Source organism: Mirounga angustirostris, unplaced genomic scaffold (assembly GCF_029215605.1).
Source record: "Mirounga angustirostris isolate CCGP_5_RB_7025 unplaced genomic scaffold, mMirAng1.0.hap1 SCAF_8, whole genome shotgun sequence".
Lineage (NCBI taxonomy): Eukaryota > Metazoa > Chordata > Mammalia > Carnivora > Phocidae > Mirounga > Mirounga angustirostris.
This window is the reverse complement of record NW_026991716.1, coordinates 44,623,406-44,767,584: the sequence shown is the minus strand read 5'-3', so window position 1 is coordinate 44,767,584 and position 144,179 is coordinate 44,623,406. Positions and strand designations below refer to the sequence as shown.

Genomic DNA, 144,179 nt, shown 5'->3' with positions numbered 1-144,179 from the left:
TGAGGGAAACATTGCAAATAGGACATATTTTAAAAATAGAGCCAACAAGATTTTCTGATGTACTTGGTGCATTAGGTGTGAAAAAGAAGAGATTCAGGTATGACTTCAGGATTATATGTAAGGCAAAAAGAACAACTTTGTTATACAACAAAGCTGCAGGTAATCCTGTGCCCTCCTACCACCCTGACTCTAAATCTTTTTTTTCTTTTTTTTTTTTAAGATTTTATTTTTAAGTAGTCTTTACACCCATTATGGGGCTCAAACTCACAACCCTGAGATCAAGAGTTGCACAGTCCACTGACTGAGCCAGCTAGGACCCCCAAAACTGGCTCTAAATCTTTTAACTTGAAAAGCAAATATATTTACCTTTGGTTATAACCATAATACTTTTCAGAGATTTGGGGAAATTTTCTTCAAATGTTCTCTAAAATCAGCTGACTGATTCTCTTTAATTTTTCTAACAAAAATATTAGATTATTCTCAACATAGAAATTTGTTAGGGTAAAGTTCCCTTTCCCTGAACCTGGGACTAAGTAGAAAGTTAAAGAAAATATCATGCTACATTTTCACATTGTAAGTCCATATAAATTCCCACACTCAGGTTTCTTTGTTCTGTGATCTGCTTCCCTTAGCTCTTGCCATTTGAAGTGCTGTTTATTTTATTACTGATTTAAAACATATCAGTGTAATGTTTTATAGTCTATTTTAGAGTGAATCTACCCCCTTGTGCAAAATGTATTTTTTCCCCACTTTTGACCAAGACATTATAAAGGTTTCTAAATACAACTACATTTATTTGAAAAAGTTCTGCTGAGCACTTACTATAAGCATTGAGCTTGATGGGGTTAAAAAAGATAATATCTGAAAGAAAAAAAAAAGACTATCTCTGACTTCAGAATGTGAGGCATGATTTAATATAAAAACATAAATACAAGAAAATGCAAAAACTGACACAGAGAAATTAATGAATTGTGATTAATAATATGGTTAAATTTTATAAAAAGCATTTGCTATGTATTAGTCACTATTCCCATTTGATCCTCGGGACCCTCTGAGTAAATGCATTATTATATTTATTTAACATATAAAGGAACTAAGGCACATGAAGGTTAAGTTCAAGGTTTTATAGCTGAGAGTTTCTAGAGCCAGAATGTACACCTGGGGACTTCTATTCCTGAGTCTGTGTTTTCTACCACATTTCTGCCTCTGAAAGATACAAAAAAATAGGTACTATGATTTTTCAAAAAAGGATGAGTCACAACAGACCCTGGAATATTTAGTCATACCTGTGTGGTGAAGTTGGGGCTTGAGGCATCACTATGAGATGAATAAGTCTAAATTATTGCTTTCCTAAAATTTGATGTCTTAGACACTTTCTGACAAGAAAATGGTTTTAATGATATCTTAAGGTTTCAAATTCTATAATTTTGTGATCTTTCCCTTTGAAGTAGGAAGCAATTTTCCCTTTGTCATTCACATGCCAGAGACATAATGTAATCTTTTTTCTTACTGGAATATCTTATGCATCTGCATAACCACACGATGCTCTGACAATATTAAATATTCCCTTCTGCAGCGTACAAAATGAAGTAAAGTTTGTTCTTCCCATTTCTAGCCAAACAAAAATAAAGGATAGCAAGCATAGAGAGTTATACATTCTAGATAGTGATGGATAATTAATGGATCTCACTGTTTTAATTGTACAATGCACAAGAAAGACATCAATTGTACATTACAAATGTTTTATCTTAATTGTTCTTCAGAGGCTTTAATAAAAATTGGAGTGTATCTTTTAACAGTCAGTTTGCTCTCTTAATAATAAATTAATAGCACCTGGTATGCTGGCTTTTCTGCAAACACAGAAAATTGTAGCCTTTAATTTTTTCCCAATTTAATTTATTTTTGTACTGCAGTAATAAAATGACTTGCTCAGTGATTGTGCTTATAGGTTTATAATATATTTGATTCCATCCAATGTTAAATGAAGAACATTTAATCTTTCATCAAAATTGTTATGATAGCTTTGTTTCTATTTCCTGAAACTTTCCTGCCAAGATCTCAACATGTGTATTCAATATTTCAATCTAAAATTTTATATGCAGTTCGAAGACAAACCATTTGGGTAGGAGTAAAAAATAAGCCTAAACTGTCACCAAACTTACAAACTACCTCCGTCTGTAATCATCTTTTTTTTTTTTTTTAAGATTTTTTTATTTATTTGGCAGAGAGAGACACAGCGAGAGCGGGAACACAAGCAGGGGGGAGTTGGAGAGGGAGAAGCAGGCTTCCCACCGAGCAGGGAGCCCGATGTGGGGCTCGATCCCAGGACCCTGGGACCATGCCCTTAGCCGAAGGCAGACGCTTAACCGACTGAGCCACCCAGGCACCCCCTGTAATCATCTTTTATTCCTGTCTTCTTATTAGGTGGGAGGGAAAATCTCTCTTCTTAACCATGGCTAACTCTTCTTCCTCTGCTCTGAATCCCAAACACTAGCTGATCTTCAATAAATTAAGTCGGATGTATGTATGTTGGATGTATAAATGCATTCTTTATTGCCCTTGAAAAAGGAAACTAATTTGTGACTGTGTAACTTTGGCTAAGACCCCAAATACCAAGAACCACACAACCGATATCAAAATTCCCACTTTCAAAGCAAGGTGCAAGATTACTTAAGCTTATTTACAAAGGAAGTGGCTTAAGACCAGAGTTGGAAGCTTCTCTGGGAGAATACAAAATCGTGTACTTAAAGAGATTGGAGCATTAGAGCACCCCTGGTCCAAGAGGGCTGCCTTAGGAGGCAGTGAGGTCCTGTTACAGTGTCTGTCTGTGCAGAAATGAACCACCAAGAATCAAGGGCAGAAGTAGGCACTATAAATGTTCACTTGGAGAGTAAACCAACCCTTTCAGGTATTTGCAGGTGAAAGAGCACCAGCAATGGGATGGGAGATGATTCTGAAAGGGTCTCACAGAGAGATAGGACAAATTATACAGTGATCTAAACTCAGCCTTTTTAGTTAACACCCCAATAACACATTGTTCTAGCAACCACTCCCCATTATCAAGTAAGTTCTTTATATGTGGGAGATGGTTAACTACTATGGTTGCAGTTGACTTCGTGTTTAAAAGTTGTCTATGTTTTCCTGATACAGTGATTCAATTTTTTGAGCACTTTTTTTTTTTTTTACAGAGATACATTTTTTTTTTTCTATAGGGATACTGTAGGAATTTATACTATCAATGTAAATGAAAGTTTTTAGTTCTATAGATCTGGTCATGAGTTGATCTTTAATATGTATAATATTTAAAATCTTTAATATTTGAGATTAAAAGTATAAGCCTAACTGACCTATTTAAGTCAAAAGTAGGAATTATTATCATTGGACTTTTCACTGAAACACAACATGCACGATGTAGCAGCATGTAATTTGCTCAGTTGCTCCTCACTGGTCTATGATTTAGATCCCTTCCAAGCTCATCTTTAGAATCCCTACCAAAATTTGTTATCCAAGAATCATCTATATGAAGAGTTAACTTAATGATATTATACTTGCTTTCCAATTTAATTTAGCTTTTCTGGAGACAGAGAAAATAAGAATCAAATAGTTATCTATACAGTTGCTAGGTCATCACTTATTTGTGTGTCACTGTGATATCAAAATTGACAAAAATTGAGCATTTTAACTGACTGTATTATACTCATAAAATCAAACACAGTGTTTAAAATTCTGCTTTTTACTAATTACATAAATATGATGATATCAAAGATAAACAGCATCAGGAAGGGAATGGTGAGATGCCTACTTTCCCTTCTTTGACATATTGTCAGTTTATAATCCCTTGTTATTATGCATAGAATGCATTAAAAATACATTCACTCTTGAATATTCAGACTTTTGTTTTTACAGATGACACTGGGTCTCAGAATAGCTCAGCAATTGTTACCGCACATAAGCCAAAGGATATTGTTACTTTTAATCTGGCAGAATTTGCCATATAGCATTAATCTCCTAAGGCTGAAAAACTTGAAGAATTGCAGTGTATGCCAAAAAAAAAAAATAGATAAGGAGAAGAAATCATTGAAATTTTATTTAAAAGGCATGAAGTTTAAAGGACCTATTGCTCTATTTTATTTTACTGTGATGAAGGACTTTCCTATTTCACATTTGAGAATATTTACAGCTTGAGAGTTTGTGACTTTGCTCATGCATTGTCACAATTAAATCTCCCAATAATCCACGAGGTAGAAACTATTACCCATATGTACAAAGGAGGAAGTTGTAGCTCAAAAGAAGTTAGATAACATGTACAATGTTGCACAAATAGATACTAGCTAAAATGGAACAAGCTCAGGTTTGTCTTCTACAGAACCTGTACTTTTCCCTACTATACTGAATAGAAAAATAATATATGAAAAACACCAAATACAGAGTTTGGGCCACCAATTTTCAATAAATAAATAAACATAGTTCTTTCCTTCTTAACTCATGTGCAGGTCTTAAGAACTTTCTAAGTTCATAATCAATATTCACCAGGAAGTTTTTGATATATTTTCAATATGATGGTGGACAGGAAACATATATATGAACTGACACTTAGATTCTCTATGATTTTCACCCTCTTATCCCTTCCGCTCTGGAAACAGCTCTCCCATATTGACCTCATCTTACACATATAAATGGTAATGAAACAATTTATGGCTTAACTCCCAGGAAAGTCATCTATAAGGAAGGCCATTTCTAATTCTGTTACAACAGTGGCTCTCAACCAAGGGTGATTTTGTGCACAGCACCCCCTCAGAGGACATTTGGCAGTATCTGAAGACATTTTTTGGTTGTTAAAACTGGGAGTGTATATGTGCTATTGGTATCTTGAGGGTAGAGGACAAGAAAGGTGCCAAATCTTCCACAAGCACAGGATAGCCCCCAATAACAAAGATTTATCCTGCCCAAAATGCCGACAGTGCTTCAGTTGAGAACCTTGTGTGAGATGAAAGGAGAACAAGTGGAACGTAAGCAGTCTGGACACTAGCCACACAATACATTTTCTGTTCATCAAAAAAACCTTGGCCATAAATATAATAATGTTTTAGAATGGCTCTTACATCAAAGATGTGTGGGGTGTGTGTGTTTGTATTTTTATACAGTATTTTTATTAAAATATAAATAGAAAACCGAAGTCATGAATAATTAGGCCGGGTCTAGGCTCTTCGGAGTCAGGGCAGATAGGGAAACAAATGTTGCCCCTTTCCCATAGCAATCTTAATACAAATCTGTATGTGGGCACATCTTACTTATATTTTCTTTTTTTTTTTCACATTATCACTGTGAAAGTTCAGAGGGAGATGGGAAAATTGAGACACAGGAACACAATTACATTCTGTAAAGCAGTTGTTGCTACACAGGGGCAGAAATATGACTTTCTGACTCCCAGTGTGTTTTCCACCTCCTTACTCTGAGATATAGAGTTTGTATATACATTGTATTTTATAAATCAAAGTTGACAGCTCTATAATTTTGAACATGAAAAAAAGAATGAAAAACAAGCATCCAGAAAGTAAGCACAATTTAGAACTCAGAAAAACCAAAAAAAAAAAGAACTCAGAAAAACCAAAACCAACAAATTATAACTTTGTGTTGATTGTATCATTGTTGGAACACCACCACCACCCCTCCCATCACCCAACACAGAAAACAACCTGGAAACAAAGTGAATACCCATTAAATAGTGAATAGGGTAAAACTAAGAGAAAGAGAGAGTGTGTGTATGTGTTGATTTATCTGGAGAGTTTTAAAGTGAGTGGCACGCTGTATTCTCTGATGTGATCTCAAACCTTCTCCTTCATTCTATTTCCCAGAACAAGCAGCATGGGCAGGGCCATCTGATCTGCATATACTCACATAAAGCTTTATCTGCAACATCAATAAGATATTGACATATCAACAATAGATATAATACTGAATAAGCCTATGATGGGAAAAATGGACTCTCCTCCCCTTAGTGTGATATCTCTTGCAACCTTCATTTATTGAATCTTACTCATGTAATGGTGGCAGTATTGAGAAAGTTTATATTAGAAGAATGGCCTGGAAAAGAGGCCAAATAAGTTAGCCTGATTTTTACCTAAGTTAATGCCTGCCTCTAATTTGGTCAAAAAGTGTCTATGAACCTCTTATGCAGTCTAGTCCAATTAGCCAGATTCCTACAGTGCTATTAAGTTGAATGAAAAAGAAGAATCAAGAATAATCTCTGCATATTTGGCTTCAAATAATGCAGGTAAGGTGAAAGTATTTATTGAGAAGGAAAGACTAGTTGTTGGTGATGGAGGATAGGAGTCCTGTGGCCATGTTAAGTCAGAAATAGGAAGTTTTAGAAAGATTCTGACATGTCATGAAGCATCTGTGCTAGAGAGAATAATTTGGGGTTCATTGATGTGGAGGTAGCATTTAAAATAAGAAAAATAGGCTTTCTTAGATGGGTAATATATGGAGAGAAGAGAAAGAGACCCAGGACAGCTTTGGACACATCCCAAAATTAATATGTCAAGCAGAGGAGAAGGTGGTAGAGGAAGCAAAATAGGTAATATAAAAAACAGCAGAGATGGTTTTAAATCTGCCATGAGAAGAGTATTTTTCAGTTAAATTTATTCACTAGCTGTCTTAAAAAATTGAGATGGTAGCTGGATGTGCTATGAAAAGAATAATTTTTGTGCTTGTTTTTTTTTTCTTTAAGGAGGAAGTTAATAATTATGTATGCAGTGATTGAGAAGGATCCACTAGGGACAGAGAAATTGGTATTGTAGGACAGAAGGAAGAAAATTGAAAGAGGTTCCTGGGCAGAGGAATGGGATTTTAATCAGAGAGGATATGTGAGACTTTGAGGGGAGCACACACTGCACTCATCTGTGTGCGTGGAAGCAGAGCTGTTACAGATGAAGAAAGATACGGATGGGTTGGTAGGTGTGTGGTTACTAGTTGTGGTGCTTCATTTTGTCTAATGAAAAGAGAGACAAAGCCATTTGCTGGGGCAGGGGAGGGGGAAATGCGTGGTGGACTTGTTAACAGAAGAGTTTGAAATGTTCATTCTGGACAGTGGAAAACCAAGCATACTAGGAAAATGTGCAACATTGCTAGGCAACGTGTGATCTTTGGTGATCTGTGGATATTGTTGAATGGAAGAACATTTCATTGGTAGTGATGACATCCAGAAATCAGGAACCCTACTCTATTTTCCTAAGAGAGATGAATAGATAGAAGTAAGTGTCTATGGCTGTACTACTTTCCTCCCTTGCCCTTCTGCCCCCCCATTGTAACTAAATCTGAGTTTCCGTTTCCTGTGTTTGCCATGCTTGGATCTGAATCTGCCATACATTTTCTATGTGTAGGATTTAATGTAAGAAATCTGTTACATTGCTGGATGTGATTAAAGATCAAGGATATATCTGACAGTATGGATGGATAGATGCAAAGACCCTTAGAAGTAATACACTAAGCCCATCAAGAGATACTATTTTTGCTTTATTTAAAGAAAATCTGTGAGATAACAAAACTCAGGTTTCTTCGAAATGACCTAAACATCACAAACAAACAAAGCAAAATAAAAAAACATCACCAACATTAAAGCGAATAAATAAACTCTGCATGTCAGGTTTTGATTTTCATTCTCTTTTTTTTTTAAAAAGCTCTCTATGAAAGCTTTAAAAGAGAATCATAACAGAATTCTAGGAGCTTTTAATTTTATCTCACATTATATATGAATGCTCTTTTTCCTTAAAGAACAAATGTGTCTGTGGGAATCTCTAGAGAAGGTCTTGGGGAAGTTGGGAACTCCCTTATTTGGAGATGTTGGATTTTTCCTATTTTCCATAATAGAAGTAAATGTGCCAATTATTCACTGCAGCTTTGTCTTTAAGATTTATAAAATAAAAAACTCTGTAAAAAGTATCCTATTCCTCCAATTCTAATCAAGCATATCTGAGACATCACTGCTTCAACTTGTGACAAGATAAGCTAGGGGCGCCTGGGTGACAGTCTGGTTAAGCATCTGTCTTCGCCTCAGGTCATGATCTCCAGGTCCTGGGATCAAGCCCCATATCAGACTCCCTGCTCAGTGGGGAGTTTGCTTCTGCCCCTCCCCACCCCGCTCGCTTGTGTGCTCTCTCTCTGTCTCTCTCAAATAAAGAAATAAAATCTTTAAAAAGATAAGCTAATTTTGTTGTTGCTGCTTCTATCTCTGTGAGTTGTTACTACTGCTGTTTAGACTTCCTTCTATGTTGCTTGTAAAAAACCCACTCTGTCAAAATATGAAACTTGTCTGAGGAAGAGAATAACAATTAGGAAAAGAGGCACTACCACTAAACTCTACATTAATATATATATAACATAGCCATATGTAACAATACATTTTAATATATAAATATATATCTACTAATTATATAATATGTAAGTGTAAATCTCCATTAAAATTGTAAATCTCCATTAAAATTTCTCTTCTAGCTCCTAGTGTTTCCATAGATGAGGTGCCTCTCTATCTCCTCTTATAAATTATTTCATTTTATAAGGATGCTCTTAGGAATATAGAGGTAACAAACTTCTGTGTAAAATACTTTTTTGCCCTGCTTTTCGCATGGGCGGCAACTCTGCTGATAATCATTTTTATATCTAAGTCTTCTCTACATATTTCTATGGACTCTGTTTTGCCCTAAAAATAGGGCACAAGTTCTCTTTTAGGAATAACAAAAGAAACAAATTACAACAAATAAGTATGATGAATAGTTGTATTATATTATCTACTTTCCCTGGCTGGTAGCACCTAAATCCATGGCTCAATTTTCACCCACATGCTGATGACCATCTAGCCAAAATGTGCCAGACTTTTGGTTGAACAGTACCCTTAAGAATCTGTTGGAACATTTCATAAGTCAGTTGTTCCTGCTTTCCCAAGATGGGAGTCAGAAACACTTTCCTTGCTTCCTTAGCAGCTGGGGCACAAGTTTGTGTGGCCCAGGCTCTATCCATCAAACACAGGCATGTGAGACTTCGATTCAGAAATGAGTGTGAAGAAGCAGATGCCTTGACATCCATTCTTCTTGGACTGGCCTCAGAATCGTTCAGAGGCAGTCTGGATTATACTGTTAATATCTAATGTCCAACATCAGTGGTGCAAGTTGTGGTGTCTAAGCTAACATCAACAGCATTGGATCAGTTATGGAGTAATTCGGGGGAAAATCTTGGCTGCATAACTTTTTGCCTGGTCATTTCATCTCCCTAGAGCACCTGTATTTCTTTAAAATTTGATGTTATCGTTCCTTGGAGCTACTGATTTAAAATTTAAGTCTGTAGCAAATATCCATGGAGAATCCTGAACTATCAATTGCGAGAACCTTAGCAGTGAATGCACATCTTAGTCTCTACTGGTTGTGTTTGCGTAAGGATCTGATAGCCTCCAAAACAAAAACAAAAAATGAGCAAGTTTTGCAATTAACAATCCATTTGCCAAAGACTAGATATTGACACTAAGGGGGTAAAATATGTCCCTTATAAGCCCCAAGAAATGCCTTTGTAATGCAGATTCATGAAGCAGATGACTCTTAAGTCAATTCATTTGTGTTTAACAGTATTAATTAATTTTCCTCAGGGGAGGCTGCTTTGTAGTTAGATGATTTTTAATATCAGTTCTGAAGGAATTTGTCCAAAAATTTTCAACAAACTAAACGCACTTATCAAGTAAAATGCGACTAATACTAGAGGTCCAACGAAAATAAAGCAGCTTGGGAGAAGAGATATGTAACCTACAAGGGTAGAAACATTAGATTGGCAACAGACCTATCCACAGAGACCTGGCAGGCCAGAAAGGACTGGCAGGATATATTCAGAGCACTAAATGAGAAAAATATGCAGCCAAGAATACTCTATCCAGCTAGGCTGTCATTGAAAATTGAAGGAGAGATAAAAAGCTTCCAGGACAAACAAAAACTAAAGGAATTTGCAAACACAAAACCAGCCCTACAGGAAATCTTGAAAGGGGTCCTCTAAGCAAAGAGAGACCCTAAAAGCAACATAGACCAGAAAGGAACACAGACAATATATGGTAACAGTCACCTTACAGGCAATACAATGGCACTAAATTCCTATCTTTCAATAATTATGCTGAATGTAAATGGGATAAATGCCCCAATCAAAAGACACAGGCTATCAGATTGGATTAAAAAACAAGACCCATTGATATGCTATCTGCAAGAGACTCATTTTAGACTCAAAGACACCCCCAGATTGAAAGTGAGGGGGTGGAAAACCATTTACCATGCTAATGGACACCAAAAGAAAGCTGGGGTGGCAATCCTTATATCAGACAAATTAGATTTTAAACCAAAGACTGTAATAAGAGATGAGGAAGGACATTATATCCTACTTAAAGGGTCTATCCAACAAGAAGATCTAACAATTGTAAATATCTATGCCCCTAACATGGGAGCAGCTCACTATATAAGGCAATTAATAACAAAAGCAGAGAAACACATTGACAACAATACAATAATAGTGGGGGACTTTAACACCCCCCTCACTGAAATGGACAGATCGTCTAAGCAAAAGATCAACAAGGAAATAAAGACTTTAAATGACACACTGGACCAAATGGACTTCACAGACATATTCAGAACATTCCACCCCAAAGCAACGGAATACACATTCTTCTCTAGTCCCCATGGAACATTCTCCAGAATAGATCACATCCTAGGTCATAAATCAGGTCTCAACCAGTACCAAGAGACTGGGATCATTCCCTGCGTATTTTCAGACCATAATGCTTTGAAACTAGAACTCAATCACAAGAGGAAAGTCAGAAAGAACTCAAATACATGGAGGCTAAAGAGCATCCTACTGAAGAATGAATGGGTCAACCAGGAAATTAAAGAAGAATTAAAGAAATACATGGAAACCAATGAAAATGAAAACACAACTATTCAAAATCTTTGGGATGCAGCAAAGGCAGTCCTAAGAGGAAAGTATATAGCAATACAAGCCTTTCTCAAGAAACAAGAAAGGTCTCAAGTACACAACCAAACCCTCCACCTAAAGGAGCTGGAGAAAGAACAGCAAATAAAGCCTAAACCCAGCAGGAGAAGAGAAATAATAAAGATCAGAGCAGAAATCAATGAAATAGAAACTAAAAGAACAGTAGAACAGATCAACGAAACTAGGACCTGGTTCTTTGGAAGAATTAACAAGATTGATAAACCCCTGGCCAGACTTATCAAAAAGAGAAGAGAAATGACCCAAATCAACAAAATCATGAATGAAAGAGGAGAGATCACAACCAACACCAAAGAAATACAAACAATTATAAGAACATATTATGAGCAACTCTATGCCATCAAATTAGATAACCTGGAAGAAATGGATGCATTCCTAGAGATGTATCAACTACCAGAACTGAACCAGGAAGAAATAGAAAACCTGAACAGACCTGTAACCACTAAGGAAATTGAAGCAGTCATCAAAAATCTCCCAACAAACAAAAGCCCAGGGCCAGATGGCTTCCCAGGGGAATTCTACCAAACATTTAAAGGAGAATTAATGGCTATTCTTCTGAAACTGTTCCAAAAAATAGAAATGGAAGGAAAACTTCCAAACTCATTTTATGAGGCCAGCATTACCTTGATCCCAAAACCAGACAAAGACCGCATCATAAAGGAGAATTACAGACCAATATCCGTGATGAACATGGATGCAAAAATTCTCACCAAAATATTAGCCAATAGGATCCAACAGTTATTAAAAGGATTATTCACCACGACCAAGTGGGATTTTCCCTGGGCTGCAAGGTTGGTTCAACATCCACAAATCAATCAATGTGATACAATACATTAACAAAAGAAAGAGCAAGAATCATATGATCCTCTCAATAGATGCAGAAAAAGCATTTGACAAAGTACAGCATCCTTTCTTGATCAAAACTCTTCAGAGTATAGGCATAGAGGTACATACCTCAATATCATAAAAGCCATCTATGAAAAACCTACAGCGAATATCATTCTCAATGGGGAAAAACTGAGAGCTTTCCCCCTAAGGTCAGGAACATGGCAGGGATGTCCACTATCACCACTGCTATTCAACATAGTACAAGAAGTCCTAGCCACAGCAATCAGACAACAAAAAGAAATCAAAGGCATCCAAATTGGTAAAGAAGAAGTCAAACTCTCACTCTTTGCAGATGATATGATACTTTATGTGGAAAACCCAAAAGACTCCACCCCAAAACTGCTAGAACTCATACAGGAATTCAGTAAAGTGGCAGGATATAAAATCAATGTACAGAAGTCAGTGGCATTCCTATACACCAACAACAAGACAGAAGAAAGAGAAATTAAGGAGTCGATCCCATTTACAATTGCACCCAAAACCATAAGATACCTAGGAATAAATCTAACCAAAGAGACAAAGGATCTGTACTCAGAAAACTATAAAATACTCATGAGAGAAATTGAGGAAGACACAAAGAAATGGAAAAACGTGCCATGCTCATGGATTGGAAGAACAAATATTGTGAAGATGTCAATGCTACCTAGAGCAATCTACACATTCAATGCAATCCCCATCAAAATACCATCCACTTTTTTCAAAGAAATGGAACAAATCATCCTAAAATTTGTATGGAACCAGAAAAGACTGCGAATAGCCAGAGGAATGTTGAAAAAGAAAAGCAAAGCTGGTGGCATCACAATTCCAGACTTCCAGCTCTATTACAAAGCTGTCATCATCAAGACAGTATGGTACTGGCACAAAAGCAGACACATAGATCAATGGAACAGAATAGAGAGCCCAGAAATGGACCCTCAACTCTATGGTCAACTGATCTTCAACAAAGCAGGAAAGAATGGCCAATGGAAAAAAGACAGTCTCTTCAACAAATGGTGTTGGGAAAATTGGATAGCCACATGCAGAAGAATGAAACTGGACCATTTCCTTACACCACACACAAAAATAGACTCCACATGGTTGAAAGACCTAAATGTGAGACAGGAGTCCATCAAAATCCTAAAGGAGAACACAGGCAGCAACCTCTTTGACCTCAGCCAAAGCAACTTCTTCCTAGAAACATCGCCAAAGGCAAGGGAAGCAAGGGCAAAAATGAACTATTGGGACTTCATCAAGATAAAAAGCTTTTGCACAGCAAAAGAAACAGTCCACAAAACCAAAAGACAACGGACAGAATGGGAGAAGATATTTGCAAATGACATATCAGATAAAGGGCTAGTATCCAAAATCTATAAAGAACTCAACAAACTCAACACCCAAAGAACAAAGAATCCAATCAAGAAATGGGCAGAAGACATGAACAGACATTTTCCCAAAGAAGACATCCAAATGGCCAACAGACACAAGAAAAAGTGCTCAATATCGCTCAGCATCAGGGAAATCCAAATCAAAACCTCAATGAGATGCAACCTCACACCAGTCAGAATGGCTAAAATTAACAAGTCAGGAAATGACAGATGTTGGCGGGGATGCAGAGAAAGGGGAACCCTCCTCACTGTTGGTGGGAATGCAAGCTGGTGCAGCCACTCTGGAAAACAGTATGGAGGTTCCTCAAAAAGTTGAAAATAGAGCTACCATATGATCCAGCCATTGCACTACTGGGTATTTACCCCAAAGATACAAAGATACGAAGGGGTACGTGCACCCCGATGTTTATAGCAGCAATGTCCACAATAGCCAAACTGTGGAAAGAGCCAAGATGTCCATCGACAGATGAATGGATAAAGAAGATGTGGTATATATACACAATGGAATATTATGCAGCCACCAAAAGGAATGAGATCTTGCCCTTTGCAACGACATGGATGGAACTGGAGGGTATTATGTTGAGTGAAATAAGTCAAAAAGAGAAAGACATGTATCATATGACCTCACTGATATGAGGAATTCTTAATTGCAGCAAACAAACTGAGGGTTGCTGGAGTGGGGGGTGGGGTGGGAGGGATGGGGTGCCTGGGTGATAGACACTGGGGAGGGTATGGGCTCTGGTAAGCGCTGTGAATTGTGCAAGACTGTTGAATCTCAGATCTCTACCTCTGAAACAAATAATGCAATATATGTTAAGAAAAAAAAAGAAGAAGGTAGCAGGAGGGGAAGAATGAAGCAGGGGAAATCGGAGGGGTAGACGAACCATGTGAGAGGATGGACTCTGAAAAACAAACTGAGGGTTCTAGAGGGGAGGGGGGTGGGAGGATGGGTTAGCCTGGTAATGGGTATTGAGGAGGGCACATTCTGCATGGAGCATTGAGTGTTATGCACAAACAATGAATCATGGAACACTACATCTAAAACTAATGATGTAATGTATGGGGATTAACATAAGAATAAAAAAATTTCAAAAAAAAAAATTCAGCTGGAGACAGCAGAAGTGAGAATCCGTGAAATCAAAGATAGATCAATGGAAATGATCCAATCTGAAATATTAGTAAAAAATTGAAAAAAAATGAAGAGAGACAAAAGACCCATAAGCAATCTAAAATACATACTTTTTAAAAGTTTTTTATTTGAATTCCAGGTAGCTAACATACAGCGCGATATTCGTTTCAGGTGTACAATATAGTGATTCAACACATCCATATATCACCCAGTGCTCATTACAAGTGCACTCCTTCATCCCCCTCACCTATTTCACTCATCCCCTCACCCTCTGATAACTGTCTTCTGATAACTATCAGTTTGTTCTCTACAGTTAAGAGTCTGTTTCTTTGTTTTTCTCTCTCTTTTTCTCCCTATGCTCAGTTGTTTTGATTTTTTCCCCTGGGGCTTACCAGAGACCACACGTGGAGTTCATATTTACCACACATATTTCTAGCACAATTAGACATATGAGAACATACAAAATAAACGACAGAGCATCTTGTTCTTCAGCCTGGATCTGATACAAAGCCCTGTCATTTTTAGAACCCCATTAAAAATTGGTACCCTTTTGAGTCACTGGATAAACGGTTGGAGCAGTAATGTTACGTTTGAAATATATTGTCATGGGAGTCATTTTAAAATACTGACACTTGTTTTATGTAGTTAGTTTTTGTAAATGATTCATCTGTGCTTGAGAAGAATGAATAAATATTTACTTATTACACAAATTAACATTTTTTTTTTTTTTTTTTTTATTTTTATTTTTATTTTTATTTTTTTTTTTTTTAAAGATTTTATTTATTTATTTGAGACAGAGAGAATGAGAGAGACAGAGAGCACATGAGAGGGGGGAGGGTCAGAGGGAGAAGCAGGCTCCCTGCCGAGCAGGGAGCCCGATGCGGGACTCGATCCCGGGACTCCAGGATCATGACCTGAGCCGAAGGCAGTCGCTTAACCAACTGAGCCACCCAGGCGCCCACAAATTAACATTTTTTAAAAGATTTTATTTATTTATCTGAGAGAGAATATGAGAGAGAGAGAGCACATGAGAGGGGGGAGGGTCAGAGGGAGAAGCAGACTCCCCGCTGAGCAGGGAGCCCGATGTGGGACTCGATCCCGGGACTCCAGGATCATGACCTGAGCCGAAGGCAGTCGCTTAACCAACTGAGCCACCCAGGTGCCCCACAAACTAACATTTTTAGTTCTATTCTTTATGTTCTCATTTTTTTTTTTACTGTCATGCAGTTATTTATAGGAGTATATCAAAACTTTTACAAAGACGCTGGATCAGTTTACTGAACTGAACTTTTGTAATTTCTTTCTTTCTATATTTTCAGGCTCTTATTAGTTAATCACAAGTTTAGATTTTTTTATGGTTTATATTTCTTATATTATTTTACTGAATCAGATCATTTCTCAATATAGGCTGACATCAAATATTACATAATTTTTTTTAAAGATTTTATTTATTTATTTGACAGAGAGAGACACAGTGAGTAAGGGAACACAAGGGAACACAAGGGCAGAGGGAGAGGGAAAAGCAGGCTTCCCGCTGAGCAGGGAACCCAATGTGGGGCTTGATCCCAGAACCCTGGGATCATGACCTGAGCCGAAGGCAGACGCTTAACGACTGAGCCACCCAGGTGTCTGTTATATAGTATTTTTTTGATATAAAATCTATTTTATGTGATACATAGGATTCTAGTTTTATTTTCCAGTTTTCAGTCTTTAAAATATTTACTCCTTTATTGTCAAACTTTCAATGTATTTATGCTTGAGGTATGTCTCATAAATGTATATGGCTGAATTAATTTTTAAAACCCAATTTGAGAATTTGTGGAGTGACATCAGCAATATGGCCAAATGAGACCTTCGTCACTCATGTCCCACATTCAACAATAACAGTTTGCTCTGTTCATGTACAAAAGTGACTTTGTGGGAGACATGGGATTTAGCACCATATACCAAGGGACCCAGGACAAGTCTCACGAACTAGTGAGTCAAATATTAGGCATACAGACCTCGGTCCCATCTCTGAACTGTACCGTGGCCTGCAAACTAGCTCTAGCCCCTATTGGCCGTAGTCTAGGAGCTCCTGGAGAATACTTTTTTAGACAATCACAGATGAGGGAACCTCTGGGGAAATCCACAGTCTACATGTCTAGTGGAATAACTCTTGCACACTGTTGGAGGAAAAAAAAAAATGTGAGTTTGGATGCATGGGAGAGGGTAAGAGGAACATTTGACTTTACCTGCATCACCTCTTCCACGAGATGTCACAGCTAAGTGCCAGGGGTTCTTGGCCTGTGATTTCTCTTATGGGGGAGAATAAGGGCATGTGAATGGGTGCCTGCTTCCTTATCTGTGCGTGGTGCTGCCAAAGAGCCCATTTCTTCATCCAGAATATTGAGTCATGAGTTGCATCACTGTGGGGTGGAAAGAGGCCGGCAAAGCAGCAGATAGGTCTCTCAGAGGGCCTTAAAGGGATGCAGATCCTACTAGTCATACCACAGACTCTATCAAGAAGCCCACTCATGAGCTTTCTGGGATACATTTGGTAATAGCATTAAATATTAATGGACTGAGCATGCTAATTTAATTTAGAAGTTGTTAGAATGGATAAAAATTGAAACAAAATCCAATTATTTGTTATCTAAAAGAAATGTTCTTTAAGTATAATGATAGAAAGGTCAAAAGTAAATAGATAGAAAAATATATAGAATGCAAAAAGTAAAAATATGAAGCTTTGCTTGCATATAATATCAGATGAAATACATTTCAAAATTAGGTGCATTATCAGAAATAAAGAGGGACTCTTCATAATGATAAAAGAGTCAATTCAATAGGAAAACATTGTAACCATAAAGGTTTGTGCCCAATGACAAAGCTTTAGGATTTATTTACATCTTCCTTTATTTCCATATTATTCAATATGAATTTTTATTTTTTAAAAACCGCTAACTACAATGTCTTTCCTAAAGCCCTTCCTAGAACTCTCCCAGCTTTGTTAGAGGGGGCAATACACTCACTGTCTGTGCCTTGACTGATGGCTTGCCAGACTTACTTCCTTCTTCCCTTTACAAAACTGGTATTTGTGCTCCAATGGGGTGTTTTCACCTTCCCCTTGTCTTCCATTACTATAGTCCTTGTCACCATGCTCTGGCTATCTTTGGGGACAGACCCATATATTAGATTGTATTTCCTAGTTCCAACAACCAGCACAAATCACTACCCTTTTACTTTGTCTTATGCTTAGAAAATAATAATTTTGATGCTGGATTAGTCTTTTTTCTAGTTACTTCATCTTCACTTAAATGTTTATTTGTAGCCCTGCATACAAGCCCCTTTTAGTATGTGCCATGAAGGTAATCCCTTCTACTGCCTGAAATATAAAATAACTGGATCCAGTTTATATTATTTTGAAATATAAAATAACTGACATGGATCACATACTGTTTGACTAGTTTGCAAATAGTATAAATATGTAATACTCACTGTCCTGAATGACTGAGTCAATCAATAAATCAATAATATTTATTTTTTGCTATTATATATATAATATCATGGTATGAACTATAATATATTCATTACAATATTACCAGTATTGAACATTCCATTCATAAGATTTACAATGTACTGAGGGAACGAAAATAATTGATCATGGTAAAATTAGATAACAATTAAAAAATAAAAAATAAAAAATAAAAAATAAAATTAAATAACAATAAAACAGATTAGTATTGTCCAAAACTACACTAAGGATTTTTAAGAAAGGAACAATTAATGTGAATGAAGTTGTTAGATTACTTCATAGAAAAATTATAAATGAAATGTAGGAGTGAGGATTGATCTCTAGCTCATCATGATCCTTACATACATGTATACCTGGAGTATAAAACCTATAACTTGGCTATATTAGCTATAGAATGCTTTTTCTTTAGGAAAATATTTCCCTTAGCCAAATTGTTCTTTGGATGCTTTTTTTCCTTAGCCATGAGGACCTGTAAGAGTTGTCAAATTGCCTTATTATAAAGGTAGCTATGTTATGTTGGGGAAAAGATACTTTATATTTGTATAGCTTTGTATAAAACACTCACTTTTCTGAGACTTAGCTTTCTTATCTATGTAATGACACAATAATACATTCTTTCTAAGCCATAAAGCACTTTTAAAGTGTGAGCTGTGATCTTCATTAGCTAACTGACTCAAATCTTTTCAATTATATGCAGAGCCAAAAATAGTGGCTAGGTCCTAAGTTCTAGGACAGCCTTGAGGTGTGAAGCCAAATATTAAATGAGGAAAAGACATAATGAATTTTTAACTTAATGTTATTTCAAACAAATATTGAATTTTACCATTTCTTTTTGTTTAAAAACACATCTTTTTGAGAGAATATTCCAAATTATTTCATACTGTAAAGAATGATGAGTAAATTTATTTTGAATAATAACAAATGATACCTCAAGCTTATTGTGATGTTTAGAATAATATAATTATTGTAGCTTTTATATAATTAACACAAAATTAATACAAAAGGAAAGGAAGATGACATTTTCCTAATATGCAGCTATGTTGAATTAATAAAATTAATCGAATTAATTGATAATTGTATTTATGTTCTCCAGTACGTAAATAATACTAAATTGATGTTTCACACAGCTAAGCCATTAAAGAACTTGCAAGTTGATTTTTACATAGAAATTACAAAGATTGATGAGGGCAAGAGGGGAAAAACTAATGGCAAAGAGTGGAATAAAACATGATTATTATTTTACAGTTAAACAATGTTATGCCATGAAATGGAAAAGGCCATTATCAGCTGGTTGTTAATATCCTAAAAATGCTTTTGTGCAATAATTGAAATGCAAAAGCCAGTCATTCCCATTTTATTGGGTAGAGGATGCCATAATGTAGATTTTTATAGGAACATTCAGTTACTGCTGTTATCCATAACTCTTCTATCTTTTAAAAATGTAACCAACAAATGTGAATTGTTTTCAGTTATGCTGATTTATGACATAAGCATAGCAATTAGAGCAGGGCAAGTCCTATTGGACAAGTCAGTCAAGCCCTCTTAGCCTGATGCTGTTGAATTACAGCTTTCAAAATGCACCCCTGGGTCCTTAGAGTGTGTATCACCAAACCTTGAATGAAACCAATTTTATAAAGATAGCAGAAATTATGGGTGCTACCACACTTGAAGCGGTCACTTTAGAAGTCTGTGCATCAATTCCAACACATCTCTCATTGCTCGAACATATTTTGTGACTTTAAGAATTATTGCAGTGGACTTGCTTTAAATATCTTCAAGGGCAGAAAATCTCTACTTTGTGGATGATCATAATATTTAAAACCAGATGTAATTGTTTTGGAACAAGGTGGTGGAATGAATATATGAATATAAATGTTTCTATCTATCATCTATTCGTCTACCATCTATTTTTCTATTATCTATCATCTATCTATCTATCTATCCTATCTGGATAATAGTGAAAAAATATCCAACTTTTAAAATAAAGTAATTAATATTCTCATTGGCACCAGATCTACTTTTGTGGCAATTCCAGCAAAAGTATTTGAGAGGCATTTAAAAAAAAGAATTGTTACTGAAATCATCTCCAAAGAAGATATTTCTGTGAAATATAAAACACAATTTAATATGTAATTTATGGTATGCTTATTAAAAGATCTTTCTCACTCTTTTGTAGCTATTATTTTCGCTAAAAAGAGCTTTGATTAATTGTAAAAATGATTTGCTTTTTGTTTATTTTTAAATTTCATTTTGAAATAATTTTGGACATACACAAGAGGGAACTGAAAGAGAACTGAAAAGTTGAAAAAATAGAACTACAAATTTTTGCCCAAAAATTAATAGTTTAATTAACACAAGGATGAAAATCAAAATTAACACTGATGCAACAATACTATTAACTAATCTATAAACCTTATTCAACTGCCAGTTGTCCAAATTGTCCAATTCAGGATCCCATATTGCATTTAGTTGTCATGTCAATCCTTTTTTTTTTGTCTTTCATGACCCTATGGTTGAAGAGAAATGACCAATTATTTTGTAGAACGTCTCTCCCAATTTGGATTTCTTTTGTTTCCTGGATGATTAAATTCAGATTATGCATTCTTTGTAAGAGGACCACAAATGTTAATGCTATGTCTAAGAGGAGGCATGTAATGTTGATACGTGTTATTAAGGGTGATGCTAACTTTGACAACTTGGTTTAGGTGGTGCCTAAAAAGTTTCTCCATTGTAATGCTACTGTTTTCTCTTTGTAATTAATAATTATCTTATGGAAAGGTACTGTCAAATTATGTAAATAACCTGTTTCATATCATACTTTTCCCTACTAATTTTAGTGTTTGTTGATGAATCTTGCCTGCAACAGTTTTTACTGTGGTGTTTGCCAAACAGTAACTTTTATTTCCATCATGCCTTGTACCTATATTAATTGGAATTTTACTATAAGGAAGAACTGCCCATTTCCCTCCTTTATTACATGGAAATGGTGTATCTATATTGGCATGGACTCATGGCTATTTTAGTCTAGGATTTATAGTTCATTATTATTATTTATCTTTTGGCTCAACTTATCCCCGATTTTGTCATTGGAAATTCCTTCAGATTTATTCCTTTCTATATCTCCAATAATTTGTTTTAAGCATTTGCATCCTTCTGGCAACATAAAGTGTTCCACTCTCATCTGGTACTTTTCCTGAAATCAGCCATCTCCTCAGAGCTCTTTCATTTTTATTGCAGAATGGTGTTTAGAAACCAAAATACAGGAACTAGTTATGTCCATTGTTACTGAGGTGTTACTCTGCTAGTTCTTCTCAGTGGATATACACAGACATCTAGAACAGTATCTATATTGAGTCTATGTACTTTTCTATGTATTTGTTAAGAAATGTTAGTACATACTGATTCATCCAATTATAGTTCAACACCCAAGGGTTCAATCTAGCCTTCCTCCATTCATATTTGTAATTCCTTTCTCCTACAGTAAGAGACCTGCATCTCATTATTCGTATTTATTTGTTCCATTCTAAAAATCCTAATTTTATAATTACTGATCATATTCTGTGACAAATATGCTAAGAATTAAAACGTTTCCCAACGGGGGAACACAAAATGAGGTACAAGCAGTAATAAAGTAACCTAACTGTATTACAAATGCATAACAAAACCACACAAAACTGTGTGGGGAGTAAAAGAACTAATCTATTAACTCAGAAAAACATTGTTTGACTGCATGCTGACATGTTAATGACAAAATGAACTGTATGCAAATATTCTACTCTTAGTATACTTGTCACAGAGTGTGATCAGTAATTATAAAATTAGGATTTTTAGATTTTTAGGGTTAATTTTAATGATTTAAAAATTATTTTTGCCAAGTGTATATCAAGTTTTACTGTGGTACTAAATATAATCAGAGGCAACCTCAGAGCCATCCTTCCAACCCCATTTTAATTGCACTGATTTTCTACCATATTACCACCTATATCCTGTAACTTAACTATTAATTTCTGATTGATCTTTATGCCTTTTATTTGTTTTCTTATCTTTTTTCCTTCAGCAATCTTCTTTGTAGTTGCCTATTTCTTCCTGGAGTCTCAGTGTTATCAGTTTGCCTATATCAAGATAAGATACCAGCTAGAGCAATCAATCAACTGTCAAAAACAAAGATTTAAGTTAACATTGCTCCAAGGATGACATCATTTTTAGCAAAAATGAAGAAACTTGCACTTATATGAAAACATCATGAGAATGACTTGTTAAAATGCAAAAGCATATTATCTGCAGCAAGATGAAAAATGAGCAGAAACAAATGATGAAAATTAAGACAATTATGTCTTTATAGCAGTTGCACAGTGCTATGATATTTACCCTTCTCTGCCCCTTTTCTAACTCTCTCTCCTTTAAAGCCTTCACCCAGTGCTTGAAATCGTCACCTAGATACTAATGGAGATCTGAAATCTTGAAAGGCTTTCAAAACAAAATAGTTCAAAGATAAGACTAAAATTGGTTGTTATTATAGTAGCAATGTCCACAATAGCCACACTATGGAAAGAGCCCATAAGAAGATGTGGTATACACACACACACACACACACACACACACACACAATGGAACACCACGCAGCCATTGAAAAAAATGAAATCTTGCCATTTGCAATGATGTAGAAGGAACTAGAGGGTATTATGCTAAGTGAAATAAGTCAATCAGAGAAAGGCAATTATCATATGATCTCACTGATATGTGGAATTTAAGAAACAAAACAGGATCATAGGGGCCCCTGGGTGACTCAGTCAGTTAAGCGTCTGCCTTCAGCTCAGGTCATGATCCCAGGGTCCTAGGATGGAGCCCCTTAACAGGCTCCCTGCTCTGTGGGGAGCCTACTTCTCCTTCTCCCTCTGCCTGCCTCTCCCCCTTCTTGTCCCCTCTCTCTCTCTGTCAAATAAATAAATAAATAAAATCTTAAAAAAAACCCCACAAGACCCAGAGGATCATAGGGGAAGAGAGGGAAAAATAAAACAAGATGAAATCAGAGAGGGAGACAAACCATAAGAGACTCAATCATAGGAAAAAAACTGAGGGTTGCTGGAGGGGAGGGGGTGGGGAAGGATGGGGTAACTGGGTGATGGGCATTGGGGAGGGCATGTGACATAATGAGCACTAGGTATTATATAAGACTGATGAATCACTGACCTCCAACTCTGTTACGAATAATACACTATATGTTAGTTAATTGAATTTAAATTAAAAAATAAATAAAAAATATTTATGGGAAAAAATTTCCTAGAAAATTGGTTGTTATTAATTTTTCACAATTTCATTTTTAATAGACTTATTTTTTAGAGCAATTGGAGAGGAAGATAAAGAGTTTTCCCATATATCCTCTGCCCGTACACATGTATCATCTCCCCTATTATCAAAATCACTAATCAAAATGCTGTTTGTTTGTTTGTTTATTTAAATCAAGGATGAACAGGGGCACCTGGGTGGCTGGTCGTTAAGCGCCTGCCTTCAGCTCAGGTCACGGTCCCAGGGTCCTGGGATCGAGCCCCGCATCGGGCTCCCTGCTCGGCGGGAAGCCTGCTTCTCCCTCTCCCACTCCCCCTGCTTGTGTTCCCTCTCTCGCTGTGTCTCTCTGTCAAATAAATAAATAAAATCTTTAAAAAAAAATCAAGGATGAACATATATTGAAACATAATCACCCAAAGTCCATAGTTTACCTTAACGTTCATTCTTGATGTTGTACATTCAATGCATTTGGATAAAAAGTATAATGACATATATCCATCATTAAAATATTATATAGAGTATTTTCACTGTCCTAAAAATCATCCTTGCTCTGCCTATTCATCTCTGCTCGCATCGCCACCACACCCCTGACATTCACTCATCTTTTTAGTGTCTTCACAATTTTGCCCTTTCCAGAATTTTATATAATTGGGATCATACAAGATGTAGTCTTTTCAGATTGGCTTCTTTCACCTAGTAATACGCATTGAAGTTTCTCCATGTCTTTCTATGGCTTAATAGCCCATTTCTTAGCATTGGATAATATTCCATTATCTGGATACCCCATAGCTTATTTATCTATTTGTTTACTGAAGGACATCTTATTTTTTCCCAAGTTTTGGCAATTACAAATAAAGCTGTTATAAATAACTGTGTGCTGATTTTTGTGTGGATGTATTTTCAATCTCTTCGGGTAAATAACAAGAAACATAGTTGAAGAATCGTATGGTAAGAATATGTTTAGTTTTGTAAGAAACTGCCAAACTGTTTTCCAAAGTGGCTGTAACATTTTATACTCCCACCAGCAATGAAGGAGAGTCCCTATTGCTCTACACTCTCACCAGCATTTGGTGTTGGCAGTGTTCCAGATTTTGGCCATTCTAATGGGAATGTAGTGGTATTTTATTATTGTTTTAATTTACATTTCATTGATGATATATATTGTTGTATATCTTTTCAAATCCTTTTTTTCAGTCTGTGTATCTTCTTAAGTGAGATGTCTATTAAGATCTTTGGCTCATCTTGTAATTGAGTTGTATGTTTTCTTATGTTGAGTTTCATATTTCTTTGTATATTTTGGATAACAAGACTATCAGATGTGTCTTTTAGAAAATTTTCTCCCAGTTTATGGCTTGTCTTCTAATTCTCTTGATACTGTCTTTCACAGAGCAGAAGTTTTTAATTTTAATAAAGTCCAGCATATCAACTGTTTCTTCATGGATAGGTGTTTTATTTATTTATTTATTTAGATTTTTTTTATTCTTATGTTAATCCGCATACATTACATCATTAGTTTTAGATGAAGTGTTCCATGATTCATTGTTTGTGCACAACACCCAGTGCTCCATGCAGAATGTGCCCTCCTCAATACCCACCACCAGGCTAACCCATCTTCCCACCCCTGGATAGGTGTTTTATTTAAAAAGGCCAAGGTCATCTAGGTTTTCTCCTATGTTATCTTCTAGGATTTTTGTAGTTTTGCATTTTACAGTTAGGCCCATAATCCTTTTTGAGTTCATTTTTATGAAGGGTGTACGTCTGTGTCTAGATTCATTTTTGGAATGTGGATGTCCAGTTGTTCCAGCACTATTTTTTGTGAAAGATGATCTTTGTAGCAATGTATTGCCTTTGTTCTTTTGTCAAAGATTAGTTGATTATATTTATGATGATCTAGTTCTGGGCTTTATATTCTTTTTCATTGATCTGTTTATTCTTTCACTAATATCATATTCTCTTGATAACTGTAGCTTTACATTAAGTCTTGAAGTCAGGTCATGTCAGTCCTCTGACTGTTCTCCTTTAATACTGTTTTGGCTATTCTGGGTCTTTTGCCTATCCACCTTTAGAATCAGTTGTCTCTATCCATAAGACACCTTGCTGGGACTTGGGATTGTATCAAATCTATAGATCAAGTTGGGAAGAACTGATATCTTGACAATATTGAATCTTCCTCATCTGTATACATAGGATATCTCTCCATTTATTTTGTCCTTTGATTTCATTCATTGAGTTTTGTAGTTTTCCTCAGATAAAGCTTAAACATATTTTGTTAGATTTATCACTAAGTATTTCATTTTCAGTGTGCTAATGTACATGGAATTGTGTTTTTAATTTCAGATTCCACTTGTTTGTTATTAGTCTTTAGGAAAACAATAGACTTCTGTGCAATAACCTTGTATCCTGCGAACTTGCTGTAATGCTTATTAGTTCCAGGTATTCTTTTGTCAATTCTTTCAGATTTTCTACATAGAAAATTATGTCATCTGTGAACAGAGACAATTTTATGTCTTCTTTCCCAATCTGTCTACATTTTATTTTCTTGAATTATTGCATTAGAAAGGACTCTAGTTTGATGGTGAAAAGGTGAAATAAGAGGGACATCCTTACCTTGTACCTGGTCTTAGCAGGAAAGCTTTGAATTTCTCACCATTAAGTATAACGTTAGCTATAGATTTTCTGTGGATAGTCTATCAAGTTGAGAAAATTACCCTCTAGTCCTAGCTTATTGAGAATTTCTTTGTGAATGAATGTTGTATTTTGTCAAATGCTTTTTCTGCATCTATTGATATGATTATATGTGATTTTTCTTTTTTAGCTTGTTGACATATGGAATTCAGTTCTATTAGTTTTTGCCTTACATAGTTTGATGCTGTGTTGTTAGACACATACATATTAAGAATTGTTATGCCATCTTCCAGAATTTACTCCTGGATTATGTGAAGACCTCTTTTATCCCTGGTAATTTCCTTACTTTAAAGTCTGCTCTGTCTGAAATTAATATATCTACTCTGACTTTATTTTGATTAGTGTTAATATGGTATATTTTCCTCCATCCATTTACTTTTCATCTATATGTATCTTTGTATTTAAGCCGGAGATGTTTTCTGATGCACTCTGACAATTTCTGTCTTTTATTTGTACATTTAGACCATTCACATTCAAAGTGATTTTTGATATTGTTGGATTAATGTCTACCATATTTGTTACTGTTTTCTATTTGTTACCCTTGTTCTTTTGTCTTGTTTTTGTCTTCCACTCTTTTTCTTCCTCTTGTAGTTTTAATTGAGCATATTGTATGATTCCATTTCTTTTTTTTTTAGCATATCAGTTATACTTTTTAAAAACCTTTTTTAGTGGTTGCTCTTCATAATTCAAATTTATTTCTCATTTCCATAGAAGAGACCAGACTACTTATAAGACTCAGTCTGAAAAATTTTATGAAAAGGAAAAAAATTCTGTTATTATGGAAATCTCTTTTAGTACACCACTTCCATGAAGAATCATTTTTGCTGATCTAAGATGATAAGGGTGGAAGAGAGAGGATTGATTTATCTTCAAAGAATAGGAAATTTGGCAGGTGTGAAAGAATTCAGTGAATTTTAAATAGGAGGAAGAGGTCAACTATCACTTGGCCTATGGAGGGTTAGAATTAAAGATATAATGCCTTCCTATGAATAAATAATCCCATCCACGGGGGAAATAAGCACGAAAACTTCCATTTCAGGGGCCATAACTACTCTGAAATGAAAATATTGACTTCACTATATCAATTTTTTCATAATTTTTTACATTAAGTTCCAGAGTTAGTGGATCATTGGTTGCTTCCTGCAGTGAAATAATTGTCATTATTAATGTAGATACATTCAAGATACATAGTAAAGACATAGCTCTATACGTAAACTTAGAAAATTCTGAGAGCTATAACTTCCTATAGAAATCTAAAGAATTTTATTTTTCCAGCTCACAGGACCAGTTCTTGTCAGACACATTGAAGTATATTCCACAAAACTACATATATGTGTGTGTATACATGTATAACATATATATATATCTCATATTTAAAGTGAAAAGATTACATTGTTGTATATATTTATATAGATATTGCATATTATTGTGTCATTTGTTTATTATTCTTAGGTTAAGGAATGGAAAGCATCTGTCCATCATTCACATTTGCATTTTGCAGATTATATAAGTACTTAAGAAGCTGAATCAGTTATCTATATGTTCAGTGCTATTTTAGTCACTGCCTATAATCAGTTCCAATCACTTGAGTTGAAATCATATTTCTAAAGTGTCATTGCCTGTTTTTCAAGGATTTGATGAAAGTATTTAGCTGAGTACCAAGCTATCAAGATGCCAGTATCTGATTTTGTTTCAATATTAAGTACACCTTCTTGCTGTTTGTTAACCATAATTAACCCAAATGTTGTTTGTTTCATCTCTCCTGCCTTTTAAAAAACTAATGAAATATTTATTAGTGCTCCTTTTTAATTTTTATTGATCTTTTAGCTATGCTTCTGTGTTTCTTATAGTGGTTAAACTACAGATTACAATATACATACTTAATTTATGACAGGGTAACTTAATTAGCCTTATGTTATTTCATTAACAATGCAAAAATCTTAAAATCATATAGTTCCATTTATTTCCCCAAATATCTTTATTTTATTGTCATATAATTTACTTATAATATGTATTAATATTTACTGTAGTTCAGGTCTTCTGCTAATAAATTTTCTGAGCTTTTGTTTGTTTGAAAGTGACTATTTTGTAGTTATTTGTGAAAGATACAGCAGATTAGAATTATAGGTTGCACTTTTTTCTTTCTACTCTCCAGAGCTGTCAATCAATTACCTTTTTTATGTCTATTATTTTTTATGAGAAATAGACATCTAATTTTTTTCTCATTAATGTAATATGCCTGGTTGCTGGTTACCTTCAAGGTTTTCCAATTTTATTTTATTTTCAGCAGCTTAGCTGTGATGTGCCTAACTATGATTATCTTTGTACTTATCCTGCTTGATTCTTGAACATGTGGCTGATGTCTTTCATGAATTTTACAAAAACCTTCAGCCATTTTCTCTTGTAACCATTTCTTCTTTCTCCCTGGATTCTATTACACATACTCTAGATATTGATGATTTCAAACAGGTGTCTGACTCAGTGGTCATTTATTCTTCTGTGAGCATTCTATTGTAAGTCCATCCAATAAATTCTTAATTTCAAATATTATGTATTTCTCAATTCTAAATTTCCATTTGGTTCTTTCTTAGAGTTTCTATTTATTTTTATAAACACTCCAACTCCTCCCTCATTTTGTTTTTTCTCTAAATCCTTTAATATATAAAGGATTTTAAAGTCCTTATCTGCTGCTTTGGACACTTGAGTCATTTATTTGTCTGTCTGCTTCCATTGATTGCTTTATTCCATGACTATGGGGAACATATTTTTGCTTCAAGTATCTTGCATTTTTTAAGGTTTTATGTCAAATATTGTGCATAAGATATTATTAGAGATGGAAATGTATACTGCTTTTTCTGTGAGAAAGTACTCACTATTTTAACTGTCAGACATTCCAGGGTAAAGGATGATCTCTTTGATCAAATTAGTATTGAACTGTCTTGGACTTGGGTTGTACCCTTACTTAGTTTGGTTCACCTCTATTAATATTAAATATCTTTAGGATGGGATCAGGACATTTCTCCCAGCATTGCTTTGGATCCTTAGCATTGTAAGACAAAAAAATATTTTGCTGTTTTTCATTCCAGTTCTCAGTTTCCCATCTTGATGTTCTTGACTTCTCAATAACAACAACAACAAAAATGTCCTATGGGAGAAAATTGTTGATTGAGGAGAATAAGCTTTGTGTTTAGGGCTTCTTCAACTTCAATTTATCATGTCAATCCACACACAAAAAATTTTTTAAGTTTTTATTTAAATTCCAGTTAGTTAACACAAAATGTAATATTAGCTTCAGCTGTACAATATAGTGATTCAACACTTCCATACAACACCTGGTGTGCATCACAAGTGCCCTCCTAATCCCCATCATCTATTTAATCTCATTCCCCCACCCCGCCCCAACCTCTGGTAACCATCAGTTTGTTCTCTATAGTTAAGAATCTGTTTCTCAGTTTGCCTCTCTCTCTCTTTTTTCCCTTATGATCATTTTTATTTCTTAAATTCCACATATGAGTGAAATCATATGGTATTTGTCTTTCTCTGACACTTACTTCACTTAGCATAATACTCTCTAGATCCACTATTTTTTTTTAATCAGCTCATTTTTCCTTGTTACAGCAAAATCCTCTAACCTTCTTAAGTGCTAATATCCAGACAAGTATTTAACTCCAGAAACAAAAGTTCCACTCTTCTCTGCACATCATTCTCATCAATGACTTTAATAAAAATTATGTTTGTAAAAAGATTGTTTCTGGTTCTTACAGTAAGAGCAATGCTATTTGCAATTTTCTATATTATAACTGGAAATGAAATACTGATTCTTTTAATCTGAATTTTGAATTGTTGCTTTTGTTGCATTACTTCTATATTTGGGGAAGCAATATTGTCAGTAGTGAGGTCTTACTAACATTGAGCTATGGCAGAGATAGTGTGCTATGAAACATTTAAAAAACTATTGCTGCAAAGGTATTATATTAGGCAAGAAAGTGGTTTTAATTTATTAAATCATCCCGAAGTCTAACCTCATTAAACATGTAGACCTTGTAAATCAAGTAGACCTTGTTTCATGGTTTGCATTATAAACTCTAGCTGTTTGGATTTTTGTTTGTACTTAATAGCACTGTCAGGAATGGCAAAATGTATTACAAGTAAATATCATTGCTGGCATTGATGGGTAATTAGGGCACCCTGAGAATATGAGGACTTGATAAACAAAATTCATTTTAGAGCCTTGGTAGAATGATGGCAGATGAAATTAGGCAATTGTTTAACAAATACTCATTGATTGGTGACTACTTCCAAGACACCATGGCAAGAATTGTAACTAGGAAATACATTAAAATTTATATGCCTGTGTATACTTGGAAGCCAAATATAAACTAGGAACTCCTGGTACTGGAGATATAGATGGGATAGAATCTTAAAGCTGACCTTGTTGTCTTTCTCTTTGTTCTTTGAAGATTACTTCCTCCTCTTTTTCTTCAAGGACTGTATAAGAAAATGTAAATGTCATCAGAAATAAATCAAAACATTTCTGTTCTATTTGTGAAGTACCTATTTTTTAAAAGATCATTTTTATGGCCATATTAAAAGGCAATTGAGAATATATCATTAGAAATTTTTGACTCTTGCATTCGATCCTGTGTTCTCTAAAGGGAAAAATACAAGGAAGATCTAACAAAGATCAATAGAAAAAAAAAGTAAGTGACTTGAGGAAGTGGTTTGAAAAATAGAAAATATTCATGTGCATTTATTTTAGGACACTTTAATGTCAATGCTTTTTGAATGCTATAAGTGAAGACCTCACTATTTTAGAAAATTGTGACCCTACTCATCAGATATGCAGATTGATGTGACTTTTAAGATTGAGCAATTAGTAACCTTAAAAAGGACATTAGAGTAATTCCTTCACAAAAAAGCATAAACTGTCTTGCTTTAATGCTGCAATTATAACATACTACTTATTATTTCAAATGTCATTCTCTATTACAGACCTAATGATTGATAAAATGAGTGTTTCAACAGATATCTATTTTTTTTTTTTACCAATTAAGTATGTCCCAGATACTGCTTGAGTTGCTAGAGATATAATAATACTGAGAAGGGTGACCAAATACTTCATCACCAAAATGAGATCCTTTTGAAAGTGACACTAAATAATTATACCTGAATAATAAATGTTAACTCTGACTATTGTCACTTAAAAGGCACTTTAAAAAAAGGCTTAGTCTCTTTAAAGGTTGTTAACATAAAAGAGGAACTAAAGTAATGGATGTGTACAATACTATGTAATAACTTCTAAATTAAAGACTTGTGGGTGGGGTGTAAGAGCAGAAAGCTGACTGTCATGGTTAGCTTATAGGTTGACCCTCCCTTCCAATAATCCTTGTCTCTGGGTATTTATACCCCTGTGGAGTCCCATTTTCTCATTGAATTAGTGCTGGCCCTGTGTCACAAAGGGTACTTCTTAAAAGAACTTACAGTATTCTGCTTGGTCCGTTGGAATACTTGTTCTTGGGGCCCTGAACAGCCATGGAGGGAGTTAAACCACTCTAAATGGCGGATAGAAAGAACATGTGGAGAGACCTCATGGAGAGGCCTTGAGACCACATGATGAGAGAGATTCCCAGGAAGCCCCAAGTTGTTCTGGCCTGGCCATTTCACATGCAGCTGAGGCAAGTCCTCCTCGCTGACTTCTGCCAGGCTACAGATTTGTGAGATTAAACAAATAAATAAATAAATAAGTAAAAAATTTACTTCTGATTTAACTAAGTTTGGAACAATTTGTTCTATAACAATAGATAACTGGAACAGAATTTGGGATGCTGCCATAAAGTAGAACACTGTTATAACACAAAACTAATATATGTGGCATTGGTTTGGGGACCAGTGGCAGAAAAATCTGGAAGAGCCACAACGTGTTAATTAGAGAAAGCTAGAAGGGCCTTGAAAAGAAGACTGGTGAAAATTTGAAGGACAGTGAGAAAACTGTTATTCTAGCCCAGAGAAAACTTACATACTGGCAAAACAGTGAAACTCTTGTCTGCAGTACCATAGGAAAGAGAAAATATTATCTAATGATGTCTGGTTCTTGCTGAAGATGTTTCTAGATAGAATGCTAAGATTGCCAACTCTCTGTGATAGAATATGAGAAGAGCCAGATGGACTAAAGATGAAATATTTAGTTTTCAAACAGAACTTAGTGTTGGCTGGGTAGCACAGTTGGTTAAGCATCAGACTCTTGATTTCAGCTCAGGTCATGATCTCAGGGCCATGAGATCCAGCCCATTGTCGGGCTCCATGCTGTGTTCAGAGCCTGCATGGGATTCTCTCTTCCTCTCTGTCTGCCCCTCTCCCACCCAACATGCTCTCGTTCTCTCTCAAATAAATAAACAAACAACAGAACTTAGAGGAAATACAGAAGTGCCAGAATAGTTTTTCAAACACAAATGCTCTTAAAGAGAAATAGCTTCAGGGCAAAGATCAAAATATAAGGTATACCTACAAAACCTTTTGGTAGGTCATCAGAAAGATTTAAGTTTGAGCCTCCAGTTAAACAATAGAGCCACTAATTATATTTAAGACATGCCTTACTGTGCTTCTGAAGAATCTTAGGGCATTTCCTCATAGCAGCCACACATACAACCCAGACATAGAGGAACATGTCTCAGAAAGGATGTGGGTGTGGTTTTTGTCTGATGATGTGAATTACAGTTTGATACATAGGAAGCCTACAATGTTTTTAAAAGAATAATGTTATCTTGGACTTTGGGTTTTTTATTTTCCAGTGATTAATAACCAGACTAGCAATCTGAATAGGAATCCTTTCCTTCTATCTTCAATTCCAAACACCTCTCCTCTCATGAGCCCAGGAGTTAGAGACCTTCTAACTTCTATGTTTAGATGAGTTTCCTTTTCTTTGTTGAATGGGTTTAGGGATTGTTCACCTGTGTGCTGAAAACTTGATTGGAGACAGATGCAAAGTCTAAAGGCACAGACCATAAGTTTAACCATAGGAAGTTCTTGTCCTTTGGATCTATGTGTGTGGGAGGGGGCTGGGGGGAGGAAGAGAAGTTGTTTGATAATGGCCTAGATGTGAGTGCCAGTTGCCCCTGAGGCACAAATGGGTAGTGGGAAACTGAACAGTAGTATCAGTCTTCCCTGCCTTATAGGCTTGGGAGGGCATGACACTTAAAAGCAGACAGCTTCAGATAGAATAATAGTGCACAAGATTAGAGAGTGTGTTGTCTTTCTCCACTGCATTATTCTATTTATTAAGGATATCCCAGCTATCAGATATAAATCCAATTGGCACTCAGAGAAAACAATCATCCATCTAAACGGATCCATCTTTCAAAAAAAGGAGATCTACATTGAATAATTGGAATATGAGAACAATCAAATAAAATCTGCCATAAGAAGGAGATGAACGTGAAAATAAAAAAGAAAAATAAGATCACATAAGAAGAGCCAAATATAATGCAAAATAAGTCTGGATTCAAAATCATGATTTTTAAAATATAACATTTAGTAAATCATAGGAGATAACCACTTGTCAGAAGTTCATGGGCAACAAACAGCTCCTAGCAGAGTGTTGAAAGGTAAACAGAAAGAATTCATAAATAAAAAGATGAAGTACTTGGGAGATCACTATAGGAGACGTGATATGAGTAAAATAGGTGATCCAGATTGAAAAGGAAAAAGGATAGGGCGCCTGGGTGGCTCAGTTGGTTAAGCGACTGCCTTCGGCTCAGGTCATGATCCTGGAGTCCCTGGATCAAGTCCCGCATCGGGCTCCCTACTTGGCGGGGAGTCTGCTTCTCCCTCTGACCCTCCTCCCTCTCATGCTCTCTGTCTCTCATTCTCTCTGTCTCAAATAAATAAATAAAATCTTTAAAAAAAAAAAAAAAAAAAAAAAAAGAAAAGGAAAAAGGATAAAGAAGGGACAATAATTTAAACAATTAGAGGGAAAGAAACTTCCCTAAACTGAAAAAAGATCTGAATGTAAAATTTAATAGTTTCACCAATTTCCATTCTGTGTGATAAAAAAAATTATTATAGCCTGACACATGAATTGGACATCTGTGCATGAATTCAAAGGATGAAGAGAAAATTTATACATTTCAAGATAAAAAACTACAAGCTTTTGCATAGAGAAAAATACCTGATTGTGGTGGGCATGTTATTTGCAATGCCAGAATCTAAAATAGTGGAATAAATCAGAAGTCTGCTGAGGTAAAAGGACCCAGAAGTCCTTTACTCAGCCAAAATATTATTTATCCTTTCTATGAGAAAGACATTAAAGATGTGCAAAGAAACTGAGACTATATTATTCACATTTTCATGTACAGAGAACACCTGTGAAATGACTATGTAAATAAATGAATAAATAGAGGTAACAAAGTGGGGGAAGATAAAGAAAAAGTAAATAATCTTGTGAAATAAGCTTGGTGACATAAGTAATTTGCCGATAATAATAAACTCACTTGGAGTGTGTAATATGAATGCCAATTAAGAGCTATTTAAATAGATGAGAAAATTTCTAGTAGTTCTTAAATTGACTCAGAAAGACCTGGGAATGTGGGGACTATGGGTGGGGAGGAAGAGGAAGGAAGTAAAAGTGTTCCAGATGTCTTAGCTGGGAGTGGGGCAAAAGAAAAGAGAAGGTAGAATAAAATATTCTAAAAATCTAATTTTATTGGGAAAAAAATAAGACTGGGGAGAATTCTGCACTATCGTGGAGAAAACAGTGATTCCCAATGCAGGAAACAGTAGGTAACTTGTTTATGAAATATTAAAGCCATTAGTTTCTTATTAAAAAGTAATATAAGTGAACTGGAGAATAATAAAAAAGGGAAGAATAAAATCATGTACCTGTATTTTTATAACCAATGTGAAAAAAAAAAGGGCTGTAACACTGGGTTCAAGAAAAAAGTGCTAATCTCAGCTGTTCAAACAAATGTGCACAAACACACATACACACACACACACTTAATACAAAGTGGCATTTAGTTTTAAATGTTAAAACTAATGGGATGGGTAAAGGGATACCCAGTCCGTATAAACAACAAAAAAGCAGGAATGATGATATAATCAGAAATGATAGAATTTACATTTAAGGATATTAAACAAGATAAAAACATTGTGCAATGATAAGATACAAACTAAAAAAAAAGTTTAATAGTGTTTATGTTAGGTTATTAGCTGTGATTTCATTCAGCATGTACATACTTACTGAAGTTAAACTGTTTTTTCAGTTTTGCCTTTTATCATGTGTCATAAAGCAGAAGATGGGTGTCTCAGCTCAAAGAGAGGGTAAATTCATTCTTCCTCCATCTTTTCATTCTTTTCTCATCCTTAATGGATTGGATGAAGCCCACACAAACTGAAGAGGGCCACCTGCTCTACTTCATTCACTAATGACAATGCTGATTTCTTCTAGAAACACCTTCACAGACACTACAAGAATAATGTTTTACCAGCTATCTAGGCATCCCTTGGCCCAGTCAAGTTGACACATAAAATCAACCATCACAATCATGTTTATTCAGTTCTAGGACTTATTGTAAAATGCACTATTCTTTTAATTACAGCTTCTTGGATGAAGGGGGAAAATCTTTATTAAATGCACACATTTCAAAAACAATGTGTGGAAAATATGCCTTACAATGGAATAATACAGCAATCCCATAAGTCTTCATGTAAAATGAATTAATGCAATGATTTTGTGTATAATGCTGAAGGGTGGAGTTATAAAGATTTGTTTGGAGATAGAATCTCAAATGTTGAGAGTAAAGATGAAAGGCTATAAACAGTTGTTTCTGAAGTTTCTAACAGAAGCAACTGTGCAAATGGTAATATCATTAACCAAGTTGAAAGATACATGAAGAGAGGTGATTTGAAAGGAAGGAAGTTCACTTTGGGGCCCCCCTTTTTTTTGGTAAAGATTTAATTTATTTGAGAGAGAGAGAGCACATGGGGGAGAGGCAGAGGGAGAGTGAGAGAGAGAGAGAGAATCTCAAGCAGGCTCTTTGCTGAGTGCAGAGCCGGATGCAGGGCTGGATCCCAGGACCCTTAGATAAATGACCTGAGCCTAACTCAAGAGTTGGATGCTTAACTGACTGAGCCACCCAGGTGCCGCAGCTTTGGGACCCTTTTAATTTGAGGTGCTTGAATAACTTTTGAGTGGATATATCCAATTGCATATAAAAAGAGTTATCTGGAATGCAGGGTAGAATTTTTGCTTTGGCCAAAATTTGGAAGGGCATATGCAATATTAATACTTACTATGTTACTTGGGGCACCTGGGTAGCCACCCAGTCGTTAAGCGTCTGCCTTCAGCTCAGGTCATGATGCCGGGGTCCTGAGGTCAAGCCCCAGGTCAGGCTCCCTGCTCAGCGGGGAGCCTGCTTCTCCTTCTCCCTCTGCTGCTCCCCCTACTTGTACTCTCTCCACCTCTCTCTGTCAAATAAAAAAATAAAATCTTTAAAAAAAATACTATGTTACAATTAGTGGATACTGAATTCGTGGTTTTTGTTTTATTCAAATTAGTATTGTGCAGGAATATTTTATAAATATAGACCACAATTTGTTGATTTAAGATGCTGATATTTGAGCATTTCTGAAATCAGGATATACCTAACAGTATCAGCTAAGTGCAGTAGTGACAAAGTCATCATAGTCAGAACGTATGCACGTTTAGTCAATTGGTATTCATATTGTCATCACTGAAGTGAAAAAATTGGATTCTGTGTACTATTGATTGAGGTTGACATTTAAAATGTTTTCAAAAAATCACACTATGGTTTCTTATTAAATCACAAAGTTTTGTGCCCTGAAAAATATGGAAATAGAGCAGGAGTGTGTAAAGTTGTCACTATTTGACAATGTTTTACGTATTAATAGTACCCACCTATGAAGTATCTACTTAAGTTGACAATATTTATATTGTTGAAATATAGTATATCATTTTTCCAATTAACCCAGAAAAATCCTGGCATCATTTTCATTAACATGTCAGATAAAACTTGAATGGAATTTCTAAGTTCAATCTTATCAAAAGAGCTAGTCATTCTATATATTGGGGAAAAAAATTCTTGACTGCACTGGTGCTGTAAAGACTCTAATAAGAAACGTTTTTTTAAAGAACTTTCAATATAAGACAGTAAGGTACGTTTGCTTGGGAATTATATTATTTGCTGCAATGCAGAGAGTAACAAGTGCAATGTCTGAGCATTATATTCAAATCATGTGCTTCATGTAGATAGTCTAGGGCATCAAAGCGGTAACAGAACATAATCAAGTCAAATTCCACATTATAAATTCTGCATGTGTATAAAAGAATAGAAAACAATCATCATGTATAAAGTGTCAAAAATGTTCTGTTTTTCTCTAATTTTCATGAGAATTCTAGTTATTTTGGTGAGGCTCTCTGCTGTGTCCTCTTCAGTCAATTATAAAATAAGTCCCTCTGTTTTACCATTGACTCTTAGTCAAGAAGAAAGTGAACACACAACATTTCTTTTGATTGCTAATGAGGGAAAAACATTTGACTCAGAATCACAGCTTTCAGAGCTGGAAGAAACCCCCTAAGTCAGTTAGCCCAATCCTCACTATTTGCAGATGAGTAAATCACCATGCAGAGATTGCTTTGCCTGAAGATCTGGAGCCATTTAATGGCAAAGTGAAGACTCGAGTCTATGTTTTCATGATCCTCAGTCTAGACACTCCATTAGAACCTGTTGCAATGAACATCCAAGAGTTAACAATATTGCTTCTATGTGTCATGAAGGGCAAATAAGATACTTTTCAACCCATAAATTGACATACACCCTCATTTATGATTGTCATGTGTATGTCTGAAATGCTCAGAAGTTTTAGAGACTAAAAGTTCCACAAGAAAGCCTAATACCATGTTATATACATAAATGCATTCTTTGTACGATATGAATTAAAATACTAATGATTACATTCATAACCTTAATTTTAAAAAAGATGATAATGTCTGCGATAGTGATGATTCATGGGGCTCACACAAAATCAGAAGTATAAATCAAGTATGTCATTAAAGACAAAATAAAGATTATTTAGTACCCTCAGTGGCAGTGATTACACAGGGTGTTTCTGTTGCTTGAAATGCTGAACTAATTCTTTGTGGCATCCGTCCTTTGTGATTTTACTATCTCTTGTTATTTTTTTGGCTAGGAATCAATATATAATATGAGAAGAATGTCTGCTATGCTCAAAGGAAATTGATACTGACAATCAGAAACTCGAAAGAGAAAGGGCACTCTAATAAAAACTCATTTCAGTAATAAAACAAAACTGTAAATTTGTTTTAATACCAGCAAATTTTTCAAGGTCAAAATCCAACAAAACAAAAGCATCTAATGAATGTACAAAAAATTATTTATAAATAGCATGTGATGCCAAGGAAATTACTTTTTTTTCCAAAAGAAAATGGTGATTTCATCATAGATATATTTCTAATAAAACCTTATTTTACTCTGGTAAAATAAACTCATAGATTTCAAGTACATGTCAGAAAATCTATACTATGAAAATATATAGAATGAGTTTTACTCTATTTCTTTTTAATTAATTCACCTAAAAACAATTTTTACCTCTATCATGGGTTTTATAACTTTTGGTTATAAAACATTCTGACCTCGATTTCTGAATTAGAAGTTCTCAAAACATTGATAATTTGGTTTCTGTGCTGAGGTATTAAATGTGTGAATAAGCTGAGGTTAAATTGTGTCCCATATTCAGCTTACAAAACAAAACAAAAAAACTTCTCACAAAAACATTCAGATCAGCTTCTTCTGGCCCTTGGGCCAATGGAAAGTGTTGAAGTAGTGTCAGGTAGAATTCTGAAGCAGAGCCCCAAGGAAGGAATGAGGGGTCATTTTAAACAGGTCATTGTCAACTGTTTTCTCAAGCCACAAGTTGTACTACATATTTGAACCATTTCTTAGCTTGGGGACAACTTTTTTTCTTGGACAGATAACGTCAAAGTATGTCTTATCAATCATCACTTTCTCTTTTCAACAAAATACCTGTTTCAATACACCAGGTAAGAAAGACACATAGGCCTAATAAATACAACCTAAAGAAAAATTTGAACCTGCACACTCTCATCTCTCCCCCCACTCTAGCAGTCTCCCCCTACCCCTTCACACCCTTGTAACTATAAGAGTACCTTGCAGTTAAGTGCTACTTGTAATTCTTTTGCATTCTTTTTTAAAAATTATTATCATTGAAGTATTAACATATAATGTTGTATTAGTTTCAGGTGTACAACATAGTGAATGGACATTTATATTCATTACTCAATGCTCACCATGATAAGGTTAGTTACTGTTTGTCACTATATAAAGTTATTACAATATTATTAACTATATTCCCTATGCTGTACTCCTTTTTCTCCGTGACTTATTTCTTTTCTAACTGAAAGTTTGGACTTCATAATCCTCTTCAGCGATTTCATCCATCCCTGCCCTCTGCTTTTGCATTCTTAAAAATAATTAAGAGGCAACCTTAGTAAAAAGTTACTATAGGCAAGGAATTAATTTTGTGTCCTTTCTCTCCACCTGTCATTCAGTGTCACTTTATGTGTGACTGGGACCCCAGAAAGAGGACTCCAAAATGATTATATCCAAACAGTGAGAGAATAATGTCAGAATTGAAAGTCAGAGTAGCAAAGGATTATGGGACTGGGATAGAGAAAAGCTAATGGATCAATAGGTCTGTACATAGAAGTAGGGCTTGGGAAGGGAAGAAATGAGGATTAAATTACAGGAAGAGGAGATTAGGATGTGGTAATAAATGGGGTAGATAAACTTGACACACTTGAAAATCTTATCAGTACATCAGTTCCTTCCTGGAAAAGTTCTGAAAATGTATGCAAGGTAGAAATCCTCTATGGTATTTTGGCATAGTTTAGCGAATGATGCCTCCTCTATGGTTACTTTGGCCTTAAGTAAGAGATGCATCTCTTTAGGGTCAAAGTGCTTTTAAGGAGATTTCATGCCAAATCTCCCTTGGTGGGTTTTAAGCAGGGGTGCCACCTATTTCCACCAGGTTACTTTAGACACTGTTGCTCTTATTAAAATCCATATCCTGCTTCTGTAGTGGTTATTTGTAATCTCTGGGGAGAATTCTGCTGGCTAAGAAATCATTCTCACATCATTGTCCTGTTGCATATATCCTAAGTGGATGGCTTTCACACTCTTTTGAAACTTGCAGAAAACAAAAGATACATTTTACATCTTAACCCAATACACACACACATGCAGATAACACACACACGTATACACACATGTATGTATTTTATTTTAAAAATAACAATAAATGCTTACTTTTACTTCGTGCAACACACCTTGATATTTTCTTTTCTATTATATTTCATTAAAAATTTTCCAAACTGACTTCAATATCCACTAATGTATAGAAGCATGCCTGCAATTTGAAACACTGCCCTAAATTATTTTTTTAAATAAATTTGTGATTTTTTTCTTTGAAGCTCTAAATGCGTTTGAGCCAGGAGTTTTGGGTGCAAGTAAAAATCATGTACCATTGATACTGGAACAAAGAATGAAATACACACATGGGAAAAACCATTTCAGGCCAACAAATAGTGACTCAAACAAGTTATTTAATAAATGTCTTGGGACTCTATTCTGAGCCAGATACTGCTAGGAGCTCAGAATACCACAACAAATAAGAGGTAGAAGATTTCTGCTCTTAGACAATTTAGTCTTTTAGAGAAAAAAGACAATTTAATAAGCAAGCAGTGTATGATGAGTCTTATTAATAGAGAAAGTATATTCTCTTATGGACACAGAACATAAAGGCTTCATTTAGTCTACAGAAGGGGAGAGTTCCTGTAGGAGGAAAGGCTTGAAAAATAAGTAGGACCTGAACAGTATGTTGGAGCCCTTAGGAAAAGAGGGACAAGCGAGGAGGATTAGAAAAACATTTTAATCACAGTCAGGACAATGTATTATATTGCCTGGAAGTGAGAATCTGATTTCAAAGACTGATGGTAAGTGGTGAAAGTTTATGCTTTAAATATTCTCCATTGTTGATACAGAGTGCAGAGAAAGGGCCTCATCGGGGCCAGGAGTCAACAGATAATTATGGTGGAACAGCTTGAATCATAGGAGAAAAGCCAGGAGAATAGACTGTCACAGAGCCAATGGTGGGAAATGTTGCAAAGAAGGAAATGAATAAAAGGAGTAGATAAGATAAAAAGTTAAACATAATAAGGACTAACTAAGAAAGAGCCACTGAATTTAAGTATATGCAGGTCTTTGCTAAGATTAGAAAGTACAGATCAAGTGTGGTAGTAAGAGTGGAAGCCAGTTTATGAAAGATTGGAGACTAAAGGTAAGGGAATGGTAGTCTTAGTCTGGATTACTTATTCAATCATTTGTTATGATGGAAATGCAGGATAGAGGCTATTTGCTGGAGATATGGGGAAAATCAAAGGAAGATTTATTAAAAATATAATATGGAGGGGGGGAAATCGGAGGGGGAGACAAACCATGAGGGACTATGGACTCTGGGAAACAAACTGAGGGTTCTAGAGGCGAGGGGGGTGGGGGGATGGGTTAGCCTGGTGATGGGTATTAAAGAGGGCACATACTGAATGGAGCACTGGGTGTTATGGTGATTAATATAACATAATAAAAAATAAAAAATATATAATATGGCAAATTTCAATTATATACAAAAAATATATAAAATATTAGACTCCCATGTAATCATCATTAAGCTTAACCAGTATCAGTTTTCTGATATTGCTTCATTTGTACTTAAACCAATTCCTCCTTCCCTCTGCATTATTTTAAAGCAAATCCTAAACACTTCATTAACATATAATTTAGCCTATGTCCCTAAGAAATAATCTGCTTTTTAAACTAATCACAATATGATTATACTACCCAAAACTTAATACTAATAATTGCTTGGTATTACTAAATATCCATTCAGTGTTCAAATTGTTTCAATTGTTCCATAGTTCATTTTACCATTTGTTTATTTAATTTGGGATTGAAATAAATTATTGTGAGATAAAACAAAATATAAGTTTGTCTCTGTCCCTAGTTCCTAGCACAGGGCTCCTAAAACCCTTGTCGTTTACAAAGTGATAACGGCACTAGAAGCATCTTTTGTTCTACTGTCTAGGTGACTCTGGGTGAGCTCCTGGATGGAGGCTTGTCTCCAGACACGTCATGCCACGACTAGAAGCTTGGAATTTTCAGGCCGCCCCCCTATCTACTAGAAAGGGGAAAAGGGCTCAAAATGAAGTTAATAATTGATCATGCTTATGTGAGGAAGCCTCCATAAAATGCCAATAGTAGAGGATTTAGACAGCTTCCAGATTAGTGAACAAGTAGAAGTATGGAGAGAGTGGTATGCCCAGAGAGGCAATGGAAGCTCCCTGCCCTTTCCCGCCTATCTTACCCTATGAACCTCTTCATTTGGCTGTTTTCATCTGTATCCTTTGTCATATCTTTTAATAAACTGGTAAATTTAGGTAAGTGTTTCCCTGAGTTCTGTGAGTCACTCAAGCAAATTAATGAAACCCAAGGAGGGGGTCATTGAAACCTCCCACGTATAGCCAGTTGGTCAGAAGTACCTGGGCTTGTGACTGGTGTCTCAAGTCGAGGTGGAGGGGGGCAGCCCTGTGGGACTAGCCCTTAACCCGTGGAATTTGACAGTACCTCCATGTAGTGTCAGAATCGATACAAATTGTAGGACACTCAGCTGGTGTCATAGGTAATTGTTGTTGGTGGGGGGGGAACCTTCGCACACACACCGTGGAACTGAATCCCAGCGTCACCCATTAATAATGTTCTTTTATTTTATTTATTTTTTATTAAAGTACAGTTGACACACAATGTTACATTAGTTTCAGGTGTACAAAGTAGTGACTTGATAAGTCAGTGCATTATCCTATGCTCACCCCAAGTGTAGCTACCATCTGTCACTATATTCACCGTATAATGCTGTTATAGTACAATTGACTATTTGCCAATCCTGTACCTTTTATCCCCGTGACTTATTCATTCTATAACTAGAAGACTGTATTGCCCACTCCCCTTTACCCATTTTGCCCATTTACCACCCCCTTCCCTCTGGCAACCATCAATTTGTTGTCTGATTCTGCTTTTTGTTTATTCATTTGCTTTGTCTTTTAGATTTCACTTATAAGTGAAATCATACGGTATTTGTCTTTCTCTTTCTGACTTATTTCATGATACTCTCTAGGTCCATCCATGTTGTCACAGATGGCAAGATCTCATCCTTTTTTTTATGGCTGAGTAATAGTCCGTTGTATGTATATTACTACATCTTCTTTGGCCATTTACTCTATCCATGGACACTCAGGCTGCTTCCATATAATTGGCTATTGTAAATAATGCTGCAATAAACATAGGGGTGCCTATATCTTTTTGATTTAGTGTTTTTGTTTTCTTGGAATAAATACCCAGTAGAGGAATTACTGGATCATATGGTATTTCTATTTTTAATTTTTTGAGGAAGCTCCATACTGTTTTCCATGGCGGTGGTACCAATTTACATTCCAACAGTGCATGAGGGTTCCTTTTTCTCCACATCCCCACCAACACTTGTTATTCTTGGCTTTTTGATTCTAGCTATTCTGACAAGTGTTAGGTGATATCTCATTGTGGTTTTGATTTGCATTTTCCAGAAGACTAGTGATGTTGAGTATTTGTTTATGTGTCTGTTGGCCATCTGTATGTCTTCTTTGAAAAAATGTCTATTCAGGTCCTCTGCCCATTTTAAATCAGATTATTAGTGTTTTTTTGGTGTTGAGTTGTGTAAGTTCTTTATATATTTTGGATATGAACCCCTTATCAGATATATCATTTGCAAATATCTTCTCCTATTCAGTATGTTGCCTTTTCATTTTATTGATGGTTTCCTTCACTCTGCAAAAGCTTTTTATTTTGGTGTAGTCCTAGTAGTTTAGTTTTGTTTTTGTTTACCTTGCCTGAGGAGACATATGTAGAAAAATGCTGCTATACCCAATGTCAAAGAAATCACTGCCTATCTTTTCTTCTAGGGGTTTTATGGTTTCATGTCTCACCTTTAGGTCTTTAATTCATTTGGAGTTTATTTTGGTGTACAGTGTAGGAAAGCGTTCCAGTTCTACTCTTTTGCATGTAGCTGTCTAATTTTCTGAGGACACTTTCAAAAGACTGTCTGCAGCCACTCTGAAAAACGGTATGGAGATTTCTCAAAAAGTTAAAAATAGGGGCGCCTGGGTGGCTCAGCTGGTTAAGCAACTGCATTCGGCTCAGGTCATGATTCCGGAGTCCTGGGATCGAGTCCCACATTGGGTTCCCGGCTCAGCGGAGAGCCTGCTTCTCCCTCTGACCCTCTCCCCTCTCTTGCTGTTTCTCTCTCTCTCTCAAATAAATAAATAAATAAAATCTTTAAAAAAAAAGTTAAAAATAGAACTATCAGAAATTACACAACTAGGTACTTACCCAAAGAATACAAAGTACCAATTCAAAGGAATACGTGCATGCTAATGTTTATAGATAGCAGCATTATCTACAATATCCAAATTAGGGAAACATTCCTAGTGTCCATCAACTGATGAATGGATAAGGAAGATGTGGTATATATAGATATATATCTATATATATCTATATATATATCTATATTTTATATAGATATATATACAATGGAATATCTCAACCATAACAAAAAATGAACCCTTGCCATTTGCAATGACATGGATGGAGATAGAGAGTATAATGCTAAGCAAAATAAGTCAGAGAAAGGCAAATACCATATGATTTCACTGATAAGTGGAATTTAAGAAACAGAACAAATGAACATGGTGGGGGGGGAGGGGAAGAGAGGCAAACCAAGAAATGTACTCTTAACTATAGAGAACAAACTGATAGTTACCAGAGGGGAGGGGGCTGGAGAAATGGGGGAAATAGGTGGATGGAGATTAAGGAGTGCACTTGCTGTGATGATCACCAGGTGTTGTAAGGAAGTGTTGAATCACTATATTGTACACCTGAAACTAATATTACACTGTATGTTAACTAACTGGAATTTAAATAAAAATTAAAAAAAATAAAAACATCTACATCTTAAAAAAAAAAGTCTATATTTTCCCAATAGTATATTCTTGCTTCTTTTGTTGTGGCTTAATTAACTATACAAATGTGGGTTTATTTCTGGGTTCTCTATTTTGTTTCATTAATCTATGTGTTGATTTCTGTGCCAGTACCATATTGTTTTGATTACTACAGCTTTGTAATATATCTTGAATATGGAATTGTGAGACCTCCAGCTTTGTTCTTCTTTCTTAGGATTTCTTTAGCTACTCATGATCTTTTGTGGTTCCATACAAATTTAGTATTATTTGTTCCAGTTATGTAAAAAATGCTGATAGCATTTTGATAGAGATTTCATTGAATCTGTAGACTGCTTTGGGTAGGATTGACATTTTAACAATATCAATTATTCCAGTCCATGAGTATGGAATATCTTTCCATTTGTTTGTGCTGTCTTCAGCTTCTTTTATCAATGTTTTATAGTTTTCAGAATATGTCTTTTACCTCCTTGTTAATTTTATTCCTAGGTATTTTATTGTTTTGGGTGAATTATAAATGGGAATGGTTTCTTAATTTCTCTTTCTGCTACTTTGTTATTAGTGTATAGAAATGCAACTGATTTCTGGGTATTATTTTTTTTTTAAGATTTTTAATTTATTTATTTAAAGAAAGCCCAACAGGAGGGGAGGAGCAGAGGCAGAGGGAGAAGCAGACTCCCTGCTCAGCAGGGATTCCCATGCAGGGCTCAATCCCAGGACCCCAGGATCATGACTGAGCCAAAGCCAGTGCCCCTCTGGGTATTAATTTTGTATCATGCAACTTTTTATTGAATTCATTTATTAGTTCTAGTAGTTCTTTGGTGGAGTCTTTAGGGTTTTCTAGGTATAGTATCACACCTGTAAATAGTGTGTAACTTTTTTCTTACCAACCTGGATGCTTTTTATTTATTTTTCTTGTCTGTTTTTACTGACTAGGCCTTCTAGTACTATTTTAATAAAAGGGCAAGAGTGGACATCCTTGTCTTGTTCCTGATCTTAGAGGAAAAGCTCTCAGTTTTTCCCCATTGTGTATGATATTAGCTGTGGGCTTTTCATATATGGCCTTTATCATGTTGATGTATGTTCCCTTTAAACCCATTGTATTGACAGTTTTAATCATGAATGAATGTTGAATTTTGTCAAATGCTTTCTCTGCATCTCAGATGGTCATAATGATTTTCATCCTTTGTTTAGTTGATGTGGTGTATCGCATTAATTGATTTGGAAATATTGAACCATTCTTGCACCCCAGAATAAACCCCACCTAATTATGGTGAATGAACCTTCTAATGTATTTTTGAATGTGGTTTGCTAATATTTTGTTTAGGATTTTTGCATCTATGTTCATCAGGCATATTGGCCTGTGGTTTTTGATGTTGTGTCTTTGTCTCATTTTGGTATTGGGGTAATTCTGGCCTCTTAGAATGTATTTGGAAGTTTTCTTCTTCCTCTTTAATTTTTTTAATAGTATCAAGAGAATAGGTATTAACTCTTCTTTAAATATTTGGCACAATTTACCTGCTAATTCATATGGTCCTGAACTTTTGTTTCTTGGGAATTTTTCTTATTTCTGATTCAATTTTGTTACAGATTGGTTTGTTCAGATTTTCTAATTCTTCCTGATTCAGTTTTTGGAGATCATCATCTACATTTTTAGAACTGTACCATTTCTTTTAGGTTGTCCAATTTGTTGGCATATCATTTTTCATAGTAGTCTCTTATGATAATTTGTTTCCTGTGGTGTTGGTTATTACTTCTCTTTCTTTTTTAATTTAAATTCAATTAGCCAACATATAGTACATCATTAGTTTTAGATGTAGAGTTCAGTTATTCATCAGTTGCATTAATACCCAGTGCTTATCACTGTGCCTTCCTTAATGCCCATCACCCAGTTACCCCATCCCTCAACCCATCAACCCTCCAGCAACCCTCAATTTTTTTCCTATAGTTAAGAGTCTCTCATGGTTTGTCTCCCTCTCTGATTTCTTCCCATTCAGTTTTCCCTCCCTTCCCCTATGTTCCTCTGTACTGTTTCTTATATTCTGCATATGAGTGAAACCATGACAATTGTCTTTCTCTGACTGACTTATTTCACTCAGTAAATATTTCACAATTGCATCCATATGGATGTAAATGGTAAGATTTCATCCTTTTTGATGGCTGGGTATAATCCCATTGTATATGTATGTATACCACATCTTCCTTATCCATCTGTCAATGGATATCAACTCTTTCCACAGTTTGGCTATTGTGGACATTACTGCTATAAATATTGGGCTGAACGTGCCCCTTCAGGTCACTACATTTGTATCTTTGGGGTAAGTATCTAATAGTGCAATTGTTCGGTCATAGGGTAGCTCTATTTTTAACTTCTTGAGGAACATCTATACCGTTTTCCAGAGTAGCTATACCAGTGTGCATTCCCACCAACAGTGTAAAGGATTCCCCTTTCTCCACATCCTTGCCAACATTTGTTGCTTCCTGTCTTGTTAATTTTAGTGCTTCAAGCTGGTGTCAGGTGGTATCTCATCGTGGTTTTGATTTGTATTTCTCTGATGCCAAGTGATGTGGAATATTTTTTCATGTGTCTGTTGGCCATTTGTAGGTCTTTTTGGAGAAATGTCTGTTCATGTCTTCTGCCCATTTCTTTTTTTTTTTTTTAAGATTTTATTTATTTATTTGACAGAAAGAGAGTGGGAGAGGGAACACAAGCAGGGGGAGTAGGAGAGGGAGAAGCAGGCTTCCTGCTGAGCAGGGAGCCTGACATGGGGCTTGATCTCAGAACCCTGGGATCATGACCTGAGCTGAAGGCAGATGCTTAATGACTGAGCCACCCAGGTGCCCTCTTCTGCCCATTTCTTGACTGAATTCTTTGTTTTTTAGTTGTTGAGTTTGATAAGATCTTTATAGGTCTGGGGTACTAACCCTTTATCTGATACGTTGTTTGCAAATGTCTTCTCCCATTCCATAGGTTGTCTTTTGGTTTTATTGACTGTTTCCTTTACTGTGCAAAAGCTTTTTATCTTGATGAAGTCTCAATAGTTCATTTTTGCTTTTATTTCCCTTGCCTTTGGAGACATGTCTAGCAGGAAGTTGCTTCGGCTGAAGTCTAAGAGGTTGCTGCCTGTGTTCTCCTCTAGGATTTTGATGGATTCCTGTCTCACACTGAGGTCTTTCATCCATTTTCCATTTATCTTTGTGTAAGAAAATAGTCCAGTTTCATTCTTCTACATGTGGCTGTCCAATTTTCCCAACACCATTTGTTGAAGAGACTCTCTTTTTTCCATTGGAGATTCTTTCCTGCTTTGTCGAAGATTAGTTGACCATAGAGTTGAGGGTCCATTTCTGGGCTCTCTATTCTGTTCCATTGATCTATGTGTCTGTTTTTGTGCCAGTACCATACTGTCTTGATGATTACAGCTTTGTAATAGAGCTTGAAGTCTGGAGTTTCGATGCCACCAGCTTTGGTTTTCTTTTTCAACATTCCTTTGGCTATTTAGGGTCCTTTCTGGTTCCATACAAATTTTAGGATTGTTTGTTCCAGCTCTGTGAAAAATGTCAATGGTATTTTGATAGGGATTGTATTGAATGTGTAGATTGCTCTGGGTAGCATAGATATTTTAACAATATTTATTCTTCCAATCCATGAATGTTTTTCCATTTCTTTGTGTCTTCCTCAAATTCTTTCATAAGTGTTCTGTAATTTCTAGAGTACAAATCCTTACCTCTTTTGTTGGGTTTATTCTGAGGTATCTTATGGTTTTTGGTGCAATTGTAAATGGGATTGATTCCTTAATTTCTCTTTCTTCTGTCTCATTGTTAGTGTATAGAAATGCAACTGATTTCTGTGCATTGATTTTATATCCTGCTACATTGCTGAATTCTGTATGAGTTCTAGCAATTTTGGGGTGGAGTCTTTTGGGTTTTCCACATGAAGTGTATGTTATCTGTGAAGAGTGAGAGTTTGACTTCTTTGTGAATTTGAATGCCTTTTATTTCTTTTTGTTGTCAGATTGCTGTGGCTAGGACTTCTAGTACTATGTTGAATAGCCGTGGTGATAGTGGACATCCCTGCTGTGTTCCTGACCTTAGGGAAAAGCTCTCAGTTTTTCCCCATTGGGAATGATATTGGCTGTGGGTTTTTCATAGATGGCTTTTATGATATTGAGGAATATTCTCTGTATCCCTACACTGTGGAGATTTTTGATCAAGAAAGGATGCTGTACTTTGTTAAATGCTTTTTCTGCATCTATTGAGAGGATCATATGATTCTTGTCCTTTCTTTTATTAATGTAGTATATCACATTGATTGATTTGTGGTTGTTGAACCACATTTGCAGCCCAGGAATAAATCCCACTTGGTCATGGTGAATAATCCTTTTAATGTACTGTTGGATCCTATTGGCTAGTATTTTGGTGAGAATTTTGGCATCCATGTTCATCAGGGATATTGGTCTGTAATTTTACGTTTTGGTGGGGTCTTTGTTTGGTTTTGGGATCAAGATAATACCAGCCTCCTAGAAAGAGTTTGGAAATATTCCTTCCATTTCTATTTTTTTGAAACAGCTTCAGAGTAGGTGTTAATTATTCTTTAAATGTATGGTAGAATTCCTTTGGGAAGCCATCCTGGATTCTTGTTTGTTGGGGGATTTTTGATTACTGCTTCAATTTCCTTGCCAGTTATGGGTCTGTTCAGGTTTTCTGTTTCTTCCTGTTTCAATTTTGGTAGTTTATACATTTCCAGGAATACCTCCATTTCTTCCAGATTGCCTACATTGTTGGCATATAGTTGCTCTTAATATGTTCTTATAATTGTTTGTATTTCCTTGGTGTTGGTTGTGATCTCTCCTCTTTCATTCATAATTTTATTAATTTGGGTCCTTTTTCTTTTCTTTTTGATAAGTCTGGCTAGGGTTATCAATCTTATTAATTATTTCAAAGAACCAGCTCCTAGTTTTGTTGATCTCTTCTACTGTTCTTCTGGTTTTTATTTCATCGATTTCTGCTCTACTATTTATTAATTATCATCTCCTGCTTGGTTTAGGCTTTATTTGCTGTTCTTTATCCAGCTCTTTTAAGTGTAAGGTTAGCTTGTGTACTTGAGACTTCTTGTTTCTTGAGAAAGGCTTGTATTGCTATGTACTTCCCTCTGAGGACTGCCTTTGCTGCATCCCAAAGGTTTTGAACAGTTGTGTTTTCATTTTCATTTGTTTCTATGAATTTTTTCATTCTTCTTTAATTTCCTGATTGCCCAGTTCATTCTTCAGTAGGATGCTCTTTAACCTCCAAGTATTTCAGTTCCTTCCAATTTCCTCTTGTGATTGACTTCAAGTTTCAAAACATTGTGTTCTGAAAATATATAGGGAATAATCCCAATCTTTTGGTACCAGTTGAGGCCTGATTTGTGAACTAATATGTGATCTATTCTGAAGAGATCTATTCTCCATGTGCACTCGAGAAGAATGTGTATTCTGTTGCATTAGGATAGAATGCTCTGAATATATCTCTGAAATCCATCTGGTCAAGTGTGTCATTCAAAGTCCTGTTTCCTTGTTGATCTTCTGCTTAGATGTTCTCTCCATTGCAGTGAGTGAGGTGTTAAAGTCCCCCACTATTATTGTATTATTAATGTATTTCTTTATTTTTGTTATTTATTGGTTTATATAATTGGCTTCTCCCATTTTAGGGTCATAAATATTTATAATTATTAGATCTTATTGGATAAACCCTTTAATTATGATATAGTGTCCTTCCTCACCTCTTATTACAGTCTTTGGTTTAAAATCTAATTCGTCTGATATGAAGATTGCTACCATAGCTTTCTTTTGATGTCCATTAGCATGGTAAATGATTTTCCACCCCCTTACTTTAAATGTGGAGGTGCCTTTGGGTCTAAAATGGGTCTCTTGTAGATAGCATATTGAAGGCCTTTCTTTTTTATCCAATCTGATACCCTGTGTCTTTTGATTGGAGCATTTAGCCCATTTACATTCAGAATAACTATTGAAAGATATGAATTTAGTGTCACTGTATTACCTGTAAAGTCACTGTTTCTGTATGTTGTCTCTGTTCCTGTCTGGTCTATATTACTTTTGGGCTCTCTTTTTGCTTAATGGATCCCCTTTAATATTTCTTGGAGGGCTGGTTTAGTGATCACAAATTCTTTTACTTTCTGTTTGTCCTGAATGCTCTTTATCTCTCCTATTCTGAATGAAAGTCTTGCTGGACAAAGTATTCCTGGCTGCATATATTTCTCATTTACCACCCTGAATATATCATGCCAGTCCTTTCTGGCTGCCAGGTCTCTGTGGATAGGTCAGCTGCCAGCCTTATGTTTCTACCTCTGTAGGTTAAGGACCTCTTGTCCCCGAGCTGCTTTCAGGATTTTCTCTGAAATTCGCAAGTTTCACTATTATATGTCGGGGTGTTGGTCTATTTCTATTGATTTTGAGGGGGGCTCTCTGTGCCTCCGGGCCTTGAATGCCTGTTTCCTTCCCCAGATTAGGGAAGTTCTGAGCTATGATTTGCTCCAATATACCTTCTTCCTCTCTCTCTCTCTTTCTCTTTCTCCTCCCCTGGAACCCCAATTATTCTAATATTGTTTCACTTTATGGTATCACTGATCCCTTGAATCCTCCCCTCGGTATCCAGTAGCTGTTTATCTCTCTTTTCCTCAGTTTCTTTATTCTCCACCTTTTAATGTTCTCTATTACTGATTCTTTCTTCTGCCTCATTTATCCTAGCAGGAAGAGCCTCCATTTTTTATTGCATCTCATTAATAACCTTTTTTATTTTGACCTGATTAAATTTGAGCTCTTTTATTTCTTCAGAAAGTGATTTTTCTAGTGTCTTCTATGCTTGTTTCAAGCCCAGTTATTATCTTTATAATCGTTGTTCTGAATTCTAGCTCTGACATTTTACTGATATCCATATTTATTAAGTCTCTGTCAGTTCATACTGCCTCTTGTTCTTTTTTCTGGGAATTTTTCCATCTTGTCATTTTGTCCAAATAAAAATAGATGAATGAGAAAACAAAACAAAAATATCAATGACGACTCCAGCAAATATACACTGGACATATCAGAAGAGTTCAGAAACCAAAAAAGAAAAAAAAAAAAAAAAGGAGAAAAGAGAGAATATAATCAAACAAGTGGGCAGAACAGGGTGAGATAATAGGTCCTGGATTTATTTTGGTCTGTTTTTTCAAAGACACTAGATCCCAAATTTGTAAAGAAAGAAAAACTTATGTGAAAGGAAGCCAAAAATGAAGGATATAGTTTTAAAATATAAATGTAAAAAGGAAAATTAAAAGTCTTAAAAAATTTGATAAAATAAGAAACTAGTTGAAAAGTAAAAAAAAAAAAAAAGAAAAAGGAAAAAGGAAATTTTAAACTGAAATACTAAAGAATCATGAGAAAAAACCTCAAATTCTATATATCATTACCCAGTAGCACTGGAGTTTTGCAGTTCTGTGTGATCAATAATCTTGGTCTTAGCAAGGTGTTCTTGCTGATCTTCTAGGGGAGCAGCCCTTTGCCCTGATTCTCAAGTGTCTTTGTGGAGTTGCACCTGGGCAGAGTTGTACCTCCCTTGTCAGGGGCTGGGCTAAGTGTAAGCTGTTAGGGATTGCTCTATGTGGCTTTTGTTCCATGAAGGCTTTCTGCCCCGTTTTAGAGGATGAAAATAAAAATGGCAGTGTCCCAATCTCCAGCCCCAGAACTGAAAGATTGTGGCCTCTTCCATGTACCCTCAGGGAAAGGTAGTCAATCACTTTTGTCTCCCTGGTTTCTGTCCTCACTCTGTGTTCACCCACGCTGTGACCAAACACTTTTATCTGAGGTACACAACCCCCTTTCAGGTCTACATACTTTGCAGACTCCTGCAGAGTGTACCCATGCCCCTCCTCCCAGGGAAGGAGGAGGGTCTTGCTATGCTTTTGCTGCTTGCTGGGCCCCTGCTTGGAGAGCAATCACCTGATTCTACTGCGGTTCACAGTTTATAGCAACACCAAGCTGAAAGCTCACTCCATGGCTTGCTGATTGTAGCCTGCTTCCTCACTCCGATGCCTGGGAACTCTGCCACACTTAGGCACCTCCAGTCTTTCTGTGACCCTGGAGATCCTGAGACCACACTCTCCCACCTAGGATTCTGCCCCACTTTGCCACCTGAGCACCTTTCAGGCAGGGATGTCCCTAACAAAAGCAGACTTCTAAAAGTTCTGATTTTTGTGCTTTGCTGCTATATCACTTTCAGTGCTGGCTTTCAGAGGCTCCCTCCCTCCATGGTTTATCTTCCAGTATATCCCCTCAGATTCACTGCTCTGCACCTCCTATTTTGCAAATATGGTTGCTTTCCTTTTATAGAATTGCAGCAATTCTTTTCTTAGATCTCAGGTTGAGTTAACAGGTGTTTAGAATGACTTGATAGCTATCCAGCTGAATTCAAGGGACCAGATGAGACAAGGGTCCCCTACTCTTCCATCATCTTCTCTCTTCCTATTACTTCTCTTTCACTGCTGATTTTATTTATTTATATCTTTGTTTTTGATGAGTCTGGCTGAAGGTTTATCAATTTTGTTGATAAAGAATGAGCTCTTGATTTCATTGGTCTTTTCTTTTCTTTAGTCTCTATTTCATTTCTTTTTGTTCTGATCTTTATTATTTCCTTCTTTCTACTCACCTTGGGCTTTGTTCTTTTTATAATTTCTCTAAGCATAAAATTAGATTATTCACTTGGGAATTTTCTTGGTTTTTGTATCACCATAAGCTTCCATCTTAGAACTGCTTTTGCTGTGTCCCAAAGATTCTGGACCATTGTGTTTTCATTTTCACTTTTCCCCACATATTTTTTTGAATTCCTCTGATTTCTTTGTTGACACACTGGCTGTTTAGTGATATGCTGTTTAGTCTCCACATTTTTATGTTTTTCTCAGGCTTTTCCTTGTGTTTGATTTCTAGTGTCATACTGTTGTGGTCAGAAAGATGCATGATATGATTTTCATCTTCTTAAATTTATTGAGACTAGCTTTGTGGCATAATATGTGATCTATCCTGGAGGATGTTCCATGTGCATTGAAAAAAGTGTGTTCTGACCACTTGTATATATCTAATTCCATCTGATTAAAATGTCATTCAAAGATAATATTTCCTTATTGGTTTTCTGCCTGGATTATCTATCCATTGGTGTAAGTGGGGTGTTAAAATGCCCTACTATTATTGTATTACTGTCAATTTCCCCCTTTATGTCTGTGAATATTTGTTTTATATATTTAGGTTCTCAAAGAGCAGAGATATTATGTACAGAGATATTTATAACTGTTATATTCTAGTAGGGTAGCTGGAACCAAGGCAGATACAGGCTGGGGATTCCTGGGTTGCACTGCACAGGGGGCACCTTGGTGGGGCAGTTGGAGGTGATGCAGGCATGAACCAGATCTCAGAGTGCTGAGAGTTACCTAGCTAGTCATCTGGAATAGAAGTGCTATGGGCCTGGAGTGTTCCAGGGTGCTTAGCACCTGCATTACCTTGGCGTGATGGTTGGAAATACATTGAGTGCTGACTAGGGGTGTCCTTGTGTGCCCCATGCTGGGGATGCTTTGATGGATGGCTGGGGCTGGTGTGGGCTAGGGGCCTGGGGCTCACTGAGGGAGTAGGCTGGCTATGGCACCTGTACTTTTCTCTCATTCATTCCATCAAGATGGATGAGGAATATAAACCTTGGCACTCACCAGCCCTTCCGATGCAGAGTTTCAGCAGCTCTGCTGCCATTTGGCAAAGTTCTAGAACTAGTTCCTTTATATTCTAGTTGTTCTTTTAAACCCTGCCTTTTTTTCTGTGCCCCAGGGCATCCAGCGTTAGTTGCACCAGGGCCCTGGGGCTCACTAAGGTGGCAGGCCAGCTATGACATCCGGACCCTACTCCCATCTGTGCTATCACGATGGAGGAGGATCATAAACTGTGGTGCTCACCAGCCACTTCAAATTGGAGAGAGTTCCAGCAGCTGTTTCCCCTGTTTGGTAGAGTCCTAAGGCTGGATCTTTACACACCAGTTGCTCTTTTAAACCCTGGCTTTTTCTCTGTCCCAGAACAGATGAATCTGCTTACAGTCCTTCAGTACTATTCCTCCCCACTGCAGTTCACAGTGTCAGAGGTTCTTTTAATCACCATGTCTTTGTCTCTCTTGTCATTTTCTGTGTGGTCTCTCTATCTTTTATTATACAGAAGCTGTTTAGTCAGCCCTCAGTTCTTCTTCAGAAGGAACTGCTCTATAAATAGGTATCAATTTGGTGTGTCTGTGGAGGAGGTGAGGCCTTCCCACATTGCCATCTTGAACCAGAACCAGGCCATGGTCTATACTGTGACCAGCCCTTCAGATACACCACCAATGCGCAAGAGGCTTCCAGTTGGGAAAAGGATGTGTTCTCCTTTGGAGCATAGAAGGAATTCTCCCATATCTTTTTTAAAGTTTAGGTTTCTTCTCCCTGACCCCTTCTTCTTTTTCTTGTTATTGAATTTTTTGAGAAAATGGACCATTTGTCCTGAAAAATGTTTCGTGGTTTAGATATTGCTGGTTACTGAATTGTGCCATGTAATACACTCCTCTATACTCTACATTTTCTTTAGATTGGTACTTAGAACTGGACTCTTGAGCCTATTGCATTTCAATTATTTTTTTAAAGACTGCTTCAAGTGTTGTGTTTTTCTTCTTTCATCTGGAGGCACAAAACGTCTCATTGTCCTTTTTGTTGTGAAATCACCAGCCTTTGAGAACTTTTGCCTAGATCTATTAAGAGTTGCAGAATGTGATATTCCAATTCTGTATTCCTTTTTCATTCATTAACTGGAATAAGTCTGTAAATGAGACTTTTCCCCCTTAACTATTTGGTTACTCTGAGGTATCGTTTGTATAAATAGGGAACAAGTGATGAGTTTCATTTATTGACCAGCTTAAAAATTATTAGTTAATTATCTGACGTCCTTCAAAGGTGACCAGGGGATTTTGAATTTTTTTTCAAAAATGATTATTATGAACACAAGGATTTTAAATGGCTTCACAAGTTTCTACCCATTGCAGCTATTACTCTCATTGATGCTTAAACTGTACCATGTTTGGACCATGGAAACCTCTTAAAGTTACTGTCATTTTGACAAGTCCTCAGTAGTTTTTGATAAATTTTTTTTGTTGTTTTCAGATATGCAAAATGTTACAGACTCATTTTCTACATTTTCCAGCCCAGACTTGGATTTAAAAAAAAAAAAAAAAAGATTTATAGGTAAGGACTAATTAAAACAACAACAACAAACAGCCCAAAGAGGGATAAGTTGAGGATGTGAAATGAGAAGGAGGGGTAATACATAGAAGGCATTTCCTGAGAAGGAGCGGTGTGTGTTGAATCTCAGAGTTTGTGGTGAGGGTTTAGCTGTAGATGGAGGAAAAGAGGAATGTGTGGAAACAAGCTTAAGTTTATAGGCACAGAAGTAGGAAGTTGGGGAATTTCAATCCACTAATTACTATTTTCTCTCTAAAGGGGGTGGTAAATTTATCTGTTGAATTTGAAGGAGAAGTGAAGGTAGAGTTTGCTAAAGGAAAAAGGGGGAACCTAGTCCATCTTAATCCCTATTTTCTTAGAATTCTAGAAGAACGGATGTTTCTCCACTCACTGATGATTTCATTTTTTTTCATGATTCTTTTCTTTTTTGTTAATGTCTGTTATATTTGTCTAGAACATACGATATTCTAGGTATGGTCACAACCTTTATTCTATACCAAAGTGACCATGTTGCTATTTTAATTTTTTGATTTAAACATATTCATAAATATTTGTATTTAAATAAATAAATATAATTTTACATGAATGCACACTTAGTGGCAGATCATTAGTGATATTTTTCTTTTTCTTTTTTACTTGATTAAGTGCTATATCCTCCCACTCTTCACCTAGATCACCCCTCAACTCTGTCACATATGTTACCAACATATCTTCTTACACATTTTCTTCACATTTATAAAATTATATATAAACATATACATGTGTATACACAACAGTCTACTTATGCAGATATATATTTACTCTTGTTCACTATTGTTAATAATGCTATTGTTAATATATATTAATTTTTACAGACCTTTTATTTTAATTTATAGTCAATTATTTAATGTACATAAAGTTTACTTTTTTAAAAAAATGTGGCAGATTCTGTGGGTTGGCTTCTTCTATAATAATGCCACAAATCCCATCTCCTGGCATTTCTCTTTTATCAAGGATAGGAGCTAATATTTGATATCTCCTTTGCTCCTTTGCAGTTTTGGGGCCATATGACCTTGGCTGGGCTATTGGCAAAAGTCCCTGGTGAAGGCACTTTTCTGAGTAAAATCAAAAGCTTGTTAAAAGCAAACAAAAAACCCCATGAAACCTCTTCTTTATACCCTTTTACCCTTCTTGCTGCCTGTAATTTGGATATTATGCCTTCAGTTTCTGTAGCTATCTTGCCATGATGAGAATGAAAACCACACTGAGGATAGTGGAGCAGAAAGCTAAATAGAAAGGAGATTGTGTCCTTGAGTTGCTGGCATGGGCAGCTCCACCAGAGTTATGTGAAAAAATAACCCTACATATGTTTAAGCTACTGTATCACAAGGCTTCTGTTACTTAAAGCTGAAAAACAATCCTAACAGGTATAGGGGCCAACATATATTTTCTTCCAAAGGTTTATAGCCAGTTCTGCTAATCTATCTTTTCCCATTAAAATCCCATCTGTATCATTTATTAAATTACCATATATATTGAGATCTATTTTTGGATTCTTTATTCTGTTCCACTGAGTTGTCTTTCTAGCCCTATATCATTAACACATTGATTTGACTACAACAATTTTATTTATACACACACACACACGCACACACACATACACATTCACACACACACAGAATATGCCATTGCCTTCAATGTAGGGAGAGTGCTTTAAAACTATTCCCTCTTCCAAGAAAGTCCCAAAGAGTTCAACAAAGTAGTTTGCAGAGCTCAGACCTATGTATTACTAGGGTGGTGCTCCTGAAGACGTGAGTTAAAGAGAGTAGTGTAACTAAGACAGCACTGCTTTGTGGTCAAGAAATTTTTATTTTAGTTTTAATCTGTCAAGTTTTTGCCCTTATACATGTTCTTTCACTTTCCCAGTCTCTTATCAGCTCATCCAGAACATTCGGGTTGACAGTGGGTGATCCCTGGTGTCCCATTAAGCAGTAACAGGCTACAACATCATGAATTTCCAGGCGAGGGTGTTTCTCTGTAACTGTTACATTCTTTCTCCATATAATAATGAAAATTTCTGTATTTGGAATCCATCATCTTCAAATACAATGAGTTACCTGTCTACGTCTGTTTAGTCTTAAAAATCAAAATGCATACATTAACTTTTTTCTTCTCTCATTTGTTGGGAGGGCAATTGGAGAACTTCTGAAAAAGGACATACATTTAATGTGGTTTGGCTCACCTAGGGGCAAGTTCTTACAGGCTTCACCCTTGGCAAGAGAGAATGGACAGGCAGCTAGAAGGACCTGTATTTCTGAGAACTACTATATTTAAGAAAATGTTGGGTTCTTCCTGGGGTGAGAGTAAACATCAGGGATTAGAATTTACATGGTTACACACAGATAGCTGTACCACTCAGGCATTGCCATTTTTGGTTGTCCTTCATACTGTCAAAGTAACATTTAAGCTATTTTCTCACATATGCAATCAATAGTTTTTTGAGCATATAAAGATGCAAAAGGTCAAATCATATACCCTCCCAACAGTCCTTTTCATCTATAGTATAAAAAAAATTATAGTCAGATGTTGGCTTAAAACAAATGTAAAAAAAATCATCAAGAATTAAATGGGGTACTCTTTCGCCCTCCTTCCAAATAATGTCACAAGTTGATTCTGGCTTTCTAGGTCATGGTTCTTCCCCAGGGTTAAGACAAATGGATTGACCAGGAGATTGAGTCATTTGAAATTTATTTTCCTTTGTTTAACTTTAGGTTAGCTGAGAAATTTTGGCCATCCTAATTCATCTTCAAATTTAATTTAAAATATGATAACTAATGACCTCAATTCAAATCATTTGCAGAACCTCACAGCCATATAAATATGGATTATAGTAAGAATAATGATTTATAGATAATGGGCTTTTTGTCTTTCTCTTGACCTTTCTTATGGCTGAAGGAGTATGAAAGGTCAGTCCTGCTGTGTTCTATTCCTTTCTTTCTTTATGTCTCTCACTTTACCTGTGACTTTAAGTCCTTAATGTTACCACTATCCTAAGAAAATGTAATCCAGGATAGATGGCATGACAAGTGGAAATATCAGGATACAAACTTGATTATATTTTTCTCTTATTACAAGGTTAAAAACCATGGGAATGATTTTCTGGTTCTCCTTTTCTGAGTTTCATTAAAAGCAATAAAAAGGATCTAATGCCTTTCTTTATCTTCCACCAGGTATGTGAAAGTCTGGAAATACCTGCTAATATGTACCATTTGAAAAGGAGGAAACAGGACGCTGAAAGTGAACAAAGTATAAAATTGATAGATAGGATGTTCACACAACTGCCTGACTGTTGTCATTTATGTCATCTTTAGACAACTTTCAGAGAATTAAACAAAATATACTGCAAAGTTAAGGAAATCATTTAATGGGACCGGTGGACAATGATGCCTTTCTGTACCTTCTGGCAGGTAGGAGCATCCTGGGTGTGTACCACATAGCTAAGACCCTAGACTTTGGATTCTTCATGCTATTACTTAATTGTTTTGTGGCATTAGATGGGTAACGTGACTTCTCCTAACTCATTTTCCTTATCTGTGAAATGAGGTTAAAATGAGACTAATAATGGTGTCTACTTTATGGGGAGCTTATGAAGGGCAAATAAGAGTGCCTGTATATATATAGCACATAGCACAATGTCTACAGAGAGTTAATACTGAATAAGTGTTGGCCACCATCATCAGATCCAGACATACTTGTCTCAGTGAGTTAGAAACAGGTCCAGTAGAAGTTAGCAAGAAGATTTCTCATTAGCAGTGAAACTGCAGATTTTGCTTTCCCTCTTGGGAAAACAGTACAATCTTCCCTATATTCCCAGGTTCTTGCTAGTCCATGAAAAAATAAGAAAAACAGAGAGTACTTGTTCTAATGTTTTCTCCTCCAACCAACAGGAGCTTCCACTAGGGTGAATAGTAGTCTATCTAAGGTATAATAAATGAGTCATAAGCTGTACTTCCTCCTTTCTATTCCAAGCTTTTCAAAGCTTCTGAAGTGGATTAAACAATGCATAATATATGCAGAAGCAAAAAAAAATCATAAATATTGTTATTATCAAATGACATGACCACTACTTTAATTAGTCACAGCTCTCTCCTAGAAAGCCTATATACAAAGTGCTACATTCTTTGAAGCTTTTTTGGAAGCATTGTATGTATGATTTATGCTTAAGAAAACATAAAACATGAAGCAGAGACTTAACATATCTTGCCCAATAGCACAGAATTATTGAGATTCAAATAACAGTTCCATTAATCAGCACTGCCTCTAATGAGAAGCTAATACTTTAATAATTGTTATGTCTGTTTGATATTCCTTGTGAAGGATGTTGTCTAGGAAGTTTCTTTAATCATTTACCTTTCCTTGGCATAAGTACCTTAATGATGCATAGAATGTCTTTAAAATTTCAGAGGCTTAGGAAAAAAATTCATAACTGAACACAAAGAAAAGCACATATTCTTCTTATTCTCCACCTATTCCACCAAAATTCTTACTCTTTCCAGTTTTTAGGAGTCTGCTTTTGATTGATACATTTCTAGACTTTAATTTATTCAAAGAATAAATTTATTCTAAGAATGAGATTCCCTATGTCCACTGATTGTAGGAAAAAGGGTCATAAATTATATTGTGGAAATTGGGACTGGGTCAGGAATGTAGGAAAAAAGTTGTCAATAATTTGAGACATTTTAAAACATCCTACTATGTTTATACTGATAACATAAAATCCAAATAAGGTAATTTGACTATTTTAATTGCCTTAGAAATCAGTATTAGAGAAGTTCCTTTTTCACTACCTTTTTTTAAGAATAACAACTTTATGTAGTCTACAAAAGAGGTGGATCCATTAATATTCCAATTATAATCAATAAATGAGTGACTGTTTATGTGCAACTAATTTTTACTTATAGATTGATGAGATATAATATTTACTTAAGGTGGATTTGAAGTACCTCAAAACTATTTTTTTTTAGTTATCTCTAAGCAATTCCTGAGGAAAGTGACATTTGTTGACAAAAAATGATCAGTGAAGTTGGCAATACTTATTGAAATTATTCTCTAATCAGCTGTTAAAAATGAGTGTGAGTTCAGAAATGCTAGGTTAATAGCATTGCTACAGGTAATTAACTTGAAGGTTCTACACCTTCTGTTAAGTATTGTTTAATACTGCCTAACTCTGTAATGCTTACACGACAAATAACAAGTAAAATTAATATGTGAGGTGTTATTATTCTACGACATAACAGAACAGATAAAACAGAAATAAACAACTTGTTTGAGGGGAAAAAGCCCAGAGATTTCAATGAGAGTATACAAAGAATATCATTGTTACAAATGGGCCAAGAATCAGGGCCTAATTTGGTAAATATCCTTTAAATGGCCAAATCCTTTATGAAATATATTCTAAGTTTTTCTTCCATTTTTTGAGAAATAATTGATATAGAATACTGTATAAGTTTAAGGTGAACAGCATGATGGTTTGATTTACATATATTGTGCACTGAGTACCAAAATAGGTTCAGCTAACATCCATTTTCTCATACAGATACAATAAAAAGAAAAGACAGGGGGCGGAGCAAGATGGCGGAGGAGTAGGAGACCTGGATTTCGTCTGGTCTCAGGAATTCAGCTGGATAGGGATCAAACCATTCTGAACACCTACAAACTCAACAGGAGATCAAAGAAAAGAAGAGCAACAACTCTCTCATCAGAAAAGCGACCACTTTCTGGAAGGTAGGACGTGCGGAGAAGTGAATCTGAGGCAATATTCAGGAGGATAGATGGCGGGGGAGGGGCCTCTGTCGGCCGCTTCTGGCAAGTGATAAAGCCCTGGAGCACAAAATCAGAACTTTTAGAAGTCTGATCCGCTGAGGGATGTCACTCTGATGGCTAAGCTGGGGGTGGAACCCTTATGGGACCGCGTGGTCTCAGGACCCTCGAGGTCACAGAAAGACCGGGGGTGCCTGATCCATAGCAGTTGGGCCACTGCTCCTCCAGCAGGGACCCAACAAGCGGCAGATCCGGGGAGACTCACCTTCTTCCCCCGGGAGGAGACGAGCGGGAGCGCACCGCAGGGATCTGCGGGGTTTGGAGACTCCATGCGGGGTCGGGTGCCAGAGATAGAAACACGCAGTCAGAGGCCAGGTGAGCTCGGAGTGCGGCCGGAAACTTGGGAGACGGGAGTGACTGACTGCTTTTCTCTGGGGACTCACTGAGGAGTGGGGCCCCGAGTTCTCAGCTCTTCCGGAGCGGAGATTGGGAGGCCGCCATTTTCACTCTCTGCCTCCAAAGCTGTACAGAAAGCTTGCAGAGAACAAAAGCTCCGGAGAGCAAATCCTAGCAGATTACTTAGCCCGGACTGGGCAAGGGCGGGGCAATTCCACCTCCGGCAAAGACATTTGGAAACCACGGCAACAGGCCCCTCCCCAGAAGATCAGCGAGAACAGCCAGCCAAGACGAAGTTTACCGATCAATGAGAATGGCAGAACTCCAGCGCTAGGGGAATACTGCACATAGAATCCATGGCTTTTTTACCATGATTCTGTAGTCTTTCAAAGTTAATTTTTTTTTTAACTGTCTTTTTTATTTTTTTTGAATTTTTCGTTTTCCCTTTTACAACCAACATCTTATCCCTTTTTTAAAAAAAGATTTTTATTTTTCATTTTTAGTGTCATATTCTATCACTTCCTAGTAGTTATGTGTATTTTTGGCATATATAGATGTTGTTCTCTTTTTAAAATTTTGAGATAGTTTCTTCTAACAGGTCAAAATATACCCTAAATTTCTAGTGTATGGTTTTTTTCTACTCCCCTGCCTGATCACATTCTCTCCTTTTTCTTTTATTTTTTTTTAAATCCTCTTCTTTCTTTTTTCAAACAACTTCTTATCAATTCCTTTTATAGAATTTTTTATAATTTCCATCTTTACAGTCATATTCCATCCCTTCATCATATCAACCCTTATTTTTGTATATATATAAGTTTTTCTTTCTTTAAAATTTTGGGAGGCATTTTCTTCTAACAGACCAAAATACACCCAAAATCTAGTGTGTGGCACTGATCTATATACCAGCCTGATCATATTTGATCATATTCTGTTTTTTTTTGTTTTGTTCTGTTTTTGTTTGTTTTTATCTTTATCTTTTTTTTTCTTTTTCCTTTTTTCTCTCTTTCCCTTTCTTTTCCCTCTGCTTCAGGTCTTTTCTGATTTGTTTAGAGTATATTTTCTGGGGACGTGGTTACTCTGCTAGCATTTTGTTCTCTCATTAATCTATTCTCCTCTGGACAAAATGACAATACAGAAAAAAATCACCTCAACAAAAAGAACAAGAGGTAGTACCGACTACCAGGGACCTACTCAATATGGACATTAGTACGATGTCAGATCTAGAGTTCAGAATCATCACTTTAGAGATACTAGCTGGGCTTGAAAAAAACATGGAAGTTATTAGAGAAACACTTCCTGGAGAAGTAAAACAACTAAAATCTAACCAAGTTGAAATAAAAAAGGCTATTAATGAGGTGCAATAAAAAATGGGGGCACTACCTGCTAGGATAAAGGAGGCAGAAGAGAGAATCAGTGATATAGAAGACCAAATGATGGAAAATAAAGAAGCTGAAAAAAAGAGAGATAAACAACTACTGGATCACGAGGGCAGAATTCGAGAGATAAGCGATACCATAAGACAAAACAACATTAGAATAATTGGGATCCCAGAAGAAGAAGAAAGAGAGAGAGGGGCAGAAGGTATAATGGAGCAAATTATAGCAGAGAACTTCCCTAATTTGGGGAAGGAAACAGGCCTCAAAATCCAGGAAGCACAGAGAACCCCTCTCAAAATCAATAAAAATAGGTCAACACCCCACATCTAATAGCAAAACTTATGAGTCTCAGAGATAAAGAGAAAATCCTGAAAGCAGCTTGGGAGAAGAGATATGTAACCTACAATGGTAGAAACATTAGATTGGCAACAGACCTATCCACAGAGACCTGGTAGGCCAGAAAGGACTGGCAGGATATGTTCAGAGCACTAAATGAGAAAAATGTGCAGCCAAGAATACTATATCCAGCTAGGCTGTCATTGAAAATAGAAGTAGAGATAAAAAGCTTCCAGGACAAACAAAAACTAAAGGAATTTGCAAACATGAAACCAGCCCTACAAGAAATCTTGAAAGGGGTCCTCTAAGCAAAGAGAAAGCCTAAAAGCAACATAGACCAGAAAGGAACACAGACAATATACAGTAACAGTCACCCTACAGGCAATACAATGGCACTAAATTCTTATCTTTCAATAGTTACCCTGCATGTAAATGGGCTAAATGCCCCAATCAAAAGACACAGGCTCTCAGATTGGATTAAAAAACAAGACCCATCGATATGCTGTCTGCAAGAGACTCATTTTAGACCCAAAGACACCCCCAGATTAAAAGTGAGGGGGTGGAAAACCATATACAATGCTAATGGACACCGAAAGAAAGCTGGGGTGGCAATCCTTATATCAGACAAATTAGATTTTAAACCAAAGACTGTAATAAGAGATGAGGAAGGACACTATATCCTACTGAAAGGGTCTATCCAACAAGAAGATCTAACAATTGTAAATATCTATGCCCCTAACATGGGAGCAGCCAATTATATAAGGCAATTAATAACAAAAGCAAAGAAACACATCGACAACAATACAATAATAGTGAGGGACTTTAACACCCCCCTCACTGAAATGGACAGATCGTCTAAGCAAAAGATCAACAAGGAAATAAAGACTTTAAATGACACACTGGACCAAATGGACTTCACAGACATATTCAGAACATTCCACCCCAAAGCAATGGAATACACATTCTTCTCTAGTGCCCATGGAACATTCTCCAGAACGATCACATCCTAGGTCATAACTCAGGTCTCAACCAGTACCAAAAGACTGGGATCATTCCCTGCATATTTACAAACCACAATGCTTTGTAACTAGAACTCAATCACAAGAGGAAAGTCAGAAAGAACTCAAATACATGGAGGCTAAAGAGCATCTTATTAAAGAACGAATGGGTCAACCAGGAAATTAAAGAATTAAAAAAATTCATGGAAACCAATGAAAATGAAAACACAACTATTCAAAATCTTTGGGATGCAGCAAAGACAGTCCTAAGAGGAAAGTATATAGCAATATGAGCCTTTCTCAAGAAACAAGGAAGGTCTCAAGGACACAACCTAACCCTACACTAAAGGAGCTGGAGAAAGAACAGCAAATAAAGCCTAAACCCAGCAGGAGAAGAGAAATAATAAAGATCAGAGCAGAAATCAATGAAATAGAAACTAAAAGAACAGTAGAACAAATCAACAAAACTCGGAGCTGGTTCTTTGAAAGAATTAATAAGATTGATAAACCCCTGGCCAGATTTATCAAAAGAAAAGAGAAATGACCCAAATCAACAGAATCATGAATGAAAGAGGAGAGATCACAACCAACACCAAAGAAATACGAACAATTATAAGAACATATTATGAGCAACTCTATGCCAGCAAATTAGATAACCTGGAAGAAATGGAGGCATTCCTAGAGATGTATCAACTACCAAAACTGAACCAGGAAGAAATAGAAAACCTGAACAGACCTATAACCACTAAGGAAATTGAAGCAGTCATCAAAAATCTCCCAACAAACAAAAGCCCAGGGCCAGATGGCTTCCCAGGGGAATTCTACCAAACATTTAAAGGAGAATTAATACCTAGTCTTCTGAAACTGTTCCAAGAAATAGAAATGGAAGGAAAACTTCCAAACTCACTTTATGAGGCCAGCATTACCTTGATCCCCAAACCAGACAAAGACCCCATCAAAAAGGAGAATTACAGACCAATATCCCTGATGAACATGGATGCAAAAATTCTCACCAAAATACTAGCCAATAGGATCCAACAGTACATTAAAAGGATTATTCACCACGACCAAGTGGGATTTATCCCTGGGCTGCAAGGTTGGTTCAACATCTGCATATCAATCAACGTGATACAATACATTAACAAAAGAAAGAACAAGAACCATATGATCCTCTCAATAGATGCAGAAAAAGCATTTGACAAAGTACAGCATCCTTTCTTGATCAAAACTCTTCAGAGTATAGGGATCGAGGGTACATACCTCAATATCATAAAAGCCATCTATGAAAAACCCACAGCAAATATCATTCTCAATGGGGAAAAACTGAGAGCTTTCCCCCTAAGGTCAGGAACGCGGCAGGGATGTCCACTATCACCACTGCTATTCAACATAGTATTAGAAGTCCTAGCCACAGCAATCAGACAACAACAAAAAAATCAAAGGCATCCAAATCGACAAAGAAGAAGTCAAATTCTCACTCTTTGCAGATGATATGATACTTTTTGTGGAAAACCCAAAAGACTCCACCCCAAAACTGCTAGAACTCATACAGGAATTCAGTAAAGTGGCAGTATAGAAAATCAATGCACAGAAATCAGTGGCATTCCTATACACCAACAACAAGACAGAAGAAAGAGAAATTAAGGAGTCGATCCCATTTACAATTGCACCCAAAACCATAAGATACCTAGGAATAACTCTAACCAAAGAGAGAAAGGATCTGTACTCAGAAAACTATAAAATACTCATGAAAGAAATTGAGGAAGACACAAAGAAATGGAAAAACGTTCCATGCTCATGGATTGGAAGAACAAATATTGTGAAGATGTCAATGCTACCTAGAGCAATCTACACATTCAATGCAATCCCCATCAAAATACCATCCATTTTTTTCAAAGAAATGGAACAAATCATCCTAAAATTTGTATGGAACCAGAAAAGTCCGTGAATAGCCAGAGGAATGTTGAAAAAGAAAAGCAAAGCTGGTGTCATCACAATTCTGGACTTCCAGCTCTATTACAAAACTGTCATCATCAAGACAATATGGTACTGGCACAAAAACAGACACATAGATAAATGGAACAGAATAGAGAGCCCAGAAATGGACCCTCAACTCTATGGTCAACTCATCTTGACAAAGCAGGAAAGAATGTCCAATGGAAAAAAGACAGTCTTTTCAACAAACGGTGTTGGGAAAACTGGATAGCCACATGCAGAAGAATGAAACTGGACCATTTCCTTACACCACGCACAAAAATAAACTCCAAATGGTTGAAAGACCTCAATGTGAGACAGGAGTCCATCCAAATCCTAAAGGAGAACACAGGCAGCAACCTTTTTGACCTCAGCCGCAGCAACTTCTTCCTAGAAATGTCACCAAGGCAAGGGAAGCAAGGGCAAAAATGAACTATTGGGACTTCTTCAAGATAAAAAGCTTTTGCACAGCAAAAGAAAGAGTCAATGAAACCAAAAGACAACCGACAGAATGGGAGAAGATATTTGCAAATGACATGTCAGATAAAGGGCTAGTATCCAAAATCTATAAAGAACTCATCAAACTCAACACCCGGAGAACAAAGAATCCAATCAAGAAATGGGCAGAAGACATGAACAGACATTTTTCCAAAGAAGACATCCAAATGGCCAACAGACACATGAAAAAGTGCTCAACATTGCTCGGCATCAGGGAAATCCAAACCTCAATGAGATACCACCTCACACCAGTCAGAATGGCTAAAATTAACAAGTCAGGAAATGATAGATGTTGGTGGAGATGCAGAGAAAGGGGAACCCTCCTATACTGTTGGTCGGAATGCAAGCTGGTGCAGCCACTCTGGAAAGCAGTATGGAGGTTCCTCAAAAAGTTGAAAATAGAGCTACCATATGATCCAGCCATTGCACTACTGGGTATTTACCCCAAAGATACAAAAGTAGGGATCCGAAAGGGTACGTGCACCCTGATGTTTATAGCAGCAATGTCCACAATAGCCAAACTGTGGAAAGAGCCAAGATGTCCATCGACAGATGAATGGATAAAGAAGATGTGTGTATATATATAATACACAATGGAATATCATGCAGCCATCAAAAGGAATGAGATCTTGCCATTTGAAATGACGTGGATGGAACTGGAGGGTATTATGCTGAGCGAAACAAGTCAATCAGAGAAAGACATGTATCATATGACCTCACTGATATGAGGAATTCTTAATCTCAGGAAACAAACTGAGGGTTGCTGGAGTGGGGGGTGGGCTGACTGGGCGTTAGACACTGGGGAGGGTATGTGCTCTGGTAAGCGCTGTGAATTGTGCAAGACTGTTGAATCTCAGATCTGTACCTCTGAAACAAATAATGCAATATATGTTAAGAGAAAAAAAAAGAAGATAGTAGGAGGGGAAGAATGGAGGGGGGGAAAGTGGAGGGATAGATGAACCATGAGAGATGATGGACTCTAAAAAACAAACTGAAGGTTCTAGAGGGGAGGGGGGGAGGATGGGTAGCCTGGTGATGGGTATTAAAGAGGGCACATTCTGCATGGAGCACTGGGTGTTATGCACAAACAATGAATCATGGAAAACTACATCCAAAACTAATGATGTAATGTATGGGGATTAACATAACAATAAAAAAAATTTAAGGGCGCCTGGGTGGCTCAGTTGGTTAAGCGACTGCCTTCAGCTCAGGTCATGATCCTGGCGTCCCGGGATCAAGTCTGGCATCGGGCTCCTTGCTTAGCAGGGCGTCTGCTTCTCCCTCTGATCCTCCCCCCTCTCATGTGCTCTCTCTCTCTCTCATTCTCTCTCTCAAATAAATAAATAAAATCTTTAAAAAAAAATTTAAAAAAAAGAAAAGAAAAATAAATAGAAAAATGTTTTTTCCTTGTGATGAGAACTCTTAGGATTTACTCTCTTAACATCTTTCCCGTATATCATACAGCAATGTTAGCTGTAGTCATCATGTTGTACATTACATCTTTAGTACTTATTGGTCTTAGAACTTGATGTTTGTATCTTTGAACCACCTTCCTCCAATTGTCCCTCACCACCTCCTCCACCTCTGGTAACTGCAAGTCTGATCTCTTTTTTTATGAGTTTGTTTGGTTCTTTTCTTTTTTTTTTTGGATTCTACATATAAATGAGATCACATAGTATTTGTCTTTGTCTGACTTATTTCACTTAGCATAATGCCTTTAAGTTGATCCATGTTATCACAAACAGTAAAATTTCCTCATTTTTTTATGACTGAATTATATACCATTATAAATATATAGCACAACTTCATTATCCATTCATCCATTGATGGATACTCAGGTTGTTTGCATGTCTTGGCTCTTGTAAATAATGCTGCTATGAACACAAGGACACAGATATCTTTTTGAATTAGTGTTTTCATTTTCTTTGGATATATTCCCAGAAATGGAATTGCTGACTCATATAGTAGATCTTTTTAAAATTTTTTGAGGATCCTCCATACTATTTCCCATGGTGGCTATACCAATTTACAATTCCACCAGTGTACAGGTTTCCTTTCCTCCACATTCACACAAGCATTTGTTATATTCTGTCTTTTTGATAATGGCCATTTTTCAGGTGCAAGGTCATATCTCACTGTGGTTTTAATTTGCATTTCCCTCATGACAAATGATGTTGAGCATATTTTCATGCACTTGTTTGCCTTTTATATATCTTCTTTGGAGAAATGTCTTCAGGTTCTTTGCCCAGTTTTTAAATTGGGTTATTTCTTTCGTTGCTATTGAGTTATATGAGTTATTTATGTTTTTGATATTAACCCTTTATCAGATATATGGTTTGCAAAATTTTTTTTCCTATTCTGTAGGTTGTCTTTTTGCCTTGTCAGTTGTTTCTTTTGCTGTGAAAAAGATTTTAGCTTAATATGGTCTCATTGATTTTTATTTTGTTGCTGGTGCTTTAGGTGTCATATCAAAAAAACAAAAACAAAAAACCCAAAACATTACCAAGACCACATCAAGAAGCTTTATTATGTTTTCTTCTAGGAATTTTATGGTTTCATTTCTTACATTTTATTCTGTTTGGAATTAATTTTTTAATCCATTTGGAGTACATTTAATCCATTTGGAATTAATTTTTGTGAGTGATATAAGATATGGGTCCAGTTTCATTCTTTTACATGTGAGTATCCAATTATCCCAGCACCATTTTTTGAAGTGTCTTTTCTCTATTAAATATTTTTGGCTCCCTTGTCAAATATTAATTGACTGTATATGCTTGGAATTATTTCTGGGCTCTTGATTCTGTTCCATTGATCTATTTATCTGTTTTTATATCAGTACCGTTCTGTTTTTATGACTATGGCTTTATGACATAGCTTGCAATGAAGAAGTGTGATGTCCCCTGCTTCATTCTTATTTCTCAGGATTTCTTTGATTATTCAGGGTTTTTTGTGGCTCCACATAAATTTTAGGAGTGTTTTACATCTGTAAAAACTGTCACTGGAACCTTGATAGAAATTGTAATAAATCAGTAGATGGCTTTTGGCAGTATTGTTATTTTTTTTATTAAAGCTTTTTTTTTTTAAGATTTTATTTATTTATTTGACAGAAAGAGACACAGCGAGAGAGGGAACACATGCAGTGGGAGTGAGAGAGGGAGAAGCAGGCTTCCCGCTGAGCAGGGAGCCCAATGCGGGGCTCGATCCCAGGACCCTGAGATCATGACCTGAGCTGAAGGCAGATGCTTAATGGCTGAGGCACCCAGGTGCCACGGCAGTATTGTTATTTTCAAAATATTCATTCTTGGGGTGCCTAGGTGGCTCAGTCATTAAGCGTCTGCCTTCGGCTCAGGTCATGGTCCCAGGGTCCTGGGATCGAGCACCGCATCGGGCTCCCTGCTCAGCAGGAAGCCTGCTTCTCCCTCTCCCACTCCCCTCGCTTGTGTTCCCTCTCTCGCTGTATCTCTCACTGTCAAATAAATAAAATCTTTAAAAAAAATGAAAATAAAACAAAAAATAAAAAATAAAAATAAAATAAAATATTCATTTTCTAATCCAGGAACATGGGGTACCTTCCCACTTATTTGTATCTTCTTTGATTTCTTTCATCACTGTCTTCTTAAATTTATTTCTATGTATCTTATTGTTTTTGATATTCTTGTAAATGGGATCAATTTCTTTATTTCTTTTTCAGAAAATTTGTTGTTAGTGTATAGAAATGCTACTGATTTTGTATGTTAATTTTGTATCCTGCAAGTTTACTGAATTCATTGATTAGATGTACAGTCTTTTGGTTGAGTCGTTAGGATTTTCTCTCTATAAAATGATGTCATTTGCAAATAGGGATAATTTTACTTCTTCCTTTACAATTCTGATATCTTTTATTTCTTTTTCTTGCCTGACTACTTTAACTATAAGACCTTCTGGTGCTATGGTGAAGAGAGGTAGTAAAAATGGACATCCCTGTTTTGTTCCTGATCTTAGAGGAAAAGCTTTCAATCTTTCACCATTGAGTATGATGTTAACTGTGGGCTTGTCATATATGGACTTTATTATGTTGAGATATGTTTCTCGTATGATGAATTTCTTAAGTTTTTTTTTTTTAATTATAAATGGTTGTTGAATTTAGTCAAACTTTTTTTCTGTATTTATTGTGACAATTGTATTATTTGTTTCTTTCATTTTATTAATGTAATTTATTATGTTGATTGATTTGCATATGTTGAGCCATTCTTGCATTCCAGGGATAAATTCCCCTGGATCACGAGGAATAATCTTTTTTTTGTGCTGTTGAATTCACTTTACTGGTATTTTGTTGAGGATTTTTACATCTATATACATCAGGATATTGGTCTATAGTTGTTTGTTTGATTGTTTCCTAGTGTTGTCCTTTTCTGGTTTTGGTATCAGGATAATACTGACCTTATAAAACGAGTTTGGTAGTATTCCTTCTTCTTCAAATTTCTGGAAGACTTTGAGAAAGATTGGTGTTAATTCTTTAAATTTTTGGTAAAATTCACCTGTGAAGTCATCTGGTCCTGGGCTTTCCTCCACTGGGAGATTTTTTATTACCAATTCAATCTCCTTACTAGTAATTGGTCTATTAAGATTTTCTATTTCTTCCTGATTCAGTTTTAGTAAGTTGTTTGTTTTTAAGATTTAAAAATTTTTTTCCTAGGTTGTTGTCTGTTAGTATATAATTGTTCATAGAAGCCTCTTATGAGCCTTTGAATTTTTGTGTTACTAGTTGCAATATCTCCTTTTTCATTTATAATTCTGATGATTTTGGTCCTTCTTTTTTTTTCCTTGGATGGTCTAATGAAGGATTTGCCATTTTTGTTTATTTATTTGTTTTTTTCAAAAAACTAAATCTTAGTTTGGTTAATCTTTTCTTTGTTTTTCTGTTTCCTTTCTTCTGCTAACTTTGGGCTCAGTTTGCTCTTTCTCTTTTTTCTCCTAGTTCCTTAAGGTGTAGAGTTGGGTTGTTTATTTGGGATATTTCTTAATTTTTAATGTAGGTGTATATCACTATGAACTTCCATCTTAGAACTGCTTTCATAGCACCCAAGTTCTGGTATGTTGTGTTTCCATTTTTATTAAAAATTCTCTAGAAACTTTGTCTCCCCTTAATTTCTTCTTTGATCCATTGATTGTTTAGAAATGTTATTTCATTTCCATGTGTTCATGAATTCTCCAACTTTCATCTTGTTTTGATTTCTAGTTTCATGCCATTGTTCTTAAGTTACTTGATATGATTTCAATCTTTTTGAATTGCTAAGACCTGTTTTGTGGCCCAACACATAGTTTACCTTAAAACAAAAAGTTCCATGTATGCTGGAGAAGAATATATATTCTGCCGTTGTTGGATAAAGTGTTCTATATATGTCTGTTCTGTATATGTCCCTTTGGCTTACAGTGTTGTTCAAATCCACTGTTTCCTTATTGATTCTCTGTCTGCATGATCTGTTATTGAGAATGGACTAAAGCACCCAACTGTTATTGTATTACTGTTTATTCCTCCTTTTAGCTCTATTAATTTTTGATTTATATATTTAGGTGCTCCAATTTTGAGCACATAAATATTTACAACTGTTATATCTTCTTTATGTTTTGACCTTTTTGTTATTATATAATGATCTTTGTCTCTTTTTACCATTTTTTCATTTAAAGTCTCTTTTGTCTGATATAAGTATATAGCTACTCCTGCTTCCTTTTGGTTACCATTTGCTTGAAATATCTTTTCATTCCTTTGCTCTAAGACTATGTGTGTCTTTAAGAAATAAGTGAATCTCTTGTAGGCAGCATATTGTTGGATCTTGTTTTTTTTTTTTTTTTTCTTTAATCCATTCAGGCATTCTATGTCCTTAATTGGATAATTTAATAATTTTATATTTAAAGCAATTATTGATAAGTAAGGATTTACTATTGCTATATTAATTGTTTTCTGGCTGTTTTGTAGATCCATTGTTCCTTGTTTCTTACCCTGCTGTCTTTTTTTGTGTGTTTTGATGTCTTTTGGTATTAGCATGCTTTGATTTATCATGTTCTTTTGTGTAATAACTACAGGATTTTCCCTTGTGTTTACCTGAGGCTAACACAAATGTCTCAAATTTATAACACCTTATTTATACTGATAATAATTTCTATACTGATAATAATTTCAATAAAATTCATACACTTTACACTTTTACTTCTCACTCTCATATTTTGGGTTATTACTGTTATAACTTACATGATTTAAAAAATATTGTATAACTAATAACAGATTATTATCTTTTGGAGTCATATTTACCTGATTTTTCATGATCTTTGATTCCTTACATTGGTATCTGCATATTTGAGTAATCGAACTCCTCTTCCAGACTTGACAGATTTCTTTTGGCAGAGACAGCTTTTCACCAGTCAGCTATTAGTTTCTGGGTGTGTCTGCTGGTCATGTCCTTGGGTAGGTGGGTCCTGCTATTATGGCCTGTTTTTGGGAGAGGCAACTGTTCAAACTCTGAAGATGGAGATGGGAGAGTGTGCCACTGGCTGTAAATAGTTGGCTAGGATGGCTAGCTTGGTTCCTTACTCACGCGAGGCTGAAGGATGGGCTTCATGGTTGCCTAGATTGTTTTGGTCAGCCTTACTAGGTGGTTGGGACTAACTACTATATTCAGTAGTAGATGGGGCTATGAATTAGTTTCCCTGCCCTGGCAGGGTGGCTGGATGGGACACAGGACCTGTACGGCTTGTTGTTTGGGGACCCAAATCAGTCCAGAGTGCTGAATTCTCTGGTTAGGTGAGGCCACTGGCTTTACTTCATAGGAAGAGGAAGCTATGGGCTGTACTCTCTGTTCAAGTGCTACTGTACCTCGGGCTTTTGAATGGGCTATGCAGCTTCTCATATGCTCTGGTTAGGTTTCCTGGTTGAATAGGCTGAAGGCTGTATTCAGCAATGAGTGGAACTATGAATTAAACTCCCTGCTGGGGTGCAGCAGAAGCAACTGTAAAGCTGGTAAAGCTCTTTATTGTCTTAACTCAAGCTGACCTGCATTCCAAGGTCCTTGACCAAATGGGGCCATGGCTTTGCTCTGCAAATTATTAGCTCTACGCACCTTTTAGCTCAAGTACCAGCATCACAGCTTCCAGGTGGTTTTGGCAGCCCATCTGGTCAGATGGGGCCAGAACACACTCTCCACAGTGAGTGAGGCTATATCTCAGCTGTTTTGCCTGGGCAGGAGGGAGCAGAGCCACTCCTGGCTACTCTCAATTTCCCAAGCAGGCTCTCCAGTCAGAAGGAGCCAGGAGCTATCCTCAGCCTTGGCTATGAATCATCCCTCTTCCTGTGCATAGTGTGGGAACACTCTGCACCTGATACTGATCATTTGCTCTGCAGATGATCAGCCCTGCTTGCCCATCTCTCAGCTCAAGTGCCACTGGGCCTCACAGCATCCAGGATTTATCTCTAGCCCTTCCTGTCACATGGGGCAGTTTTCATAGCGGGTGGGGCTGTGATTTAGCTCCTTGCCCAGGCATGGAAAACCAGGTTCTATTGCTAGCAAAACTCCTTATTTGAGGATCTGAATCAGGCAGATCTGCACCCAGCTGAGTTCCTTGGTCAGAGTATGCTCCTAATTTGGTTCTGCAGATAAGCAAAGCAGCTGGTTGGGATTACTACCTGAGCACTGCTGGTATGAAGTCAGTCTACCAAGAACTTTGTGCTGGTTGTTGCAAGCCCTTTCCCCTTCTCCATCACAGTCAGATTCCCAGTAGTTGAGCCCCACAGTTTCCCCTACAATTTCCATGACGTGAGATCATTGTAGGGGGTTCTTGCAAAGCAACACACAATGCTAGGCGGGGGCTGCTGTTTGTCCCTTCAGAGTTCTCTTTCTCACTGGAGGAACCAGAGTCTCAGAAAACTCTCCACATGGTGCCATGCTGTTTGGGGAAGGAGCAATGAAGTCAATGTGTAGCCACTTCTCTAACCCTTCTAATACTGTCTGTCTTGATCTCTGTGGTGCGGGGACGAGGGGGGTGGTGAGGAGGAGGTGCTTCTAGGATTCTCTCAGGGATGTTTTATTCTTGAATAGCTGTTAGTTGTTCTTATGAGGGAGAGTTAAGTCAGGAACAACATATGTCACCACATCACTCCTGGTCTCCGTTTAAACAAATTTTTCCTATTTTCCTCTTTCGCAGCACTGCCTATACCTCTATTTATCACTTGATTAATTTGGCTTTGGGTGTTAATGCCTGCTTGAGATTCTCTCTCCCTCTCTCCCTCTGCCCCTCCCACCTTTCTCTCCCTCTCTCTGAAAAAAATTTATGTTTAGCCTATATTCTAATTAAGAGAAAATTGTTTATATGCTTAATTATATTAGTATTTTCCCCCAATATTCATACATTCCAGTTGCTTCTCATGTGAGCTGGAAAGGCTGGGGTCTGTTTCCCAAGTGTCATTAATAAGGGATATACAATTACGCAATGAAGAGGAATTATCAAAAATAACTGAGATGCTCACACAAAAGGTCAAACTACCTAATTTGAATTCTTGTGTAATGAAACTGTAAGAAACAATATTATCAGGACTTTCTATAAGCAAGATACTGGTAGTAGACACTGAGTATAAGAAGGTGTCAAGGATTCTGCCCTTTTTCTCAAGAAGCTAACATTTCTAGGAAGGGAGATTGATACATATAAATAGGCCAATGACACAGTGCACTAAAGGTTGTAATTGTAATTGCAAAAACTTAAGCTGATGATGAATTGAAGAAAGACTCAAGTGCATTCATTAATCATACACATTTCTTAAAGTCTATAAAAGGTTTGATGAATTACTGCAGGAATGTAGAGAAAGCAATGGAGAATCATGCCCGAGCAAGGAAGTCTGGGAAAGTTTCAGTGAAAAGAAGAACGTTGAGTTAGGATTTTCATGGTGGCATGGATTTTATTAAGTCAGAGGGGTGGAATTTCAGGCAGAAGAAATCTCATCAACAATGGTGCTGTGACATGAATATATCAAGAACAGTAACTAGAGATCTGGTGCAACTGGCAAAGAGCAGAGCTATAGGTGACTTCTGAGCAGATGTGTAGGATGATATGGAAAGGATTATAGAAATATAATTCTGATGCCCAGGAATGGATACATTGGTGTTGAGGGAGACAGGAAGCAGGGACAAGTGTTAGATGCAATTGTGCTGGTGTGAAAATATAGGGAATGGAATAGACCAGAAGCAGTGAAAATAGACGGAAGAGGAAATGAGTGACTCTAAGAGGATAAAAATCATTTCAGTGTTAGCGGCAAATAACTATGATAATTTATACAGTTTTAGGAAGCACAGGAGAGGGAAAATTTTTAGGGAGTGGGGATAAAAATGTTCAGTTTGGTGGAAATTGACTTTGAGATGACTGAAAACTTTGAGAAAGTGATTGAAGACATTTATCTATATGGGCCTGGGCCTTTGTAGAGGTTTGGGGACTAGAGACAGATTTGCAGGCTCCTAATGGAGATGGCCATTGAATTGCTGGTGGTGAATAAGCCCACAAAGGGGAGAGTCTGAAGAGAAGGGAAGGAAAGAAGGTCTATAGGCACTATGTCAGGCTCTTCATCCACATTATTTAAACAGGGTTACGATTGGACTCCTAGAGAAAATTAGTATTTACTGGGTGAAATCAATGCAAATAAAGGAGAAATGTGCAGAAGAGAAGAGTCTTTCAAAGGACAGAGTAAGAGAAAATTTCAAAGGGAAAAGTGTCAAATGCTGCAGTAGGATGAAGACCATGTATTTATCCTTTAGGGGGGTCATAAACACTTTTCATTTTTATGTGAAAACATAAACTGACTATTCCCTTTTATATCACTGTTGTTTCTCTAGTCAGTCTGGAACCATGAAATAATCTTCAGTACTAAACAGCCCACGCAGGATTGGAAAAGAACATTTCGTTGATTGCTGCATCCTGTGTCAACTGATTACCTCCTTTTCTATGCAGATCAGCTTCTGGGGACTCCAATTACTCACAGTAGCAGCTGTTGCCACTGATTCTGCCCCAAGCAGTAGCTGAGCAGGAGTCAAAACATGCTGGGGAGAAGGCAAAGGGACATAGAAACTGTAGGGGAGGCACGATTTTACCTCTACCTTCTTAGGTTTTGCAGCTGAGCCAAAGAATTCAACAGACAGAAGATAAACAGGAGAAAAGCTGACAAATTCATGTAAGTGTTAGGGTGCCCTCACAAGGAAATGAGTACCCAAAGGAATGGTGAAACCTAGAGATCTTTATGCTGGGTTTAACAAAGGGAAGTAATGGTGAAAAGGTAACTAAAATAAGATGAAATTAGTTCAACAAGTTCTGTTTGTACAGAATTCTCTCAGCTTTGACTTGCCCTCAAAGAATGTTCCTTTCCTCTTGGTACAGAAAGAATGTCTTTCACATGGGAGTTTTTAATCTTCTGCTTTCAGGAAGAAGAGGGAAATCACAATGGCCTTCTTGTATCTGCTGATTTTTAAGTGCTTTCAGCTCAAAATATCCTTATGCCAAAGTGGTGTATTTTGGGGTGGCATATTCTGCTATCCTTCAAGCTCATTTCTTATTTAGTAGACTCACTGCCTGTTAGATAAATAAAAGAGTGGACCTGAAAATCTGAGGGGGGTTTCCTCATGCTCTTCTCTGAAATTCAAGATAGGTTTGTGTTCAGTTAAAGAGGAGTGTTGATAGTCAAGGTATTCTTAATTATTTCATTGAAAATCATATATTTGAGATATTTTAAAAGATAATTGTTGGGTTGCTATATTATAGGTCTTTTCTGTTGGGATGAGGGGTGGGAGGTGAAGGACCATGTAGAGAATCTCCTGCTTGCTCCAAGGAGTGGAGTTGGAGAATCGAGAGGGTTGTAAATCCCATTACATTCCTTTCCCAAGAAACAAACCGGAGACAAACAGAAAAAAACACACAAAGAAGCTAACCAGCTTTACAAGCCCCATCTCTTGTCTTGTTCTAGAATCAGTAAATGGAGTTTATTATCTTTTGTAAAAAGTTCTTACTGTCCTTTAGAATCACATGTTTTATTTCTGCCTTTGTTGAGTGGATGATTATCCTTGTTTCAACAACCATCCCTCTGACCACCAGGGGCTAGCCTCTTCTAGTGTTTCTTGGAAAAGTAAAAGACATCAAACTTGCAAAAGAAATCGTATTTTTCTTTCCTGCTAAGAGTATTTATTAATAGATGCATTGCTTTGCTCTGAATTATCTTGCTCTCCCAATAACGTGAAAGTAGACATTATTTATGTTTGTTTGTTTGTTTTTTTGCCCAGGCCCTATCAAGTTATTGGTTCTTATTGCTTATAACAATATTCCAGCTCACTTTAATTTAGAATGCTAGGATTCTTAATCCCCAAAGTAACACTTTTCTTTAGGAAGACAAAAAGAGTAAAATGATAAGCCTCCCTATCTAAAAATACAAGTAAAACATAATCGTTGTTGCCCAGTTTCCCTAGAAGAGAGAGCCTGAGGCAATGATAAAAGTAACAATGCTGCAATTTCACAGGTGAAACCCAGTCCAGTGCAGCACAGGTGAAGAAAACAGAGTGAAGCAATGAGAGAGGTGAAGCCACAGAATGCTGGGCCACACTGGTGTCCACTTCATGGCCCGCTGCACAGAGACATAGGAGCTTCTTAGCAAGAACGTTGCTGGATACAGGGGCTGCTCTGGAGGATGACAAGGAGAAATAGACTATGACTTTGAGCATCCATGGAAGGGAGGCAGGAGAGAGAACTCACTTGCCTCATTCTCTAAATTTTTGCTTCCCCTAAGTCAGTTTGGCCATGGTGGTGGTGAACTCCCTCATATTCTGGGATGCGTCATTTGGCTCTTTCTATAGAAACTCAGAATATCAAGTCCTCTCTTGTGATGTGGTGTTTTATCAGATTTGAAAGTAGGAGGGGGCAGAAGTTCTGGCCATGTAGCAGCTTTACCTAGATGTGCTCAGTCAAAGGTACAGGGTGTGGCATTCCCAGGGCAAGTGACCAGTTGGCCCCATGAGGACTGAGAAGATCACAACAAACTCTCTTCAGCATGGCAGTTTCTGAAGTGAGCCAGTGCCAAGGAGGCTGCCATCATTGAGGGAGTCTGAGGAAGTACATAAGATTTGTGTCTCATAAAATAACCTGGATCTTAAAAAAATAAAAATGAAGCAATAGAGAGATGAGTAAGAGAGATTTATCAGGAATTCTGTCAAATGTAGGTGAACACACACAAAATGATTATCTTAAGCTGCCTTTGAAAAACAGGCATCTTCTCTTAGACTGTCAAGATTTAGTTTTGCTCTCATCAAGGTTTTGTGCAATGTGACACTTTGTGGTGTTATTTAGATCCCTTTTCCTACATTGGCATTCATTTTGTAAACTCTGCAATTAACATGGTGAAGACTTTTGTGCTTCAAGTGGTGCACTGACCACACACTGAGTGAAAAATGATGGCAACACAAAAATCCAGTAGAGCTTTCATAGCTCAGTTGCAAATTTTTCAGGAAGTCGTGTATATGATTAATGCTTTTGTATTTTTTCTTATTCCAACTAACAATCAGCTTAATTTAGACCCTTGAGAGTCTGTGATGTGTTCGTTGAAACCAGATCTAAAATTACTATCATGCTGTTGGTAAGAAAATGTCCTTTAAATAGATGGTGATGTCATAATTCAAGGACTCATTCTTTCAGCTACTCCGTATTAACTAACAGAGTTCAATTATGGAAGAAAGAAAGAATGCTCACAAAGTAAGATTCTTTTCCTGTCCATTTTACTGTTAAAAATGTTGTAGCAAAGTTAATAGATTTGTAATTTACAAACAGTAATTTACTGTTGCAAACACTAATTTACAAACAGTATGGAAGCTGAAAATTATTTTTCCTCTTAACTTTACACCATCAGGATATTCTGGGGATAGGGAAGCAGACTCCTCTATTAATTCCTTGCTAATTTGTTATAGAAAGAGTAGATCCATTTCTCCTTCTTGACCTAATTCACCCCACTGGAGAGAAATAGCAAAATAGCATCAAGGACATTGCAAATAATCTACCCCATGGACACAAATTAATGGTAAATTTACTTAAAGGTGGGTTTGCCTAACAAAGTTAATTTTTGGTCTCACCTTTGATTAAAAAAGAAAGATGTTCCACTTATTGTGGGCTTTCTATGTTCCAGACACTGTTCTAAGTATTTTTAAAAATAATTTTAACTACTTCACAACAGGCCGAAGGGGTAAGTACTACTCTCATCCTTATCATATGGAGAGGGAAACTGAGAATCACTCTGCTTATGTAAACTGCCCAGGGTCACACAGGTAGCAAAGGACATGGCAAAGCTGGGATCTGTGCAGTCAGGGCTAACCAATTTCCTTGTAGCTAAAAATGATTGTTTTCTTACTTCTAGAACTTTAAATGATATATGGGTGCACGTCTGTGTGTGTGTGTGTGTGTGTGTGTGTGAGATACGAATATGAATGTATATGACTTCTTGTTTCTATTGCTCAATAGCAAATATGGAACCTATTTTCTAGATAGGTCTAATTTTTCTCTGCTTTGTCATAGATTAAATGCAAATCAGGAAAGACATCTGAGATACCCTGAAATTATCCTTTTCTTAACTCTCATAAGCTTTATATCAAATACATTAAGGAATCTACCTCCTTGTGCTTCATAAATGTGCTCAGGTTTATGAAACATGAAAAGTGACAGATTGTTTATTAAGTCATTTAATCACTAACATATCTCCTCTCTTTCTCAAATAGTGAGATATTACTCCAGATGCTAGGAAAGTTAATAAGCTCATAACTAAGTGATTGAGAGGAGTTGTAATACATCTGTAACTGTCTCATAATGCAAGGTAAATAAGCTAGGATTTATCTCCTAATACTCATAGGGCTGCCAGGAGACAGAAAGCTTCTCCAGTTCTACCAGATTTGTTTCATGTAAATTTTTCTGGCCTTTGCCAGAGAATATAAATTTAGGGGGCAAGGTGGTTGAGGGCTTCAGAACACTCTACTCTTGGGATTCTGCCCCCAGAACAACTCCAAGCATGAAACAGGTAACTCTTCCAATTTAAGATGTAATATGTGTACAAATTCACAGTAATTTCATCTTTGTCTCTTTCCATCAGGCATTCAGTCTTTTCCAATGCATATCTAATTTTTAGACCAGCATGAGGGCATCTGGAATCCAACTTTTGATCACTGGAGTTATAAAGATATAGTCTCACATTACATCACTTGGTTCAGGTCTAAACTCCTTTTTAAAATTTTTATACCTTTTTTCTGGATCCTTTTTCTTACCTTCAACCTCTAGCTGAGGGTTCAGTCTTTCTGGTCCCTGCAATTTGTATAGTGTACAGTTCTAGGAGCTGCCTAGACTTCTGTATAGCTGTGCCGGGAGCTTAGTTGCTCCCAGTTACCAGCATGGGAGGCCCTGCTCAAAGTGTATTATCATGTTAGATTAACAATACACAGGACTGCAATTCAATTGGGCAATATCAGAATCAAGCTGATTGTTTTCTTTTACATTTTTTGTCACAAGGGTAACTACTGATCTCACTAACACATAGGAGATTATAAACGTAGAGTAGTCCTAGCACGTCCATTCATGGTGACGATACCTTTCCCAGATTGTAAATTCTAGTTCAGAATAAGAAGTTCAGCTACATTATATGTCTACAGTAAAATAAGCCATTCTACCAACTTTTATGAGCAGTTGCTTCATGCCAGGTGTTGTGCTTGTTCTCATACTGCTAATACTTGCAGAAATGCAAATTACTGATTTTGTATGAGATCATTAGTCCTGAAAGGAGGCCCTCAGAGTCTTGGAATTAATCTTTCAGCAAGTAGGAGTGCCAGCCTAAGCCTTGGCTTAGCCACATTGCTGAAATCTTAACCATCCCAAGGGCTTTGACTTTTTTTTGTTTGTTTTGATACTTAATGTATTTAACTTAAAATATATATTAAATTATTCCTCTAAATATTTACTACTCTTATATAATTAATAAAAACTAATATTTTACAAAGCGAAATCTCTTAAGAATTTAAACATTGAAAACTTAACCAGTCAAATTCTTCCAGACATATCAATAACATTGAGTCCCACATGCCTACTTCTCCCAAGTGCTTTTAGCAACATAAACTCAGATAAAACAAACAAAAATCATGACAATAGTCACAAAATTTGTCTTCATACATATGCTTAACTTTTACAAAACACTAATACTATATTCAACTGATTCCTCATACTACATAAATTTATTTTGTGCCAAGTTGGAGTAACAAAATCATTTATTTTTGTGATTTCAGAAGAAATAGATTCAAAAGAAAAAAGAACATTGTTTTGCATTAGTCAAGGTTGCAGTATCAGGAATGGGTCACTGACTGCTGTATTGGTTTCCTTGTCTTGGTAACAATTCACTGGTTATGTCAATGGGATTATTTGATCTATGCTTTGCTTGGAATCTTTGCCACCTTCTTCCTTCCCGCTATCCATCCAACTACTCCTAGTCCCAGGGTATTTCACCTCAGTTTTCTATGGCTGCATATGTCTTACTGGAATTTTATTAGAGATCTGAGAAGATTTGCAGATAACATTTTTGATATATATTTGCAGACAACACATTTCATGTATATATATATATATATATTTGATAATTGCAGATTTACATGCAGCTGTAAGAAATAAAACAGAGTAATACCATGTCCACTTTACCCAGTTTCCCACAATGCTAATATCTTGCGAAGTTATACTTTAACATAACAACCAGGATATTACATTGATACCATTGAGATAAAGAACATTTCCACCACAAGGATCTGTCCTGTTGCCCTTTTATAGACACATCCACTTCCCTCCTGCTCCCCTTCCCCTTTTTAAACCCTGGCAACAACTAATCTGTTCTCTATTTCTATAATTCTGTAGTATCAAGAATGTTAATGAAGGTGGTCAAAAGGTATAAACTCCCAGTTAGAAGATAAATCTCACTCTTTTTCTGGCTGGAACCATGGAGGGTGCGGAAGAGAAGAAAAAGAAGGTTCCTGCTGTGCCAGAAACCCTTAAGAAGAAGCAAAGGAATTTCGCAGAGTTGAAGATCAAGCGCCTGAGGAAGAAGTTTGCTCAGAAGATGCTTCGAAAGGCAAGAAGGAAGCTTATCTATGAAAAAGCTAAGCATTATCACAAGGAATATAGGCAGATGTACAGAACTGAGATTCGAATGGCAAGGATGGCAAGAAAAGCTGGCAACTTCTACGTACCTGCGGAACCCAAATTGGCATTTGTCATTAGGATCAGAGGTATCAATGGTGTGAGCCCAAAGGTTCGAAAGGTGTTGCAGCTTCTTCGCCTTCGCCAGATCTTCAATGGCACCTTTGTTAAGCTCAACAAGGCTTCAGTTAACATGCTAAGGATTGTGGAACCTTATATAGCATGGGGGTACCCAAACCTGAAGTCGGTGAATGAATTGATCTATAAGCGTGGTTATGGCAAAATCAACAAGAAGCGAATTGCCCTGACAGATAACACATTGATTGCCCGATCTCTTGGTAAATATGGCATCATCTGCATGGAGGATCTGATTCACGAGATCTATACTGTTGGAAAACGTTTCAAAGAAGCAAACAACTTTTTATGGCCCTTCAAATTATCTTCTCCACGAGGGAGAATGAAGAAAAAGACCACCCATTTTGTAGAAGGTGGAGATGCTGGTAACAGGGAAGACCAGATCAATAGGCTTATTAGAAGGATGAACTAAGGTATCTACCATGATTATTTTTGTAATCTGGTCAGTTAATAAATGGCTACTCTCAAATGGAAAAAAAAAAAAAAAAGAAGATAAATCTCAGGGATGTAATGTCCCACATGGTGGCTATAGTTACCAATACTGTATTACACATTTTAAAATAGCTAAGAGAGCACATCTTAAATGTTTCCACCACAAAAAAAGAAATGGTAATTCTGTGACATGATGGAGATGTTAACCAATGCTATTGTGTTAATCATTTCTCAATATATTGAGTATAACAAATCAACCTATTGTACCCTTTAAACTTACCCAATGTTATATGACAATTGTATCTTAATAAAGTTGAAAAAAGACATTTTTACAAAAGAATAAAGTGCATATTTGTAACATTATTATTCATAATAACAAACCACTTTTCAATATATATATTTGAATAAAAAGAGAATTTTCATTACCAGTTTAGTGAGATAAACTAAAATGCATTAATAAAAACCCATTGGAAAATACAATTATCTGTAATGTTTCCTTCTTTATTTAAAACGTTACTCTGTTTAAAATTATAGGGACTGAAAAACCAAGGTCAAATGAATTTCTGCAAAGAAGTGGTTTTTCAAACAATGCTGAATTATATTTATTATGACTACAACAAAGAGTATGATGGTTGCCAGTAAACAAACAGAACTCACTATCCCACATCTTCTGATAGTTAAGCAAGAGATATATTACCTGCCTGAAAGTCCTGAACAGTGACTGTAATGGTATGATCACTGAATGGAGAATCGGAACACCTGAGCTCTGTCAATAACAATAACAAGCTGTAAGTATGACCTCAGGCAAATCACATTACTAATCTGTCCATTGGTGGGAAAATTGGATCAGATGACCTCTAAATACCTGCCACTTCAAGCAGAGTTTGTGGTTACATTTTTTACACTATTGTGCATAAAAAATGTAAATTTATTACTCATCCAAATGCAGCAGGAAAGTCAACAGTTAAATTAATTTAGTTAAAAAAAATCAATGTGCGATGATATGAAGAAGGAATCTGCCCCAGGTCCTGTCTTAAGACAGGAGAACAATTATTTAAAGTGGATATCTAGATGTAAGGACCTCCAGGATCTTACCTGCTACAGTCCAGTGAAAAATGAGCATTCATAAGATTCACCCAGTATATGGTTCACCCTTGAACAACACGTTTGAACATGTGTCCACTTGTATGCAGATTTTTTCGATAAATATATTGGAAATTTTTTTGGAGATTTGTGACAGTCGGAAAAAAAAACCTTGCAGATGAGCTTCATAGCCTAGAAATACTGAAAAAATGAAGAAAAAAATTAGGTATTCTAAAGAATACAGTATAACATACAAAATATGTGTTAATTGTTTATATTACTGGTAAGGCTGCTGGTCAACAGTAGGCTACTAATGGTTAACTTTTGGGAACCAAAAGTTACACACAGATTTTCAACTGTATAGGGGGTCTGCACCCCTAACCCCCATATTTTTCAAGGGTCAACTGTACTGATGGGGTTCAGGGGCAGACAGCCATAAAATGTGCCACTTTGACATATGGATTATTTCAAGCTAAAGTCAATCAAGGCCCAAAAGACTCAGGAAGAATTTTACCTGCCCCCAGCTTCCCTTCCCCTCCCCTGCCCCTGCCTGAAAGGCCTAAAAAGAGCCTGGGTGGCTCAGTCAGTTGGTTAAGCATCTGCCTTTGGCTCAGGTCATGATCTCAGGGTCCTGGGATCAAGCCCAGCATCGGACTCTCTGCTCAGTGGGGGAGTTTGCTTCTCCCTCGCACTCTACCTCTGTGCTCAATCTCTCTCTCAAATAAATAAATAAAATCTTAAAAAAAAAAAAAAAAGTGAAAGGCCTAGAAAGAAATAGAGGTCCAGGAAGAAATTATCACTAGAAATAATTACAAAGATGATGGGCTAGGTGTTGTTGGGCTCAGCAGGGGAGAAGCGCTGCAGGGCCCAGAGATCAAATTTGTTTGTGTGTCCCACTGTCTGCATGGTATGGCACACACTGTTTACCAAACATTTGCTCTTCCCATCTTCCTATGAACTGCCTTCCCCTTCTTTGAAGTCTCAGACCTCTACCCCCTTTTCCTTAGCTCAGGTTGGCATATAAGCCTCAATTGCTTGACTACCTGTGGGGCACATAATCTTATGGGGCTCCCATTTGTATGTAATTAAATTTATTTTTCTCCTTTAATCTGTTTTATGTCAGTTTATTTTTTATTTAAATTCAATTAGCCAACATATAGTGCATCATTAGTTTCAGATGTAGTGTTCAATAATTTATCAGTTGCGTATAACACCCAGTGCTCATCGCATCAGGGCCCTCCTTAATGCCCATCACCCAATTGTTTTATGTCAGTTTAATTAATAGAATAGCCAAAAGAACCTAGAAGGGTAGAGTAAAAATTTTTTCTCTGCTACAATACTAATAGGTAGTCACAAGTTTCTTTTGGACTGTAAGTTATCCTGGTGACCAGGGAAGTTTATCTTTACATCTTACCCATTTGGTACACTGTCAGATTCATAATAAGCACTCAATAAATTTATCTTGACAAATGAAATAGTATGAGAGGTAGTTGGGCTGTTCATGGAATTATGAATTGTTAGCACTAAAAAGGACCTCATCCATCATGGAACTATTTATTTATGTGATCTAATAATTCGCTACCTTGGCTGCTAAATAGCAAAAGCTGAAGAGCTTTTTAATACAATCCACACCCAGTTTCTGATTATATTGATTTGGAGTGGGACCCAGCATAGTGTTTTGTAAAAGCTTTCCAGGTGATTCAGCTAGGGTGGTGGAAAAAGAAAACAGATCTTGCCTATTGCGGTCATTTTCAAGGAGCCAATCACAGAAATTTGAGGTGATCAGTACATGCATGTTTGTGGCAGAACACAGCTGGACCCTGTTCTCCTGACTGGTGGAGCAGAGTATTTACATTACAGTGGGTGATTTCTACAGGAGGGGATTTTGCATACAAAAGGCAATGACTTACACAAATATGGAACAGATCTTTAGAAGTTGCTTAGAATACTTTTTTTAATTGTAGAAAAAGAGCCTGGAATTCCTTTTTAGCATTTGAATGATTTATACTTGTCACTCATTCCATTGTGGGCTATTTTTTATCTAAAGAAAGATGTCCTGGTGGTAATTAGCCTAGTCAGTAATTAGATAATTTTGGGTTTGACCCTTACCTCCACAATTACTGTTTGTCCTTGGCCATGTTGCTCAAGTATTTTGAAGTGAAATTTCCTCATCTGTAAAATGAAAATAATAGCATTGCCTCCACAGAGTTACTGTAAGGATTAAACGAAGCCCTATCTTTTAGAGAAGCCTCAATATAATCCTTAATAAAGAGAAAGCATTTTCTAAGTGGTACTTCTGTATTTTTATTCTCTTCCTTGAACCAGAAAACAGAAATTATTAGAAGAAATTTTTGTTAGAAGGCAAAGATGTTGCTGTCAATACATACTTTTTTTCCCCCAGTATTAAACCTACCTCATTTACTTCCCTGCTTGTTTAATTGCTGCAAGAAAGTAAATCCCTGAAATTTCCCTTGATGGGGAAAAAAAAATTCAGTTTGTGACTACTGAGAGAGCTCAGAATGAAGTGAGGGTAAATATTGAGTTAAAATTAAAGCTTTTTTTTTTTTAACCAAAGAAATCCAACCTACACAGCTCTCAGCAAACTTACCCAGACCTAAGAAAGGGTCTGGAGCCCCCAGCAATGGTTACTTTCTCCCTCGCCACCCCTGGGTTGCTGCTTCTGTCCCGCTGAATCTCATGGGGAAGAAAAGCCTGGCACCAAGCTCGCATGTGAGCAGTAGAGCTAGTCCTCCAAGAGCCTGTTGTTACAGGCAGCCTCCACCACCAGAGTCCTATGAACACCACACCTCGGCACCGCCTGTTGAGTGTAGCCACTCACGCAAGGGGAACAATTCCTTGTGGAGGCAAAACCTTAGGGGCCAGAGGAACTAGTTAGCAAGTGAGAGGCGAGGCCATTCCTTATTTGCCTCAAAGCAGGATATAATGCCAAAAAGCCCTTACCTTCCTCTAGTCTCATGAAAGAAACAAACAAACAAAAAATTAGAAAATTTTGAAACAATGAAGAGGTAAGGAAGTGATAAGTCACTTTTCCTACTGGAATTTAAAAAAAAAGCAAAAGAGGAGAAGAATGTAAAAGGGAGGATTTACATTAAAGTGTATATAGAAATTCCCAATCAACTTTAAAGATAAAAATTAAAAAAATTAAAAAAAATGAGGCTTAATTCTTCCTATGAAGAATAAGGGAAGAGATGTTCCTTCTCTCTTAGAATATTTTCTTTTGTAAACTTGTAATCGTAAGTTCTTTCTCTACCCCTCTGAGATGTATGTACATCTTTAAAAACAATTGTTGCAAGTTTTACAACTCAGGAATGTCTTGCACAGGGAGCTGAAGGTCATTTCTTTGAAATGTAAGCATCCAGGGAGATAGCACCCTGTCTCCCAGTGTCTGTGAAAGGGTAGGGGCCTAACTTTGTAGGCATCTTGCTTTCTCCTCTGCACTCACTACTGCAATGTCTGACGCAGAGCCAACCACATTTCTAATAATGTAGCTTTGGACACTGCTTTAATACTCACATTATGGCGTCACCTCAGCTTGTATATACAGCAATTTTTTTTCCCACATGAATTTGCCAAACCGGATATCATCCATTCTGAATTAAGAAAATTGATTTTCTTTTTGCAGCCATGTGCAAATTATTTAATTCCCTGCAATTGGGCTTAGTATTCCAATAATTAGCCTAGTGCAATTGGGCTTATTATACCAGAGTTTGTTTTGAAGCTTCATTTTATTCCCCAGTGGGTTAATCATGCCTCCCAGCTCTGTACCACTCTGTGCTTATGTAGTGAGCATAACTTATACTCATTGTACTTGGATAAAGATGTTGAACAAGGTCAGTAACATTTTTCAGCCTGTGACATGAAGCCCTCTGCCAGGTAGAGCAACTTTCTCTTTAATATACATATTTTGGGGAACAGTGGTACCACCAGCTGTAAATCTCATTGACTGTATTATTTTTCAGCTGATATTTATTCGTCTTCAAAAGTAAAGAAACATATCCTTTTCTAACATCTTTCTAAATGAAGACCCTCCTGCCTATATTTCCTGTACGAATAGGAAGCAGATAAGCTAGAAATTATTTATTCTTGATGAAATCCTATTATTGCTAATGATTTTTATCTTGTGTGTTTTCAGCTGTTTTAAAATGCATTCTAGAATATTTCATGAGAAGATGTCAAGCTTACTTGTCTAACTACATTTATTTTCTCCCTCCATGAAAACTGGAGTATTTAACACCTTAAACTTCTACTTAACTATTATTCTTCATGGACTCTGAGTGACTGCCAATGGTGGTTCAGTATTTGCAAGTTATTTTAGTATCTTGAAGGACTGGATGTTTAGCTTCACATCTCAGGATTTTTGTCTGTTTCACTCACTGTGGGTCCACCTGGTGTCTAGAACAGAGCTTAGCACCAAGTAGGTACTCAGATGCTATGTGCTGAACTTAAACAGTAGAAGGATGGTGGACTTTGGCATTATGTAGATCTGGGTTCAGACTTGAATTCTTGTCACTTACCACCAAAGTGGATTTTTAAAAGTGCTTTAAGCCATTGTTTTTATTTATACAGATCTCTATTGTGCTGTCAAGATGTTGTTCCTGACCTCTGGAATTGAATATCATTGTGGATTGTGGTAGATATGGACAAGCATTGCTCAGATCCTTGTTCAGGAAAGTACTCCTTGCCCAGCTATTAGGAACATGAGAACCTCAGCTGTTACCATCTGGTCTGCTTCAGCTATCAGGCCATGGTCACACTCTTCTTGGGGGCAGCCCCTGCTAATGATAAGCCAGAGGTGGGAAAAGAGCCTCACCATTATTCTCAATGCAGGACTTCTCTAACAAGCAATCTTGGCTTCAGAGTTCTGGTGGGGTTGAAGGGAGACTTTAATGTACATTGCACCATACATGATGCTCCTCCTGCCGGGAAATTTCTTTCTTCCTTTCTGCTCCTGAGTAACTCATCCTCTTTAAGCTCACAGATCAAGCATCACACCCTGAGGATGACCTTCCTGATTAGCCCCGATTTCCCTGTTAAAAACTCCGACAGCATTTTACCTTAGTTGACTCTTATTTTTGCAATTTTTTGATTAATGTATGGGTAATTTAACACTTGTCCTTTTGCTCTTTAGCCTGCAAGCATCATTGTATCTATTTTTGCTTGCTATTGTATTGCTTTGGCCTGGCACAATGAGTGATAATTATTAAAATAATCAATAAACATTTGGGGGGGTTTGAGAAAGTAGTATGTAGATATTACAAGAGATTTGACCTATAACTTCATACACCAACTAGTCATTAAAGCTTTGGTGTTTAGAATGAAATATTTCAATGCATTTAGGACTATAGATTTGATGATAATGCAAAAGATTGTATAGAAGTTTGGGGTGATGAAGATCAAGAATTTAGATAGGACAGTAATAGGAATGAAGGAAAGGGAATGGAAATATAAGAAATTTGAGAAGATACATTGGAGCCTAATGAGGATTGAATGTGAGAGGCTAACAAAGTGTTTTATTACTAGAAAAAGGATAAATACACAAGTTACTGCTAGTGAAGTTTCTCCTTGATGAGCTTTAACCACCTACTGGGTTTTTATTTACCCTGGTATCCTCCGTTGTGCTGAAAATAGCCAGAGAACCAGGGCAATTTAACACTTGTCCTTTTGCTCAAGGCTACATCTAGCAACTTAATTATTTCTTCAGTGGAAGGTAGAAATAGTTCAATTTATTTGCTTAGTGATTTTAATGAAAAACAGTTCATCTTAAAGAGATCTTGTTCTACTCTCCTAAAAGTTAAGAATAGAGCAGGCAGTAAGTTATCTGTTATACTCTACACCAATTTACTTGTATTTTCAACATGCAACTTACTTCTTTGAAGAAATACACAATGCTTAACCTCTTGAAAAATAATGTTCACTATCAGGTATACCTGAGACTAATTACTGCTTTATGCACATAAACGTCCATGGGCTGGCTTTTTCCCACTCTAAACCTGTTAAACTTTTCCCTTACATAAGAGCATAGAAAGTGTGCTGTGACATTGTTAAGAGAAAAGGCCATGTGTTATTTCTCTTTGTAGCTGTTAAGTACCTGAAAAATATTAGTAAGTGTCCAAAGAAGGGAGATAACAAGGAAGGAAATAAGATCCAGCATAGAAAAAAGATATAAGGAAATGTAAAGAAGATATCATGAATAGAAAAGAAGAAGAAAATGAACAGGAGATGAAATGCTCTGGATAAAATAACTTTGTCTAAATATATATTGTAAGAGAGAAGAGGGAATAATGGAACAACAGAAGGGAGGAAAGAAAGTAGAGTAGAGAGTGATGAGTGGGGAAGAGAGCAGGAAGCCTGGGTCATGTTTAAGTATCTAGTTTGAGTGACCTTGAAATCTACTAGGCTTATGTATGACCAATAGTGATCTCGAGAGGCACTAAGTGCAATTGGCAACTCATTTAGAAATTGATATCTACTTATGCTACTTAAAAATTTATACATTGCTAAGCTATGGGTACTGGGGTACTGACTAGAGTACAGTAGCCCCCCCCCGACCCCTTATCTGCAGAAGATACATTCCAAGACCCCCAGTGCATGCCTGAAATCATGGATACTATTGATGCCAGCAGGCTGGGTGACCACAGGTTTCCTGCAGGACCATACAAGAAGGTCCTTGACTTCGTGCAGGATGGAAATCAAAAGTGAAACAGCAGGAAGTAAGAGCAAAGTTTATTGAAGATATAGTGAGAGGAAAAAATAGATGGAGTATCTGGGAAACTCAGAAAGGAAATGGAGGATGGGTCTCATCTTTGCTTGGGGTCTGGGGTTTTTATTGATGATTGTGGTCTAGTGCACATGTCCTCTCAGTATTCAGAAACTGGCCAGAACAACGACAGGGTTTGGGGATCCATCATAAGTCACTTATTTCCTGGAGCCAGGGGGTTTTGGCATCAAGATGTCTTGAGCCAGTGGTCTGGAATATGCACATGATGACCTTGCCTGTCCTTTCTTAGATGTTTTCTGTTATGCTGAAACACTCCAAAGAAATCATTAACTCCTTGTTCCTTATAAGAAGGACATACTTTATGGCATGGTAGGGGAGGGTGCAGATCCTAGCAAGAATAGAAGCAGGAGGGAGAGCAAAGAGCAGATTTTTATGGAGTCCTTCATTTTCTTTATCTCACTACTGAACCCTAGATATGCTATATTTTTTCCTATACATACATAATTAGATTAAGTTTAATTTATAAATTAGACACAGGAAGAGTTTAACAACAACAATTCTTAATAAAATAGAACAATTATACCAGGATAAAAGTTATGTAAATGTAGTCTCCTTCTCTCAAAATATCTTATTGTCTTGTATTCACCCTTCTTGTGATGATTTGAGATGAGAAAATGCCTATGTGATGAGATGAAGTGAAGGGAATGGTATAGGCAGTGTGATGTACCGTTTTGATGATTTGTAGGAAGGAGGCTCATCTTCTTCAGGACCATGGTTGACCATGGGTAACTGAAACCTTGGAAGGTTAGACTGTGGGTAAGGGGGCACTACTGTTACCCTCTAAGTAGAAAAGGGATGGAAAATTTCACAAGAGACATAAAATTGTGCAGTTTGGAGCAGAGAGTGAAGATGGAAGTCCACTACCACTTAAGATGACTGAGCCCATGTCCTCTTTTCCAGATGAAGCATGGAGCCCAAAGGCCTTCTCATCATGGTGTCTAAGACAGTAGGCAATAGTCTCAGGGCACTTGCATGAATGAGAATGGGCAACCCTGCCTGCGAGGTTGTTAGAATGCTGAAAGTTGGTTTAACATGGTTTTATCCAGAATTCAATGTTTGAATTTTGTCTTTTTTTCCTCTCACTTTTTCTCAAATGCTTTTCATATGATAAGGAACGGACAAAATCCCAGTCACTCTTTGTAGACCTTGTGACATCTTATTTAGTGACTTACACTCTAGGCTCAAATTCACGTGTTTGTTATGCATATATCAGTATAGAGGACTTAAACACTCAGTCTTCACACCTGAATTCCTATTGTGAGACATTCCTTCTGAAACAAATTGCTGTTATAGTTTTCTACTATATTTGCAAACAAAATAACAGTTTTCCTTTGCTCTTTATTAAAATATGAATATTTTTAATAATGCAACTCAGTTTAGCCTCCAAATAGTTACAATTTCTGTATTTTAGTTTTTATTTTTATTTATTTACTTATTTTTTTAATTTTTTTTAAAGATTTTATTTATTTATTTGAGAGAGAGAGAATGAGAGACAGAGAGCATGAGAGGGAGGAGGGTCAGAGGGAGAAGCAGACTCCCTGCTGAGCAGGGAGCCTGATGCGGGACTTGATCCTGGGACTCCAGGATCATGACCTGAGCCGAAGACAGTCGCTTAACCAACTGAGCCACCCAGGCGCCCCTGTATTTTAGTTTTTAAAACTACAGGGGATATCATATATCTACTTAAAGGCAAAAAAGAGTAGTTTATGAATTTAAAAATTGAATATATCATGCCTTTATTTACATAATACAAAACTAAAGGATATAAGAAAATTTTAGAAATGATTTACTTAGACATATGCCACATAAATTAGCAAAATGCATAAATTCCACTAAGTCTCTCTTTTTGTAAGTTTTTTATTCAAATTCTAGTTAGTTAACATACAGTGTAATATTAGTTTTAGATATAGAATTTAGGTATTCATTACTTACTTACAACACCCGGTGCTCATCAGGAGTGCCCTCCTTAATACCCATTACCTATTTAGCTCATTTCCCCACCCACCTCTCCTCCAGCAACTCTCAGTTTGTTCTCTAGAGTTATGAGTCTCTTTTGGTTTCCTTCTCTTTTTTTTTCCCCTCTAAGGCTCTTAAATAGGGACTTTCATAAGATACTTCCCTCAGTTACAAATGAAAGGTTACAAAGAAAAGGAATGAAAAATAGTGACAGAAAATCTGTTTGCTAAAACTGGGATAAAGGAACAATAACACTGAAAAATGGGAATATCCATTGTGTTAATTTTGAATGGAAGGTGATTTGGGCATTGGTAAGCACTTTTTTTTTTTTTTTTATCCCTGCCTTTTCAAACATTTGTGTGATTTACCAAATATGAAATCAGGATGACACTGAAAAACTGACGCAGATTTACCGCTGTTTTGCTAGAGAAACCACTATTAGAAACAGCATTATCATAAATCATTATGGTTTCGTATCATAGAGGACCAAATAAAAATGAAAACGGTATATTTTCAAATTAAATATCTTCTCTGATGGCTATTTATTTTCTATTTCATAGACAGAATTGCAATAAATAAAAAAATGGAAATTAGTCCTTATAAATTAGTTGTTTATCAACTGGCTAAAGTATTTTTGGAGAGCAGTGACAACTGGTTTTATTCTGATTGCTTCTATAAAATAGCTGAGGACAGAGAGCCAAAGAAACACAACAGGGCCCAGTTGTTTTGTTTTGTTGTTGTGTTTATAGCTTTTCTTTATTTTTAAAACCCATTTTCTACTTTATCAAACTTTAATTTACATACAATAAAACTCATATCTTTCAGTTGTCTGGTTCAGTGAGTTGGAGGAATGTAAACATCCATGAAACTAGACCATCAAGATACCCAACATTTCCATCAACCGGAAAGTTTTCAGGTAGGGGGCAAAAATTTTGAGAGACAATTATGATTTTATATTTGCTAAGTAAGCAATCATTTGAAAAAGTAAAGTTTAAAGAATGTGCTTGCCGGTCCCCAAAGTACTTTTTTTTAATTGTGTTATGTCAATCACCATACATCACTAGTTTTTGATGTAGTGTTCCATGGTTCATTGTTTGTGCATAACACCCAGTGCTCCATGCAGTACATGCCCTTTTTCATACCCATCACCAGGCTAACCCATTCTCCCACGACCCTCCGCTCTAGAACCCTCAGTTCGTTTCTCAGAGTCCACAGTCTCTCATGGTTCGTCTCCCCATCCAAAGTACTTTTTATAGAAAATTCCTAAATATTTTAACAGAACCAAGGGCGTGGTGGATCTGAGTCTGGTAGTGGCAGCAGTACTCTAGAGACATAAATAGACTAGATGCACACCGGTGTGTCACCATTCTGTTGGTATAAAATAAGATCCAGTCCCTACAAAAGCAAATACTAAACATTACAGTGAATTGCAAACGCTATTAGATATTATCATTCCAACACTCCAAAGGGCCAAACCTGTGAAAGAAAAATTGCACTGGACAGAGTTCAGCACTTAAAGAAGACTTTACCAAAGCAATTATAACAAAGGAGAGAGATCAGAACTCAATCTGAGCTCAACTCTACAGAAACAAAGGGCAGGGCAGGAGCGTTTTAGAGCTGGGGAAGGGGCTGCCATAGGCCATCTGCATTTGCTAATTGGCCTTACCCAAAAGGAAAGTAAACTTTCTCCTGTCTTCATGATGGAAGGTAGTTTTAAAATTTGAAGTGAAGCATCCACAGAAGTTAAGTTCTTACCCTCCCACACACTGCGGTAAAAGGGAGATATTTTTCTTGATTGATAACATTTCAAAAGGATGGTTCCCAGGTCCTTAAGAAAGATAGTCCTGGGATGTATAACAACTAGGAGGCTTTTGAAACATTTTCATCTCAGAAAGGCAGAGAAAGAATATCCAATTACAAGTTTTCTAAAGTAAATCCTCTAAAAAAAAGAGAGAGGGGAGACCTAGGATCTGGGCGAAGCCTGTCTGAAGTTTAGTCAGGCTGAGGGGAATGTTAAGTCCCTCTTAGTCAAACCTGACCTTGGAGTTCTTTAAGAGTTCACCTCCCTTTCTGTTCTTGATTTGCTTTCAGCTGAAGGTCAGCACATTCTAACAATCAAAAATGCTTCCAACATCTTTACACCTAAGAGACCTGGCTCAACTGTTCCAAATCAGCAATGGAAAAAGGAAATTATTTTCTTCCTTAGTCAGATGTTTATTTTCTGCCTCATAATTCAACTTTTCTGAGGATGACTGATGGCAAAAATATCTTTTCTTTCTCAGAGAAATCCAAAGTCTATCCTTCATCACTGTGAGTTCCCAATGACCCAGAAAGAATAATCACTGTGGTACATTTTATAAGTCTAGGCTATTCAGCCTTTGAGGACAACATTGCAGTTAGAATCTTCAGAGTCGAGCCAAGGAAATTCCTTTTTACATACTTCTTTCAGTATCTGTACCCCCAATCTTCAGTGAGTAATCATTTTGTATAAGAATCATAGAACCTATCAAGAAAAGAAAAAAATTGTAGGCAATTGCAAGTTATCATCCAGGTTTGGAAAAACAAATCTGTAATCAAATGCATTACAATTCTGTCAAAGCTCTTTAATTCATAGTATTAAATGCACTTTAGAGCATTATTATTTGGATTTCTCCACTGCATATGAAGGTTTCCCCAAAATAATGAGTAGGTACTTATTTGTATTACTAAAAAAAGCCCTCTCAGAACAGATGAGTCTTCCCCAAAGGCAAATTTTAGTTTGTTTCCTGGCTGGCAGAAACTGCTAGACATCCCCTAAATGTTAGTTCTTTTCCAGTCTAATAAAAACTTTACTATCCTATCTGTACCAAGTGCCCTGCTGCAATTAGGTTATGATAATTGACCAGCATCTGCCCTCTTCCCATATCCCTTCAGGTGATTCAGTTAGATGATTGCCTACGGCTGCTAAGACTGAATTTGGAATGTATTCTGTATCTAGGAGCATTCTAATAATTCCCATTAGCATTTAAAATTAATGTTTTGAGACTATTAGGAAAATAGAGAGACAACTCTAAATAATGAAGGATTCATATTTCCCCTGATATGTAGAAAGAGTTATATTCTCCGGATGTGGCTATATATCTCCTGTTCAGGTTAATTATTGTTTGTATGCATTTACCAAGAGAAAAATATATCAGGCAAATGCAAATTTTCTCTAATTCCAGAACCAAATTTTAAAAAAAAGAATCAAAGAAATGAGCTATATTCTTTGAAAATCAAAATCAAGTAGCATCCTAACAGGATACATGCCTCAATTCATCAGAATTCTAAGGGAGAAAATGTTCATTTCAATTACAGGAAGCTAACATCAGATGTAGTCTATGACTGGACATTAAACTTGGCAACACAGAACAAATGAAGGAGATTATTTTAATTTTAAACAAAAGTTTATTGAAAATCTGAGGTTGATAACAATAATCCCCAAAGTCAAGTACCATGAAATAGGCTATTTCATTACAGGATATAACTGAGCAAACCAGAGAGCTCAGTCTCATCTCCAGGAACATCTGTGGTTTAAATGGTGCTATTTTCTAAGTGTAATGAGTAAGGAAATTTCTTCCATCGGAAGAGTATTGTCGGATCTCAGTACCAAATCAGGTAACAACTATTTAATGAGGTTAACAGTGGGACAGAAGAAGGTATTCAAGCAGAGGGAACACAAGGGCAAAGGCCATGGGGGAGTAAAAAACTAAGTGGTTTTGGCCATCCTATTGGAAGACCAATGTGGTCCAGTGTCATGAGTGAAAAAAAGAAAGTGGTGGGAAATAATATGAAAGAGGTTGATAGCAGAGACCAGAGCTTTCAGAGCCTACGTGACTACAAAGGTGTAATCCTGATTAGGTGTCAGTGTTAGAGCCTTACCAGGTGAGCAATATTACAGTAATCTCCCCTTATCCAAAGTCTCGGTTCCCCTTTCATTGGTTTTCTTGGAGTCAACTGCTGTCTGCAAGCAGATGATCCTCCTCCTGATGTATGGTCAGAAGGTCAGGAGTAACCCTACACTACGTCCCAGTGCTCACATCATCCCCCTCACTTCATCTCATCAGGTAGGCATCATATCATATCATATCATATCATATCATATCATCACAAGAAGGGTGAGTACAGCACAATAAGATAGTCTGAGAGGGAGAGAGGGAAAGACCACATTCACAAAACTTCTATTACAGTATATCATTATAATTGTTCTGTTTTTTATTAATTATTGTTAATCTCTTATTGTGCCTAATTTATGAATTAAAATTTATCCTAGGTATGTATGTATAGGAAAAAAACAGAGGGTTCGGTACTCTCCTTGTTTTGAGACATCCACTAGGGGCCTGGGAGGGTATCCTGCACAGTGGGGAGACTATGGTCTGAGGGAACAGCCCAGGCAGGTCATGCTCAAGAATTAGCTGGCAAGAACAGTGGGATATATGTGTGTTAATAGCTGTCATTTTTGTGAGAAAAAAGTGAGCATTTGAAACTTTCAGAAAAAGGGCAGGAAAAACAGCATATAGTGGCTTGTTCAGTTAGGGGTAACCTCTAGAAGAAAAAAATCATGTGTAACTTTTAAGCTATGCAATGGATGTTAGGAAAGAGAAGGAAGAAGGGGAGAAAAAAGAACTAGATGATAGTAAGATTAAGTTACATGGTAGATACAAATCTCTAGGTGATGTTAGTGAAAAATGGTTGAGTAAGGACATCTAAAAATTCTCTCCATAAAAGCAACAAAAAAATCTTGCAAAAATGATCAGAATTGACTTTATCAGAACTTCAGACATCAACCAAAGACTTGCCGCAATCAAGGGAGCATTTATTGAAGAAAAGGGATTGAATCGGGATAAAAACAGTGAGCACTGTGGTGTTTTAAGGAGCCCAATGTCCATCTCATGCTTTGTTTTTTTAATAGCCTCAAAAAGTAATAGCCAACATTTGTGGTGAAAACTAGCAGCCTGAAAGCCGCTGGAGGGAGCAGAACCAAACTCGAGCTTCCTCAATGCCTCATTCTCAGAGAATTATTATTATTTGATCCCTCTTGTGGGTCCCTGGAAGACCCTGTTTGCAATGCTGTCTGTGTTTGGACACAGAACTCACCACTATGAAATGCCTTTTCTTCCAGGGGCGGGGAGAAGGGGTAATTGCAGGTAAGCATGAGACAAAGATGAATGCGGTTTCACCCCACCCTGCTGGGACCGCAGTTACGGTGATCAGGGAAGCTCTCCTCTTTCTGTTTTAGGTTCCTGTGAGTCCTTGTTGCTGCTGCTGTCACTGCTTCCACTGCCTAAAGACTGCTGGGGGGCTGAGGCACTAGAGAATGGGGGAAAGAAAAATGAAAGAGAGATCCCCCACTGGCGCTTCTGAGTGCTAAGGGATCCCTTTCCTCCTCCTGAAGCCAGAACCAAAGTGCTGCTCTTGAGGCTCTCCCTAGACACTGATGCCCACTGTGGGTTTTAGCATGTGTTGAGTGCAAGCCTCAGGATTCTGGAGGAAAGATAAAAAGAGTAAACACACCACTGGCCCAGTGGTACTTAGAAATCTGCTCTTCTTCACCTACCCGCCTGCCATTATTTACTTCGTTCACAGTCCTCAGGGTGCCGTTCCAAACATTCTCTGCAGGTTTCAGAGCTGCATTCAGTGGCAGAGGCAGGGCAATGTGTGTTTACTCCTTACCCAGAACCAGACCCCAATCTATTTTCCCTTCTTTCTCTTTCTGGCCCACTGCAATTGTGCAGTCTGGTCATCTTTGGCATAATTTTTTATGTGTTCATTCAGAAACAAGATAGACAAAATGGAAAAGAGGAAAAGGAAGAGGAGTGGGGGCGGGGAGAGTAAAAGTAAGAACAGGAAGGAAGGAGGGATCTCCTATAGATTTTCTAAAACATTTGGTGTCTGGAAACATTATACCACCTATATGACAGATGAAGCAAAGTTCTCATACGGTAATGGACACTTAAAGGAAGAGGAATTGGGTCATAAACTTAAAACTGTGTTTTGTCTTTTTTTTTCTTGTCAAGCTGTTACGTGTAGAACTGTGTGATTTATTTATATTTGGGGATGTCCAGTAATAGATCTGACATCTCTAATGTCAATTCCACTACAGAAATAAAACAATTGGAGGTTGCCCATCACATACTGCTAAATAACAGTGTTTTCTGATACTGTGAAGTAAAGGATGTTTCCTGGCCTTTCTGGAAGAGGATCTGTCCTGTGCTTCAATCTTACTCTATATGAGTTGTAGGCATCTGAGTTCTATTCACATTCATTTTTGTCAAAATGAAAAGGTATATTTTTCTTGGAAATTGGGCTTGTTGTTTTGCTTTGTAATAAGTTTTATAATTCTTTTTGGCTTTTATGTATGGAGGATCAGTATTTGGAATGGGACCAGAATTCTGCTTTTTCCCTTTCTAGGTTCAGCTGGTTGATGCAGCTATCTTACTGTGAATGTAAATTATGAAATCTGAAGACTGAGAGGAGCACTAGATGATGTATTCATTTAAGTGTTATTTCCATTTTGACTGCATACAAAAGGGATAAGCGTATTGGAACAAAGATATTAAAGTATACTGAAGTAATGAATCATTCTGTACTCACTGTAAATGTAGGGATGCCCAGGGATGTTTGGGAAGATCTCAGGATAGGTCCCCTAATCATTTTTTTTTTTTTGAGAGAAATCTGGAAAGAAATTCTTCTGAGCCAGAATGGAAACTGTAAGCTTGATTGATGCTATATGCATTATAGTTTAGGCCATAAAACTTAGCCTAGAGAAGGACCCATGTTGACTATAGAGTATTGTGTGTGACTCAGATTACTTGCCAACCAAGCTCTCCCTTGAATCATCCTGAGTCCTCAGGAGAGTATTCTTCAGAAAAGACTAAAAGAGCCACATCTTTAGTATTTTTGTAAGATCTGAGTAATCTAGACAACAAAGCTCTCTCAGCCACATTTATAAATAGAGGTTGATCATATTTGCTCTGTCTCAAAGAAGTAAATTAAGATGTAGAAGGGAGGAGTGGTAGGACTTGTTTTGAACCACAGAGAGAAAGGAATTGTGAGAATGATGTAGGTGTGGCAACTCGTTGGTTAGGTTTCCACAAAGCCATCAGGATCAAAAAAAGAAAAATGGTAGATGCCATGGGGCCACCAGGAGGCTGGTGATCATCTGGAGATGACCTCTGGAGTCTTCTTGAGCTAGTTCAGAAGAATGCCAGCTCTGTAAAAGTTCTCATAACTGGTGCCAGAAACAGAAAAATCTCATTGTTATGTCATTGTTATGACACTTCTGTATCTGCAAACTGGTTTCATATGAAGAACATGAGTTACTTATGTGTTTCTTTTCCTTTTACCTGAAAGAATGGGATAGGATTTAGAACTTGTAAAAACCAAAGATATCACTCAAGAGCGTAAGCAAAAATTTTGTTGATATGTTTCCATCACTTCTTATGCCCTTTTACAATTGAAGATTTACATCAGCAAAAATAAATAATTATGATAATGATGATGTTAACAATAATAATAAAATCAAAAGGCAGAGAAGCATTGCAGATGAGAGGTGACAGCATAGTTTTCTGTGCTATATGTGAATATAAGGAGATAGAGTTTTGATTCCTATTCCTGTTTTAACCTGATCCTATGATCCTAGCAATTCCTTGAAAAATGTTTGCATCATCCTATTGGCTCTATAAAGCTATTCATGATCAGCTATGAATAAGACGGGCTTTTCTGAAAAAGAATGTTTTTAAAATGTTCTTGAAGGTGTTTTAGATATAAATGTTACTTTTTCCTCTCTTTTAAAAATTTTATTAATCTAGGAAGTGCTACACTTTGGGAAACCTTAGAACTCTGTTGTTAAGAAAAGCATGTTAAACGGAGTTTAGGGATATCTGCCTTCTTAATTCGGATTTCACGGAAGGGGATCTTAGCCATTATGTAAGCCAGTGATTTTCAGTGTGGGAAGAGGAGTATCAGAATCATATAGATGGTCCTATTTCTGGACAGAAGACAATGGAGAAACAGGGCATTCCGATCAATAAATTGGTTGATTACCCAAAACAAACAGTTTCCAGAATACTAGTAATTGACTGAAATATTTCAGGTAACTGTTTCTCGGATATTGGTGCTGGTTCTGCCTGGAATGTGAGCACATCTCCAGATGCAAAAGTAGACAGCTGCCTAAAACCACATGGCACCCATGAAGCAAGGCAGTTTAACAGTGGGTGTATTTCTTCACTAATGTTTATATAATATCCATGGCTATAAGCATTCTGAGATATTTGAATAGAAACACTGTTATCAACTTAAAAACCAAAAAGCCACATTGAACTGCTCGGAGTTGTGATTCCTAAATAAGCACGGCATTGGAAGATATGAGAAATGGGAATGACTTGGTGCAAATGAATCCATCAGAGTGCTGGATTAAATGCTGCAATGCCAAGACTGTGAGCTCCGTGAGAGCACAAGCTATAGGTCTTCACTTATGTGGCTTCTTCAGTCAGCATTAATTCACTGAATTATTGAGGACACACTAAAGTCCAATGGTAGCTAAGTATGGAAATTGTGATGAGTAGGTTAATGTGATACCTCTGCTTAATGCAGTGTTGACAACAAGGTAAATTTTAATAACCTTTTACTAAGTGGAACTCTCTTTATTTTCTTTTCTTCCCTTTATTCTGTAAACATTCATTTATTCACTGATGATGTTTCAGTATTAATAATTGCATATCTGTTGACACAAAATGAACAAACCTTTTAGAGTTTCTTTAAAAGAAAAGGGAAGACAGTTTTATTGGACAAATGAGGGCAGCTACCTGGGATACACAATCTTCACACAGAAAAGCATGCTCTGGAGAGGAATGTTTAATACAGAGGTATATATATATATATATATTTTTATTATATCAAGAGTTACCAATCATCATGAGGAAGGACATTCCAGAAAATTACAAACATGGTTTTGTAAGATTGCAGGCTCCGGAGGTATGGGAATGGAACTTAGGGAGGTTTTTACTCTTATCTTTAGATTGAAATATTTCTTTTAAGTTATTTACTAATGAAGCAAATGTACATTGTGGGCAGAAATAGAGCCCATGTTTTGAAGTTTGGTGAAGTCATTTTGACCTTCGTAAAAGTTAAAGTATAACTTGCCTGAGAGCCAAGAGCACCACCCACAAATATTAAAAGTTGAAAATTTGCTTTATCATATCTAATTTGTACACTTTGAAAACATATTTAATGGTAGTTCTTCCTTGGTTGTTTGGCTCTTTTTAAATAGCTTTCCTGATCTTTACTCATTACCAAGAACGTTTTTATAATGTGTGGTGAAAGGCTTAACATCCTTTTCAATCATTTCCTTTCTTCAGACCTTCTTATATTACATCCTGACTAATTTACCATTTTGTTTTTGTTTTAATCAGTAGCAAATCTTTCCCCCCATTCTCTTTTAAATCTACATTGTAACAAGAATCATTAGTTTAGTTTGTAGCCATTGTTTTCTATATTTTCTATAAAATATAACCCCCTGGCACTAGGATTTTGTCTCTATGATGAGCTATCTTCCATTTGATAGATTGCATTTGCATTTTTAGGTCCTTTTTACATTCTCTTATTGTCAGAATTAGTGATGTATCTATCTTCATGTATATTTATTTTATCTTCCATAACATCAAAAACAGATGTTATTTACTTTTTAAAAGAATAGATAATTTGAATAATATCATCTATTTTTTTTCCCTGACTTTCAATAGTGACATTTGTTTTCATACTGGCTAGTGAGTTTGTGTTTATTTGGTGGTGGTGTATTATCTAAATAAGTATACATTAAATCTCATTATTTTGCAAGGAAAACATGGCCTTAATATACTTAGCTTGTACTCTGATTATATTGTTCTTCTCTTTTTGCATTGTCTTCACAGTGTCTCATGTACTTTGTACTGCTATTTCTGGTTACCATTGAAATGGTTGGTGAATCATTGATTATCATAAAAGAGAGTAGATCATATAGGTCAATTTTCTAGGGCCTAATTGCTTTTTATAGCAATTTTTTTGTTTTTTTGTTTTTGCTTTTTATAGCAATCACAATTTGAGTGATTCTAAATCCTAATTAATTTACATTGTCGGGTAGAACTCCTGCCATCATAGATAATCTGGGAATATCACCAATGATCATGGGATAGAAGAGTTAAAAAAATGTCAGAGAAGAAGGGCAACTTTAAGTCAATTCCAGTAACCCCCTGAAATTAGGCGGTATGAAATTAAATGCATATGTGAAGGCATACCATTTACGGGCAGAAGGATCCCCAGTTTTCCGTAGACTCTTAAAGGTATCCTTGATTGCTACAAACTAAGGAACAACTATTCCGGTTCAACCTCTTAATTTTTGGATAAGAAAGCAAACCATTAATTGTAGTTACTGAGTTTGATGCTGGGTCTGTTTCATGTTTTATTTTCTTTAAAAGAGTTACTCTAAGGAGGAAAAAGTTGCTATTTATATTTCTTGTGGTTTTCTTAAATATAGGGTCTACAAACACATGACCACTTGATCTTAGAGCATCCAATGTCTGTAGCCAGGACCAGCTCCAGGGACCCTGTGGGAGCTGTGGGGCCAATAAGCATAGTTTACTGGTTTCCCAGGATAAAATGATGATGATAGGAAAAAACTCATAGTTCTCATGCACATGCCCCACTGGTGACCATCCTAAGGAAGGACTGGATATCAGATTCTCCACTTTCCCCAGGGTTTGCTGTTTTTGTTATTGTTTGTGTTTATTGTTTGTGATTTTTTGATTGTTGTAGGCTATCTCTGTCCCTAGGATCAGCCTAAAATATAAACTTAAGGTCTTCTCTGGTCTTTTCTGAGCCTTTCCCTGGGTATGTGTTGTCATTCTCAAATTTTCCCTGTTTGCAGTGTTTTTTAAATCTTGTAGTCTTTAATGTCTAGTTCTCAAAAGGGAAAAAAGAGAAAAATAAAGGGAGTTAAAAAACAAAAACCAAAAAACCAAAAAACAACATGTTGGCCCTTTAAATCCCTTGGGAGCCCTTTCAGCCAGAAAGGGGGAGATTTGCAACAGTGGATGGGTAGAGCCAAACTACCTCTTTGCATCTCTGTGATCAGAAGTAGCAATCAGCATTAGAGCACAGATCCTGGATATTTGGAGGACTGGGTCCTTTTTCCTCACCTTGATTCCCACAAACTGCATATAGTTTGCTCCAGAGCAAGTACACAGCTGCCTGTTACAGGGCTGGGGTGGGAGATAGTAGCTGCCACTATGGGAAGAGCTGAAATTGGCCAAAACTAATTAACAATTTACTGTCCAAGCCTTTCCCTAGAAGTTACAAAACAGTTACATCAGACAGATTCTGCCAGTGCAGTTGTTGTCTATGTGGGAAGACAGATTCCTGGTGCTTCCTGCTCTGCCATCTTCTGAGAATTCCAACATTGTAACATTTTAAACCGGTCAATCTGGGGGCTCTGTAAAGAATGGTTTGGAAACACCTGGGGGTATTGATGGAAGACTGGGAGCAGGAGTACATGAGAAGGCTCTTACAAAAATCCAAGTGTAAATTACTGAAAGTTTGGACTTAGCAGGAACAGGAATGTTAGAAGAATATCAGAGGCATTAAATAGACCAGGTAAAACATTTAATGAAGCAAGGTTTGGAAGGAAAGAGAGGAATTAAGGATAACAACAAAAGAAAAGAGAGGAACATGTTTATTCACTGGACAGAAATGAAGCCTTTTGGAGTAGGAAAGACAAGTTTTATTTAGAAATAAAGACACTTAGTTGGAGATGAGAATCAGGATCCTGACAAAAGTTATTGATATGTATCTGTTAAGTCATTCTAACTAGAGGGGATAATTGATGGCAGTGAGGAGCAGGGTCCTTCTGCACCTTCTGGTGGCAACAATAATGCAATTTAATTCTTATTTTAAATATATTCTTAGAAGCTTATCAGAACTCCAGGAACTGACTCAAGAAGAAAGGGTTATTGTTCAAATCTTAGCTTTTCCTGAATTTTCCTTTACTTTGTCCTATTTACTGAAGTCAGACCAGTACAAATTTATGGGGCACCTTTTAATTTTCAAGAATACAGTAAATTGGCATGGACAATACAACGCAAAGTTCAGTCATCCTAAATGTATGCATTGATGGGGAAGCCTCATGGTTTGCTGCCTCAGAAGGGACACTTAGGGGTTAGCAGTGTAGATCTCATCATACTCTCCTTGATATGCAAACAGAGGGTATAGGAGAGTTGCTAACAATCCACAGCACAGGTATTGGGAAAAGGTAGATACAAATTGATCATCTGCATATTAATTACCATGGAAAATATAAATATTAATTCAAATAATTACATTAGGGATTTTGTATAATTCTTTTACCAAAACCTTAATAAAAAATAAAAATAAAAGTTTAAATGGTCTTAACTTGAAACTACGTAGCATTTGCTAACATTCTTTCCATCCCTGTGTTTTCCCTGACAACTATTTAAATGTTTCCTTTCCCCTACTGACCTGTGGAGATAGCTTTCTCAGCAAAGTTGCCATTTTACACAAATAACATGGTCTTGCTTCAGCGATTCCATAGATTAAAACAGCTGCTCATCTTCTATTAGTCTGCGAAGTGAAGCTGGGCTCTAGAACTATTAGAATATCCCTCTGGTTTCTCAGTATGCCAGTGTGATGAGTGGTGGGTGACTGGCCTCAGCATTTGGCTGCCAGCATGCATCCCTAAATTTAGAGACATTTATACATCTTACTTAGCTAGTAGAAAAGCCTTTCCTTGCTCATCCAGGTAAGGCAATGATGAGGAGATGTCTAGGGGAGGAGGGGAAGCACTGAAATGAGAAGATATGAGACTTCTATCTGCTTTTAACCCTTCATGTGACACTGCACATACCTTTTAACTCTGTAGATCTCATTTGTTTCTTTGCTCCTGTAAAATTTGGAGTGGGGTTGGACCAATAAATAATCCATCATTTCTGTAAATTTATTTTCTCCATTGAAGTGATAAAAAGTAATATGAATTAAATTTTATTTTTAAAAAATTTATTGTACAGGGGCACCTGGGTGGCTCAGTCATTAAGCGTCTGCCTTCGGCTCAGGTCATGATCCAGGGGTCCTGGGATCGAGCCCCGCATCGGGCTCCCTGCTCGGCGGGAGGCCTGCTTCTCCCTCTCCCACTCCCCCTGCTTGTGTTCCCTCTCTAGCTGTCTCTCTCTCTGTCAAATAAATAAATAAAATCTTAAAAAAAAAATTATTGTACAATGAAATACAGTTAGAGAAAACCACTCAGGGTGCCTGGGTGGCTCAGTCGTTAAGCGTCTGCCTTTGGCTCAGGTCATGACCCCAGGGTCCTGGGATCGAGCCTGCATCGGGCTCCCTGCTCCGCGGGAAGCCTGCTTCTCCCTCTCCCACTCCCCCTGCTTGTGTTCCCTCTCTTGCTGTGTCTCTCTCTGTCAAATAAATAAAATCTTAAAAAAAAAAAAAAAAAACTCAGAACAAATTTATAGCTTAAGTATTTAAAAATAATTTCTCTTATAACCACCACCCAGGTCAAGAAATTTACTTTTACCAGCCACCCCAATTCCTCTTCATATTCCATCTTAACCGTACCATTCCTTTTATCCTCCCAAAATAATTACAGGTTTACCCAACTATCTGAAAGTAGAGTGCTCCTATGAAAACTTTGCGAAGCTGAAATGGAATAAGCCTATATACTATGCTGACCTGTATGCTAATCAATTTCATTTGTTTCTTTAAAGTTTTATCACATAAATGTGAATTCCCAGATGCTATGGTTTTTCCCATTTTTGTATTTGATATGTCTTTTAAGTATCATTAATGGGTAGGTTTCTCCTCCATCTCTTTTCTTTGTCTTACAATTTATCTGTTGAAAACAGAGCTTTTGGACCTGTGGAGTTTCCCATAGTCTAGATATTTTTGATTACATACTTATTGTGTATTTTACCATGTTTCTTTTATGGAAGAGAAAAAATAATTTTATCTGTACCCTTCTAAGGTTCTTGAATGAGACACCCTTGTAATAAAAAGACAGATTAACAGGAGAAAAACAAAAAGAAGTTTAATGACCTATATACCTCCTGTATACATGGGAGAGACCCGGGAAAACAACTAACTCTCCCCAAATGGCCAAACCACCACCTTAAATAACATATCCAGTTAAAGACAAAAGATTTGGGGTGGGGGAGCCAGTTATGGGAGCTTTAAGGTAAAGCATAGTAAAGAAGGATATGGTTGTTATACAGATTTAGGTTGTTGTCTTCTTCACAGATAAATTTCTAGGGATTGAGTCATCCCCTTCCTGATACAGGAAGGGAGACCCTTTTCCTTATAAATGTAAATGTCACTTAGCAAAGGGTAACTTCTTGGTTTTCAGTGCTGCTTCTTCGTTTACTTAAAAACAATAAGCCTTATGGCAATGCAGCATATTTTGGGGTGGCACACTTTGCTCCCCCTCACTGTGTTTACTCTACTTTACAAACTAGGCAATGGTAGTTTGCTGGCAATCTTTATTGATTCCCTGGTTTGTAGAGGCATCACCCCAGGCTTTGCTTTCCTCTTCACATGGCACCTGTCCTCTGTGTGTCTCTTTTTGTGTCCAAATTTCCTCATTTTATATGGACACAGTCCTATTGGATTAAGACCCATCCTAATGAATTCATGTTAACTTGGTCATCTGCAAAGATGCTGTTTCCAAATAAGCCACATTCACAGATACTGGGGGTTAGGAATTCAACCTATTTGGAGAAAATACAATTCAGTCCTTAACATTAGATAAATACTTGACCTTGTGAATCTCAAAGCTTATTGTGAAAGTTTCAAAGTTGTTTTTCAGAGACTAGCCAAGATGTAGGAGGAGGGTGGGGCACACTGTATTTTATAGCTGCTGTGTGTGTACTAAGAACTCTAAGTAGTAAAGAAACTGATACTCTGGAGAGAAAACTAGTTTAGGACAATTTGACAAATGTCTGTCATCCTTATTTCCTAATCAGATAACCCATCATAGATAATGATCTTAAAATATCTTAAACTAATAAAAATCAAGGCAGGTCAGAATTTTAATGGGATTTCTCTAGGGTAAACTCAAGTATACTAAAATTTTCAGCTAGAAATAGCAGCATGAACATTATTTCCATGACTGCAGGTTTTAATTCTGAGTATAAAATGGACATATTAGCACCCTAGAAGTAACTGTAGCTAAATATTTACTCTTAATTTTTTTGAAAAATGAATGGCCTGAGAATTTTGATGATTAAAATTCACATGGACATTTACTTCAAACAGGAGCCATCTTATTCCAATTGTAAGCATATTTCTGTTATTTTAAGAAAAACTTGTCATCTTCCCACCCCTCTAAATCAGGATAGAAAAAGTATCCTTTTGTCATGTTCTCACTCTTCATTCTGAGATTTTTCTTATATATATTTTTTGTATTTTTTAAGTTATGTAGTAAATCCATAAAGTTTTTCCACTTCAGAGATTATTATAGAGATACTGAATTCCCCTCCCATTCCTCTATCCAACATCCTCTGCCAGAAATGCTTAAATCTTACTGGAAGTATTGCCAGGCAAATACACACATCTAGAAAAGAGCCTTCCAATCTGAATATTGATAATTGATGCAGGCCTTCTAAAAATGTTTCTCCTGTTTAGGTACAAATTTGAACAGATATCATGAGAATGCAGAGGGAACAGAAATTGTCTTTATTTTTATTTTTTGTGTGTTTACATAAAGTATAATTGACATATAATATTATATTAGTTGCAGGTGTACAAGATAATTATTCAATATTTGATATATGCAAAATGATCACCACAATAAGTGTAGTTAACATTCATCACCATACCTAGTTATAAAATCTTTTTTTTCTAGTGATGAGAACTTTTAAGGTTTACTATCTTAGCAACTTTCAAATATGCAATGTAATATTAACTGTAGTCACCATGCTGTGCATTCCATTCCATTACTTATTATATAACTAGAAGTTTGTACCTTTTGATCTCCTTCATCCACTTGCCTATACCATAGCCCCAGAAATAATTGTTTTTAAATCAACTGCATTGTCTTAAAGATCACAAAATCTAGAATATTACATTTATTTTCAGGTTTTTAATCTTAGTTATCTGGGAAAATCCATTGTGTTTGAGTTGTATGAGTAAAACTAATTCCTAATTGTTTTCCTAAACTGTCATTCTACGAATGTATGTCTGATAAAAATTTATCTTTTCCTGATTTAAACATTAAAAAAATCTTTCCATTGTGCAATTATGTTGAAATGAAAATATTACTCTATTGGAAAATTTACGCATGACTAGACCATTTTAGTTTTCATGCAAACATTTCTGTCCCCCTTCTAAAAAGATACCTTAAAATTTAGAGTAATACAGAAACTGGAAGATGCACAGAAGTCGTCTGCAACAGTAATTCTCCACCTGGAAATATTCTTTCATTGTGCAGCCGGAATCCATTTCCAACGCCTATCAATTCATTTAGCCATAACATTTGACCACCTGTTTTTCATGAGGAGTAACTGTACAAAAGCAAGACTATAAAAATACAAGCTTATTTTTATTGGATCTTTGCTCTGATATTCATAGGAGTTTTAGGAAAATTATAGTATTGGATCTATATTATTAAGAGATTTGTTTTTTTTATCAGTGTAATCCAATCCTGCTCCATTGAAATGAGCATTTATTGATCACATAGATGAGAAGACATCTGTATAGATGACCTTCTCGTAAACCTTCTTATGAGTTTATTAAAAAGCATCCTCTAAAGTCTTTAAAAGTGTTTTATTCATCAGGTTTCTATTACAAAATTAAAAAATCAGAAAGCACTTTTGGGTTCATTTTGCCCTGAAACACCAAGTGGCAGGAAGAAAGGTCCTGGCCACATCCCTGTGACCTGATTTATTATTTTTCCTTCTGAGCAAAAGTAACACTGATAATGCTTTATAATTACACAGTGCTTCATTCCCTTTTCTTTACTTATTTTTTTAATTATGTTCAATTAGCCAGCATATAATACATCATTAGTTTTTGATGTAGTGTTCAACGATTCATTGGTTGCATATAACACCCGGTGCTCATCACCACATGTGCCCTCCTTAATACCTATCACCCTGTTTCCCCATCACCCCACCCCCCTTCCCTTCTGTAACACTCAGTTTGGTTCCTGGAGTCCAGAGTCTCTAATGGTTTGTCTCCTTCTCTGATTTCTTCCCATTCAGTTTTCCCTCCCTTCCCCTGTGGTCCTTCATGTTGTTCCTTATTTCCACATATGAGTGAAACCATATAATTGTCTTTCTCTGCTTGACTTACTTCACTCAGCCACCATTTGCATCGACATGGATGGAACTGTAGGGGATTATGATTTGCATTGGAACTTGGAAGTAAAACATGCCACTTGTTTATACGCTTAGTGTCTTGTTATAATACTTTGACCTTGTTTATACTTATGCATAGTTAGACCAGATATTTTGCTTGATGTTTTAATATTTGTTTTTCTGTATTCTGCAGTCAATAAATATAAGCCAAATAATATTCGGCCTGAATTAATTAAATAGTAATGTCCTTAGTTATTATTAGGCATTCAAGGAGAAAAGTAAAGCAACAGAAATTCTATTTTCTTAATCATAATGATTAAAGATTTTTAGGGAAAAAATAGGAGATTGGTATCAGAATCTACTGTATATTCTTAGATATAAGTATATATATAATTTGATGCCTCCTGGGACATTTTCTATTTGGAAATTTGAGCTAAAGCCCAAAGTTGAGGTCATTATGTTCCCATTCTAAAATGAGGTTTTAGATATGTCAATGAATGATGTGTAAAAATAGAGCAAAGCTGGGCCAAGTGCTATTAATTTCATCAGAACTATGTAAGAGAAATTAGAAATGGAGAAAATAATATATTTCAAGGAGAAGGAAGAAATTGATTTAGAAAGTTGAAAGCTAATTAAGGAATGACAAAAGGGAGAGAACTGTAAACTTATCTGGTCATAACTCTATTGGAATTTAGTCTTTTCCATTGGGATATCCTGTTGAGTTGTTGACTCTTCTTTATTTTCAGAAGTTGTGCATATATTAAGGACAATAATTATTTTCCATAGTAAGATTTGATTGAATTTCACAGGTTGTCATTTTTTTTAACTTGTGGTAATTTTATTTTTAAAATTTTTTTATTTTAGTATAGTTAACACACGATGCTATATTAGTTTCAAGTATACAACATGGTGATTTGATAACTTTATACATTGTGCTACGTCTACCACAAGTATAGCTAACATCCGTCCCATTGTATCACTATTACGATATCACTGACTGTATTCCTTATGCTGCTTTTTATTCCCATGACTTACTCATGCTGTAATTGGAGGGCTGTATTTCCCTTTCCCCTTCACCCATTTTGCCAAACCCCCAACTATCCTCTTGCAACCATCAGTTTGTTTTCTGTCTTCATAGTTCTGAGTCTGCTTATTGTTTGTTTGTTCATTTTTTAAAGATTCCATTTATGAGTAGAATCATATGGCATTTGTCTTTCCCACTCTGACTTATTTCAATTAGCATAATACCCTCTAGGTCCATCCACTTTGTCTTAAATGGCATGATCTCCTCCCTTTTGATGGCTGTGTAATATTCCATTTTCTCTCTCTCTTTCTCTCTCTCACAACTTTATTGTCCATTCCTCTATTGAAGGACACTTAGATTGCTTCCATGTCTTGGCTATTGTAAATAATGCTGCAGTAAACATAGGGGTGCATATATCTTTTTGAGTTAGTGTTCTTGGATTACCTGGGTAAATACCCAATAATGGAGTTATTGGATCTTATCATATTTCTATTTTTAAATTTTTGAGGAATTTCCATGTTGTTTTCCACAGTGTCTGTACCAATTTACATTCTCACCAACAGTGCTCAAGGTTTCTTTTTTATTCATATCCTTGCCGGCATTTGTTGTTTCTTGTTTTCTTGATTTTAGGCATTCTTATAGGTGTGAAGTGACATCTCCATTGTGGTTTTGATTTGAATTTCTATGAGGATTAGTGGAGTTGAGTATATTTTCATGTGTCTGTTGTCCATCTGTATTTTCTTTTTTTTTGGAAAATTGTCTATTCAAGTCCTCTGCCCATTGTTTTTTTAAATGGATTATTTGTTTCTTTGGTGTTGAGTTGTAAAAGTTCTTTATATATTTTTGATAGCAGCCCCTTATCAAATATATCATTTGCAAATATCTTTTCCCATTCAGTAGGTTGTCTTTTAGTTTTGTTAATGGCTTCCTTTGCTGTGCAAAATCTTTTTATTTTAATGTAGTGAGAAAGTACTGTCTTTGTTCTCTTTTAGGATTTTTATGGTTTTAGGTATCACATTTAGGTCTTTAATCCATTTTGAGTTATTTTTGTGTATAGTGTTAGAAAGTAGTCTAGTTTCATCCTTTCACATGTAACTGTCCAGTTTTTCCGGCACCATTTGTTGAAAAGACTGTTTTTTTTCCCCATTGTATACTCTTGCCTCCTTTGTCATAGATTAATTAACCATGTAAATGTGGGTTTGTTTCTGGAGTCTCTATTCTGTTCCATTGATCTATGTGTCTATTTTTGTGCCAGTGCTATACTATTTTGATTACTATAGCTTTGTAGTATATCTTTAAATCTGGGATTCTGATTCTTTCAGCTTTGTTGTTTTTTCTCGGGATTGCTTTGCTATGTGGGGTCTTCGTGGTTCCATGCAAATTTTAGTATTATTTGTTCTGGTTTTGTGAAAAATGTTGTTGGTATTTTGATGGGGATTGTATTGAACCTATAGATTGCTTTGGGTTATATGGACATTTTGAAAATATTAATTCTTTGAATCCATGAGCATAGAATATCTTTCCATCTGTTGGTGTCATCTTCACTCACTTTCATCAGTGTTTATAGTTTTCAGAATACAGGTCTTTCATTTCATTGGTTAAATTTCTTCTTAGGTATTTTATTCTTTTTGATGCAGTTGTGAATGGTGATGTTTTTAAAAATTTCTCTTTGTGTGACCTCATAGTTAGTGTATAAAAATGCTACCAATTTCTGGGTATTAATTTTGTATCCTGCCACTTTACTGAGTTTGTTTATTACTTCTCATAGTTTTTATGGAGTCTTGAGAATTTTATATATATAATAACATGTCATTTGCAAAGAGTGACAGTTTAACTTCTTCTTTGCCAATATGGATGCCTCTTATTTCTTTTTCTTCTCTGATTGCTGTGGTTAGGACTTCCAATACTAGGTTGGATAAAAGTGGTAAGAGTGGGTATCCTTGTCTTGTTCCTAACCTTAGGGTGAAAACTCTCAGGTTTTCACCATTGAGGATGACGTTAGCAGTGGGTATTTCATATATTGCTGTTATTACATTGAGATATGTTCCCTCTAACCCCATTTTGTTGAGAGTTTTTGTCATGAATGGATGTCGAACTTTGTCAAATTGTGCTTTCATTTTCATTTGTCTCTATGTATTTTAAATTTTTTTCTTTGCTTCTTTGACCCATTGGCTGTTTAGTATCATGTTGTTTACTCTTTACATGTTTATATTTTTTTTCCAGTTTTTTTCCTTTTTATTTATTTTTTTAATTTTTAAAAAAAAATTTATTTATATGTCAGAGAAAGAGAGTGTGAGAGAGAGCACAAGCATGGGAAGTGGCAGGCATAGGGAGAAGCAGACTCCCTGCCGAGCAAGGAGCCTGATGCAGGACTTGACCCCAGGACCCTGGATTCATGACCTGAGCCAAAGGCAGATGCTTAACTGACTGAGCCACACAGGCACCCTATTTATTCTTTATTATAGTATCTATTTATTTGGTGAGACATTGCTTTCATACTTTAATTCTTTAGACATGATTTTCTTTAGTTCTTTGAATATACTTTTAATAGATAATTTAAATCTTTGTTTAGTAAGTCCAACATTTGGCTTACTTAGGGTCAATTTTATTGACTATTTTTTCCCCTGTATGTGAATTATAATTTCATGTTTCTTTGTGTGTCTCATAACTTTGTGTGGAATATTGGATGTTTAAATAATATAATGTTGCAACTCTGGAAATCATATTTTCTAGAATTTCCAAAGTTTGTTGTTGCTAATGTTTGTAGGTATGTTGTTGTTGTTGCTATTGTTATTGCTTGTGGAGTACTTTTCTGGACTAATTCTGTTTTTTCTTTTTAATTTTTAATTTTTTGTCATGGACAGATATTGATGTATCTATTTGTGTAGCTTAAGAGTAAGAGATTACATACCAGGTCTTCTCAGATCTTTCCTGAGTATGTGCATAGTAGTCTTGGACCTATACATCGTTTTCTTGACTACCAAAAACATGTTGTTTTTCAAAGCTTCTGTGGACATTTCATTTCTCAGATCTTCCTTTTAAGTTTTTTTGTCCAGCTTCATGTTACTCCAACAGATATCACCAACTTAAGTAGTTATGACATTAAATAATTGCATAGATTTTTTCCATAAATGCTCTGATATTAGTCAAGTCAATGAAGACTAGCTCGGTGAATATAGTTTATCCAGTGAGCTGTCAGTTCAAATAGTGATGCGTTTTTGAGAATGGGCCTTTTGGGGGAGTTTAAAAACCATTTTGTCCCCTCCAATGGTGTTTAGACTGCTCTTTTTTGTTATTGTTGTGCTGCTGCTGGTTTTCAAGCTTCCATGAAGCTAGGAGAAGGGGATGGGGCTAAGCAAATGAAAACGCACACTGTTCTTACTAAAAATCAGCTTTTCTTCTTGAATTGCTTGAAGTCTGAAATAAAAACTTTGGCATATTAAACTTGGTAAAATGAAGGGCTTTTTAATAGTTTATAGGAAATTACATACTTTTACAGTGGATTTTAACAAGAAAATTTATTAGATATTCTTTGGAATTCTTTATTAGATATTCTTTGCTATTCTTAGCAAGACAGTACTGAAGTCATACTAAAGTATTAATATTACTTGGAATAATTCTGACCTCATAAAGATGACTTAATTTCATAGGAAATAAAATGTACCCCAGGACACCTGGGTGGCTCAGTCAGTTAAGCGTCTGCCTTCAGCTCAGGTCATGAGCCTTATTTATACAGGTAAAATAAAATGGCCTGATGTAGGAAAAAAAAACCCCAAAAACTACGTATCAAGAAACAAATGGATGAAGTTGTTTGGGTACATTTTATTTATATTTTTTTAAGATTTTATTTATTTGGGCGCCTGGGTGGCTCAGTTGGTTAAGCGACTGCCTTTGGCTCAGGTCATGATCCCAGGGTCCTGGGATTGAGTCCCACATCGGGCTCCCAGCTCAGCGGGAAGCCTGCTTCTCCCTCTCCCACTCCCCCTGCTTGTGTTCCTGCTCTCGCTGTCTCTGTCTCTGTCAAATAAATAAATAAAATCTTTAAAAAAAAAAAAGATTTTATTTATTTAACCTGACAAATAAATAAAATCTTAAAAAAAAAAAAAAGATTGTACCCAAACAACTTCATCCATTTGTTTTTTGATATGTAGTTTTTTTCTCCCCCCCCACATCAGGCCATTTTTTTAATTGTATAAATAAAGATTAAATTGAATGTAGATATACTCTACAAAATTGGGAGCATAGTAAAACTCTATAGTTAAGTGTATATTATTGTCCTGATCACAGATTATTATGGAAATTTTGCACAAAAAATTACCAATCATATCTAAAGAGAGTCAGAGGCCAGTAAGAATAAAAATTGGTAGGAAAGAGTTAACGTCCTTTGGAATTTTATTCCTCCTTTCAGACTCTGATGTTTTAGATGCTATACTTCTTCAGTTAATTCTGTGAGCAATTACTGTTTTCATGCCTGCTACATGAACCAAATAATTATTGGTTTTGTATATTCTCCTTTGGGTTTTTGTCACAATTAAAAGATTCTTGACATATATCAATCAAGAAAAAGATAAATCAGAATTATAAACTGATTCAAAGGATCCTGCAACCTTTCGTAATGATTCTTTGTCTGAGGGACAGAACACAGGAAGTGATTTGAGTGACTAGGTTCTTGATTTATTATAAAAATGAAACATAATTAGTATATTCTAAACAGATAGAAGTAAATTCATCACATCAATGAATGCCTTGGAGTTTTAAGGTTTAATTCCTCAGTAAATATCAATTCCAATTGAATGGCTAAACTGATTTTTCTCCTCTATTTTGTTATTTATTTACATTTTTATAGAAGTGTAATTAACATACAGTGTTATATTAATTTCAGGTGTACAATATAATGCTTCAGCATTTCTACACATTACTCAGTTCTCATTACAATAAGGGTACTCTTAATACTTTTAATCTATTTTGCCCATCCCCCCCACCCACCTCCCCTTTAGCAACCACCAGTTTGTTCTCTGTATTTAAGAGTCTGGTTTCTGTTGGTTTCTTTTCTTTTCTTTTCTTTCCTTGTTTGTTAAACTCCATATATGAGTGAAATCATATGGTATTTGTCTTTCTTTGACTTATTTCACTTAGTATAATACCTTGGAGGTCCATACACATTGTTGCAAATGGCAATACTTCATTCTTATTTGTGGCTGAGTAATATTCCATTGTGTATATATGTACCACACCTTCTTTATCCATTCATCTATCAGTGGATACTTGGGCTGCTTCCATATCTTGGCTATTGCAAATAATGCTGCTATAAACGTAGGGGTGCATGTATCCCTTTGAATTACTGTTTTTGTTTTCTTTGGGTAAGTACTCAGTAGTAGAATTACTGAATCATGTGATAATTCTATTTTTAATTTTTTTTAAAGATTTTATTTATTTATTTGACAGAGAGAGACAGCGAGAGAGGGAACACAAGCAGGAGGAGTGGGAGAGGGAGAAGCAGGCTTCCCATGGAGCATAGAACCTGATGTGGGACTCGATTCCAGGACCCTGGGATCATGATCTGAGCCGAAGACAGACGCTTAACGACGGAGCCACCCAGGTGCCCCTCTATTTTTAATTTTTTGAGGAATGTCCATACTGTTTTCCACAGTGGCTGCACCAGCTTGCATTCTCACCAACAGTGCATGAGCATTCCTTTTTCTCTACATTCTCACCAACACTTTTTATTTCTTGTCTTTTTGATTCTAGCCATTTTGACAGGTGTAGGGTTATATTTCACTATGAAGTATGATATTAATCCCTTATTGGATATATCATTTACAAATATTTTTTTTCCTATTCAGTGGGTAACCTTTTTGTTTTATTGATGGTTTCCTTTGCTATGCAAAAAAAAAATTTTGTTTTGGCATAGTCCCAATAGTTTATTTTGCTTTTGTTTTCCTTGCCTGAGGAGACATATCTAGACAAATAATTCTGTGACTGATATCAAAGAAATTACTGCTTACGTTTTCTTCTAAGAGTTTTATGGTTTCATGTCCACATTTAGGTCTTTAATCCATTTTGAATTTATTTTATGCTGTAAGAAAGTAGTCCAGTTTTATCCTTTTGCATGTAACTGTCCAGTTTTCCCATCACCATTTATTGAAGAGACTGTGCCCCATTGTATATTGTTGCCTCCTTTGTTGTAAGTTAATTGGCTACATAAATGTGCGTTTATTTCTGGACTTTCTATTCTGTTCCGTCAGTCTATATTTATGCCAGTGCCCCAGTTTTGATTACTATAGTTTTGTAATATATCTTAAAGTCTGGTACTGTGACACTTCCAGCTTTGTTATTCCTTCTCAGGATTGCTTTGGCTAGTCAGGATGTTTTGTGGTTCCACACAAGATTTTAGTATTATTTGTTCCAAATCTGTGAAAAATGTTGGTATTCTGATAGAGATTACATTAAATTAATAGATTGCTTTGGGTTGTATAGACATTTAAAAAATATTTGTTCTTCGAATCCATGAGCATGGAATATCTTTCCATTTGTTTGTGTTGTCTTCAATTTCTTTCAAAAATGTTTTATAGTTTTCAAAGTATATGTCTTTTACCTTCTTGTTAGCTCTATTTCTGGGTATTTTATTCTTTTTGTTGCAGTTGTAAGTGGGATTGTTTTCTTAATTTCTCTTTCTGCTACTTCATTATTAGTGTGTAAAATGCAACATATTTCTGTATACTAAGCTGATTTTTTAAAATAACTCCCCAGATCTATTAGTTTACTTTTTATTTTTCCTCCATGAGGCAGTGTCACATGATGTGTAATCTCTGAAACTTGACTACTTAATTTCAAATCAGACCACATAACTATGTGACCTTGTATAGATTTAACTTATCTGTGCCTCAGTTTCCTCTTATGAGAAACATGGGTAGTAATGACACTTATCTGATAAGGCTGTTGTGAAGATGAAACAAATATGTGATTAGAAAAGACAGGGACAGCTGGCTTGCTCAGTTGGTTAAGCATCTGCCTTTGGCTCAGGTCATGATCCCACAGGGCCTGGGATTGAGCCCCGCATTGGTCTCCTTGCTCAGCAGGGAGACTGTTTCTCCCTTTCCCTCTGCCTGCCACTCCTCCTGCGTGTGCTCTCTCTTTCCCTCTTTCTCTGACAATAAAGAAATAAAATCTTAAAAAAAAAAAAAAAAGGAAAAGTTCCTGGCACATGGTAAGAAAAGAAGTTGCTGCTATTGTCGTTGTTAACATTCTTCCTCCCTGCCCCCCCTTTTTCCTTCTCCCTCTCCCACTGTTTCTCCCCAGCTTCCTCCTCCTCTTCCTTTTCTTCTTAAATATATACTATTTTATTTTTAATATAGATGATTTTGTTTAATAAAATTATTTATCTTTACACTGAATTTTTAGGTTTATTTGCTCACTAATATGTAATCTATAATGTGTAATGTATAATATATAATGTATACAGATTGTTCTTTTTCATGTAATTTAGCAATCATTAACATTTCAGTCAGTTAAAGCTTTAAGCACCCATTTAAATAGAATTGAAGAATCATACTGATTTCCTGTGGCTTTGATTTAATATATAGAAATGAGTATTCCAGTTTTGTTTGGAATATATAATCATTCATTAGAGCAGAGGAAGAAGGATCACAGTATTTTGGGTTGGACTACAGGAATTTTGGGTTTATATTTTATAGAATACTTCTGAATCCTGAATAATCTCTCAGGACCTAACATTAAGCAATAGCCATTGACTTATATAGAATGGAGGGAAATCTATTTCCAACTTGTTTTTAGCTCTTGGATCTTAAAAATAAATCAGAATTTATTAGCAGCATTGAGAACTAATATTTAAATTGGTAGAATTAAAATAGAATAGGCATTAAGCTTATGCCGGTATTGCCCTCCCAATGATTACACTAGGTAAATAATTCAGATAATATTATTTTTTGCAACATGTCTTATCATATGAAAGCAGAAACAATGTAAAGGCTTAACAAAAGAATTATTTTAGTTATATATTGGAAGAAAGTAGCAAGAAGGATAAATATTGAATAAAAGAATAAATGCACATCAACTAAAGCAATTTTTTTTCTATGCTGTGGATCAGAAACACAAGTTTCACTAGTCCAAAATAAAATTGAGCTAGCAATTTCCCATGTGAAGTTTGTGGGATGTTTTACCTGTGATGCTCCTTTATTGCAGTGTCTGAATTATAGCCCAATTCCTCTCTACAGGAGAAAATATTTACCTAAGGAAATCCATTCTAAACATCACCCAGCAGGCCCATGCTGAGACAGCTGGCACAGCATAAATGACAGTTTTTGACATCTCCTTTCACTTTTTGTCTTGATCCACCCAGTGAAACTTTGTGTTACATCCCATTCCTGGTGAATACCCTACCTCATTGACATACCTTCTACAACACTAAGAGAAGCACAGGTTTGGGAGAGAGTATCAGAGTTAACTGAATTTATTCTTTTACTAATAAAATATTTCTTGAATGTATCAAGAGAGGGCACTTAAATCTGGGTATTCAAATTTGTCTTGCTTGATGATTACAGAATCACTTTTCTAATTTGTTTTAACAACTCATAGCCCAGTCAGAAAGTTATCATGTATTCCCTACGTAGCCCTTACTGATGTCAAAGACATTTGTGTTTTTTTTTTTTTTAAAGATTTTATTTATTTATTTGACAGAGAGATAGAGAGAGAGCACAAGTAGGCAAAGAAGCAGGCAGATGGAGAGGGAGAAGCAGGCTCCCCGCAGAGCAGGGAGCCTGATGTGGGACTCGATCCCAGGACCCTGGGATCATGACCTGAGCTGAAGGCAGCTGCTTAACCGACTGAGCCACCCAGGCGCCCCGACATTTGTGTTCTATTAATAAATGTAGTAGTACATTTGTATTACATTCATTAGAAGAATATTAGGATGTTTAAATATCCTGTACCAGTTACTATTGCTGCATAACAAGGTAACCTAGAATTAACAATTTAAGACTGACATTTTTGTCAGGCTCACTGATTCTGAGGCAACAAGAATCAGAGCAAACCAAGGATTGCCTGTTTCTGCTCTACAATGACTGGGATCTCCATTTGGAAGACTTGAAGGTGGGGGTTATTTAGCACCTGGAAGATGAGATGATCTGAAGGCTCACTCACTCATAAGTCTGGCACCTGGCGTAGCATGACTCAAAGGCTAGTAATGCTGACCAGAACACCCATACAACTGTATGTGGCTTCCCCACTGTATGGTGGCCTCAGGATAACCCCATGGGGGTTATGATTCCAAGATAGATGTTTCAGTGGAAGACATTGTCCTTTTATGACCTAGTTTCATAAATCATATAGTATCATTTCCACTTTACTCAAAGTAGCTACAAGCCTACCCAGATTCAAAAAGGTAGGGCCTAAACTCCCCGTTTTGATGGGGCTGAGTGAAGGTCACATTGTAAAGTAACATGTGAGATAGAAGTTATTGTCGTGGGTTTTTTGAAACTACCATCTACTACATATATTAAGAGTGTAAAATAGGGCGTCTGGGTGGCTCAGTCGGTTAAGCGACTGCCTTCGGCTCAGGTCATGATCCTGGAGTCCCGGGATCGAGTCCCTGGATTGAGTCCTGCATCGGGCTCCCTGCTCGGCAGGGAGCCTGCTTCTCCCTCTGACCCTCCCCCCTCTCATGTGCTCTCCCTCATTCTCTCTGTCTCAAATAAATAAATAAATAAAAAATCTTAAAAAGAAAGTGTAAAATAGAATGAAGAGATATACAAATGCACTTACTTATATGCTTCATTTAAAATTATATTTGTGCATAAAGAACTACAGTAGTATATAATAAAATATGGTCTTCTAAAACATATTAATATTCCCCTTCTCTTATAGTACTACAAGAGCCCCAGAAAAGGGAGTGACTTAAAGAAAAATGTTATGGAACCCAAATATATAAAATGTAGAAATTTATTGAACTTTATCTAAATTCCAATTACTATGCAATTTAAAACATTATGGATAAAATTAACATATTCATATAGTAATATCCAATTAACAAAGACTTTCCTATTTCTTATTTCAGATTGACAACAGCCCTCAGAGTTAAATATTATCATTACCATTCTACCGATAAAAAATTACCAATAAAGAATCACCATTTTACCAATAAAGAGACTCAGATGTTGTGTGAGCTCTTATGTGGCAAAGCCAAAACACTAAGCTCATTTCCCTGCTATTCCTATCTCAGTTTCAGAAAAACATTTTCCATGTTGAATCTCATTTACTGAATTTTTCTCTTCTTAGTTTGCTAGGCATATATTGGCCATTTACATTTTTCTGATACTCTGCAGTAGCGTTACATATTATAATAGAATTTGCTGACAGAAGCCTCTATCTGATTATATGATCATTAGACTAAAAAATGGGAAAATACCACTTATTTATACACAGTGCAGTGTATCTGGCACTGATCAAAATGTCTTCGCATATATTATTGCAGGTCTCAAATGATAGGTTTTTTTCTGTCCTTTTTATGGATGATGAGACTGAAGCCAAGTGTCAAGAACTTCTGGGTTGGAATATGTGAGTTTCTATCCCAACAGCCCAAGTTTGATCTTTTTAGCATAGCATGTTCGGGTGAGTCCAAATTGTGTAAACATTATACTAGAAGTGGACTTTTAAAGATTTGTTAAATTTTCAAACAAGTTTTAGTTATTAAACTTGCAGTTGTTAGAGGAGCTACTTTCTTTCAAAAGGAGCAGTGCCCTTGATAAAAATATTTTTACTTTTTACCTTTACTATCTTTTGTGAACTTGTTACTTACTAAATTGCTAAAATGATTCATACATATTTTCTCATTTTAGTCTCAAGGATTCAAGTTGGCAAATTATTACCTATTTTACACAGTGAAAAGCACTACTATCAATGACTTGTACAAAATGACACTGTATTGACCAGAAAACATACTTTTTAGTCTAGGTTCATTGCTTTTTCCATACCCACATCATGATAGCCATCTGTTTATTGGGAGTCTTACATAAAAAAGCTTTTACGTCACATTTCCTTACCACAGCATATCCCTTCTCAGTATTGTTCTACAGACTTCCACCTAACAGGTATTTACTGTAGATCTAACACATGAGTAAACATCTGCCTATCATGCGTTTAAAACCTACGATGTTTCATTCCTGGTCTGTTTACTAATCCTATAATCCCAGAAGATACAGTTGAATCTGGACCTCTAGTAAATGGGAGGAATTTCAGATAGCAGTAAGAAACAGGCTTAGGAAGGCTTTCGAATTTAAGTAGAAACAAAATCAAATTTTAAATATTCCTCAATGCATCATGCCCTTAACACAATATTTGGGATGAGCTCTGACCAGCATAGAGTATGCTAAAACTAGTACTATCTTATTCTGTTATATGATTACAGTTTCTCTTTCAGGAATTTTTTAGTATTTTCTACAGTTATTTTCCCTTTATGATGTAAGTAAGCAACATCTAAGAGAATGAACATATCAATCAACAGGTTCCAGATCTGAGTGGATAAGTTAATATAAAACCCCATCAGAAGCTAGGGCTGACACCTTGGTAATTCCTATCTGTCAGAATTGGCTCAGGACCCACTGTGCAGCCAGTCGTACAGGTTGTAGGGTATGAATGGGCATCAGCTGGTGCAGCTACCAGAGGCTGAAGAACCCATGTTTTATATTTACCTTCAAGGATTCATAATCACTCCTCAGAACTTAACCAGCTTAGATATTTCTTCATTAGGTTTTATAGAGTATCTCAGTGGTCTCTAAAAATGAGCTAAACGTTTCTGTTTATAGAAGTCAAGCCTCCGTTGGATCATAGTAAAGGTTTTCTGTTGTAATCTCATCAATTCCTTATGGATTAAGTTCCACTTTATCAAATTCCATCATGTAACTCACTAGTATTTAGCTATTCTAATCTCCAGCTTCCATCCCCTCACCGTAAGCAAATATGTAGTACAGAAGGGATTCTAGTGCTCTAAGCCTGGGCATATTATTAAAGTCCCTTAAACTAATTAGTAAGTTATTACATAATTTTTAGTTTTAAATACATATCTCAGGATATGACATTTGATACCCTGACAAGATCCCTAGGGGATGGTGTGAACTCACTCCTAGGCTCGCCCCTGGGGGCCTGGAGAAAGTGATAAGCCATGGTAAATGAAAGAGAACTTCATGAATTGCTTTTGTAGATGGTGGAGGAAGGATTAAAAAGCTGCAGAGAGTGGGCATTCTGAAACGGATATAGTATGTGAGACCAAGAGACCCATCAGAACATTATATTCTAGAAGAAGGCCCAGAGTTCGAACCATTTACCAAGGACATTAGTGATACACTGGTGAGAGGGGCCCTAGTATCACCAAAATGCTCAGTGATGATTCTTCTATGTGAGCCAACCTACAAATGACTTGTTTTTGTATTAATTCTGGTGAAATAGCTCCCACTAAGATAAAAAAAGAAACATATCTCAATGGAATGACAATAAAATTTCCCATTCACAAAATGTCAAATCAGTGGTTGGGGTAGGGGTTAGAGAAGCTCTAATTCACACCATCATCCATAAAATGATTCAGAGTCTCTGGCACCTTTCACATTTGCCTTTTGAGGTTACCTTGGTCATCAGCATCTACCAGTAGGTGCAGAAAAGAGAGAATATGGAGGAACAAGTAGGTGCTTGTACAGGCTGATGTGGAAATGGTATATATCACTTCAGTCCATATTCCAGTTGATAGATCTCATTCCAGGTACATCTTACTATAAGACAAACTGAAAAATGTGGTCAAGTGCTGTGCCCAGGAGAGAATGGAAATTATTTTGTGATTAACTGGCCAATTTCTTCCTCAGCCCACCTTTTTGGTATCTTATTTATTTTCTCTTCAGACAAAAACCACTCATTTATTTTCCTGAAAGATTATCTTCAACTTCCCATGTAGTTAGTGCATCTGGATTGAAGGCCAACATCTCTTAGTGAATGTGAAGTTCTCTTTCTCTGACTTGGAAGTGTTTCTTCATGGTCCTATACTCTTCAATTTATAAAGAGAATAGCTTGTCCACCCCATCATGTCAATATCTGAGCTTGATCAATATCTGAAATATCATGTCAGTATCTGAAGGGGAAGAAACCCTTCCTGCAGGCTACACAGCTTTCTAATCCTATGTCCTCTCAGGAATTTTTCAAGGCTCCAACATCATAAGCCTTATTTAGTTCATGTGTGTGGTTTCTATATTGATAAAATTCCCTGAAATAGGGACGCCTGGGTGGCTCAGTCGTTAAGCATCTGTCTTCGGCTCAGGTCATGATCCCAGGGTCCTGGGATCGAGTCCCACATCAGGCTCCTTGCTCAACAAGGAGCCTACTTCTCCCTCTCCCTCTGCTGTTCCCCCTGCTTGTGCTCTCTTTCTCTCTGACAAATAAATAAAAATCTTAAAAAAAAAATTTCCTGAAATACTTATTTGGCTTTTGATTTATTTCCTTCTAGATAGTTACATGTGCAAAATGCATAATCAAAGTTCATCTCTACAGATTTCTCAAATCTCATTTATTTCCTCTTTGTCACGCCTTCCTCTCCCACAAGCTACCATAGCCGTAACAACTTTCTACAAATAGGTGGAAAGGTCTTATTCTTTAGTTTTGCTAGAGAACTGGGTCTTAATGGATTTTTATCACTCATAACATTGCTCAGTCTTATTGATTACTGTCTGGAGTCTTAAAGGAATCAGCTTTAGTAACTCTCAAGGCATCACTTTTTATCAATGGGTTCCAACCCATTTGTAAATGAATATTTTTCATCATTGGAAAACCTTCAAGATTGTAATCTGTCATACCTTTAGAAAAGCAGAGAGTGAAATAAAACAGCCTTAAATACACTTGATTAATAAAGTCCCTTTTCTTTTATGGACTTAAGCTTAATTGATCTACTGGCATTGCTGAGAAGAGATGGAGTGCCCTTAGATCAATCTGCAATGGCTTCAATGTGAGTGCACATCATAAGGTCACTAATGGCCAAGATCAATTACATCTTGTGCTTTCCTGGGCCAGGTTTTTCCTCCTCTGTTATTCAGCAAATTTGAAAACCTATCTCTTTTAAAGAATAGGCCTATCATAATCTCAACTGAGAATATGATTACAAAGCATCTCGTCATTCAGGCAACCCACTCATTCGTTAATGACAACCCAGGAAAAGTGTAACAAAGGAATTTTTCATAGTTAGGATTCAGAATATGTTTTTTCAAATATGGCATATGCATAAGAAGAGTATAGGTATGTTAGCTATATCACAGGACATTCATTCTATAAATTCATTTACATAAGCCTACTTCTGTCATTTTGATTTTGTGATCCTGATCTTAGTTTCATCAAGAATATTTTATGGCTTATGAATAGTTGCTAATTTAAAATGAATTATAATTCACTTGGTATGGAGGAATTTCAGGAAAATTAAAATAGCCTTTGCGAGAAAACATAACGGGATTTACCAAACTAGAATTGAAAACCTCCACCCATTATTGGCTTTCTATTCATCTGAATAAATTTGCATTTTTCTTTCTTATTTCAATCTATTACATATTAGCTTTTGAAATGGGGTATGTCCTTTAATCCTTCATTACTTTTCACATTCAAATACATCATATTGTTCCCCAAAATAAAATTTCAAAATTTTAGCTTTACTTACAGAACTATATAAAAAATGCTTTTAAAAATTCTAAACTTACTTTTACGTAAACATTGTAAAAAAGACAATTAGTCAATGTTTACTAGCGAAAGATAACTAGTGAGAAGTTGGGATCATTAGGAGACATCTTACCACACTTATTTTTTCATTCTTTTTCATTCACCCCAAATTTTAGAGCCCTTATAATTGTAATATATTATACCTTTTTTGCTCTGAACATTTGGAAACATGTTTCTAGGATATTTAAATTATGAAGCAGAGAAAAATCCTGTTGTTCCAATTGAGGAGAACAAATGAGTGTTTAAAAATGAAGCGGGGGAAATAGGAGGGGTAGACGAACCATGAGAGACGATGGACTCTGAAAAACAAACAGGGTTCTAGAGGGGAGGGGGGTGGGAGGATGGGTTAGCCTGGTGGTGGGTATTGAGGAGGGCACATTCTGCATGGAGCACTGGGTGTTATGCACAAACAATGAATCATGGAACACTTCATCTAAAACTAATGTTGTAATGTATGGGGATTAACATAAGAATAAAAAAATGAAAAAAAAAAAAAAAAAACTCCATCAGCTATAATTAACTTAAAAATTCCTAGTTAACAGATTTCTTTAGCAATTTAAGTGCTATTTAAATTCATTTTATATTATGTAAGGATATTTAAAAACCATTGGCCAAAAAATAATGGACAATAACAATCCTGTTAACTTTTGAGAAATTATAGTCATTTATAGGTAAGTTTGCTTTGGCAGAGCCATTTCGTGAATTATCTGCAGAAAAGTTAATGTTTTCTATCTTGTATGTTTGATTTTGCATCTTTTTTTCTACAATTTTTATGCCATGCATGACTTCTATTGACACCCAAATTAGATTTTGATTTCCATAGGCATTCCAGTTTTAGCTGGAGGTCACTTTGAAACAGACCAATTTAGAGATGTCAAAAAAAAAAAAAAAAGACAAAATAGAAGGCATACTCTATACATTCCCAGTATCTATTTATCTGCTACACATTCTTCTCCTTTGGCTCCTCATTATCATCATCATGATTAATATAATTTTTTAGTATTTACAGGTATCTTCTAACTTACCTTCTCATACATCTTCTCTTTTGAAACTTTTGAGATGACCACATACACATTTTGTAGATGAGGCAAAGGGGCCTTACAGGAAGTAGGTAACTTGCCCAAGATCCTAAAATTAGCAAGAGGCAGAAGCTGTTTTTGCATCCAATAATAGCCTTTTCCTTACTAAACAATATTAGGAAAATAAAGAGATCTTTCTTAGGAATAACTGAAACAAACAAAAGGTACAATTAATATATAAAAAAAGAAAAATATCAATCTCAATCTCACCTCAAACCAAAATTCAGTTAGGTGGAAAGTGCTGGACTTAACCAATGGGCAAGCTCTTCTTACCTTTGACTCTGTGGGGCCTTTTGTTCTGTAACCCAGCTTGATGGGGGTGGAGGATAGGGAGAAAACATCTACAATGGAGTGAATATAGTGGTTCTTGCACAATTTTAAGACAAGCAGACCCACTTCCAGTATGACAGATGTTGACCTGATGCATAGCCAATAAATATTTTAGACATTGAACTGACAGCTCTGAAGTGAAACAGGAAGAAACGTTCTATCTCGTGCACTTATTATGTGGCATTTGTCACCAAACCTGCTTGGGCCCTCTTTTTTTCCCCTTACTTGTAAAATTCAATGATACATTTGAAATTACTTTCTTCTGCAGTTTTTCTGCAAATTTTAAACAAAAAAAATCATGTTAAATTACCATTATAAACTTAAAAGCACAATACAAATACCAGGCATTACTTAGTATTGCCTGGCGATGATACATAGCATTGTACTGGTACATGGAATAATTAGCAATCTCCATGTCAGGAAACTTGAGCTTTCTCAATAGTTAATTGTGCTACCTTGTAAAATTGGCCAAATTGTCTTCCCTACTTTTCTTTTTCTGTTAAATAATCTGTAAAAATCTGAGTTTAGCTAGGCCTAGAAGATTAAGACTTAAAAATAAAAAGTCCTTTAATGTAATACATTTTTCTAAAGTTCCTGATAACCTTTAGACTTAGTTCTTGGTAAATCTGCCCCCAAAGCCTGTAGTTTTTATGCTTTTCCCTCGAGAGAACTTTGGTAAAAGAAAGCGGGGGGTCGGGGGGAGAGTGCAACTTCCCAGTCCTTAAGTAGGGAAATGTAGAGTTAATTAGAACGTTCAGAAGTTTCATAGCTACAGGAAGGGAACTTACTGAGAACAACATTCCCCCCCCCATTATAGGCTTTAAAGTAGAGGAATTAAAACAAATCAGGCTTCTGTGAAATTACTGCTAATATATTTGTGCTTTCAACATTTATTTCCAGCAGGCATGCAGTTCTAGTGTTGGTTAAATACAGTCAGAAATCTGGTGGTCTCTGAGACTCTAGGCATCTTTGCCAAGAAAGACTAGACCATTGTCTATGTTGTTAAAAAAAAACAAAACCAAAAACCAAAAATCCAAAAAACAAAACAAGAAAGAGTTTTCAAATAACTGTCAGAAGAAATATTTTCAGTACTAGCAATTCATTCACAATAGCCATTTTTAGATCTTACCTTTTCCCTTTTCTATCAATTCCATTGGCCTTAAAAAACTAAGTTTACTGGGTAGTTGCTCTTATCTGAATTACATAGTTTTCCCCTAGTGAAATTGGGGGAGAAAAGCTATATATTCATATACATTCTACATTTTGTTTAATGTCTGTGTCTATATCAACATTCCCAAGTGTCTTTAGTAGTTTATTATTCAGAGTCTGGGTATCAAGAAAAAAGAATGTGGGCCAAAGACATGACTACTGTGTGTCTTGAAATAGTTGTGAAGTTAGAATGGGAGAATTTGAAATTCTTGGACCTTCAATCTAGCTAGCCCTCACCCCATGGTTAAGTGCATAGTCCTTTATCTCAACTATTTCACAAAACTGTAAATACTAAAGGGTCAGATGCCAGATTGGTCATTTGGTCTCCTAACACCAGAGACTAGACTGGGAACCATGTAATTATTAGATGTGTGATACTAAATAAATTAGTAAATCCTTCACTTTATTTTCACAGTTCTGTGATCTGAAGTTCATTTAGAACAGTAAATCCCTGTGAATTCTGGTTCACACTCTGCCTGTTTATAAAAATGATTTGACCTCTTTGAGGTAAAGTATGTTCACACCTCCTGAGGTTTTAATAAACTGGGTCCTTCATGCCTCTGACCAAATCCACATACCTAGGGCTACCATTGGGTGGAAAAGTGAGGTTTCTTTCATCCTACTTTGCATTTCTTAGGGGAAATCATTCAAACGTTTGCGTTCTTTGGATTCATCTCGTTTGGCACAATATGACAATACAAATGTTGGCATCACTTAGAATGATGCAATGTTTGAAGATATAACATTGATGCTCAGCTTACCTACTCAGAGAAACAGACATGGAGCTTGAGAGGGTTCATTTCATTAGGAAGAAGAAGGAATATTTGTAAAAATTCTATGAAAGTAATAATTACTGTTGTGAGAGCCTTACATATCATTTACCCTTGTATTTACATCTGGGCTCAAAATTCCTGTCAACAATGAGAATGTAGGTATTTTGGTGAACAGGAAAGATATGAGCACATCTATGCCAAACAAAGCACAAGAGGGAAAAAAGTTCTTATGTTATATCTAGCAATCCACAGAATGGACCATATAGACTGTATCATCTTATCCAGAAAAAACGGAAACTTTCACTTAGTTTCTCCTGGAAACCCCAAGGTGAAATCCAAGACTTAATGTTGTACAGAAATTAAAAAAAGATAGTTTCTGAGATGCATATGTATATACATATATCTGAATAATAACACTGGATCTTAACTCAGTATCAGAAAAATCTCAACAGCCCTCTACTTTCCTTGGTAAATTTATTTATCTAAAGCCTTGACTCTCTTTTGAATTATTTAAACCTCTTATTTATCTCATCTCTTTCTTTACAAACGAAACCTAGTATTTTCTGAAAGATGTCTCACTAATCATTGCCACTCTGGACAGGGAAAGGCTAAGCTTCAACTCTGTTATCAACTAAACTCATTATGTTTCTAGCTCTAACCAGAGGAATAATAACAGTAGTAAAAGAACAGCAGGATGCAACCCTCACTGGATTATTTTTCTATTGCAGATATTTAACTCTCAGCCCTTTACCATTTCTCAGAATAATCAATGACTTATCAATCAGTTCTTGCATGAAAGTGTCCTGTAATTAGGAGTGGCTCAACACAAGGTGATATATATTCCATATATGTGAATGGAATTCATAATGGAGAAATCAAGCTGATGGATCTCAGCACTCAACTCTGTTTCATATATAATAGTTACATTGATGTAAAGGAAACTCAGAATTTCATTTTATTATCAAATAGCCATGTCTGGCAAATGAAGGAGAACACAATTTTTAAATAATGAGACAGTATTGCTTCCTGATAAGAATGTAAAACCTTGTTAAAGTTACCCTTCGGTAGAATGGCAAAGAAAAAAAATTCTTTATATGTTTGTGTATTTTAAATACATGTTCCCATATTCATTCTTTATCCAATCATTCTACAGATGCTAGTTAATTAACAATAATTATGGGCTAGACTTTTCAGCACCCACCCTCTCTTATAATAGAGAAGACAGAAAATAAAATGCAATACAATCTTCTAATAAAGCACTGTGTGGGTTACGTGAGGAAAGTACAGGGTCTTATGAATGTAAATATGAGTCCATCTGCAGCCAGGGAGCAAAGGATCAGATTAAATGTCATGGCAGACTGGTGTATATGCGATAGTTGTGGTCTAAACAGGAGTCTGCAAACTTTTTCTTCAGAAGACCGGATGGTAAACATTTTAGGCTTTTCAGGCCACATGGTCTCTGATGCAATTACTAACGCTTCCTTTTGTAGTGAGAAAATAGTTGTAGAATAGGAAATATGTAAAGGAAAGAGTGTGGCTGTGTGCTCATAAACTTTATTTATGGACATTGAATTTTGAATTTCATATAATTTTCATGTGTCATTACTCTTTGATTATTTTCAATCATTTAAAAATGTAAAATCTGTTCTTAGCTCTCAGACTACACAAACAGGCAGTGGTCAAGATTTGGCCTGTAGGCTGTATTTTGCCAACCCTGGCCTAAGTAACAGGGGATAAAAGAAAAGAATAACTTTTAGGTCTAGTAAACAGAGAAGAAAAAACAGATGATAAGATTTATTCACTGAACCTTTCCTGCATTTTATTTCATTAACACAAATATTCTGGAAGGGGAATAATTTAGTTTTGTTAGACCCCTTTTACAGCTGAGTAAATGGGCTCATCTAATATCCCAGAAGTAGTGGTATATAGTTGCAACTTACTTTATTGACCAGTAAATGTCCTCATTGGGGTATGCAAAAAATTTGTCTATGATGATCAACGTACTGAGAATTTTACCTTATTCCAGGTATTTTTCCAGCTTTGAAGCCTGCCAAAGAAAAATAACATGAACTTCATGCTCAAAGAACTGTTAATTCAGTGGAGAATGTTGATATATAGATAATAAAAGGATAGCATTAAAACTTTATATATTTCAACAAATATTTATTGAGCAGTTTTTATGTGCTGTGTTCTATTGTAAGTATTGAGGAAATAGTTCTGCAGACATGCCAGGTCCTGGCTGTCCTTCTAATGGCATGTGACATGATAAACACAGGAATATATAAAATAATTTCTACTAATTATTAAGTATGAAGAGAATAAAATGGTAATATAATACACAATGACTGGCATTAACCCAGATTGAGTAGTCAAGAAAGTTTTCTCTTCAAAAGTGGCGCTGAAACTGATGAGCAGGGCCCACCGTGTGCAAATTTAGGAGAGAGGCCGTTAAATTTGGAGGACCGATGGTCACTGTCCTTGGCATGAAATAAGCAAGAGAGAGGTAAGTCAGAGATATACATGAGATAAGATCAGAAAAGTAGGCAGGGTCTGGGTGATCTAGGAGATTTTAGCTTATGGTAGGAAGTTTTTACTTTATATTATATATAATGGTCACATTTGCAATAGTTATTTTTGGGAGAGTTATATTTAATTTTGAAAATCCTACTTTCATTTTGATTAGTCTATTAAACCCCTTTCCTCCTTTTTATAATCACCTTAATTCGCTTTCACAAATCCCCTTTTAGAAACTTCCACTCCGGGGCGCCTGGGTGGCTCAGTCGGTTAAGCGACTGCCTTCGGCTCAGGTCATGATCCTGGAGTCCTGGGATCGAGTCCCGCATCGGGCTCCCTGCTTGGCGGGGAGTCTGCTTCTCCCCCTGACCCTCTCATGTGCTCTCTCTCTGTCTCTCTCTCTCAAATAAATAAATAAATCTTAAAAAAAAAAAAAAGATTATGTTCTGTTCAGGGGCGCCTGGGTGGCTCAGTTGGTTAAGCAACTGCCTTCGGCTCGGGTGGTGATCCCGGAGTCCTGGGATCGAGTCCCGCATCGGGCTCCCTGCTCGGCGGGGAGTCTGCTTCTCCCTCTGAACCTCCTCCCTCTCATGCTCTCTGTCTCTCATTCTCTCTGTCTGAAATAAATAAAATCTTAAAAAAAAAAAAGAAACTTCCACTCCAAGAGGAACTCACATAAATACCCTTAACATATCCCTTCTTTACTTCCTTTGACCCTTAATATAGAGATATTAAATTTTTTTTATTGAAGACAGTCTTTCTCTATAATGTCTCATTTTCATAATTTATTTTCTTTGACAGCTTTAATTAGATCTTTCTTATTTTGAAAGCATGCCTATGGAGACTGAGCATAAACCTCTTGTCTTCCAAAGTTTTATCACTTGGCAACTCTGGGTCAATCAGTTGCTTTTCATGTCCCTTGAAGCAGTAGTTCTTAATCTTTAGCTTGTATCAGAGTTATCAAGAGAGCTTGTTAAAACACAGACTGCTGGGTCCCACTCCCAAGATTTTGATTCAGTGCTGCCCATGGTTTTGCATTTCTAACAAATTCCTAGTTAATGGAGGGCTAGTGACCATGCTTTATGTTGCATTGGCTTATGCAACATTTTGTTGTTCAGAAGACTTTTGATCTTAATTATCTTGATATTCCCATATGCTTAGCTACTCGCTTCTCCAAATTTCTTGCCTTTATTTAACATATATCCTCCTGCATTTCTTATACTTTGAATTTCTGTGAAATTCATGTTATGGCTTATTTACATAGAAAAAACTTTTGAAATGGACAATTAAGTACATATGGCTCTTTGTCATTATTGAAGTCATGCAACTGTATGGATGCAAAGAAAGCAAATGCCACTATAACACAAAGGCATGAGCTGGCTGTAAATTTATTTTCTACCCAAATACCAGCTCTGAGTTTAACACTAGCTCTTAGACTCTTGTGGCTACCCTGTAAAGGAAACAGAGACTCCTTCAATTAGTGGTGTGTATGTTGATACACTTGGAAAGAAGTTTATCATTCACACAAATAACTTCAAGGGAGAGAAGGACCTGCACAAGCTGGTCCAAAATGGCTTTAAGGAAAGGAATAGTGCGTTGGTTTTGGCTTGAATTGTGTCTAGAAGAGGGTATCTGTGTGGGGTTTTCCACACATGGGAATAACTTCCCTTGGCAGAGAGAGAGGGAGAATGTGGGAGGGGTGGCTTTCTTATTGACCTGCTCAGACATGGGGCAAAAAGGGATGGGAGAAGTGGTGGGACTTGAGAGCCTTCAGTGGTCAAATATCAAAAGTGAAGTCAAACTCTTTATTATATAAACCTATTGGGTTGAAGTCCATGCCAGTCAGCCACTAATTTTTCATGCATGTTTTAAACATCTGGTAATACAATATAAATTAACTAATTTCAGGACAAAATTTTCCATTGTTTAAAAAATATAGAATCTGATGAAATCTGTAGAGTGATGTTGGGATACTTTAAGCATGAAAAAACACTGATAAGTGAGCATCTGGCAGAGTTAAATGAGTTGAGAGTTGAAACAAAAAAGAAAAGTAACAAAAATGATGACATAAAACATATTTCAAAAGATGATTTTGTACAAGCACTTTAGAAAAATGGTTAGGCAGTTTTTTATAAAATTTCAAACATATATCTACAATATGTCCTTAAAATTCCATTCCTAGGTATTTACACAAGAGAATGGGAACATATGACCATACAAGGAGTTGTTCATAAATGCTTATATCAGCTTTATTCATAATAGTCAAAAATTGAAAACCTACCAAATGTCCATTACCAGATAAACAAGCAAGCAGAAATTGTGCTATAGGCATAGGATTGAATATTACTCATCAATAAATAGGAAGAAATTGCTAATGTATGCCTTAATGTGGATGAATCTCAAAGATACTATGCTGTATAGAATAACACAGACACAAAAAGTCCATACTATATGATTCTGTTTATGTGAAATTCTACAACAGATAAAAATAACTTATGGACCTATAGAAACCAGTAGTTGCCTGTGGCAGAGGAATGGATTGGGGAAATAAATGCAGATGAGCAGAGAGAATTTTTGGTGGTAACAAAAAAGTTCTGCATCTTGACTGTGGTGGTGGTGACGTGAATATATGTATTTGTCAAGACTCAATGAATTATATATTTAAAACAGGTGTATGTATGTAAATTATACCTCAAAGAGTTTGATTAAAACAAAGAGACAATAATTTAAAAACCAAAAGATTAAGAGAACCCTCTAGGAAAATGATGGCAACATTAAATATTAAAGAGGTGAAATTGCTGGAAAGAGGAGATGGGTGGGCATGAAAAATGTGGGAGAGGGGACTTCCAGATTTAGGGCTTGCATGATTGGAGGAATGGTGGTGCCATTCTCTGGGAGGGGACACAGAAAGGGGATTGATTTGAAAGTCTGAATTTCCTTTGATACATCCAAGCAAACATATTATATAGTCTATTGTTGTACACCTTTAAAAGTGAAATGACTTTGATTTTGACATGCATCATTATTTTATGTACCTCTTAAAAGGAATAATAACATAGGTTTAAACATTCACCCAGATTTTAGAGCTGTTAAAATGTGAAAAATGTTTCTCAGAATCAATAATATAGGGTAGATACCAGGTTTTGGCATTAAAAGAGTAACTTTTAGATTCATCAGTGTGATTGAAAATAGAATAGACTGAGGGCAGTAAAAGAAAAAAATAAAGCTTGTTTCCTACTTACACATTTTGGACACCAAACATGTAGAGGTTTTACCCACAACAACCCATTTTCCAACTGTCTGGACACCAAATGGATGTCCCACACATCAGTTAGAGTTAGTGCAAATCCCACAGGCTAGGGCTCAGTCCCATAAGATTGTCATCTACTTCAGACTCCAGTTGCAAGTCTCAGGTTGTCATCTTTACATCTGGTCATCCAGCTGTAAATCAAGGGTTCTCACAATCCACTCCTCAGGTTTGATAATTTGCTGTAATGGTTCACAGGAACTCAGAGAAATAGTTATTTACATTCGCTGGTTTATTATGAAGGATAAAATCAAGGATACAGATGAACAGCCAGATGAAGAGATACATAGAATGAGGTCTGGAAGGGTTCCAAGTGCAGGAGCTTCTGTCCCCGTGGACTTGGGGTGCACTACCCTCCTGGCATGTTGCTGTGTTCACTACCTGGGAAGCTCTCTGAAACCCATAGTTTAGGGCTGTTTTATGGAGGCTTCATCACGTAGACATGATCAATAATTAACTCGATATTTAGCCCCTCTCCACTCCCTCGAGTCTTGGGATGTGTCTGAAAGTTCTCAGCTTCTAATCATGCTTAGTCTTCCTGGAGACCCAGCCCCAACCAGGAGGCCAACAAGAGCCACCTCTTTAAAACAAAAGATGTTTCTATTACCTGGGAAATACCAAGATACTTCAGAGTTCTGTGTTAAGATACTTCTATCACCCCCGCACTCAGGAGATTATAAGGGTTTTAGCATCTCTGTGTCAGAAACTGGTGACAGAGACCAAATATATTTTTCTTATTATGTCACAGGCAGAGACTTGAGGATGCCCCTCCCTTCACTTAATGGTTTAGGAGATCAGGGGACCCAGAAAAACCTAGAGTCATTGCTTAGGTCAAATGTACACTGTCTCTGTGGGATGCTCTTATCTACTCAGAACTTTTCACGAAGCATTATAATTGAGATATTTTCTCTGGAACCTAGGTTGTGGGAGGGGATTTACTACTTTCATGCCAGAATTAAGGAACTCAATCTGAAATTCAGGAGGGGCAGGCTCAGTGGGTAGAGCATGTGGCCCTTGATCTCAGGGTCATGAGTTCAAGCCTGACTTGGGCATAGAGCTAACTAAAAAAACACCAAAAACCTGCCCCCCCCAATAAAAACCTCCAAAAGAACAAAAAAAGAAATTCAGGAAAGAAACAAATGTTAGGAGAGGAGGTGAGGGCACCTGGGTGGCTCAGTTGATTAAGCGACTGCCTTCGGCTCAGGTCATGATCCTGGAGTCCCTGGATCGAGTCCCGCATCAGGCTCCCTGCTCGGCAGGGAGTCTGCTTCTCCCTCTGACCTTCCCCCCTCTCATGTGCTCTCTCTTTCATTCTCTCTCTCTCAAATAAATAAATAAAATCTTTAAAAAAAAAGGAGAGGAGGTGATATTCATTGTCTCATTCTATAAGGGGTTTCATCAATGAACACGTAGGATAATGCCCTCTTATTTATTCAACCAGGGGGTCACCTGTCTCACTATTGTGATTGCTCTTTCACAGATGCCTTTGAAGTCCCTATTAACACAACATCTGTGCCTAAAAAGCCCTCACAACTCTCCCTCCTAGAGATGACCAGCCTCCGATGATTCCCTCTGGTTACTATAAATTTTCTTTCAACCCTCTATTTTTTGTTCATGATTGCAGCTAATTCAGCTTTAAAGTCACTTCTTCATATCAATTTGGTTGAGGAAGGCAGGAAAATAAGATAATCAAGTTGGATTCCCATTTTAAATGGCTGGTGTCCATGAGCAGGAGGAGGGTAGTATTCTAATTTCATTGTCGACAGAACTAGTTTGGAAATCCACAAGGGGTGGAAAACCTATGCAAGGTAAACAGAAAGAAAACAGGGACTGAAATCAAGCCTGGTGAGCAGCAAGCATATTCACAAACTTAGAATTAGGTAAGGCTGAGGTCGGGCTGTAGGGGGATTGCACCCCAGGGAGATTTCTTCAGGAAGCCAGGCTTATTCAGCCTCTGTAGTTCCTGGCAGATATTCACTCGGCATCCCCATATTATGCATAGGTTTGAGGGCAAAGCTCTTGTTCAGGAAGGAGCTGACGTCTAAGTAGAGACAAGACAAGCTCACAGTAAGTCAACACAGAAAGGGCACTGCCTTAGACAGACTGTTCCAGGGTTATATAGTAATCAAAGTGAAATAATATTTTCTAAGTAAAAAAGTGTAGACTCTTCTTATCAAGCCCACGGGCAATTTACTGCCTGTAAGAAACATAATCTGGCAGCTGCCTTGCTGTTAGAGCAGTAGCCAGGGGCCACAGGCAAGGATCCCCGAGCTTCCCCTCTTTTCCCTTTGATCCTACCCCTATGGAAGAGCAGCATGGATACTTGAACCAAACTGAAGTGGCACAGGAAAACATGAGGGCTGCCCCTGTCTCCTTCGAGGGCTCTGTTTCCTTTCTCAGCTTCCATGCAAAAGAAGGAGGGAATGGAACTCTGATGCAAAGGAAAAAGGCCAGCCACTGTGACAGATCCTGATTTCAGACGTTTGAAATGTGAAGTAATAGATTGGATCTGCAGAATTTATAGGAGTTCAACAAGTGTGAAAACCTATAGCTCATATACTCCTTCTTGAATTTAAATTCAATTATTTTTTTGTAAAAACTGGGAAACTTTAAGTATTCTTATTTATAGATAAATTGAAATATGCCTTCTTTGTGTTATATCCCACTAAGCGTATTTAAAGAACTAAGACGGAAAGACCTGGTTTGCATCCCCAGCTTACCTCTCATTAGCTTCACTGTCTTTTGCAAATTACTTATTTGAGCCTTAGTCATTTCACCTGAAAATGGAGATCAGACCTGTTTGTACCTCATACATTTTGGAGAAGATTTTATTTCATTCAACCGAATTAATTAATTTTATTATTCTCCTTTAATTAATTAATGAATTAAGCCATGTAAAACCCTTCATGTAGTATCATGCATTAAGCTTTTAATTTAAATTACCTTTTTCATTTCTAGAGATTCTATTTCTTTACTTTTGAAATTTGTTCTGATTACAGTCCTTTATTTCTTTACCTTAATTTCAATGTATTATTTTCTTTAAACAAAACATACATTTAATAATCTTTATCTGATAAACCCCAGATCTGCCATCTTTGTGTGTGTAGTTCTGTTATATTTTGCAGTCTTTCACAGCAGCTTATTTTCTTATGTATTAACCATTAACTGAATAGCCCTTCTCAATTACATTTATATTTCTGCATAATAAATTATTACAAATGTAGTGGCTTAAAGTTATACACATTTTATTTTATTTATTTATTTATTTAAAAGATTTTATTTATTTATTTGACAGAGAGAGACACAGCGAGAGAGGGAACACAAGCAGGGGGAGAGGGAGAGGGAGAAGCAGGCTTCCCGTGGAGCAGGGAGCCCGATGTGGGGCTCGATCCCAGGACCTTGGGATCGTGACCTGAGCCGAAGGCCGACGCTTAATGACTGAGCCACCCAGGTGCCCCAAGTTATACACAGTAACTTACATTTTCTTTGGTCAGGGGTGGTCTTCTTCCAAGCCCATTCCAACTGTTGGCAGAATTCAGTTCCTTGTGGTTGTCAGATTGATATTCTGTCTCTTTGCTGAAGAGCTGATCTCAGGTCCTACTGGTTGCCCACAGTTTCTTGGTATGTGGTGCCATTACAGTTCACAAGATGGATATTTGTTTTCCTCCAGGTCAGACAAAGTACATCTTGCTGATTTCCTCAGCAATTGGAAATCAGTTGACCAATTGGAAATAATACCTTGCTTTTAAAGGGCTCATATGGTTAGGTAAGGCCAACCCATAACTTAAGGTCAACCAATTTGGAACCTTGATTACATCTGAAAAATCCCTTCACAGCAGCACCTAGATCAGTGTTGAACTGAATAACTGGAAGAAGGCATGTGTACTCCAGGGGCTGGGGATCTTGAATTCTATCTTGGAATTCTGCCTACCATACCTTCTTCGAGTATCTGCAATAAAATTTATCACAAATCAAGTTTTTATGTGTGTCTGTACTCCCTAGTGTTTTTCACTGACATGTTAATCTATCACTGTGCTAATATCACATACTTAATTTTTATAACAAATACTATCTAGTGGAACAAGGTCCGCTCTCTGAAATCTTGGTTTCACACACACAAGAAAAAAAAAGAAAGAAAAGAAAATTTTAAGAGCAGAGTAATGTAACATCAAGGTAATCTTGGTGAGTCATCTGACCAGTCAGCTAGAATTTATTTTTTATTTCTCCTGATTAAGGATAGAATCAGACAAAGTCTGTAGGAAAAGACATAATTGCTACCATGATGAAGATGGATCGAGGGTAACAGAATTGGATAGGACCTAAATAAGAAGAATGTGGCTTTGCAATTGCCTTAAACTTAAGCTTATAGGTTCAGAACTTAGATATAAGCTGGAAGAGAAAGTAGGAATATTAGAATGTTTGGAGAACTTCAAGGGGTGGGAAAGAAAAAAACACAAACCTAAGTAAATTTGAGAATGGTATTTTAACTGGTTATTGTAAAGCAAAAGACAAAATGATCTATATGAAAGTTAATTTCTTTTTCACAGGGGTAGGGTTAGCAATTCTGAAACTATGCGTATGCTAAAGTTATGCAAATAAGTAAATATATTATAGCTAATGATAGCTGAGTTGCACTGATGATGAATGATAATGAATATGAGATGTCAGAGAAGGAGGTTGCAAATAAGGAGAAGAAAGCTAAATGATCCATGGAGTATTGAATTAGAATCAGATATATTAATATGAATTCATTATATATATATATATACACACACACACATATACAGATAAAAATAGATGCTTATGTGTATGCATGTGCTATTATACAAAGATATACTTTCTAGCTTCGCCAACAGGGAGAGCCTAGCAACAATAATATCCTAGTAACAATGAGCACAACTAGTACTTAGATAGATCTTGGTTTGTAAACACTATTCCTCAATTAAAGGAATCAAGGCTCTTTGGAGAAATAAAGTAGTTGATTCTGGTGTCAGAGCAGGAAAAATACAAGATAAGCCCAGGATATATTGTGGTTCCAGAAAGTAAGAAGTGTTCAAAAAGCATGGGAACAGGTCAAAAGGATCCAACCTGCAAGAGCTCCTAATGTGCAAATGTGGAATGATTTGGTCAAGAAAGTAATGATAATGTTGGATTATAGCCCATAGAATGAATATAATATCCATGAGTCAAAACTGATATAACAAACAATTGAAGAAATAAATGGGAGAGAGGAACAGCTCTTCTTTACAGGAGAATTTTAATTAATAATGTAAAAGAAAATATAAAATAAAAAGTTGCCTTTAGATAAACACCACAGTAATAATTGTTGTAGATATTTTCCAGTGGATGTTAAATTAGTGAATGTTTGAGAAGAAACAGGATATTTGCATCATCTCAAAGCCTCTCCCCCAAGAGATTTATTAATTATAAGAGGAAAAATAGTAACTTTTATTTATTTCTTTTCGAGAGAGAGTGTGTGTGAGTGGGGGTGCAGTGCAGAGGGAGAGAGAATCTCAAGCAGAGTCCCTGCTGAGCACAGAACCTGATCTTATGACCCTGAGATCATGGCCTGAGCTGAAATCAAGAATTGGACCCTGAACCAACTGAGCCACCCACGCACCCCCAAAATGGTGATTTTTAGTGGAGAAACCATTCAAATGGAGCGATCAAGCTTAACATCAGCAGTAGTAAGATATTGAGATTATATATTCTAATATAATTAATATACAGAGAAGGGCATATTTCTTCTGTGTTATTCTTGCAAAAATATATTACCTCAATCTAATCATGATAAAACCTTTTACAAACCCAAATTCAGGAACATTCTACAAAATAACTAACCAGTGATTTTCAAATGTGTCAAGGTCATGAGAGACAAGGAAAACTGTCATGTATGAAGGAAACTAAGAAGGTGTGACAACTAAATGCAATGTATAATCCTGAATTGGTCCTGAAACAGGGAAAGGATGTTGCCTCAAATTCTAATAAGGTGCATACCTTTCAGTTAATAATATTGTGCCCCTGATAATCTTCTGCCCCTGATAATTGTAGTATGATTATGTAAGATGTCATCAACATTAGAGTGGCTTAGGAGTATGTGGTAATTCTTGGTATTATTTTTGTGATTTTATTCTTATGACTGAGACTATTTAAAAATAAAATAAGAAAAGACAGTGCAGATGAATAGAGAAGGTGGTGAAAAATTCTAATCCTTAGCATTCATGGGGTTGATTATAGAATGGGGAAAAAAAAGTTTTAAAGCTTTTATTAGGGATGAAAGAAAGCAATTAAATCCCATGGAACACCAAAAACAAAAGATAACTCTGTTATAATAGGAGCTCAATAAACATTAAATAAGTGAACAAATGAATGAATGGTGAGAGAACTTTTAAAATGGCTTGGAACAAGATAAATCATCCCGGGATACTATGGTATATTCAGTAGGTTTTGAACAAAATTAAGGGACAAGACAGGATGTGTGACCATAGTAGTGACTCAAGAAGTGTTTGATAAATTCATAAACATTATGCGAATTCTTTTATTACATAAAACAGATAAAGATAGAAGGATTCATGTGGGCATTAAGCAGAGCACAGAATGAGAGATAAGAATACCACCTTCTTTGCCTTACCTTTAGCCTGAGGTGCCTCTATTTAATATTTGGGATCCAGGAGAAACTAACCAATAATCATTTGGAGTCAACAGACAATGACCAAAGATCACTGAGCTATTTTAAAGAAATGGTTTGCTTTATTAGGTGTTAATTGCATGTTAAGTGAATGAAGAATCTAGTGAGACCTAACCTGAGTTTACTTCTAAGTTATACATTGTGATGTCCTTGGTCAGTGTTGTATTCCTGAGATGGTGCTGCCACTAATTCTTCAGAAATTCTTCATCTAAAAGGAGAAATGTCTTATTTTTTTAATTAACATATAATATATTATTTGTTTCAGGGGTACAAGTCTGTGATTCATCAGTCTTACACAATTCACAGCGCTCACCATAGCACATGGACCCCAATGTCCATCACCCAGAAATGTCTTATTTTTTAAAATAATTTACAGAAAGTATTAATATTTCTTCTGCCAGGATACCCTATAATTGGACAATAAAATAAAACCATAGCAGGAGCGCCTGGGTGGCTCAGTCGTTAAGCATCGGCCTTTGGCTCAGGTCATGATCCCAGGATCCTGGGATCGAGCCCTGCATCGGGCTCCCTGCTTGGTGGGAAGCCTGCTTCTCCCTCTCCCACTCCCCCTGCTTGTGTTCTCTCTCTCGCTATGTCTCTCTCTGTCAAATAAATAAATAAAATCTTAAAAAAAATAAATAAAGCGATAGCATAACAAGCCATTAATAAAATCTTGATTGAGCCAAATCAGGCTTTGGGGTACATATTTTAAGTTGTCATTTTCCCTTATCATATATGATCTACTGGTTGGAATGATATTCATTACTTATTACTGTATGGGTTTGAAATAGTTTTCCTCCTTCTCTATCACCAATGTTGTTATAGTTATAGCTTTCA

At 36.4% G+C, this 144,179-nt stretch overlaps 1 protein-coding gene across 1 annotated transcript; it reads left to right on the top strand.

Annotated features, from left to right (window-relative positions):
• Nucleotides 1-83,681: 83,681 nt before the first annotated feature.
• LOC123837793 (large ribosomal subunit protein uL30-like) lies at nucleotides 83,682-84,528 on the top strand. The gene has a single exon (XM_064597690.1). The coding sequence runs from the start codon at nucleotides 83,697-83,699 to the stop codon at nucleotides 84,441-84,443; it is 747 nt and encodes a 248-aa protein (XP_064453760.1). The 5' UTR covers nucleotides 83,682-83,696; the 3' UTR covers nucleotides 84,444-84,528.
• The last annotated feature ends 59,651 nt before the right edge of the window (nucleotides 84,529-144,179 follow it).

Excerpts from the sequence above, each read along its gene's own strand:
- LOC123837793 (XM_064597690.1), top strand. The coding sequence starts at position 83,697 with ATGGAGGGTGCGGAAGAGAAGAAAAAGAAGGTTCCTGCTGTGCCAGAA.